Source organism: Xyrauchen texanus, chromosome 9 (assembly GCF_025860055.1).
Source record: "Xyrauchen texanus isolate HMW12.3.18 chromosome 9, RBS_HiC_50CHRs, whole genome shotgun sequence".
In the NCBI taxonomy this organism is placed as follows: Eukaryota; Metazoa; Chordata; class Actinopteri; order Cypriniformes; family Catostomidae; genus Xyrauchen; species Xyrauchen texanus.
The window spans coordinates 12,736,341-12,855,372 of NC_068284.1; the positions used below are offsets into that span (position 1 = coordinate 12,736,341).

At 38.4% G+C, this 119,032-nt stretch overlaps 5 protein-coding genes across 7 annotated transcripts; 4 read left to right on the top strand and 1 right to left on the bottom strand.

The window, feature by feature from the left end:
- Window positions 1–1,735: 1,735 nt before the first annotated feature.
- nos1apb (nitric oxide synthase 1 (neuronal) adaptor protein b) lies at window positions 1,736–25,176 on the top strand. Its single transcript, XM_052134565.1, has 10 exons — window positions 1,736–1,862; window positions 2,260–2,331; window positions 6,276–6,368; window positions 6,475–6,533; window positions 7,130–7,238; window positions 11,793–11,871; window positions 15,483–15,586; window positions 18,993–19,130; window positions 19,292–19,463; window positions 20,609–25,176. Exons 1-10 carry the CDS (start codon window positions 1,758–1,760, stop codon window positions 20,965–20,967), a joined length of 1,290 nt encoding a protein of 429 aa, XP_051990525.1. The 5' UTR covers window positions 1,736–1,757; the 3' UTR covers window positions 20,968–25,176.
- A 322-nt stretch (window positions 25,177–25,498) lies between these two features.
- On the top strand, window positions 25,499–41,063 carry ddr2b (discoidin domain receptor tyrosine kinase 2b). 2 transcript variants are annotated; one of them, XM_052134306.1, is made up of 17 exons: window positions 25,499–25,594; window positions 26,510–26,600; window positions 33,614–33,716; window positions 33,800–34,037; window positions 34,262–34,409; window positions 34,497–34,599; window positions 34,675–34,858; window positions 34,999–35,239; window positions 35,346–35,399; window positions 35,737–35,873; window positions 36,074–36,275; window positions 37,832–38,058; window positions 38,505–38,626; window positions 38,761–38,958; window positions 39,744–39,978; window positions 40,072–40,221; window positions 40,556–41,063. In XM_052134306.1, exons 2-17 carry the CDS (start codon window positions 26,531–26,533, stop codon window positions 40,685–40,687), a joined length of 2,544 nt encoding a protein of 847 aa, XP_051990266.1. In that variant the 5' UTR covers window positions 25,499–25,594; window positions 26,510–26,530; the 3' UTR covers window positions 40,688–41,063. The 2 variants fall into 2 exon arrangements, with proteins under 2 accessions (XP_051990266.1, XP_051990267.1); XM_052134307.1 differs by lacking the exons at window positions 25,499–25,594; window positions 26,510–26,600 and adding an exon at window positions 28,992–29,043.
- Window positions 41,064–42,922: 1,859 nt separating this feature from the next.
- On the top strand, window positions 42,923–76,385 carry xpr1b (xenotropic and polytropic retrovirus receptor 1b). The gene is made up of 15 exons (XM_052134662.1): window positions 42,923–43,257; window positions 51,980–52,031; window positions 65,071–65,172; window positions 66,356–66,576; window positions 66,898–67,047; window positions 67,263–67,346; window positions 67,433–67,514; window positions 67,723–67,919; window positions 68,114–68,293; window positions 68,455–68,623; window positions 69,489–69,683; window positions 70,641–70,801; window positions 70,933–71,072; window positions 74,033–74,254; window positions 74,702–76,385. The coding sequence occupies exons 1-15, from the start codon at window positions 43,189–43,191 to the stop codon at window positions 74,754–74,756; spliced, it is 2,079 nt and encodes a 692-aa protein (XP_051990622.1). The 5' UTR covers window positions 42,923–43,188; the 3' UTR covers window positions 74,757–76,385.
- A 331-nt stretch (window positions 76,386–76,716) lies between these two features.
- LOC127649466 (lipoamide acyltransferase component of branched-chain alpha-keto acid dehydrogenase complex, mitochondrial-like) lies at window positions 76,717–86,653 on the bottom strand. Its single transcript, XM_052134562.1, has 11 exons — window positions 86,390–86,653; window positions 85,894–86,017; window positions 85,700–85,775; window positions 84,638–84,819; window positions 84,418–84,542; window positions 83,936–84,173; window positions 83,419–83,585; window positions 81,215–81,292; window positions 78,918–79,109; window positions 78,352–78,423; window positions 76,717–78,109 (listed from the first exon to the last, which is right to left on the bottom strand). The coding sequence occupies exons 1-11, from the start codon at window positions 86,438–86,440 to the stop codon at window positions 77,942–77,944; spliced, it is 1,473 nt and encodes a 490-aa protein (XP_051990522.1). The 5' UTR covers window positions 86,441–86,653; the 3' UTR covers window positions 76,717–77,941.
- Window positions 86,654–90,705: 4,052 nt separating this feature from the next.
- cdc14aa (cell division cycle 14Aa) lies at window positions 90,706–106,987 on the top strand. Of its 2 annotated transcripts, none has more exons than XM_052134563.1 (14): window positions 90,706–91,025; window positions 91,409–91,499; window positions 91,753–91,828; window positions 93,867–93,959; window positions 94,187–94,266; window positions 96,030–96,096; window positions 97,425–97,487; window positions 98,114–98,201; window positions 98,384–98,614; window positions 101,217–101,355; window positions 101,466–101,637; window positions 101,741–101,838; window positions 104,150–104,278; window positions 106,376–106,987. In XM_052134563.1, exons 1-14 carry the CDS (start codon window positions 90,971–90,973, stop codon window positions 106,422–106,424), a joined length of 1,431 nt encoding a protein of 476 aa, XP_051990523.1. In that variant the 5' UTR covers window positions 90,706–90,970; the 3' UTR covers window positions 106,425–106,987. The 2 variants fall into 2 exon arrangements, with proteins under 2 accessions (XP_051990523.1, XP_051990524.1); XM_052134564.1 differs by lacking the exon at window positions 106,376–106,987 and adding an exon at window positions 104,702–106,366.
- The last annotated feature ends 12,045 nt before the right edge of the window (window positions 106,988–119,032 follow it).

The window sequence follows — 119,032 nt, forward strand, 5'->3', positions numbered from 1 at the left end:
AGCACTTGCCATAGATGTGGCTGTCTTGTCGTGCACTTCTCACGCACCTTACAGTCTAGCTGATCCCACAAAAGCTCAATGGGGTTAAGATCCATCACACTCTTTTCCAATTATCTGTTGTCCAATGTTTGTGTTTCTTTGCCCACTCTAACATTTTCTTTTTGTTTTTCTGTTTCAAAAGTGGCTTTTTCTTGGCATTTCTTCCCATCAGGCCTGCACCCCTGAGTCTTCTCTTTACTGTTGTACATGAAACTGGTGTTGAGCGGGTAGAATTCAATGAAGCTGTCAGCTGAGGACATGTGAGATTATTTCTCAAACTAGAGACTCTGATGTACTTATCCTCTTGTTTAGTTGTACATCTGACCTTCCACATCTCTTTCTGTCCTTGTTAAAGCCAGTTGTCCATTATCTTTTAAGACTGTAGTGTACACCTTTATATGAAATCTGCAGTTTTCTGGCAATTTCAAGCATTGTATAGCCTTCATTCCTCAAAACAATGATTGGCTGGTGAATTTCTAGAGAAAGCGGTTTATTTTTTGCCATTTTTGTCCTAATATTGACCTTAAGACATGCCAGTCTATTGCATACTGTGGCAACTCAAATACAAACACAAAGACAATGTTAAGCTTCATTTAACAAACCAAATACAACTTCCTTCCGAAACAGCAATATCTGTACATTATTCCAATATATATATATATATATATATATAAAATAAAAAACTAAATCCTGTGTAATACTTGTGTTGATGATTATCCAGTTCTCTTTATATTTAAAAAAGAAAATATATACTGCATTACCAAAAAAAAAAAAAAAAAAAACAATATTTGCATCTTTTTCAATCTTTTGAATTAAACTAACAAAAATAAATCTTAATTCAAAAAACACTTTGTGATACCATACTTAATTTTCATGTAAAATAAGATTAAATAAAAATTTTGAATTTACTAATTAACACTAGAAGTACGTTTTTCAGATAATATCAAAAACCCTTTTTTCAAAATAAATATACAGCTCCATTTCAAAATTTTCAATAAAGTTGAATATAGTTTGGTGGATGAAGTGTGTGGCCAAAACGGCAGTGTTAATGCATACATTTATTTAAACAGGCAATGCCTTGAGGCACTGCACTCTTGTCCAAATAAATGCTTTTACCTTTTGACCACAAGATGTCAGTACTTCATAAGTATTTTACAGTTTTCAACCGACAGTGAGGCTCACACAAACCTTTAGAAATGACAAAGTCATCAAATTACGACGCCTACCTCGAGGAATGCTTGGCTAATGAATATTAATTAGAGCACAGACGTTGCATAAAGCCTGCTTTAAGGCGAACGCTTGGCTCATGAATATTACTTAAATGTTCCTTGTGAACCATCCTATGGCGAAGGCTTGTCTCGTTAATATTAATAGACAAGCCTTCTCCATAGTAGGTCCGATGAGGAGGAACGTCTGCATCAATAGGGACAGGTGGAGTATTTGGACTGATGCCTGCTGGTGATGCTGGAATTCCATACGAGCTTATAAGTAGCTGACGCGTCGGTGTGGTGCTTGTGCTTGGCTATGTAACAAACATTCAGTTAGTTATTTATTTATTTTTTAATGTAAATAATGCTGAGGTCCTTCGCGGAGGACAGCCTTTAGACAGTGCCAGGACTGCCGTCATATTTTTAAGGAGAAAACCATAAGATATCAGTGCATTCTGGAGGATAACGCGTGTTTTGGGGTATCGATTGATATTTCCATAATATAACATAATGCTGGATAAAAGTAAATATAATTTGGTAGATGACTCAATAGACCAAAGGATCCCTGCTGATACTGAAGGGCAGTTCCAGCATGGGCTCACGTTCGAGGTGAAGGTGCGTATTAAAAAGACAACCATTTGTTTATTTTGTGGCTCACAATTTACATTAGTGTACACGTTACCATGTAATTACGTTATAAGTATAGTGCAATAGCCTACTAATGAACAACATGTACTGTGTAATTATTTTGTGGAACAGCTTCTAATTGAACTTTATCATTGCAATCGTTTTTATTGTTTTTTTAATTTTTTTTATTCTTGTGTAATATGTTTAACATGGACAATAACAGTGTGATTAAAGGGCAAACTACCTTTTCATTTGAATCTCACCTGTTGCACCTGCTTAAATGCGATTATCATTGGCATTTCATAGAATGTAATAATTTGATCATATTTTAGTGTATTTGATCTTCTTGTGTGTTTGTTATTTATTCTAACATCCTCTGCTACAGTTCATCGGGAGTCTGGATATTGTGAGACCTAAAAGCAGGATTGAAATATTGGCTGCTATGAGACGAATACGGGTAAGGGTTCCAGAATTTAACAGATGAAATAATCCTTCGCCAGATATCACACATACATCTCTGAGATTGTTGTAGATCTTTTCTTCTGGAAAGCATCACAATCTAATAAGCATCTGCTAACAATCTAAATCATAAATGTCTCAAAGACATCTGCTGAATGTCTTATTGACATCCGAGAAGAAATGTCTTATAGATGTATTGCAGATGAGCAAATAACCTAAAAACTACATCTTCCAGATGTAAACACACATATCAAATAGACATCTGAGTGATGCAATATGTGTGCTATTAGGGTCATAATGCAAACATTTGATGACCATTTGAAAAAGTAATGTATAAATAGCATATCTTATGCAAGATCTGACTTATACTCTGTTTAAAGTTCCAGTGTGATCGAATGAGGATAAAACTGACATGTTCAGTGAGACACATCACCGTTTACTCCTAGTGACATGTGTCTCCTGTGACCACTTGTATTCAGATTTCGAGGGGATGATATCTAAGTGTTATAACAATGGCAAATCAGCTCTAATGAAGACTTCCATTTGAACCAAAACCTTACACCGAAACTTAACTCAAATTTTAACACTATTCTTTTGCTGCTTTGCAAGCACTATTATTTATTTTAGGAAATGTAGTCTTTAAAATGTTAATACTTAAAAATCAAATACCCGCAGTGTGTGGTTTTAAAACTAACACTACTGGGCCAAACAAATGGGCCAAGCCCAAAATGGCAAAACATTAAGCTTTTAATGGTCTCCATAACAAGTCCTGGTACACTTGTGTGCCAACATTTGCTCGTTAACGTAAGATGCAGTGAACTGTTTGGGAAAAAGCTGGAAACAGGGAAATTCACTCTTGTATGCAAAGGTAAAATCATGATAATGATTACAATGTTAGATATGAAATATCAAACTAACACATGTATGGGTGTACAAAAGTTTCCAAAAATATCTTCAGGGATGATTTTTTATTTATTTTTTCTTAAAAGATTAGTCACTAGTTGCTGATCTGCCATTCCTGATGCATCCCATTAAAGTCTGATAACAAGCTCATAAACGGAACCAGGAGCGATAGAGCAGAGAGAGATATACAATATGCAGTCTTGTGAGTCCCAAGGAAAATAAGTTAGTAAATCTGCTCCAAATAAAAGCAAAATATCACGCAAGGATTGCTGTGAGAATCTAAATAGCTGGTCTGTGTCAGACCGTCTGTAGCTATTCTGAAGTTTGCAAGACCCAAAAGGCAGAGAAGATCCCTATTTCTCTATCAGCTGTTAAGAGAATAGGTCAAATCTTTAAAACAACAGGTGATGTTGCTAGAAAGAAAGGATCTGGAAGGCCAAAAGCATATTCATGCAGGGATGACCATCTGTTGAAATTTACAGTTCTCAAAGACAGGAAAAAAGTTTACAAAAACTGTCAGCAGAATTCAAGACCTCAGAAAACAAGACTTTTCGAGAAGAACAATAACCAGAAGTTTAGCTAATGTCTAGAATATGTGTTAAAAAGCCATTGTTGTCTCAGAAAACTTCAAAGACAGATTTACATTTTTGGCAGAATATGGAAAAGTTGATTCAGAGTTGTGTGGTGTGATGAATCACGATTTGAGTTGCTTGCTGATGCTCCAGAAAGGTGTTTTCGAAGATCTGGTGAGAAATACAATAGTGAATGCATCTCTACCACAGTGAAGCATGGAGGAAGAAGTGTCATGGTGTGGGGAGCCTTTTCAGCTGCTGGTACTGGTGAGCTGCTTCACTGTGAAAGTCAATTAATACTTTGGAGTACAGGAGAATATTGCCGAAAGACTTGCTTCCCACAATTGAAAAGTTGTTTTCTGATGAGGAACATTCTCAGAGGCTGCACAAAATGCTTAGCACAGCCTATGTAACACTGATCCATCTTCAAAGCAGACCAATAGATTAGATGATAATATGTAAGAAATAATTGATGACATGGCATTGAATTATTGAAAATGAATGCACACCTGTGGTGCACAAAGCTCATTGCTTTTTTGTTATCCTACAAACGGTTGAATGATCTGGTCCTGTAAGCTAATGGTATATTTTACCTTATTATTTTACACATAGCAAAATTCTGAGAGATTCTCAATGCATGCATATGGGGATTTAGGTACTGAATGCCATCTTTAGTCTAGACTTAAACTGAGAGAGTGAAATAAAACACATTATTCCATGGGGTATGAGGACATTTATTTGTCAAAGGTCTTTATGAAGTAAATTTCCTCTGTAGGCTTGGACATGGTAGGGCAACATAAGCTTAATGGATTGACTATTTGCACTAGGTGTAAACAGCACATTCCACACAGACACTATTTGCACTCCAGTAGTCCGGTGGAAACACAGAAATTGAAGACAAACTGTGGCCCTAGTGTCGCTGCAGTGTGTAATGTAATGATGGTGTGGATGTGCTTTTGTTGTGCGGATGACCAGGGTCCATTTCTGCCTTTTGTCCCTCTTTTTCCCCTCCCATTTTCGGTCTCCACTATTAATATTTAATTTAATATTACTTATAATTATAAATACATTATAAGGTTCATTGCAGTGATTTGGTTACAGTGAAGGTTGGGGAGTTGAGAGAAAGTTTTGATCTGGGTAAAAATTGCCATTATTTTACAATAGTAATATAATATATAATATATGTGTTTTGGTAGAAGCCATAGTTTTAATGCAATTAACCTAGTGTTACTACTGTAATATGGTTATTATAGTAACCATGTTTGATTATGTTGTAACTGATTTTTCTACAGAATCCAATGGTGATACTATGGTTACTGTTGTTAAACCTTGGTTGATTTATGTAAAGGAAGGTTAGGATTAGGTTTAGGGGTAGGGGTTGTCTGTGGGACTCTAAAAACATGCTGCAGTGATACCCCTGTACTGTGTTTTAGTTTTTAATTAGGGGTGTAAATAGTATCTATATCTAACACTATTTGAACTTAGTGCAAAGAAGATGCGTTTTGGATGCCTAAACTTAAACTTTATGGGCTTTAACATTTTTGCTAACATTAGTATGAGTGAATGGTTACAGAATTTTCATTTTTAGGTTAACTTTTAGAATTAATAGACCCCAAGATATTGTACTATTGCACAGGAAGGCATGGGGTTAATCAGGTAGAAATTAAGAAGTTTGTCGTTTTCCAAGCAAACCCATTATTTTTTCATCTCTTTTATGCAGGTTAGTATGTCTGTACTTATGACTTTGAGATTGCACCAGTGTGCTGGCAGCAGCTGCAGCACAGTTTTGATTAAATGACCCTGCTCCATTAAAGAGAAAATGTCTCTGCAGTGTTTGGACAGATTTACCCAAATTTCTCTTTTGGGACGTTTTTCTGTTGAATTTCAACCAATAAAGCCAATAGCTGTGTTTCATAGTCCTAAGCAAATAGAATCGCTCTTTTCGGATGTCATCCTCTACTTTCGTCATGTTTTGGTTAGAACTGAGAGCTGTAGGGGAAACATGCCTCTTAGAAACAAGCTCGCTCTGTGTAAGCTGGGCATGCTAGCATTAATCAAAGCTTCAGATGAAAGTTTAGAGTCCTTTCAGCTACACTTCAGTATGTATGGTGCATTGCCTTTAATCCCATTCCTGTGGATTTCTGTTTATATCCTTGTCTTTGATTACTCCTCTGGGGAATCTAATAGAGTTATTTTTGTTTGTGGTTGATAGCTTGATATATCTGAGCTTATCTTTGCAGTAGAGATTTCAGTAAGTTCTCAAGAGCTCTTCTTCTTCTTCTTCATTCCTTAAGTTGATGTAACCGAACATATACAGGTTGAAGTGTTCATAGTAAAGAATATTTCAGACATGACAGGAAAAAAAAATTAGATGTAGCACATTTTAAGTTGCCTTACAAAACATCTTTACAGTTTGTGTGATGATTCACATTTTTTCTGTTTACATTTGTCATTGTGTCATTTTCAGTATGAGTTCAAAATAAAGAACATCAAGAAGAAGAAAGTGAACCTTATCGTGTCAGTGGATGGTGTCAATGTGGTTTTGCGGAAAAAGAAAAAGGTGAGCCTTTCGGTTGAATTCAAGAACATCCAATTACAGTTGCATTTTAATAATTAATTAATAGTACCATTTTTAATTAAAAATCTGTGCTAAATACTTGACTTAGAAATATGGATACAACTGGGATGAAAGCCAAATGACACTGGCCCAGGACCCAATTTTCAGGTAATTAAACATTTTAATAATACCTTTATTAGACTAGTTGTTGTTGTTTATTATTATCACTGGAGGCATGGTCTGTGGGGGTTTAATGACCTTTTTTTATTGTGCAGGCGCATGTCAGATGAAGATAATCTGACTGTGGGTGCAAAACCACAATATCTTCAAAAGCCCCATAGTAACAGTAACTTGTGTTCAGTTCACATAAGCAGAGAATGGTTAGCAGTGACATCGTTAGTTTAATCATTTGGCTTAATTATATAAAAAAAACTAGACTGTGGTTGTATTATCATTCTGAAATAAATGCATTTATTTTAGCCGATGCATTGTTTTTAAAGCAGAAACATATACTGTACTGTTGAAATTTTATACTATTAGATAGCATTGTAAATATATAAGATTTCAAATTTTTATTCATTCATAACATGTAATGAGCACAAAGGCATCGGTTGTCCTGTGATGAATGCCTAGTGACATACCAAAGGGACTGAGTGAATGAAGGTCTGTGAAGAGCATGCTGCCCATGTTGTCATGGTGATAAGACAGTTTTTAAGGTCAATCATGGCAGCTCATTCATATTTTTTTTTCTGAATTTTTTCCAGAATATTTTATGTCTCACATGACTCACAGGACCTGAAGATATTCAGTTATATAGCAAGAGACAAGAAAAGCAGCATGTTCCGCTGCAATGTCTTCAAATCAAAGAGGAAGGTAAACATACAGTAACATCAGTTATTGCCTTCTGGATATTTGATCATATTCTAAACCTTTATTTAATTCAAGTCAAATATGTTAATGTTATCGATTGATTGCCCAGACATTGACCTTGCGTACTTTCACGTGATTCATTACCCACCCCGTCTCCTCCCCAAAATAACCATATATGGAGTGTACAACGCCTGTTTTTACTATGCATATCCTCATCTGCATACAATTACCATATGCATTTCACCGTCCAAACACGTGATTACTGCGTTAAATGAGAGATAAGACTGTAAATGTCACATGTGCCCAAAGGTTAGGTGCTGCACCATGAAGAAACATTATTTATTAAGATATTAACTTGTTTTCAAAGAATATATCTTGAATATCCCTTGGCAAAATGTTTTTATCTTTGCAGACATAAATCTAACCAAGGCAATTTTGCTTCTCAGAAAACCTTTTAAATCATTTTAAAGGTGTTTTTGTTGAGAAATAAATATTTAGTACTGGAAACAAAATGAAAATTATAAAAATATGTGCAGCATTGTCTGATATCATTGGTTTACTAAGATTTTATATTTTACTGGTATTTTATATAAAAAAAAAAAAAAACAGCTGAATGGAAAATTCAACATTTCATCATGTTTTTATTAGACTAGAACTTCATTGCGATGAGGGCGGGATGAAGTGGAGCAGGCAGCACATTTGGTGCGTATTTTATGTGCATTGCTGTACCTGTTTGCAGCTGTACAATACGGTTTCTGATGGGACATGTCTCTTCAATGGACCATTCGACTACTAAATGTGGCCAGCAGTGCCTGTCTTATGTCTGATTTACCAAGCCATTTCACGTCAGTCAGAGTCAAGTGCGCATCGCATTACAGATAATCTTTATTCAAATGCTATAGCCTACTAATCTCAGTACATGATTTTAATAGAACAGAAAATATCTCAAACTAAGAAATCTTTGCTGTCATCTTTAGTTACTGTATGCTCCTTCTCTATGACGACACAGGAAAGTTCTCCAAACGCAGCACATTACAAACCAACATTTCCCTTTTACAGCTTATATTTAAATGCCTTCAATGATGACTATTGGCTTGATAATGATTACATCTGTTTCAAGTGCTTAACTACATCCTTTTGTTTTATTCTAAATGTGAACTAAATGTAAATCAGAGTTTATAACCAGTCTGTTTAGCTCATTATTTGTGCAGCAGAAGTCGCCAAATCACACACATCACTAAGATTGAGTACGCACAGTCAAGAGTGTCCAGACAGTGTGCACATATTTATGCAAAGTTTATTTTTTATAAATCCTGATATGTGCGTGGAAAGTTGCATATGCACAAAATTGGCATTGAAATGTGCGTATGCAATTTTCCACGCACATATCGGGATTTATAAAAAATGAACTTAGCGTAAATATGTAACGTTTATATATCAGGTCCCTGAAACGTATTATAAGGTTGAGAGTCATCAGTTTAAAATCACTCTTTAACCCTGTAAATCCTGACATATGAAAGAATTGTCAGAAAATGTTACATTTTTATACATTAAACTGCTTTTAGTACCATTAGACAATACTTCGATACACACTATCATTTACTGAAATGTTTATTAAATCAATTGATTCACTTGATACAGAGCTCCGAAAAGCTTTCTGTTTACCATAATTATGTGGAATAGTATGACATCGAACACTAATCTCACCCACAGTAACAAAAAAAAAACATGTTTAACATAAAACAACATAATTAGCATTAAACAGAACGTAAAACATAACTATAACCCCCAATATCTTTTAAATGTTAATTAATAACACCCCCATACATTCCCCAAAACCTGCACAGATCTACCTCATTAATTATGCTAGTAAGGACTATAATTCAATGTAGCTTTAGCATTTGATATTCATTTAAATAGGTAAACATGCCATTTTGCCCTTTTGCACCAAAAAAGTGTCTGATGTCTGATCAATCCATATAACCAATGATCACAAAATCCCCGGAATCTAAATAAAGATGCAAGCAGAATGGCTGTCACTGCCATTCTGTGTTGTTTGTAGACTAGTGTTGAACCATAAGGAGATGTTCCGTTATACACAAGTCCAGATGTTTATGTAAGTAGTTATAACTTGACTTGATAAGCATGATATGACTTATTTGATACCATTTGCACAGTGTTATCAAGCTTATCAAGTAAAATAATGGTTGTGTTTCATGTTATTCTTTCAAGAGGGAAATTTGACTTAATTCACAAAATTAGACAAGATTGTCCGAACTCGCGTCCATGGGGCTGGCAACCCAGGAACCTAGACTCAAAGCCAAATGAGGTTGGGTTACAGGGTTTCTTAGATGCGGCAGCAGCAAAGGACATTTTACCCCAGGGTTTGGGGGGGTGGGGTTGGGCTGCTGACTAGGCTAATTGTTGCAGGGTTTAGGTCAGGCAGCATTGTGGTAAAAACAACCAGTAGTCAGGCCCGTGCAGGCCGTAGAGTGGGTGCCTGGTGGGGCGCGGATTTTCTGGGAAGGCACTATTTAAAAGCCTCATCCTCCCTCTATTTGTTGTCGCAGCGCTGCTGCATGAGGGTGACAGCCGGACCAAAATGAGCTTGTACAGTTTCCACTGGGGTTCCTGCAATCACCTCTTCTCGCTGTTTGGCAGACCGGAGTGATTCACCATGACGATTTCCTTCCACAACGTGAGAGCCCTTCTCAAAATGTTTACCCATATCTTCCATCAGTTCAGCCTTGTATGCTGAAAAAAGGGAGGAAACATTCATAGTTCGAACGGCGAGAGCTGACGCTCTGTACGAGCCCTGAAAAATGAAGGTAAAGAAGCGGTCCATCTTGTAAGGGAGGGTAGGCTTTGGGGGGGCAAGCAACCCCCCCCACGAGGGGTTAAGGTGTCTGGCTATTGACAGTTGATGGTGGGGGGACACCTATACCGAGTGCTGCCATATCCTTCACCTCCATGCCAGAGAGACCATGCTTAAGATCAAGCGGGTATCTCCAATAGTGATTCATGTGCTTAGCGCACGTTGGAAGAGCTGTTTTCTCGGTTCAGGCAGCGGCCCCAACAGTTTTCCATCATAATCATCCCTCTCCTGATCTGCAGCATTTTGGAGGGCCAGCCATTCGATGTTGAGCCAAGCGGCCGCTCGCTCACACACCTCGAGGAGGATGGCATGCGCAAACACCACCAAACCGCTGACTGGCTGAGCCAGGGCCGACAGGATGGCCTCCTCATCCTCCGAACACTCCAACACAGCGTTGTCATCTTCTGCAGAGTTGGGAGGCTTGTACTCATACAAAGAAACTCTGGGTGGGAAGTTTCTTAGAGTAAAGAAGCCTCAGTTTGATTGGCCCAACTGAAAGAAAGTCTCGGGGGCCCCCAGAGTTGCAGCGTCATCTGCATTTCCCCCATCCGAGTCATCATGCTCGAGTTTGCTGCCTTGAGTAGCAGCTACTTTGAGCCTCCTGCGCAGGAGTTTCCTTGGCAAGTATATACAATGGCTACAATTTTCAGGGAAGGATAGAGATTCCTCCGCCTGTTTGAATCCCATGCACACAAGATGACAACACTGTGTTGGAGTGTTCGGAGGATGAGGATGGGAATCTCTTGCTGCGATAAGCGCCGCCATAAGGCCAGCGAACGTGTGTGGCTTGCAGGCTGAATAAAACAGCAAACTGACCAGAACTCCTTTGGTGGTCACGCCTGGTGAAGGCTGATCCATAGATGTGTCCTTCTACAGACTGTTGAGTGAGAGCTAAATGTGAAAGCCAGTCGAGCTGTGAGTATTCTGCATAGATGACGTGAGAAGCGAATGTCAACTGAGGAAAGTAGCATGTCCAGGTCCTTTTAAACCCTCAGGTAATGGCGCAGCATTACAGCAAAATTGAACACGTGCTCCTGTCTGTCATGGCAGACTTGGTCCATTTGGATACTTCTGCAAAGGTCACACGTGTATGCCCTACCCAGAGGTGGATCTCGAACATGAGATGATGAAAGAGAATGTAAAGTTTTCAATAGAGCTTCAGTGAACCTGCCTGTATGCATTTTTTCCCGCACACAGTATACTAAACATACATTTTCAAAATAATGGACAACTTTTTTCAAGACAATTCTCAATTATTCTTAAATATACATATTATTTCTAGTAGGAGATTTTTAATTATAAACAGTGATCTCTGGTTTCTTTCAGCCTTTTTCTATATGGAAGAAAACTAGTGATGTATAAGTTGGTCGATTTTAGTCTTTTTGGCTTGGATTTTGTTCACCGCATCAGGGACCATCTAAAATGAAATAATCCATCACTTTAATGTGGAATAGACTTATGAATGTAATGCTCCCTCTCTCTTGCTCTCTTTTATATCTTTCGCTCTCTTTGATAAATTTCTCTTACTCTGTGATGTGAATTAATTCTTCTGTCTCTCCCTAACATAGCTTTTCTGTCACATACCTTATGAACACCTACGGATGTTTACTTGCATGTTGAAAAGCAGTGTTGACATTTTCAATACACCTCAGTCGCTTAAAGATCTAATGTCTTTCTCTCAGAGCCAGGCTATGAGGATTGTGCGAACAGTGGGCCAGGCATTTGAGGTGTGCCATAAACAAAGTCTAGACAATGCTGACGGTGAGAAGATATTGAGTGACCTTAACTCACAATTGATTGCATCAGATATAAACCACATATCATCATAAGCTCATCAATTATTATTTTTTTTATTTTTTTTGTAGGGGACAAATTTGACTAGCAACAGTAGGTCATCAACATCATAATCATTCTCTTTGTCATCATCATCATCATTATCATCATAAATATAGTTGCACGGCATCTTTATTTCTTTGAAGTTATGTACTGTAACTAATGTGTTCAAGGAAATATTGTCTTTGGAGGTATGATTTTTACATTTGAAGTCAGAAGTCATTAAAACTCATTTTTTAACCACTCCACAGATTTAATATTAGCAAACTATAGTTTTGCCAATTTGTTTAGGACATCTTCTTTGTGCATGACACAAGTAATTTTTCCAACAGGTTGTTTCACTTTTAATTGACTATACCACAATTGCAGTGGGTCAGAAGTTTACACTAGAGTTAACTGTGCCTTTAAGCAGCTAAGAAAATTCCAGAAAATTATGTCAAGCCTTTAGACAATTAGCCAATTAGCTTCTTATAGGTGGTCTACTGAATTGGAGGTGTACCTGTGGATATATTTTAAGGCCTACCTTAAAAAAAATGCCTCTTTACTTGACATCATGGGAAAATCAAAAGAAATCAGCTTGTGGAGGCCCACCAATCAGAAAAAAAATGGTGGGCCTCCACAAGTCTGGTTCATCCTTGTGAACAATTTCCAAATGCCTGAAGGTACCACGTTCATCTGTACAAACAATAGTACCCAAGTATAAACACCATGGGACCATGCAGCCGTCATACCACTCAGGAAGGATACGCATTCTTTCTCATAGAGATGAACGTAGTTTGGTGCGAAAAGTGCAAATCAATATCAGAACAACAGCAAAAGACCTTGTGAAGATGCTGGAGGAAACCAGTAGACAAGTATCTATATCCACAGTAAAACAAGTCCTAGATCGACATAACCTGAAAGGCTGCTCAGCAAGTAAGAAGCCACTGCTCCAAGACCACCATAAAAAGCCAGACTACAGTTTGCAAGTACACATGGGGATAAAGATCTTACTTTTTGGAGAAATATCCTCTGGTCTTATTAAACAATAATTGAACTGTTTGACCATAATGACCATCATTATGTTTGGAGGAAAAAGGGTGAGGCTTGCAAGCCGAAGAATACCATCCCAACCTTGAAGCATGTGGGGGTACTTTGCTGCTGGAGGGACTGGTGCACTTCACATAGATGGCATCATGAAGAAGGAAAATGATGTGGATATACTGAAGCAACATCTCAAGACATCAGCTAGGAAGTTAAAGCTTGGTCGCAAATGGGTCTTCAAAATGGACAATAACCCCAAGCATACCTCCAAGGTCAACAAAGTCAAGGTATTTGAGTGGCCATCACAAAGCCCTGACATCATTCTGATAATTTGTGGGCAGAACTGAAAAAGTTCTGACTCCGTTACACCAGTTCTGTCTGTAGGAATGGGCCAAAATTCCAGTAACTTATTGTGAGAGGCTTGTGGAAGGCTAACCAAAACGTTTGACCCAAGTAAAACCATTTAAAGGCAATGCTACCAAATACTAACTAAGTGTATGTAAACTTCTGACCCACTAGGAATGTTATAAAAGAAAAAAAAAGCTGAAAATATAATTCTCTCTACTTTTATTCTGACATTTCACATTCTTAAAATAAAGTAGTGATCATAATTGACCTTAGACAGGGAAGGTTTTCTACGATTAAATGTGGAATTGTGAAAAACTGAGTTTAAATGTATTTGGCTGAGGTGTATGTACAACACCAATTCCCAAAAAGTTGGGACAGTATGAAAAATGTTAATAAAAACAAAAATGAGGGATTTGTAAATTGTATTCACCCTTTGCTATATTTGAAGCACTACAGCTACACATTATATGATTACATTGTAGCTTGTGAATTATTATTTTTTTTTTTTAAATGTACAGTAATTTTAAATCAGATGATTGCAACACACTCCAAAGTTGGGACAGCCGATTGTTTACCAATGTGAAACATCACTATTTCTTCTATTTGGGCACTAGAAAGTGGAATTTTACCCTATTCATCCATTATTCAGGTCTTCAGCAGTACAACTGTACAGGGTATTCGTTGCCGTATGGTGTGCTTCATAATGCGCTACACATTCTCAACTGGAGACAGGTCAGGACTGTAGGCAGGCCAATCTAGCACCCACACCCACAGCCATGCACTTGAAATCTGGGCAGTATGTGGTTTGAAGTTGTCCTGCTGGAAAATGCAGGGACATCCCTGAAAAAGACTGGATGGCAGTATATGTTGCTCCAAAAGTTGTACATATCTGTCTGCATTCATGATGTTCTCACAGATGTGTGAGTTACCCGTGATATGGCACTGACAACATGCCTGGTCCGTGCAGACACTGGATTTTGGACCTGACGCTAATAACAGCTTAGATGGCACTTTTAATCTTTCGACCCATCGAAAAATGTCCCACTGTTCTACTTTCCACTAGCGCTTCTGGACAGTGTAGATGTAGGGCTTCTGCTTTGAATAGTAAAATCTTAACTTGCATTTGTGGATGCAGCGGTGAGTGGTGTTGACTAACAAAGGTTTACTAAAGTTATCCCAAGCCCATGTTCATGATATCCATTACATATGAATGCCATTTTTTAAGACAGTGACATCTGAGGGATCAGAGATCACGCGCATAAAGAAGTGGTTTTCGTCTTGCCCTTTACGCACTAAGATTTGACCAGATTCCTTGAATCTTTTAAATATATTGTGCACTGTAATGGGTAAATGTCCAAAATCCTTCCAATTTGTCTTTGGGGAACATTGTTCTCAAAGTGCTGGATTATTTGCTGAAGTATCTGTTGGCAAATTGACATGTCTTGAATGATCCATGCTCTTGAAGGACTAGGCTGTTTTTGGAGGTTTCTTATATACTATGACACAATTGCCTCACCTGTTTAACATCTCCTGTTTCACATCGCCTTGTTACTTCAACTCGTCAAATTGTTATTAGTCTTAAATTAGTCTCAACTTTTTGGAGTGTGTTGCAATCATCTGATTTGAAAGTACTGTACATAAAAAAAAAAATAAAATGAAATTCACAAAGTTAAACATCATATAATGTTTAGTTGTAGTGCTTTCAATATAGCAAAGGGTGAATATAATTTACAGATCACTCATTTTTGTTTTATTGTAATTTTGCATTCTGCATTCATCCAACGTTTTTGGAATTAGGGTTATAGATTTCTGACTTCAACTGTATGTATCTATCTATATTACATGTGGTGAAATTACCTCATGCATCGTCTGAAAATCACCTTGACACTATGTAGTTAAAAGTTGTGGCAAAAATGGACCAAAAAAGTAGAAAAGTGTCTTTTTCACATTTCACAAGTTTCACATTTAGCTGGAATTCAATTACCCTTAAACATCCTACCAAATAACTTATAAATGAAGTTACTTCCAAGATGCGCTGTATGTTTGGTATGTTTGATGACATAAAAATAGCTACAATCAATAGATCTATCTACATATACTTTATTTGTAAAGTTGTTTTTATCCTCATCCTTGTGCATTATTCATTTAAATTTGATCTAAATTTGCAGCATGGCTGGTAAAAGGAGAGGAAGAGAAAAGCAAAGAGGAGATTGCAACTTCTGGCAATACCACTGAGAGATCAGACAATGCGTTCCCGGAAAAAGACGAAAAGGTAAAATGCTCTTCCTGACATTAAAGTTAATATGTGAACATGCTGCATCCTCCCACTGAAAATCAGAAAGTAAATGATGTCAAGTTGTCAAATTTGTTTTCCTGATAATTTAGATTCTGTTCGTGTTCACTCTATTTTATGGTACTATTTACCATAAAAATTTAAACTTTCGCTTTTTAGAAGGAATCTATTAATGAGGATACTGAAGTTCTGAAGGAATGTCTTTGCAAATGTAGCCCATGTTTGTGCACAAGAATGACAAAAATGGATTTTACCTCTTGTCTGTTATTTATAGATGCTTCAGTTCGCTGATCCCACATGGTTTTATAGGGCAAAAATTAGGCCATGATCACAATTATAGGGCTTAAAAGATGGATGGATAATTATCAGCCAGTTGTCTGAGGTTCAGTTAAAATATTCTTTAGAATCATACAATAAGGATTTTTCAAATTCCTTTTTTTTTCCATTAAAGCTATGTTTCTATGTTTTATATAAATGTATGTTAATTTCAAATAAGTCTGCTTTTAGTTACAGCCAGCTACAGTAAGACGGGATTACTAATCAAGTATACATTTTATAAAACACATTTTAGTTTCTTCCAGAGTTTCATCTTAACTTTAATGAATAAGTTATGAAAGATGTCACTGCTTACACATATTAGATCTCTGGGGATTTGTTGGCAAATGGTTGTGCTATCACTGTGTTTAAAGCTTTCATGTATTTGTAATGGTTTAAAAATGAAGTGCTTTGATATGACTGAAGTTGTTTACTGATCATTTCTCACTTTTAGCAAACATTTTAGGCCAGTTTTTTCACTTTCTTAAAAAGTTCCAATGGGCTTAAGGGTTTCATAAGTCTGCATGAGTTTTTTTCAGTTTTTAGTGGAGTTTCTTATAAACAAACCTTTAGGCTAAGTCAACATGAATATAAAATTACCTATTTACTTTTTAATACACATAACTGGTCTTATTTTGCACAATTCGTCAGTGCACGTAAAAAAAAAAAAAAATGTATCTTCAAAATCAAAATTTGTTTAAAATGCAATAACTTGCACCAAAATGACATTTCTTTTCTGCTGACATCACCTAGGCCAGTGATGGGACCCAGGGGGGACATAAGTGGTAGTGAAAAGAATTGGATTTAGCTTTTGTTTAACCTATAAAAAAGAATCGGTATTAGGGGTGAGTAAAAATATAGATGTTCCTAATATCGATCCTTAAAATCCCAAGATCAATCTTTAATATGAAAAGTTAAGCACCTTTCACTGCATGTTGCGAGTAAAGGTTTGGTTTAACTTGTTCTGTGTAATGTGTCCAAATACAAGATACATTTGTCATTGATAATGTCTCTTTTAATACCTTTTGGTTCTTTATTGTCAGTTGTTGATCAAAAACAGCAAAAAGAAACATTTAATTCTAATAAAGAAGCTGTGCAAACAAGGGCAGAGCTACGGGTGGGCCTGATTGACAGCCAGTCAGATACATGAAAATAAATTTTTGTGTTATAATAACAGATTTTTAACATTTAAATGATTCAATAATTATTTAAAATATGATTTTTTCCCCTTGTGTCACTACAATCGACACAACGTCGAGTGAGTGACGGAAGGGCTTCTTTCGAGAGCCTCGGATACCTCTGAATATGAGAAAAGGCGAACAGAATTTGCATGTCCCGACCCCGGACATACGGGAATAAAATGTGGGGATGTGCAGCTGTTCATTCAGATTCTTTCTTCGGAGCCGAGCGGATGTGTGATCAGCGAGCTGAGAAACTCACCTCTAGAGCGTTGCTGTTGGATCTACGGCGCATTACCTGCGGCTTTCTCCCTTCTCTGCACGCCAGTGCAGTCCATGCCCCTGGGTACATCAACAGCATTCTAAAAGTGCAATCATTTCTCTAAAAGAGTGAACACAATGGCGTTGAACGCATCTTTTTCAAGATGCCTTTCCGCCTTTTTGTTGTTCCTGGATTCGGCAGATATCTCTCTGCTTCTGACGGCCATAGGCGCTGCCTCATGTGTCTGGGTCGTGATCACACCGAGGCAGAGTATGTGGATGGTTCATGTACTCATTGCGAGAACTTGACCATGGCATCGTTGGCTTTCCTTCCTTAAAGGGAACGTCACTCCAGCCACCCCATGCGTTGCTCCTTCTTCCCACAGGAGTGAAGAGGACCTGGCTGGCGATGGAGGCGATTTGGGGAGTTCAGCTGGCGCGGTTTCACCGGTTAAATCCCCACAAACTTTTGCCCAGCAGTTTTCATTGGTGATAAAGCAGGCGGAGGCCATTCAACACATCATGCCTCTGCGCCATACTACCAGGCGAGCCCCGTCTGCTCGCAGAGGGTGTCCCCCAGCGGCAACAAGGAACCAACAGGTAGCTCCGCCTCAACCCAGCTCTCAGCCCCAGCATAGAGTTACCCACAGGAAGCGGACGCCCCCCGTCTCATGAACCTCTTCGAGGACCTGAAAAGCTCCCAAGCATTCCTGAGACGGACCACCCAAGGGACGAGATGTTCGCACAGGAGCTGGTAGCCAGACCACTCCTTCCCCCGGTGGAGGGCCAGGAGGAAAATCCTTGTTTTCCTTATTTTAATTTGTTGCACCCTCTTCGTGCTGCGGTACCCACAATAAGAGAGCGATTTCCTCATTCCTTGGGTCACCTAGCCAGTGCCTGCAAATGCCGTTCTCACGGCGTCCCGGCATCAAACTCATACAGGCAAAGTGGCACTATGGATGTTGAAACTTCACCTCCACACCCAAGACTGTACAATGTACTCAACCCTGACGAGTCCAGAGGACGCCTAACTAGGATCTCCACGGGAGCAAGGTAAGTGCTTTGAGTCTTTTCTCAGCACACATGCCTCAGGATGCAACTTTGCCTCCCGACACAACACTACCTGCTCCCCACTGCTGCGAAGCCCCACCAGGTACATCAAACGCGATCGTCCCCTTAGTGCCCCTCGCGCAGAGCTTGGATGCGTGGCTTACGCTTTCCAACCCATCGCGCTGGCTGACCAGGACCATCCGATTCGGCTACGCAATTCAGTTCGCCAAAAAATAAATAAATCCACAGCAACAGTGGTCTATTTGATTTGGGCACTGGAAATGGAAGTTGATCAGTGATTTGATTTGTGAATTATGCCTTAAATATTGCTTTTATGGTATTTAATTTTTTTCCATCCTTTTGTAGCTTGACAGCCCAAAGTAACAACTCACTTACATTATATGGCAAAAAGACATGATCAAGCGAATGTGAGGCTTTTTCAAATTTCTTCTCTTATGTTCCACTGAAGAAATAAAGTCATACAACATTAAAGGGAGTGAATAATCACCAAATGTTCTTTTTTTTGTAAAATATTCCTTTAAAGCTAATAAACAGAATATGACCCCGCTTTTTACACACAGGTGTGTGAAGACCCTGTGTTGGTGTCCTCCAGACTGGCGTCTCCTCTCTCCAGTCCTCTATCTGTGAGCCATCATGTGCAGCTGCTGCAGAGACAGTTACAGCAGCAGGAGCAGAGGAGTCAAGCTGCCTCTGCACAGGTCAGATCACATGTCATATTAAGTCATTATGTTTCCTGTGCCTAATCGGATTGCTGTCTATTGATTGTGGTCTACAATTATTGGTGTACAAAGTATATCAGTGACTGAGCTCTTATTTAATAAAACCATTCAGTGATGGAGTAATTTTTGTTTTTGCTTAGGTGGCTCTGCTGCAGCAGCAGCTGTCGGTGGAGTCCAGCGCCAGGATGGAGGCGCAAGCCAGAGTCCAGCAGCTCCTGCAGCAGAACACTGAACTTCTGCAGCATCTCTCTCTGTTGGTGAAACACATCCAAGATCTGGAGCTACGCACTCAACCACACAAAAATTCACCCTGTGAGTCTTGCTGCCTCAGTTTGCATTTAATTCCATTTGCATTTACACCTTTTTTGAATGTGGTCGGAATCCGTCCCTGTATGTGGTTTCAGTGATCTGATCACTATGCATCTTAGGTGCATTTACACTTGGCATTAATTGTGGTCAAGTGCTGTTCAATTGCATCAACACAAGTTAATACCAGGTTTAAATGGGGCCAATTGCTCATCAACAATGGGGAAGAAAATCTTGAAATCTTTTGATTTGTGTTGTGCTTTCTTGAAGGATGTGGAAGCTTTAATACTTGCTTAAGGTTTTTGTTTCAAAGTGACAGCTCCGTTTTGGAATATACAATATGATTTTGAACGTTATAGCCTTAAGGCGAGGCAACTACATTAAGATAAATTGCATGAATTGAGCTGGCATAGACTCCAAAAGTTGTTTGAAGTTGTTCAAAACCTGATAATCCATTTTATGCCAGCATGATTTGAGAATGTTCCAAAGAGCATCTTGTGTGCCTCAATGAAAGCAAAGAAATCTGACCATTGTGCACCCCAATGTATGTGCATGAAAATCAGCAAAAAGCATTTGAGTATGTGATATTGTTTCCCATGATTGTGTCTCCTGTGTAAACATATATGCTGCTTCAAATGCACCCTTCATGCCATTATTGCAGTCTTAAGATTTTATATAGGTTTTATTCATGTTTCCAATATGTTTCAATTTAGTGTGGAAGACATTTATTTGTATTTGTTATATAATGCATATGTGCTTTTTTTAATAAATACAGTTATATATAATAATTTATATAAAATTCATATTAAGGTTTATCGTTCAGATTATTATTTGTATACATCAATGCAGAATGGTTTTAGAGAGCATTGTGATGCATCTAGAATAAAACTTTCCCCCAGCTCTACTATCTATGTGTATCTGTAAATATCTCAACAAAGAGCTTCTAAACAAATGCATTCAAGAGCTTTTCCTTTCTTGTTCCCCCATGTCTGCAAGGTTAAGTTAGTTCTTGGTGTCACAGTCTGTGTTTTTTGTGAAAATATGTCTAAAGCTAATACCTCCAGCTTGATAAAGTAATGGCACCGTATAATTTAATGAAATCTGAATGACTATATCATTAACTATGCAATTATGTCACTTCCTCCCTTAAGTGGGATCTCAAGACAGCCTTTTGGAAATCACCCTGAGGGCGAACATGCCAGCTGTACCATGTGACCCCAGTCTCAACCCTCCCCCACCCGCTCGAGGGGGCTTTCCTCTCTCGAACAGCCTGGTTCGGCTGGACAGCTTCCGTTTCTTCACAGAACCTTCAGACCAGGAGAAGAAGAAGCCGGAGCAGGACCGTGACTCTGGTCAGGGTCAGGATGAAGATCATTCGGGTGATTGCTCTCCTCCAAGTAACCAATTCCTCAGAGCACTGGAGACTCCTGGGTTCAGAGAGTCTGGCATCGCTTCTGGATACGAGTCCAACACTGATGAAAGCGATGACAGGGACAGCTGGGGACAGTAACTGCATGCTTGTGTGTGTGAGGTCTGTGCCGGCTGAAAAGACAAGCTTAAACCAGCATGTATTTCCATACTGGTCCAGAATGGTTTGTGCAGGTCTGGTGCTGGTCTAGCTGGCAGGCCTGCATAGCCATGCTGCAAAACTTAAGAAGCTGTTTGACCACCATGGTCTTCCTGGTGAAGCTTATTGACCAAGAAAATCTTGCTGGTTAAGTTAGTTGGTAAACCTGGTGGGTCCACCAGCACATCAGCTTTCCAATCTGGTAACATCATCCAAAATACTAAATGGTTACCATAATGCTTGTCTTTTCAACTGGGGTAGCAGCTCTCAAAGTCATTTTTACATTTTAGCTTTTTTTTCTTTGCATTGAATGTTCACCTGTCAGAAAAAATTAAGTCTATTGTGTGTTTATACAAAAAATGAATTACTAATTGCAATCAGAAATATGCTTAACATCCTTTTGTGTTCATTGATACTAATACCTGCTAGTCCAGACAGTGTCCAGACAGGCTTCATCATACTTAATGTAAAAATCTATTACATAATGTCAATTCAAAATGCCAGAGTTCTTAGAAAATATTTTCTGCAAAGGTGAACTTAATCGTTTCACTGTTAAAAAGAAAATAAAGCACCTACATTTAATGTACTTTGGGCAATTAGTGGGAAATGAAGTAAATTGGGCCACTTTTTGCCAGTCATTTTGATTACAAAAGTGTCCCAATTTACCTGAATTCCCACTATTTGTCAAATGTACTAAATTTACTTTATTTAATATTTAAAATGATGTTCACTCACATGAGTTACAGACTCTGATTGAAAATGTTGTTTTATTCTACATGAGGCCCCCACATGGGGCTGCCATGTTGTGATCACATAGCCAGCAGAATACTACTCACTTTAACTCCGTAACCCTCTATTATCGTACACTTTTGGTTATGGAATAAATTATTAATATATTAAATTGATCATGAGCGACAAGTACATCTGAGAATAGAATATTTATAATAGGACATCAGTAACTGAAAACTTATAGCTGATAAGTGTCAGCATAAATTCTAAGAATATTGTCTAAGTAAGCAAATAAATATATATATATATACACACACACACACACACACTGGTGGCCAAAAGTTTGTAATAATGTGCAGATATTTCTGTTTCGGAAGGAAATTGGTACTTTAATTCACCAAAGTGGCATTCAACTGATCACAAAATATAGTCAGGACATTACTGATGTAAAAAACAGCTCCATCATTATTTGAAAAAAGCAAATTTTTTATTGAATCTATTGAGTTGTCACAGTATGCAATAGACTGGCATATCTTAAGGTCAATATTAGGTCATAAATGGCAAAAAAGAAACCAGTCAATCATTGTTTTGAGGAATGAAGGCTATACAATGCTTGAAATGGCCAAAAAACGGAAGATTTCATACAAAAATGTATGAACAAAGCTACTGGCTCTAACAAGGACAGAAAGAGATGTGGAAGGCCAGATGTACAACTAAACAAGAGGATAAGTACATCAGAGTCTCTAGTTTGAGAAACAGATGCCTTACATGTCCTCAGCTGAATTCTATTGAATTCTACCCGCTCAACACCAGTTTCATGTACAACAGTAAAGAGAAGACTCAGGGGTGCAGGCCTGATAAGAAGAACTGCAAAGAAAAAGCCACTTTTGAAACAAAAAAAAGAAAAAGAAAATGTTAGAGTGGGCAAAGAAACACAGACATTGGACAACAGATAATTGGAGAAGAGTGTGATGGATCTTAACCCCATTGAGCTTTTGTGGGATCAGCTAGACTGTAAGGTGCGTGAGAAGTGCACGACAAGACACATCTATGGCAAGTGCAACAGGAAGTGTGAGGTGAAATGTCACCTGAGTGTCTGGACAAACTGACAGCTAGAATACCAAGGATGTGCAAAGCTGCAATTGCTGCACATGGAGGATTTTTGATGAGAACTCTTTGAAGTAGTTTAAGACGTTCTGAAAAAAAATTCTAATTGTAATAGTCATTTTTCACGTTATTAATGTCATAACTATACATTCTGATCAGTTGAATGCCGCTTTGGTGAATAAAAGTACCAATAGTGCAAAATCTGTACATTATTCCAAACTATTGACTGCTAGTGTGTATGTATATATATATATATATATATATATATATATATATATATATATATATATATATATATATATATACATATATATTGAAAGCCTCAGTCACCATTCACTTTTACTGTATGTAAAAAGAAAAAAATATGTAATGAAAGTAGATAGGAACTGACACTATTAACTGCCTAACATCTCATTTTGTGTTCCACCAAAGAAACTAATACAGGAACATCATGAGTGTGATTCAATTATGACAACATTTGTATTTTTGGTTGAACAAACCAGTTAATGTATAACCAGTACATTAAAGGGATAGTTCACCCAAAACTGTAAATGTTCTCATCATTTACTCACCCTCATGCCATCACTGATGTAAATAACTTTCTTTATTTTGATGAACACAAGACAAAGATTTTTAGAAGAATATTTCAGCTCTATAGGTCCATACAGTGCCATTGAATGGTGGCCAGAACTTTGAAGGTCCAAAACACATATAAAGGCAGCATAAAAGTAATCCATAAGACTCCAGTGGTTAAATCTATATCTTCAGAAGTTATATTATAGGTGTGGGTGAGAAACAGATAAATATTTAAGTCATTTTTCACTATAAAATCTCCTCCCTGCCCAGTAGGTGACGATATCTACAAATAATGGGAATCACCAAAAACAAAAGAAGAATAATGTGAAAGTGAAAGTGGAGATTTATAGTAAAAAAAGGACTTAAGTAGTGATCTGTTTCTCACCCACACATATCATATCACTTCTGAAGATATAGATTTAACCACTGAAGTCTTATAGATTGCCTTTATGTGCTTTTGGAGCTTCCAAATTTTGGTACCCATTCACATGGATTGTGAGGACATAGAGAGATGAGATATTCTAAAAATCTTCATTAGTGTTAAGCAGAAGACAGAAAGTCATACACATCTGGGATTGTGTAAGTGTTAGTAAATGATGAGAGAATTACAATTTTTGGGTGAACTCTCCCTTTAATGCCTCCCCTAAATACATTAGTCTCAAGTCTTTATTTGCATTTGGAACTTTACAGCATGTGGATTGCTGTGCTACCAGCAGCGTATATGAAACTCATATAGTTTCTTCTTTTATGTAGTTGTCCTCCCTGAAAAAGACTAGGGCTTTGATTCACTTACAGTGCATCCAGAAAGTATTCACAGCACTTCACTTTTTCCACATTTTGTTATGTTACAGCCTTATTCCAAAATGGATTAAATTCATTATTTTCCTTAAAATTCTACAAACAATACCCCATAATGACAACGTGAAATAATTATTATTATTTTTTAAAATCTTTGCAAATTTATTAAAAATAAAAAATGAAAAAAATCACATGTACGCAAGTATTCACAGCCTTTGTTCAATACTTTGTTGAAGCACCTTTGGCACCAATTACAGCCTCATTTTGGAATAAGGCTGTAACATAACAAAATGTGGGAAAAGTAAAGCGCTGTGAATACTTTCCGGATGCACTTAAAGGAATGAATGGACAGCAATACCTTCATTTTTTTGTTATTTGTGTTAGTTTTTTAATTGTATGTGTTTCATGATATTGAAGCTCAATGTACAGTATGTGTTAAGTTGGTATTGATCAATTTGAAGGCCATTTTTATAGTTTGCTTTATTTGTTCGCCAGTGTTTTGATATGTAAGGCTTGACTACAATATGATATGTAGCAATGTTAAAAAGAGAGTGAATTGTCAAGACGTCAAACTCTTTTTGTGAAAGCATGATTGGCTGAGCAGCTTTAACTGTTACACATCTAAATATCCCTCTCCAGTGTAACTGTCTATATAAACATAAGTGAATTTATGTATCAATATCAAGAGTCACATCATTTGAATTGTAATATTCTTTTTCATTCTTTCTTTAATCTCTTTTTTCTGATTGAATTTTTTCTCTCTTTATTTCTTGGTATAAAAAAAAGTGTAGCAAGTAATATAAACACTGTGCTTTTTGTGCTAATAAAGCTACTGTACTGTAAACATTACTTTAGTTTTAAATAAAGTTGTAATTTATACAATATCTTGGTGATGGTAAATTACATTTTTGAACAACTAAGGGTTGTAATACTTTATTTTCCTATGTATTTCCCATGGTTTAATCTCTCATACGTTTTTCTCAGTTTAACTGTAAAAAATGTAATTAAAATAAAATAAAAACAGTGACATACTGTGTGAATAGGCACAGCACTCTATAATTAAAACCTTCTGTTTCTTGGGAAGAAATCTGGTCTATTTGGACTTTCCCCAGAATGGTGCTGACTGTATCCTTTTGTGTGTGTGTGTGTGTGTGTGTGTGTGTGTGTGTGTGTGTGTGTGTGTGTGTGTGTGTGTGTGTGTGTGTGTGCATTTCTGCTCCTGTAAGAGGGTCACTTGCCCCAGCCTTTCATTTTCCCTCAGGATGGAGCATGCAGACGAGGTGGATTGTGTTCTGCTTTCAGGCTAATGTTTAGAGTCAGTTATTTATTTGTATTTTTTTTATTATTATTGGCGAGAATGGTAAGTGTCACTTCTGTTTTGTAGCGTGTTTGATTGGACCCCTTCATTTGGCACAGATTGAAAGTGTATTTCATATCAGTCATTTCTAGTCTTTGCTAATGACTGTGTTGATAAGACGTTGTGAAATAAGTTTAAAAAAAAATCAGTCATCGCAAAAAGTACTATCATTGTGCATTTTAAATCAACAGTTTCACCCCAAGTATAATAAATATATTATGTTTTGTTATAAATATTTGTATTTAAATGTAGGAACATTTAAATCAACTGAACATTTTTATATCATACTGTACTTTCAAATTCAAAAACTAAATAATCACATTTATGTTGCTGCTTATATCAGAGATGAATTTATCAAGCACACTGTGCTGTTAATGATTTTAGGAGACTGTTGTGATAGATAAAAAGTAGATTCAAATTTTTACTGTACATAAACAGTACTGCTATCCCACCACATGCGTCTGACTAGAGCCCTACTTGCAACATAAATAAACAGCAGTTACATAGTGGACTGTGTGTACAGAGAGAACTTTCTGACCTGAGGGCAAATGCACCTACAAGAGTCCGTTTGTTTCTCACCTTGTGGTTTCGTGGAATAAACTTGACAACCTTTCGGAAAGATTATTTGACGGCCTGGTCTTTCTTCAGAATTGAAATAATGTGATCATTTAAAGCAATTTTCATGTAATGTAATCTCATATTAATTCCTATTCTTTCAATTCTGCAATATATTTATCTCTTACTGCTCATATAAAGTGGAATTAGGACAGATGAAAATATATTTATTTTTATTTATTTTTTGCTTGATTTTGTGTATATGGAAAATGCATTTTATGTCTACATCGAAATTATTGAATTTTTTTTGTATTTTTTTTTTTAAGAAAATATGTGACCAAATTGCTGACTAATGTTTTTCAGGAATAAAAGTCATTCAGTAAGATGTTCCAGCTTAGACAATATCTTATTTTCCTTCTTCTTGTTGGAGCAGTGAATTCACAAGTCATCCCTGGTGAGTGACAAATATAGCATTAGAAATGCAGCATTAATAATTAAACTTTTAAATAAAAGCAGGAACAATTTCATGGGTCATACATTGTGCACAGTTTATTGGTGGCATATGGGCTGTAAATTCATTATTAATATTGAAAAAATCAGATTTTCCCACAATTGTTTTTTTTTTTTTTTTTTTAGTATTTGCATCAGGCTAGTCAGCTTAATGTTGATGTGAAATACTTTTAAAATGTGTACTTGTAAAATATAAATAAATAATCGAATAGAAAAGACTGAAATAAGAAGATATTATAAAATTTGTATCTAGTCATTAGATACTGTTGAATTTCATACACTGGTAAAAAATCTTCTTCTGTGAGTAGACAGCCAAGAACAGGCAGGTCATTGACGTTAGGTAGGGACAGGGAGGAAGCTATGCTGGGGGTCTGGTGTGTGTTACATCTGCCAAGGCTAACAAATCAAATTAAAAGGGAAGTGAAGTGTTTATTCACAAGGTGACTGAGTTTTGCAGTTCTATTCACTGTACAGTAGAGCCTATTTATCTATACACTGCTCAAATAAATTGCTGCATGGCGTATGACCAGGGATGCTGTCATCTTTTACAGTGGATATACTCTATAGAGAAATAAACAGGCAAAATTTGAGAGAGACTTTAAAAAGCGTGACAAAATATGAGATCTCTTGTCCTCACAGTAATTTTGTTCTGTGATGAAGTTTCACTTCCATTGCAGTAACTGTCGCACTCGATAAAAGCATCCAAATTTCTATTGCGATTTACAATTTTCTATTGCTACTTATTTTAAAGACTTTTTTAAAAGAAAGGTCATACAAAGCTGAGAAAGCCCTTAATTTCATACAGAGCTTGTCCTGGCATGAACATAAAAGTCTCTCTGTTTTCTGCTGAGGCCTCATGAATGGGGTTGAGTGGTATTTTGGGTATTTGCTTATGGGGTGTGGATTCACGCTACAGAGGTTGTGTGTTCACCTATATGCACAACCTCCCTAGAGAAGAGCTAACGCTCCTTATTCCTGCAACATGAGGTGTATCTGGTGTGGTGGTAACCTAATGGTTAAAGCTTTAGGATACAAACAAAGGTTGTAGGTTCAATCCCAATTCAGGTTGACCCAGGAAAATTAGAGCAGAGATCATTGTCCAGCTCTATTTTCCTTTAACCTTCAAGAAGGCCAAAGTTTCTTCATGGGGAGAATGCCTCTGCAATTGGATTACTGTGGTTGAAGTAGTCTTGGCTGTCTGCATAAAGTCTGGTTCACATTGCAGCAACAATTTAACCACATATTCAGAACTGGGGGGTATCAAATGTAATAATTTAATAATTAACCATGGAAAAACACCATATCAGTAGACTATTATGAATATTGGATATGGTGGTTACGGCTCTGCATTGCAGCTTACCAAGAACCACTCATTTAAGAAATGTTTGCGGCCAACGCGCACTGACTAGTTCTCCCGATGAACAGTCCACCCCTGATCGGCGATTGTGACGATTCTGCCTCCCACGCCCTCCTAACCGCTTACTCAGAGTTAAGTCTCGAGGGACCACATAAGGAAGCACAATGGGCCATGAGGTAGAGATGGAAGAACCAGAGCAGGATCTCTTGTCGGCGCAAGCTCAAAAAGATCAAAAGCCCCCCCTGCAACTTTTATTCATTTTTCATATATCACTTATTAATTTTCATATATATCAGTCATATATCACTGAAAAAAACAGCTTTGTATTGAAATTACATGTTACAACAGAGACAAGAAGGACATTGGTTCGAGTCCCACCTCCGACATAAATGAAACTTTGATATTACTACTTATATTCTACATAGAAAATGGGGATAAGTTCATTGTTTGACTTCTGTTTAGTTTGATAATGATTCTGTTTAATGAAAGGCAAGCTAAAGCATTTCTTTATATATGATTACAGTTAAAAATGCTGGTAGTGAAATAAGTAAATCACTCATCTCCCAGGTTCATTTATGGGTGGTTTGATCATTATATTTAACTGGAAATTGCATAAAATGTATGAATACTTTTGTTAATGTATGAATACTTTTTAATTTGTGTATGTTTTTATGCCTTGTTTTTGTATTTGTCTTATTACAAAGTCCACTTTTCATAGTGTGAGATGCAGGTTTTATATTTATTGATTACCCATATTAATATTAATTTGCTTGAAATGTGCCATGTGTTTATTTATATATATATATATATATATATATATATATATATATATATATATATATATATATATATATATATATATATATATATTTATGTTTTATAAACACATAACGACATCTGGCCCTCTATGGAGAGCACAGTGGTGTTGTATTTGCCGGGTCTGATGGTGATAATGATGCTGTGTAACTTGCAGCTTCGGATATGGTAGAATGGTCCATGGAGGATGTTGCAGCACCTCCCCCCAGTTGGGGTGAGTATTGTGCACATGCCAATGATAAGAACTGATTAATGTCCCCTCACGGGTGGTTGAGGAGCTCAGTTTACAGTGGTCCCCTGCAGTCGAGCCAAAATATCTCGCCTGGATGAGTGGTCCTTCAGTCCGGCCGCCGTCAAAAGACTGCATTTCAAAGGGCAGAACCATTCTTCCAGGAGATCCGGCTTGCATGTTAACTTGCTTCATTAAGTGTTGGCTTAGAGTATGAGGACCGCGGTTCAAAATCAGCCGTCGACTCAAGTTGCTACGTGCCATGACAGAGTCATGGATTTGACACGGAATTTTGTGTTTGCCTCAAGATGCCGCTGCGGTTCACAAAAAGTAATCAGTGACAGTATGATGACTCACCGCTCTATTTCAGATCAGTGCCCAGTGGAGAACCCTGCCCCTGCTGCTCCGGCTACGCCAAAGATAGCAGAGCAATCTAATAGTTTGTGTTGTGTTCAAATAGAGAATTTTCTCACAACAAACAGAAATGAGCTCGCTTTGAGACGCCACATTCATACACTGCTCATCCTCGCCGGGTATGCCGGGATGGTAGACAAGTGTGTTCCTTTGTGTTGTGTTCACATAAACAATGTTATCACACAATAGAGAAAGTGCTGTTTGCGTCCACGCACACTGCACGGGCTCGACACACACACAATTACACGCTGTTCACTTCCCCTCCTCGCCGGAATTTGATGGGAGATTACATGTGTTGTTTCTGTGTGATGATTTTCTCACACAATAGACAAAGCACTGGTTGTGTCTGCTCATGCTGCACATGCTCGACACGCATGCATTTACATGCTGTTCACTTCCTCTCCTCAACAGAGTTTGCTGGGAGATTGCATCTGTGTTGTTTCTGTGTGATGACTTTCTCACACAATAAACAAAGCACTGGTTGCATCTGCTCACACTGCACATGCTCAACACATGCATTTACATGCTCTTCACTTCCCCTTCTCACCGGAGTTCACTGGGAGATTGCATGTATGTTGTTTCTGTGTGATGATTTTCTCACACAATAGACAAAGCATTAGTTGGGTGCATTAGTTGGATACACAAAGATTCTTACAAAAAAGAGAAAAGAACTTGTGACCCCTTCATGAGACATACTCTCCGATCATTTCTCTACCCCTACCCACCGGAGTTCGTCATGACTGAGATATTACACAGAATGTTACTTATGTGTGTTGTGTTTAAATAGAGGATGGTCTCATAAAAGAAAAGCATTCGTGTCACTGCCTGAGGCGCATATACTAAAAGCCCTACATGCTTCTTTCCTGGCGGCGAGCGTATCGATCTATGTCCTCTAGCGAGCGAGCCGACGCATCTGTTATCTTGCTTACACCGTTTGGTCATCTATGGTTCCGGCTCGGGATGTGCCTATGTTGCACGCAGAAACTCACAATCTCCTCACAGAGTACGTGATAGAGATTGTTCCAAACTGCAGCACACACAAAGGTTCTAAGGCCAATGTCTTTCGTTCTGGAGTGAGACGGTGAGCTTCGTCCAATTTTAGATCCGAAAGCGGCCATTCAAAACAATATCTCAGAAACATATCTAATAGATCTAAAGGACGCACACATACTTTTATGTAAGACCTTGTCTCAGACTCTTTTTGAGAATCGCATTTGAGGAAACAATCAGCAATCGTTCATTAAAGTTGAGCGCTGTGCACATTTTGAATTATTTCTATGATTGTCTAGTATTAGCCCAGGCTGTACAAATGGCTTTGTCAAACTGGGCAAAAACATCCCCCATCGTACTGTTGGGCCTTTTACATGAGACCTCGTAAATGCTGGCAGCACACCTGGTACCAGGGGCGCATGCACATTGACATAACTCACCGCTGACTGGCTGCTCTAGCACCTTGGACAGCTCCAAACTTTTAACAGCATCATGCTGTGTCAGGTGTTCGAACCATTAGAATTGGTTGAGTTAAGTGTGCTTTCTCTAAGACCATTTTCCTATTGGCTCTGGCCTCAGTTAAACAAGTGGATGATATGCAGTAGCTGTCGGTCAACAGCACATGCCTGGTATTTGGGCTGGGTCTTTCAAAAGCCACCGTCATCCCAGAAAAGCCATGTGCCTAAGGTTCTATCCACGCCCTTCTGGGCTCAGGTGGTCCATCTACAAGCCTTCTGTCCCCCACCATTTCATTCGGATGAGGAGCAGTTGATGCATTTGATTGTTACACCCAATGCAAACATTATACATGTACGTGGAGCGGACCTGCCTGTTAGGCCGTCGGACAAGCTCTTTGTTTGTTATGAAGGACGTGCAAAAGGCATGTTCGTCTCCAAGCAAATGTTCTCTCACTGTATCGCAGTGTGTGAGATGCCCTATTGGTGCAACTAAAGGCATGGCCTCTTCATGGGCATGGACAAATGGTGTGTCCTTGCAGGACCTATGCTTTGCAGCAGGTTGGTCATCACAAACACTATGTGGCGTCCATCTCTTACAAAGTCCTCACTGTCTAGAGTGTTAATTATTCCAACACTCAGCAGGCTCTTTTATTATGGGCAGGCTACCATATATATGTATATTTTGGTACAGCCACCCGTATTTAGTCTATTGTTGAAATTACCCTCCTTAGAAGTCACAAGCACTTCCAATATGGAATATATTTCCTTTCCGTACCTTTGGTTGTGAAGGGGTTAAATTAAGATTGTGTATATTTATATGGTTCATATACATTTCCAGACTGAGTTTATCATGTGGGGTTATTCATACACTTGAAGATATGTCTTTAATAATCACCGTCCTGTAGGCCTGTGACTTCCTATTCTTTTTCAGGTGTTTATACCAGGGCATATGATGTATCAATACTATGTATACTGTGTATATTATATGACTCATATATATATCCCCAGCATAAGATTAACATCCCATCTGGTTGTCACCATATGGGGTCATTCATTATTCTATACACTTGAAATATGATTGAAATAAGTCACCTCCTGGCGGGCCCATGACCTCATATACATATTATTTTACAAGTGTTTATATTCCCTGGTGTATCTCTCGGGTATGATGTCATGTAGTGCGGCATGATGGGATTCCATTCCACAAAGCGTTTCACTGCAATGTCGAGTGAACTGAATTGAAAGGGTACATCTCCAATTACACATGTAACCTCAGTTACCTGAGATGAAGGGAACGAGAAATTGCTAAACTTGGCCACACTACTACTTCAGAGTTTCAAGGTACGAGCTATGCTTTCTTGAATTTCAGCCAGACAATTCTGAAGAAATGGTGATTGAGCACCCAGTTATATAGGGCAATTGCACACCTAAACTCATATGATACATATGATGTCCCGTTCCCTTCATCTAAGGGAACCGAGGCTACATGTGTACTAAAACCATGGTTACATTTCATAAGGGAATGGCACCCTAATTAAATATGAAACTACAAAGTCCTTTTTAAGGGAAATCAGTCTGGGGCCTGGGTAGCTCAGTGGTAAAGACACTGGCTACTACCCCTGGAGTCGTGAGTTCGAATCCTGTGTATGCTGAGAGACTCCAGCCAGGTCTTCTAAGCAACCAAATTGGCCTGGTTGCTAGGGAGGTTAGAGTCACATGGGGTAAAATCCTCCTGGTTGAATGTGGTTTGTCCTTGATGGGGTGAGTTGTGCGTGGAGCCTCCACACGTGCTATATCTCAGTGGCATTGACGGTCTCAGATGTGGAGGCAGATGAGATTTGTCCTCCGCCACCCTGATTGAGGCAAGCCACTATGCCACCATGAGGAATTAAAAGAAAACTGCATATTGGACATTGGGCATTCCAAATTGAAAGAAAAAGGAAAGTCAGTCCACTTGGTGGCCATCTTGGGAATCCTGTCTACTTGAGTGGGGAATGATTGTTTAAGTTTACAGTAAAAAAAAGCAGACAAAAATTGTATTGTGAATTGTGCTTCTTTGCCTAAGATCACATTAAAAACACTATTTTGCTGGCTGGTCTAGCTTATTTGCATGTGTTCTAGAGTTGATTGACAGGTGATGTCTGTGCCTAAAAGGTGAATTTGTCTTTTACCTATAAGGCAGGACTTCCGTTTCTACATCAGGCATATAGGGTGTTCCAATTTCTCCCATTCATATACAAGTGCTCTGTCTCAGGCTAAATATAGTCTAATAACTATCAGGTGATATTGAATTCTGCAACTAAATAATATAATTTTATTGTTATATATCTAAAAATATTTTCTTCTTTAAATAGCCTCAGTCAAGCATAGAATCAGTTCAGGTGCACTCCATGCTCTGTCCGTGGATGCATGGATGGGTGGAGAGTTTGCCCAGAACAGAATCATACTGCCAACACCAACAGATTTCTTTAATTGTCTAAGTGAATAAAAGTACTCATTCAAGTATTCATTAACAGAAGTGATCCTGGCTGAAAAGTAGTAAGTTACATTTTGCTAGTAGCTTGAAATCTAGCTAAGTACTTTTTTTTTTAATAGTGGCTTGACTGTAGTTTAACTACTTGAAGTTATGTGTAGCTTGTAGCTTGGAAGAATTATAAAACCATGTGATATCACATGATATCATCATATGATAGGTGTGTGTAGATACCCACTGGGGATGACTGGAGGCCAAATTCTGGATGAAGACATCTCTGCTTCCAGTCAATGGTCAGAATCTACTGCAGCTAGATATGGCAGGTATATCCAACACATTTATCACAGTAATGCAGAAACACTAATAATAGAATTTATCTTCTCTAGAATGTTCCTTTCTTTTCCAGATTGGATTTTGACGATGGAGATGGAGATGGGGCGTGGTGTCCAGACCACATGGCTGAACCGGACAGTCTAAAGCAATTCCTCCAGATTGACCTTCGCACTCTCCATTTTCTCACTCTTGTTGGCACACAGGGACGGCATGCAGATGGAGTGGGCAATGAGTTTGCCCAGCGCTACAAGATTAAGTACAGCCGCGATGGCAGCCGCTGGGTCTCCTGGCGTGACCGACAGGGTCGACAGGTGAGTGGCAGTGTTAATTGTTATAAATTATGCTATGGTTCAGTTTTTTCTTGTGACTGGTTGAAGTTAAGCCTTAATGGATGATTTTCATGATGGTCTGGGTGGTTCATGCTGGTTTGATTATGGTCTAGCTGGTAGACCAGCATAACCATATGTTGGTGACCAACAATCAGTATGGAGTAAACTGTTGAGAAGTGTGATATCATTGTACTGATTATGCTTAGATCATTGATGGGAACAAGAATGCATATGACGTCGTGCTGAAGGACCTGGAGCCTCCCATTATTGCTCGTTTTGTGCGGTTCATGCCTGTGACGGACCCCTCTATGATTGTGTGCATGAGGGTGGAGCTCTACGGCTGTGAATGGCTAGGTAGGCTAAGTTCTTTCTAAGGGTCTCCTTTCTGGTCATGACTCAGCTTCGATTATTACAGTACCACTCTTACCATCTTTTTTGCAGATGGTCTTGTGTCCTACAGTGCCCCTGCTGGCCAACAGATGACATTGAGAGCCCAAAAATTCTACTTAAATGACACTGTGTATGATGGAGCCGTTAGTTACAGGTACAGGATTGGTCTGTTTTAGTGCTAATGAAATTAGCATCAGGTAATTTACACAACTGAAAACACTCTACCCAGCATGACAGAAGGCCTCGGGCAGCTCACTGATGGAAGTTGGGGTCTGGATGACTTCACTAAAAGTCAAGTGTATAATGTCTGGCCTGGCTATGACTATGTGGGCTGGACCAATGCTAGCTTTCCTGGTGGCTCAGTGGAGATGACATTTGAGTTTGACCGTGTCAGAAACTTCACTTCAATGAAGGTACATCTGATCTACCAACATAGAGCTGCCACAATGTTTTTCATGCATTTAATTTCACTTCTATTCTTATTATTGTCATTACCCTTATATTTTGATATGCTTGTGTTTTGTATAGAATGGATGACCTTGTTTGTCTTTAGGTCCACTGCAACAACATGTACACATTGGGCGTAAGAATATTCCGCCAGGCCATTTGCTACTTTCGTTCAGAGTCAGACTGGGAGCCCAATTCTGTGTCATTCAAACCAAAAGCAGACAACATCAGTCCAAGTGCTCGGTTTGTCACTGTTTCCCTTGGCAACCACATGGCCAGCGCAATTAGGTGCCGTTTTGCATTCAATGATGTCTGGATGATGTTCAGTGAAATTTCTTTCCAGTCAGGTAAAAGAGGGTTTGATCACACTGCATGATGCATTTTTCAATTCTACTCTGCCTAACTAAATACTGCAGTAGAATATACCCAAATTCACCTCTTTGTTTCTTTCAGACAAAGCAGAGTACAACAACTCTCTTGTTCCTCGTAAACGAAACCAAACTCCAGGTATTTTCCAGTTAAAAGTCGCACTTAATTACTTGTTTAGATACTATAATGTTTTTCTATGTTAAGAACTCTCTGATCTTAGAAGGTGCCATTTGTTGTTGCATCTGTTCAGTTTGTGAATCCAGGCAACGCTGCCCTCTGATGTTGATTATGATTAGCTGAATTTCAATGTGCACATAACTGTCAGTCAAATAGATAATAATACATTTGACCCCCAATCATATTTGGATAATTTTGCTAATGTTTAAAAGACCAAAATATTGAACGAATGTACGAAATGCAATTTTGGCCATAAGTATGAACATTTTATATCTATTCCCCTCTGAACACTCTGCAGGGGATGACCCCACCCATAAAATCGATGACAGCAACACAAGGATCCTGGTAGGCTGTTTGGTGGCTATTATTGTTATTCTGTTGGCCATCATAATAATCATACTATGGCGACAAGTCTGGCAAAAGATGCTTGAGAAGGTAAGCTCATCGTCATCAGGTACAACTTCTCCCCCATTTTGAGTTTGAAGCCTGGTGTCCTTAAAAGAGCATAATAATTAGAATTTTATAAAACACGAGTTATAGGAAGCTGTACAATGTGACATTATAGTGAACATTCACTTCTGTAATCCAGAGGTTATTAGTGTAACATGCATGAAAACACCTCTACTTTGTTGTAGGCCTCCAGGCGGATATTGGACGATGAACTGACCACGAGTTTGTCAGTTCAGAGAGAGGCTTTCAGCCAAAGTCACTCTTCTCTGTCCAGCGACATTGAATCAAACTCCACGTACGAGCGGATTTTCCCCATGGGGTCTGACTATCTGGAGCCATCCCAGCTTTTACGGAAACTACCAGAATTTCAGGCTACAGAAAACCTTGGTGAGGACTGGCTAATGTTACTTGAAATTTTTCAAAAGATTGCTATTTCTTGTCATTCTTGGGGGGTGCTCATTATGTTTATGTTAAATAAATAGTTAATCCAAAAAGATTACAATTCTGTAATTATTGCTCCAAAGTCATATGCTGTTATTTTGTTCATGGAACACAAAAGGAAAGCAAAAAGAGAATTTTTGAAGAAACTTCAAGGAAATATTCAATCTAATCATTAAACAATGCTATCATATGCCATCAGATGACTTGGAATATACTTTGCAACTCACATGGACTGCTATTAAGGCGATTGTCGTCATAATCATGGTTTGAAATTAACACTCCAAACCGCCAAATGCCGGTAAAAATTGACAGTGGCGGAGAAACTCCATCCTCTTTGGCAGGTGACGTTTTCAGGGATTTTTTTGCACTGAAAATTCTGTGAAAGTCGGGCACCTTGGAGCCGCTGACGTAGCAAATGTATTTGTGTTTTTCTCACATTTAGCTTTTTATAAGCACTAATTATGCCTCTGATAATATTCACATCTGAAGCGTGCTTTTGTGCATACTGCCGCAGCACACATCAGCGTGATCAAGAAATAAGATTGGCAGCTGAGATAGCGCAGAGCGAAACTTGCATGATTCAGTTGGGCTTCACTCGATATTGCAGTGGCCGGTAGAGACCACAATACTTGTGTGATACATTTGAATTCTACAGAGAATTATATAATATAAAGGTCTATATGAATGAAGTCAAACCTATCAAACAGCTAGTTAGCCACTACCTTATAAACAGTACTGATGAGGTAAAGATGAGACAAAAATACATCATCTGTTTTTAAAATACACATAATCATCCTAACTAAAATGTGTTTTTAGTTTTTTTTTTTACTGCAGTAACACTAACTGTTAACTTGTATAGATTAATATTAAATATATTAGGGTCAATCTATTAGACTTGTGAACTTTGAAAGTTGTAAAGGTTTCTAAATGTGTTTATGCTATTTGTTTTTTCATATCAAATAAATTTAGATTCTTTTTTTAGAAATGATTAACAACATTAACTTAAGTTATGTGTACAGTAATGTGGAGCCTCCCATGGTCTTACCTGTACTTATCACCTTATTATTATAAATGCCACTGTTAAACAATGGTAGACCAATGGTAAACTTTCATAAAGGCAAGAACAATTTAGAATGAATGAGTTAAAACTTCTATAATTATGGACAAATTATTGACATATTTTCCTCCTGTTCTATCATACTCCTTTTCTAAATTGTCATGTTTGCCTTCAGATATTCTAAAGGTGACTTAAATCATTAGGCTTGTGTCCTGCTAAACTAATGTAATTATTGTTCAAATTAAATGTCCAAGCAAATGCATGCAGTTACAGTCTCCAGTTACATTTATCACTTATTGTGAGGTGGGGGATTTTGGCTAGAGAAAATGTTGAGTGGCTAGTGACCAAGCAAAACTACTAGCAACAGTGGCCGGTGAGTCAAATTTCAAATCCTGGTCACAATCAACCAGGGTTAACATCTATCTATACAATGGTTTTGTTACAGCAATGATTGATGACCCTTCAGAACCCTCTACAGCCCATTCTACAGATGAAGTCCCACACTACGCAGAGGCAGACATAGTGAGCCAGGATGTAGCCGGTGGTGCCCACAGTTACTGTGTCACAGTGGTCAACATGCCATTGTCTCCTGGAAGGGATGGCGCTCTGGAAGAGTTTCCAAGAGAAAGACTGACTTTCAAAGAGAAACTTGGAGAAGGGCAGTTTGGAGAGGTCAGGGATCAGTTTGTTTTGATTACAGATATTTGAATAATGGAATAAAATATGGATCACAACTTTTTTTGGCCAAGAACTGCCCACTTAAACAGGAAGAAACCATCTAATCAAAATGTAAAGCCACGAACCACAGTTCGTTATTTTATGTACTGTTTTCAGGTGGGTTTATCTAAAATAGGTTTTACAGCAATAATGTACTACACAAAAAAAAAATTTCTAATGATTCAGAAGTCTCTGTGAATATTTCTGTACTTGTAGATAGACTCTGTAATCAGTAATAGAATTCTATGCAAAATTAATGATTATTTTACTGACATATATTTAGTTACTTGTGACTAAGTGCCACAAACAATACAATTTTAATTCCATTAACCTGGTAAACTTTCACAAATAGAATTTGAATTAGTTTTTTTAACTGCACTATTGGTTCATACCTGCCTTAGGTTCATCTGTGTGAGGCTGAGGCTATGCAGGAATTTATGAAGGACGATTGTAGTGACATCAACGATGAACCAATGCTCGTAGCAGTCAAGACCCTAAGAGAGGACGCAAACAAAAATGCAAGGTAACACACATTTGTGTCCCACAATCAAGTTTACATACCTGTTGTTGTGAAAAGCACTGCATTTTTGCTTTACAGGCACTGTCCATCCATTTTAGGACATTTTAACATTTCTTCAAGGAAATCTACATTTTCAGAAATGACTTCTTGAAAGAGATCAGGATCATGTCCCGACTGAGAGACCCAAACATCATCCGTCTGCTGGCGGTGTGCGTTGAGAGTGACCCACTGTGCATGATAACAGAGTACATGGAGAACGGAGATCTTAACCAGTTCCTGTCCCGCCATGAGCTGCAAGACGAGGGAGTTCTGGCTGCTGGCACAGCTACCATCAGGTATATCAACAGATGACTACCCTGCTAAACAGACCACCTTAGGCCAGCGTGAAATTACATGATGTTCCGTGTGGTGGTGGCGGCGTAGTGGCTAAAGCACAGGGCTCTTAATCAGAAGGTCACAGGTTCTAACCCCATGGCCACCACCATTGTGTCCTTGAGCAAGGCACTTAACTCTAGGTTGCTCCGGGGGGATTGTCCCTGTAATAATTGCACTGTAAGTCGCTTTGGATAAAAGTGTCTGCAAAATGTATAAATGTAAATGTAAGTTAGTTTATGATGGCCTAGTGCTGGTCTAGCTAGTGGATCAGCATAGCCATACTGTTAACCAGCAAAAGCTAGTCAACAAGCATGGTATTTCTGGTGAAGCTGGTGGACCAATTTGAATATGTACATATATGCTTAAATATACTGAATGAACTATATATTTATATATAAATAACTTACGATTTCCTGCTGGTGGAAAATAAAACAGGTGAAAATATCCCATATACTTGCATTGAACTATGTATCCGGAACCAAAATATCAAAGAGACTTGGGGGTAGGCTCTTTAAATTTAGGCCATTGAGTAACCACCTAGCAACCACCCAGAACATGCTAGCAACTGCATAGCAATATCCTAAAAAACCTCAGAACACCTACGCATTTTGGTGGTTTTGCATGGGCACATTCTTCAAACAATGTACATTAATCTTGTTCCAGCACAAGATCAGATTGGCTTGAACATTATACAATATTTTAAAGGCAGTATTAAATATGGTAAAAATCTTCTTTTTCTCTGTAGCTACTGTATCCTGATCAACATGGCCTCTCAGATTGCCTCTGGAATGAAGTATCTGTCATCCTTGAATTTTGTTCACCGTGATCTTGCCACTCGCAACTGTTTAGTAGGTGCAAATAATACCATCAAGATTGCGGACTTTGGCATGAGCAGAAATCTATATCGTGGAGATTACTACCGCATCCAAGGAAGAGCTGTTTTGCCCATCCGCTGGATGTCCTGGGAGAGTATCCTACTGGTAAGCCTAAAGCAAAGCTGCGGTGCTTCAAGCCAACAATATTTGGAAAACTCATATGTAACTCTTTCTGTTTGACCTCTGGGTTTTCTACAGGGTAAGTTCACCATGGCCAGTGATGTCTGGGCATTCGGTGTAACTTTATGGGAGATTGTAACTCTGTGCAAAGAGCAGCCATACACTCAGTTCACAGATGAACAGGTGATCGAAAACACGGGCGAGTTCTTTAGAGACCAAAGCAAGCAGGTGAGACTTGCATGCAAGCAACATCTCCCATTACTGTCCACCTAAATCTTCTGATCTCTATATCAATAATTTTCAAGGCATTTTTACGCAAAACTGCATTTAAAAAATGCTAAATAACTGTTTTTATTTCTGCGATGATAACTGGAGGTCATGAGACAATGATGAAGCATTTGTATCAGCTGTTTATTGTTGTATACTTTTAAAAATAGTACTAGGCAATATGCACTAAGCACTACACTAGTATTCCATTCTGCACACACCTACTAAATGTGATGCATGCACTGACCTGCAAAAACAGAGGGTGTCAGTGATGAGCTGTTTTGGATTTGTTCAGGTATATCTGCTGAAGCCTGCCTGCTGTCCTGATTCAGTCTACAGCCTCATGCTTAACTGCTGGAAGAGAAACGCCAAAGAAAGACCCACCTTCCAGGAGATCCACAGCACACTGATGGAATACCAAGTTTAAGTCAAATGCTGGTTTTCACAGAAAAGCGACATTGTTTCCTCCACACATTCAGCCCTTCCAGTAGTTCAACTCTTATGAATCAGCCCTGCTCAGAGATGCACTGGCACCTGTCTAAATATAATAACAACATCCCAATATTTCAGTATAGGCTACATTAATGTGAAATCACGAATTTGACTTTTCTGCAAATATATCTCGCTCATGTCATCTATATTCAATAGTGTTCTGGGAAATTATAAATGACCAGAATATTTTGTAATTATTTCAGTAAATATATACATATATTATGTTTTTGTTTGATCTACTGATCTCTGGAGACATGATGCTTTTTTATTTTTTCTTAAATTGTACAGTCATCACACACTCATTTTGTTAAGACAGCATTTATTTTCTTTTATTGTCATTGTTTAATAAATAAATTTATACATTTGATGAGGCATGCTTCTTTATTTGGAAATAGAAAAATTTAATTGTATTGGCATAACTGAGCTTTTATTAATTATTTATTGTCTTGGTAAAATTTTAGAATTTCTGTGAATATCAACAACAATTGTTGCATGCAACTTGATGCCAGATTGGTTCATTTTAGGCATTTTTCCCAAAATGTAACATTCTTTCACTTTCTTTAAAAATAGCAAAAATGTAGCCTAACAGCAAACAACAGACATACTGTCAAGGAATTATCTCTTCAAAACGCAGAATATCCCTTTAGCGACATAAAGGGGCAAGATAATACAGAGCCAATTAAACGTCACAATGCAGCCTTTTATTTATTTGTTTGTCTGTACAGCTTTGCATATTGAGCTTCGACTCCTACATGAGAAACATGTCAAGAAGCAAGGTCATTCCTACAATTTAGTGACATTTAAGTCTGCAGTACAATTTGTGGTATTGATATAAATACCACTGATCACAATTTTAATAGGCTTGGTACAAAGAATGAAGACAATTTATGTTACACACTACTGTGGGCCAGTGGATGTGGAGGTGAGTGTGAGTGTATGTCTGTCTATGTGTGGTCCTGCGATGGACTGGCGACCTGTCCAGGGTGTCCCCCGCCTTTCGCCCAATGTTAGCTGGGATAGGCTCCAGCCCCCCACGACCCTGTACACAGGATAAGCGGTTGACGATGGATGGATGGATGGATGGACTACTGTGGGCCAAAAAGTTACATTTTTAATCGTTAAAATCACTTAAATTATGCAATGTGCCATTTCCTCATGTCCCCAGAGCTGCACATAAAACATCTTTGATAAAAATCTGAATCATAAGCTTTATTGCCACACATACAACGAATTTGTCTCAGTGACAGAAGCTTCCAGTGCACAAACAATACAACAAGACAGATATACTAAAAAATAAATAAATGGAATAAAAATATAGAAATACACAATAAGACAAAAATGCTAAATCATTGGATTACAATATTTTCCCCCACACACAGTTAAGTGTTTAGTGTTACATTCTCTTACTAACATGTATTCATTTGTGGTAAATGTGTAATTTTAACACTGATAGTGGAGGTTTGTTTGTGTGTCCCTTGATTTATTGCGCACCCTGATCTGTCATGATACTATGACCTTTCATTGAAGATATATGTTAGGAAATGATATCACACACACGGTGGATATCAGCCCTTCTGCAAAATTATTACGTTTGTATTTAAGTTTTCCTTAATTTTGTGGCGTTTTCATATGTTGTCAAGCATACCATGGCATGTCCACCCTGTTTTGGGAAGATAATGTAATTTTTAAATGTTCATATATTTGTGTTAACAGAAATAAAATCCTTAAAATACGTTAATAAATATGTTTGCAGTTAGATATTATTCACAGACCTTGTCGAGTATAATATACTGAATATCCACCCCATTATTGACCCTGCGTATTTAACTTTGTTTTATTTTTCGTAATTTAGCTTGACCAGCATAACTAATACAATCTTTAGGATGACCCTTTATTGATGTAACATAAAAGCTACTTGTAAAAGTTTCAAAGCCGAAATGTCACCGCATTGTAGGAATGACACAGATGCACGTACTGTCAATGATAAACAACTGGTGCAAGTCACATGGACGCGCCTTTGGTATGATGACTGAAACAGGTTTTACATTAAGGCCTATTGTTAAAGATAACCTGACAGTCCTTTCGCGGTCTTTTAATTCACATTAACAATCAGACTGAGCGCGAGCTGGAAAACGTACTTCCCCCGTGACGTCATTCTCTGACAATGATGGCGGACGCGGGAGATATCAGACAGAAAAACCCTCCGTCTAGAACGGCTTCGCCACTTTAAACAGCTGCTGCCAACCTCCCGCAGTACTTAAAAACACCGGGAAAGTATCATGAGGAATAGTTTGTGAATATTGCAATATTTCCTTTAAATATATGTCTCGCGGAGCTGCGAAAACCAGCCGTTAATCTGAGGGCGATGATTCACTGGTAATTTTCCAGCAGCGCGAGTCTCACCTCAGACAAGAACATCCAGAAATATTCATAAAGATGAAATTCACCGAGCACCTGTCTGCCCACATCACTCCGGAGTGGAGGAAACAATATATTCAATATGAGGTAAGAGCGAAGAAACCCAACGTTGAGCTTTTTCTTTTCTTTTTTATATCAGAGTGCGAACTAGTCTAAAATCAGTCCCTTGTCATTATAATACAAACTAAGCACAAAGACACGTGTACCTCCCTATTTATGCGATTAATATCTGTCAGATCAGCTTTGAGTTAGTCTGTACCTTGAAGCGAACAGCTGGTAGCTTTAAAGCTAATGTGAGTCTGTGAACATCAGTGATGAGGGAGATTCAGTCTAACGCGGCACATGATCAACGATGATGTATTTAATATATTTATTATATAACTATACTCAATCAACAAGGAGACCAGGTTAATCTTATAGTTTCATATTTATGTGTACTGTATGTTTATTTCACACAAACAGTTTGCATCTCTGATTTTAAATCTAAAAGAAACCTTTGGTCAGTCAGTTTGGGGATTAAAGTCACGTTTATCAATTATGGCTTTGTTACAGTACTGATGAAAATCTAGAATTGTGTTAGATGAATAAAAACTAGATTTTTTTGGTTTCTGTTTAGAGGCCCACAGTGCAATAAACATTGCATTCAACCGTTAGTCAGCTTGATAAATTGTATTGCCCTTTTGTCTTGTTTATAGGTAGATCTGTAGTAACCTGCAGGATGTACTTCTTTCACAACAAACAGATATGATTCAGGCCTTTACGGAGCAATGCTTGTTGACTAGATAATTGAATAATTCCACATGAAGGCATATAGGAAGCAGTTTTCTTCGTCTCTGACAGTGGGCTTGGTTAAACTTGACAGGCCTTTAGTGTACTTCGGCTCCTTCAGGGTTTTATAGTCTATACATAATTAGATTATTGCTTTCCTCCTGGACATTTGCTAATTAATTAGTCATCATCCTTATTTGATAGTACACAGTTTATTGTGTTTGTAGATAGGTGTACAGGCTTGTAGTTGCTCGATTAGTATAACAATGAAACGGTTAGATTACACTGTTTATTCCATCTCACCTGCTGTTGTTTTTTGTGACATTTCAGACATTGTCACTGGTGTGTTAATGTGTTGTTATATTCAGAACTGTTGCTGTGATCTTTATTTTGTATCACACCACTGACCTGCACAGAGCGTAGGCAGTAGGGGTGCAAGGCAAGCCCCTTCCTCTTTCGTTCACAAATTTAAATCTGCCCTCTTTGTCGTCCAGAAAAAGGGGGGAAATTTGAATCATTAAATGAAAATAGTTAAATAAAACAAATTTTAAATCTCGTCATAATCTCACAACAACAGTAATAATGTGTTATTGTGAAATTTTGGGCATATTAAATAAAATTAAGTTAAGTGCGCACACTAAAGCAGATCAGGGGCGGGCGGATTCCATTCGGAAGTGATCCTCCCTATGCCCTACTCACTCCAAAGTGCAGATCCCTTGAAGGCAAGGAAGGAAACATGGCATTACTTTATGAATGTTACGCTAACAGTCATGTGGAAGGGCCCTCTGAGAAAAGATAAATTTTCTCACTTTGTTTTGATCAAGCTTTCGAGTGGCATCCCCTCCCACAGGAGTGCCTGACAAAGAAAGCAAAAAATGCAGTTTTGAATTTGCCCCACATCATCGAAGTGCCGTTAACTCAGACGTGTAAAAGGTCAGATAAAAAGTATCTATGTATTGTGTTGTAAGTTCATCAAAAGAATAATACTTTATTGCTACCGTTTGTCCAACATTGCACACCTGCAGTAGAAATATTTATTTATTAGAATGGGATTATAAACGTTTGGGTCGCTTTCAATTAAATTTAATTTGTGTTTTATAGAATATTAACATAAAATTAAGAAGTAGGTTCAGCCAAAGCCAGTTTGGTTTTGTTGAAACTAATAAGCCATTTGATGAATCACTTTCAGAAAAATACCATTAGGCTACCACAGTACTGCAGCTCCCTATACGCATATTACGCAGTCTGTGTCGGGCACCAACTCCCAAGGGAGGTGCCATCATCCCCTAGGGAGGCACCAGAAACTCCACCGGCTGCCCTTACTCGCATGTTATACACCTTGCGCTTGCACTTTCTAATCACGCCTTTCGCACCGTGCCCCACGTTTCCTGGGGTCACGTTCATATTTCATGATACTGTCATGGGACTCCAAGGTACTTAAAAAATTCCATGGTTTTACTTTGACACCGGTCATAAACATGGGGTTATCACAGACCAGGTCTAAAAATAAATAAACAAACAAGTGTAATCCCATGGTGCTTTTTGTGAGAAATATAACAAAATAGGCTATTATTTGTGATCAAGGAAAAATTGAAAAAATTATGTACAGTATACACAGTATATGCACGAAAATGGTTAAATACTAAGAGCAAAGAAATTTGTTAAGTATTAATAATTACTACTCGTAAAAAATAAAAAAAAATTAAGTGGGGGGGGGTCAGTGCCTTTTTCTATCCTTCCGCCCTGTCCCTGCTAAGATCTGTGCACGTCACTGGGACACACAGTGTGTTGACAAAGCTGACGTCAGCTAATTTAGAGATATGAGCGTTTCTGCTGATTTTTGTGTTCTGTGGGAGCTATCACATGATCCTTAATGCTTAAAAAGAGAAGAAGCGAGAGAAAGTGTTTCAGTATCTCAAACTTAGAGCTTTTTCACTGTCATGGGAACTCTGTGTATTTTGGCCTGTGTGTTGAACTGTGCAGGCCTGCGGGTAGAACAAGTAAACATCCCTCATGCTTGTCAGATTTCTCCCCACAGGCCCATGATCTCCTCTGAGCCTCAATTTCTTCACACCAAACAGTTTAGCATGAACCCAGTGTTTCCTACAGGACTCTGTTTTTGCAGTGTGGCGCCCAGGCGACCTCAGCACATCCAAACCATCCCCCTTCCCCTAATGCATTTGCACTTGAATTGAACATCTCTGCAGTTGAACAACATCACACTGTATGTCCGTTGTTATGTGCAACCAGCAACCGGCAATATAGAAAATTACATTTTGTTATTGCATGATGGCTTTCTCTCTTTGTTATTGCATGATGTCTTTCTCTCTCATCACATTCAGTTTAAACTGAACTTACAACTCTAAAATATAAAATAGTTTTGACCTGGTGCTGTACTACGGATGGGAATTGTAAGGAATTAACGATTATTTTAGAAATGCAATTCTCATTGGTTTTACCTGGAAGTCATCTGATTCAAGGGAGTTTTTCTCTTTCTCCCATCAGTATCATGTGATGTAACAATGAGAAGTGAGGATGACTACTAGAGGGCTGGCCAAGAAAATATTGATGTGTTGTTATTGATGTGTGTTCCACAGGCAAAGTTACTGCGTCTTCCACCAGATTAAACGTGACCTTTGACCTAGTGCATTGTAAAATGCACCTCGGCCCAAATCACTGCTTAAAGGAAAAATATGAAGGGCTGAGTAAAATAACTTTGTGTAAAATAAATATGTTTTGGAGGACCACAGAGATTACATTTTTTAGTTTTCCGTTTGAACTTACCAAATAGGTAATTGAAAAATAGTTTATCAAAGAAAGTTTTCTTGGAGGCAGTTGGTTGTCATGAGATATATGTGACCTGACCATGCATTTTAAAATGCATGCTTTCAGATGAATGTTCAATTTATGCTAAGCTGTGTCTTGACTCTTCATAATCACTATTGCTGATTAGAAAGGCTGCAAAGTCCTTCTCACTAGCCACTTTTTTAACCAGTGCTTTGTCATTTATTTATTTCTATTTTATTTATTTTATACTACGACACTAGAGCCGCTTTTCCACCATCGGGCCAAACGGTTCTCGTTGTGAAACAGTGCCATTCGTTGCTGATGCAGACCAGTTAGCACGGTTACGTTGTCTATTTCCACGGTGGTGCTTGAATGTACGTAACAAATGTGTCAGTTGTCGACTGCATGAGAGGTAAACATTGGAGCGAGTGCGCTATGAAGATGATCACATATTCCAATTTTTAGGACTGCCTTTCCCCCTGGTTTTTACTCTGCTAAAGCATCGGAAAGGCATGTCCCATGTCACAAAGAGAAAAGGGCGTGAGGGTTACCACAATTTGCTGATATGTTGTGCATGCCACTGAAACGCATAGAGAGCTAAAAGTTTCCAGACTAGCTAAAAAGGATATATATTGACAAAATATTAGAAGAGTAATATAATGATATGTTTTTTAGTTTTAATGAGCTAGCTTGCATAATCTACCTACCTGATGAAAAAAGCATGTCGAAAAATAATGTACTTGGCTTAGGCCTGTTGCGATTTATTAAATTATTGTCTGACCGCGGTTATGTGATCAAACAGTGGTTGTTTGTGATAACTAGAGGTTGACCGATATTGGTTTTTTTTTTTTCAGGCCGATGCCGATCTTTTGAAATCCGGGTTAATGCTGCTGATTTATTTTGGCCGATATGTCCTTGTTTTTATCCTCTTATTTGAACCTTTTATTTGAAAGATAAAATGTAACACAAATAATTACTTAAGATAGGCAAAATTTCTCAACAAATACATTTATTGAACACTTCACCAATCTGCACTTGTACACTTAAATTAAAAATGTATAATGTAAAAACATATTGTATAAATAATGTATAACAAATATATTAAATAAACAAAGCAGGTGTTACGAACTGCTCCGAGACACGAAGGTTGAGATCCAAATGCAGCTTTAATTAAGGGGCAATCCAGACACGTAATCCAATATTCAGAGCATCCAAGAGAAGCACAGGCATAACTAGGGATGGGTATCATTAAGTTTTAATGGTATTACTATCTTACCAATACTGCTTATCGATCCGGTACTTCAACTGTATTCTTAACGGTTATTTTTGTTTATATATATATATATATTACACAAAGATAAACGTTATATAGGCACAGTGATTTAATTTCAGGAAGGTCTACTAACATTACTGTTCAGGTGTGGTCTAAAAAGAAATCTAATAAAGTAATCAATTGTAAAATAACACTGCATAGTTTATCATAGATAGATTAATGCAGAAGTTATTCATTCAAGAGCAGTAAGTGATTTTCTCAGTAATGGCTCAATCGTCAGCATGTTGATTAGACAGCTTCCCCTTTAAGACAGAGTCTAATAGGCTCCTGATGCAGCACATTTTCTCCCAACTATTTCCATAACTACGTCCATTTAAGACATAAACTGTGTTTAAGTGAATCTCCAAGCCGGTCGTTTTGACATATTTTTGTGTATATTTGATCGTTTAGACTCGTATGAAACCCAAAGTAGCCTATACTTTGCTTGTCTCGGTGGTCTGTTTCGGAGCGCCGCCTTGGGAACGGTATCTCTTGCGCTCTTTTTATTATTAAATGCGTCCCGCAATTTAGCAACAGTAGCTAGACTGCATTTTACAACAATCACCGATCGTGCTGATTCTGACGTTAAGTTTGAGTTTTAGGGAGAAATGTCAGTGCACCGCTGTGAAGGGAAGGAAGTTGTGCTAGACAGAATGTGGCTTATGTATAAATATTATTTTTATAATCTTTGGAAGGTGAAATCTAAAATAAAATCAGACTAATATCACAGATCTAAACCAGGCTACGTTTGAATGTTTAGTTCTGTCACTCATTATGCAGGGCTCTTGTTGTGCTCGCTGTGCGCGAGATCTCTCTCTCTCTCCGACTGCGAATAGCTAAATTGCATCACAGACAAATTGTTTCATATTATTATACATAGAAATGGCTGGTGAGATAAAATAACTTTCTCTTTATAGCAATAATAAATGTATTTTCTTAATTTTCCAGTACCGACAGCAGAACCGATAACGTCCGAGCTTACCAAAGCCAGTCCTTCACTAGCCTATAGTGCGTTGGTATATTTTTATTACTTATTTCTCTGCATTGAGTGACAACCCTCTCAAATATAAGACACACAAACAGAACAAATAAAAGTCTCAGATTCACTGTCTGTAATTGCAAAATTCTTGCTTACTTATTGTGAAATGATAGCAACCCTTCTGCTGTGATAATGCAACTTCAACTACACTATCAATATCCAAAGTAGCCGAACGTCATGTCGCATTTTTTCTTGAAGTTGGCAGTAACATATCAAAAGTTTTTAATTAAATATAAATAAGTTATACAAATGTAATCCTTACCATTTTCTCCAAGGAGCTTAGCTCCTTCCTTAGGCACTGGATGAGGTCTGCTCACTCTGCTGGAAAATGACTCTAGGGGCAGCGTGCGTCGAACACGCGTTCCACAACAACACTAGGCTGCCCACAGATGCGCCTGCCTAATAATCGGCTTGATATACTTGGATATTGGCCGATGCCGATTAGGTTAAAAATGCTAAAAATCGGCAGATTAATCGGTCAACCTCTAGTGATAACTGCCATTATTGTGCACTTCAAATTCCAATCACATTTGATTGCCCAAATTAGGGAATTTTAAGCAAATATATGTACATATGTTTGTCATTCAGTTGAATGATGAAAATGTAAACAAACAAATATAAACTTTGAAGAGCTCCTGCTTCACTTTAAATGATTGTGTAATGGCACATGTTCCTGGTCAGAGCGGGTTCACTTATGCAGTGTCAATGACATGCAGTAACACAAAGGAGGAGATACACACTTACTCTATTTCTATGGAGTGATGAAAGGATGAAATTAAATCTCAAGGTTTTGCTTCATGAGAAATAAAGCCTTGTGGGTTTAATCAGAGCATTAAAATAACGTGAATTTAGGGCTGGGTGATATTGCAAATAATATTATCACAGTATTCTTTTTCATATCATTCGATATCGATATTTATCACGATATTGAATCACATTTGTACATTGCACATGTTTTTTTAATTTCCAAAAAAGAAGAGAAAACAAAATCCTAAATAGTCTTTACAAAAATGCGTTGGGGGCTCAGACACCGCCAATGCAGAGGTGTGTGAGGGATCTTCTATGAAAATATTTCAATATTTTATAGTTTATCAATTGAGTGCAGTTGGATATGAATGTTATAAGATGATCTGTTCATTTTGAGTCATAATGACAGTATGTATATGTATGTATGTATGTATGTATGTATTTTAATATTTCTTTACATACAGATATCATAGTATGGGGGCATAGAAGGGGGTTCAGGTGTATCTCCACAGAGAAACTTTTGAAAATGTAAAAGTCTGAATGGACCGTTTTTCTATTTTCATTCAAGTGAGAAAGACTAGGCTACAAACTAGTAATTGTTTTGTCATTTATCCTTGTCAGAGATGATGACATCTGAATAATTTCAAAAACTTAGAACTGAAATCTATTTGTTTATTATTAAAGGCTTGGAACATGCTGATTAATAAAACAAAATTTAGAAAGAAAACATTTTATGGTCTAAAGGCGCTCTGGAAACACGCACCTCATGTTTACGCACATGTGGGGGAAAGAGGAAGCAGTGCGGACAGCGCATCGGTGAAGCGTGTTTCAGTCCTAGAGAAAAATATTTAAGAATACAGCGCAGAAAGATCAGATATGATGTAACTGGCACTGTTGTTTTGTTTTGCTTCTCACTAGAGACGATGAGAAGGTGTAATCATCGTCATGATATCTTGCAGTCAAGATGGAATCAATCTGGGATCCGGAACGCGGTAACCTGCATAGCGGGGGCAATAGCAACTTCATACAGTCTGAGGCTGCGTTTCCACTGAAGCGGAAGAAATCCGCACAAAGCCACTCCCAACACTAGGGAACTGCTTTCCCCGCGCTGCTGTAAATTTTACAATCCACCTCGAAAGTTTGGCGCTCGGATTCCATAGGAAGGAATTGAAAGCGCGTGCTCACATTCGCTAACTACGCACCAGTGGAAACATACTAAAAGAAAGCCAAACTGCTAGTGTTTTTAGCAACATGTATGTCTAGATGTAGAACACGGGCTAAATATCGAAAATTACTCCAAAGCTTGTCATCGATATTGATATCAGAGTTTTTTATCGTGATAAATATTGATATCGTTTTATCGCCCAGCCCTACGTGAAATTGAAAAAATTAAGACAGAAGTGTTTTACTATTGCATAATATTATAAAATAAAATATTTAAAAAATTATATTTAATTTTTTATAGAAAATAAAACTTCTTTGTGTATAAAACACACATGCACCTTAAGAAATTTGACAATTTATTTGACAACAATCATAACAGCCCTAAAAGAGACAATTAATTATCATAATTGCAATTAATTATTTGACAATTAATCACCAAATTTCATGATCGTGACAGCCCAAACATCAAACCATGAAGATACACCAAACATACACTTTTGTTTAATTACATTTTGTTAACCTCATCATAACAAATTTTGCCAGCTACTTAGAAACAAATGAGTTACCTTGGCATTGGCAAATTGACAATTATGAGTCGCCACATACTAAAGCCATTTCACCAGGACGGTTGAGAGAAATCTGGGCTGAGAAGGGTTTCTAATCTTTTTGTGCCAGTTTACCAAACCGTGCTTAAGTGGAAATGCTACTGGAATTGTTTCTCACCGTGTTCCGAACTGATTCTAGATTCTTGAAATGGATTTGATGGAACAAAGTTAAAAACAGCCATTTCCTCTATCATGCCTTTTAGATTTAGTACTTCCTCTTCTGTACTCAAGGACTCATTCCTGTTCTGTCTCATTCTGTCTGCATCCTGGCAGAAGTTCCCTTGTCTGTCAGCATGGGCTCTGGGCCAGTCACATGCTACTGTGTAATATGAAAGCCAATTGTCTGACCTCTGAAAATGGCGTCACATATTGTTCTCTTCTCTGCAGGCTTTTAAAGAAATGTTGTACGCCGCACAGGACCAGGCCCCATCAATTGAAGGTAAATATGACATATATCAGGACTAGACGAAAACCAGGACTAGGTCAAATTCTCAAGTCTGTTATACATAAACAAGCACAAACAGTATATGCCTTAATGGTAATAGCGTAATCCCCTCTTACTACATCGCTCACTGAGCACTTTATTAGGAAGACCCCTACTAAGTCATGCAATTATCTAATCGGCCAATTGTGTGGCATCAGTGTAATGCATAAAATCATTCAGATATTGGTTAGGAGCTTTAGTTAATGTTACTGTTCACATCAACCATCAGGATGGGGACAAATGTGACCTCAGAGATTTTGACCATGGCATGATAGTTGGTGCCAGATGGGCTGGTTTGATTATTTCTGTAACTGCTGATCTCCTGGGATTTTCACACACAACAGTCTCAAGAATTTACTCAGAATGGTGTCAGAAACAAAAAAACATCCAGTGAGCGGCAGTTCTGTGGATGGAAATGCCTTGTTGATGAGAGGGGTCAACAGAGAATGGCCAGACTTGTTCTAGCTGACAGAAAAACTACGGTAACTCAGATAACCACTCTGAATAGCAGAATAGCATTTCAGAATGCACAACACATCGAACCTTGAGGCGGATGGGCTGCAGCAGCAGACCACATCAGACAATTATTAGAATGATAGTGGTTCTAATAAAGTGCTCCGTGATCCACAGTACACACCAGCAATTGCCGTGTGGCAAAGTGATATGATACTCTAGTACGGTCAACAAATCGGGAACTACTTAATAGACCTTATTCAGAGAGGTGCCATATTACATTTTTGATGGAAATGAAAACCAGGCTGTGAGGAATAGACTTCCATTCTCTGCATGGGTTGTACTGTTGTTTAGATTGGTGTGATCGTTTAGCTTTCCAAAAAACATTTCAGTAGACAAAAAACTTAATACAATTAGATATAATGTTGGACCTTTACAGCTTTATATGTGTACACTGTAAGTCTATCTCTCATAGCCTTGTTTTCATGCCTGTCAAAAATGAAATAATTTGCTGCCCTTTTTAGATGTATAGCCTTGCAGTTACAGAAAATGAGTTACCGTAATTTCCGGACTATTGAGCGCACCTGAATATAAGCCGCACCCACTGATTTTTAAAAAAATATGATTTTGAACATAAATAAGCCGCACCTGTCTATAAGCCGCAGGTGCCTACCGGTACATTGAAACAAATGAACTTTACACAGGCTTTAACGAAACACGGCTTGTAACAACAATAAATAGGCTTTAACGAAACACGCTGCCACACACGGCTTGTAATAAAACATTTGCAGTAAACAGTAGCCTACCAAGAAAGTCATTGGTCACTATCTTCCTCGTCCTGTGCACTGAAACCACTGAAGTCATCTCCTTCGGTGTCGGAGTTGAATAGCCTCAGATTTAGTTGTCTTTTTGCACTGAGTCAATTCCTCACGCTGCTGTTTCCAACGTCTTATCATCGACTCATTAAGACCAAGCTCCCGTGCAGCAGCTCTATTTCCTTCTCCAACAGCCAGATCAATCGCCTTCAACTTGAAAGCTGCATCATATGCATTTCTCCGTGTCTTGAGGGTGACAAAATTACTACCGTAATCAGAATGATGGGAAGTTTGAGCGCGCTCGATCTAATCTAAACAGTAAACAAAAAAAGTTGTTTGACCTTAACCCGTTCGGCAATTTCATTGGTCTAATGAAAGCTTCACGCCGCCAAAAAACTGAGCACGTCACAGAATGTTTTTTTTTTTTTTTATATATATAAAATTTGAAAGCGGGAAAAATCCATATATTAGCCGCGTCATTGTATAAGCCGCGAGGTTCAAAGCGTCGGAAAAAAGTTGCGGCTTATAGTCCGGAAATTACGGTATGTATCTTTTACTACAGCTTTTTTTTTTTGTCTCCCTTCAGTCTAGTTGCTTTTACCAAAAGACCCATTTCAACAGGGGAATAGTTTATCAACATCTGAAATCATTCAAAATTGATGGTGATCATTAATAGAAAAATGGCAAAGGTTAACCTCAGGATCTGCAAATTAAGGTTATTATCACTTTTTCAGATAACAGCGTATTACAGAGTCTACATCAGTATGTCTGATTAGCATACAAACATGTTTTACCTTTTTTCCACATTCGGGTATAAAACCTGTCAAACCAAGTGGTAATACTATATCCTGAAATAGCTTTGCTTGCAACTTGCTGTTTGTATAAAAACAAACACCTGTTAATGTCTCTGCCACCCTGTTCCTCTTGGTAAGACTGCATCCATACGTTTTCAGACAATAAAAAGCTTTATTTTGAGTTCAGTTTGTGCTGTTTCAGCAGTTACAGAATGTTATTTGATGTCATGGTACTTAACTGTCTTTTGCTTGCATATCAGTATTTTAAGGCCTGAATAATGGGCCTGAACACACATGCATCTCGGCAATGATTTGAAATGAGATTAAACCTAAGAATTGTTCTGGCAAACAATCCAGTTGTGTGATATGTTTTTTAAACCAAGAGGATTATTTTAGCTGCCAACAGTATAATTACATTACTTTTGTGCAGTATGCAATTGAGGGTATGAAACCTTTGCATATTTGAATATTGCTTCTGAAACAAAAATGTTTAAGGCCTCCATCAAGAGTCACTGTATTCCCATACAAGTTTCCCAAGGTTAAGTTAGCCAAAGATGTATATTAACACTTGGTATTATTCTTATAAATTATAGTTGTTGAACATTATGTAAATCAGCTCAATAGCTGCATCTTAGTGTCATCTTTTGTTTTGAATCACCCTGTACTGACAGCAGATGACATATCCTGACCTAAAATCAGTGCAAGTTTACTTCACCACTGCACACATGTGAAGCATAGTTATATCTGGCCCCAGTGTGTAACTGAATAGCTTTGTCAGGATATCATGTTTAAACATATGTGATAAAGGAAACCTTTGTATCGACTGTAATGCTCATGCTATCTTTTCGAGTTCCTTTGACTTAGCCCTAGACCCACAGCTGATGGGAAACTTATGGAGGATTGTTCTAGCTCTCAGATAAGCAATGATTTGCATCCAAAGGTTACAGCACTAAAACACATGCACGTGTCCAAATGCTCATTTTTCCTACAATAGTGCTAAAGCTCCCAGAGAGCCATAATCCTGCATAATGCATTGGGTTTTTCTAAGCGGTGGGATGAAGGTAGTTATGATTATATAGAAATGACTATAATCTTCTGCCATGGATTGTGGTTTTTCTGGGTGGTGGTAAGTGAAGTTAATGGGATTGTTAAAGTGAAGCTATGATTTTGGAGGGGAAATTGCAGGAGCAGGGTTTTGGTTAATAAGATGCTGATATCTTTTTTTGATGACGTATGTTAGAAAGGGCTGATAGTGCAGGTGTGTGAAGACATAAACCTCTAATTTTCAGTTTTTGCATACAAAGTTATGCACATGAATATGACAGTCTTGAGTGAGATCATGGCCTTCAGATTCCTTAATGGAGATGAGTGGTTTCATCCCAGTATGTGATCCTTTCAGTAGATATCTCCAAAGCTTTGTTATAGGCAGTTTTGGGTGAATTTAATTAGTGATGCACCGATCAGGAAATTTGAGGCCGATATGGTCACTGACATTTTAACACTAAATATTAATTTTTAAAGTGCCCCTTGGCCTTGCCACACTTTTACAAGTTAGGCTTTATGCTGCAGTTATGGTAATGTCCCACACTGTAATAAGGCTGAAACGATTAGTCAACAATATAAAATTGTTGACAAATATATTTTATTGTCGAATAGTCTGATTTCATTTAACACAACATGAGATCTTTTGAAACGCCAACGATGACGCGGGGAGCAGCACTTCAGCTCGCACTTGATTGAGGAGAGGATGAAAGAACAGCTCACAGTCCAGATGCACTCCAAACTTTCCAAATAGATTAAGGTGATATAGATCACAGTGTATTCTAATACAAAAATGCAAAATAAGTAAATACAGAAGCAGTGTCATCATGAAATAAAGCGGAGCCGTACCTGATGTTCCGCTTGAGCAAAACTTGCCTGTCAGAGCGTCCAAAAAGGAAGCCGTCATATACTGTATTTAATGCATCCTTATTGCAGAGAGTTTCAAAGTTTTCCCGGCTGATATACTGTCTCGCACGGAGACCCTAAGATGGAGACAGCTCTATAAAGATGAAAGATTGATTTTTGTGAGTTAAAGATGGATCGAAATCAAGTGAACAAAATGGTGTGAGGGTGTAGTCTTAGCCCATTATACAATGCAAAATAAAAAATGTATTGTCTTTTTTGGTTTGTTTTCCAGTATAAATATCTAAAACTCCTTATGTACATTCACTTTAGCAGCTATACTGCAGAAGAAAAAATTGTTATCGGAGAATTTTTTTATATAATATTTAATTCATTTAAATATTTCAAAATATCGAACAATCCTTAAAACAAGATACATTTACCTGAGAAGCAACATATAAGATATTTAGAATTTTAGAGCTTTTATGTTGAGTATGAGTAATATATGAGTATATATGAACAAGTGAAAAAATACACTTATCAAAATACATTTCTATTTAAGATACATTCTCTTAAAGCAAGTCTAAATATCTTATATGTTGCTTCTCAAGTAAATGTATCTTGTTTTAAGGATTTTTAGATCATGTTAAATGGAAAACAAGACAAAAACATTTGATAACAATAGGATTTTTTGCAGTGAAAGTTTTAATTAATGAAACAATTAAAATCCAAGTAGTTTTTCCCCTTTAATTCAATGAATGTCATTGAGGTATTTGTAAAAGATGATTTTGTCCTCTTTATTGTTAAGCACATTTAAAACAACCTTTTAAGTCGGGGCACAAGCTGATGAGTTGGTTGAGCTAATGATTAATCTTTGCAATAATCACCCGAATAGTCTAATTATCTTTCTAATAATCGTTAGATTAGTTGATTTATAAAAATAATCGTTAGTTGCAGCCCTACACTGTAAAATGACATTCAGTTTACATTATTGTGAACTTCTAACATTTATTTGAATTGAAAATAGTTAATAGTTCTGTTTTCACTACATCAAAGATAATTGTGACATACTGGCAACCTGTAAACACCATGAGAGCATCACACACAGTAGACATATATTCAAAAATAAAAGTGATATAGCTACTACAAGCTCCAAAACTGCTCCAGTGAGAAATCATTAGTACCTATGATTTGTTTATTGTCTTTGACATTTTGTTTAAATCAGGAAATATTAAGCAACTGCGTGAAGAAGCGGTGCTGTTTTGAAGGTTAAACTGTTATCGCTGTTACCAGTGGTATTGTGACAAACATATGTCTGATTTAAATTTGGGTTCTCACAAAATAACATTTGGGTGAGTGATTGTGTGCACCTGAGAGCACGCATGTTGGAGTGAGTTTAACTGAGAGCACCTATATTTGCTCAATATCTTTCACTCCAAACACCATCTGAAGAATTTCTTCATTGTTCAGAGGTAAAATTCGAGCAATGGAATACTATATACTATACTATACATCAGCAAATATTCAGTCACCCGCCACAATGCCGTCGGAGGCATTTATAAGTACACGAAAAAAATATGATGCTACATAGAAAAACTTAACTAATGTGACATTTAAAATGTGTTATCAATTACTTTATGCTTACATTCTAATAGTAGAATTCACATAAGGTCAGTAAAAGATGTTTTTTTTTTTAAGCACTCGATGATGATTTAAAGTAATGTTTATAAATGTAGAACATTTTTCATTTGTTTTGTTTACATTCTGTTTACATGACACTAATGTGCTAATACACTGCGAGGCCATAATATGTGACCCGTCACGGAAACCAGTGACACAAGTCGGCAGCACAACTTGTGAGCAAAATGAGAAACAAGTGTTTTTTTCCAAAATTGGTGATTTCCGCTTTTTTGCAGAATCTGTTAGTTGAGATCATGAAGAAGCCTCTCCATGTTTGAGATAACAGTATTGGTATATTTAAAAGCGTACATTTTGAGGTTGAAATCGGCTTGTTTTTGGAGATTCTAGCATGCAGTAAGGGCGTGTCATTGTCTGTGTGTATTTCCGTACTGAATAGCCGCCGGCTTTTGCCCCGCCCCTAACAGCGTGGCTACTTATTATGCAGCGCTCTAGCCGGCTCTATCTGATATCAAAATTCAATGAAGATGGGCGCCGCAAAGAATGTCGCAGAGCGAGCTGAACCGTGGCGTTACAACGAAAATGTTTTGAAGTACTTCTTCGACAAGCCGGATGCTTATGAACAAGCGTTCACTGATTCTGAAGACGATCTGGCGGCGATGAAAGTGGCATGATAAGACTGAATAATATCCCTAATCTACAACTGAGCGAAGATGAAGGCGAGGAAGAATGTATCGGACTGGCGTCATGCGAATTATTGGACATTTAGAGGCAAACAGGCGCACAGTGCAAACTTCGGAGATGGTTACATCCACAAAGAAGACCCGACAAAGAGAAAGTGTGCCCGAGCGACTTATTTCATTGGAGGCAACGAGATCTGCAAGAATACTTTTCTGTTTCTTATGGGGTGAGTTTCCATAAACATCAAAGTTTGTGGTTTTTGTTCATTCTAAGAACAGCATTACGCGTTATCTCATGTTTAGTCCATGTTTACAGGGGAGCTTTACAGGGGTATGGCTTATCTAAATGAGATGTAAATGAGCCCTATTGTCACTCCCAGCAGCAGAGAGAGGTGAGAACTGCACAATCTTTTGAGGCCGTTTTCTCCCCTTTTAGCTTTTTTGAGTGCCTACCTTCAAATGGCCACAACTTCTCCAAATATTGTCAGATTTCCATGTGTTACAAATCGTTGGAAAGCTTGGAGACTACACTTTCAGAATCTGTGAATAACTCAAAATGCCCCAAAACCGACTTGTGTCCCTACTTTCCGTGATCGGTCACATATGCGTCAGTTACACTCGGTTATTGTAATTTATGATGACACTGATACTAGAAAGATGGTTGTATAAAAGAGTGTTAATGTTCAGAATACAGACAAGAATGATGACAGAAATATATCTTACTTTAGACAGATGTGTGTATGGCTTTTGCTGAAGATGGCACATGAGTGAATGGGCACTTAAGTAAATTTGATTACTTTTGTAGACTAATTAAACAAAAAAGGAAATTGCATGACATGGTCTTGGAAAATGGCTCTAAGCGAACGATCATACAGATGTAGGTAAATTTGCACCAGCTCACTAATAACTAGACACTGGTGTGTTCCTGTTGACTGAACGTAAACAAAATTAGCTGTTGGCCTCAAGAGGTGTCAACAGCTTTAAGACGAATAACATCTGATAGCGATCGGTGTCCGATCTATTGATGCATCTCTAAATGTAATCAATAATCTGAAATCTCAGTACAAACCCATTCCAGGTTCTAGATTTACATGCTCACTGAAGGTCCTGTGATATTGCCAAGCATTTGCTGGAAGATTTTGTGAAGTTTCTAAGTGCTGAGGCAGGCTGTAGTTTATTTTCTCTCCCAGGAGCTCCAGCTGAGGCGAGTGAGATGTGTGTGTTCATCCCTGCTGGGCAGATATGAAACCTACCTGGGTGTGTTTCCTTAGCAGGCCAGACACAATGGCCCAGCTGAAGGTCTCACTGGGGAGGGTAGAGCTGGAATAGACTGGATTGGGTAAAAAAAAATAAAATATTGATATTAATTTGAAATCTTCAGTATTGAACTCTTTGAACCTTACTTGTTAACCTTCCATATTCTCTTAACCTTACATGTTTATTTGCAGGTTTTATAGTAACCGATAAATGTATTTTGATGAGTCATCAGCTTGCTCAGATAGATTTTGGACCTGTAAGGGATTTTGAACTCTGTGAGTGGCTTTGACCAAGGATGCAGTTCTTTATAAATATTATCTACCAAATTCCTACACTACCAACTTGCACATGTAATTCTGGGCAGATTCAAAAAACATGCTCCTAATTCATGAACAGAGGCCCATAATTTGTTTTCTTGCACACCTAAGACTGGTAAAAGATCTGGTCAGTCAATATGTGTTTGTGGTGAAGGTGTAGGTTTATGGGGAGTGTTGTGAGTGCACTACTTCAAGGATCACAGCTGGGAGTGAGGTAATTTTAGTTTCTCCAAAGGAGAGATGTTTTTCAACTGTGTACAGACCACAATACTTGCTGTATGTCTGCATTTTAGTTTTGACATGTGTAATAATATAGTGCAACAGTGCTCGCACACCTTTTCAGTATTTTAAGTATTTTCCCATTCATTCCTTCCATAGACTATTCATAAAATCCTCCATTAAGGTGAATCACAACATTACATACTTTGTTTTAAGGCAAAAAAGTAAAAGGTACAAGTCTGTGTACTTACCGTCTTTCATGAGGGCACAACTATAATCCTATGAAGCATTACGAATATTGTAATCAAATATAAAACTATGGAAATATATAAAAATACTGATTGTAGGTTATTGATTATAAGTAGAGAAACAATATAGTTTACGTTTATTGCGAAATATTGCGATATACACCCAATATATGTAATTATTTTAAGTGTGCAGGGAGAACGACTCCTTTGCATCATTCAGAGTGTATCATGTGAGTGGGCGGTCGCTTTCGGGCTTATTTAGCTAGCTTTGTTGGGTGCGGTTCTCTGATTGGTGGATCTTTCACTGCTGAACCATGGGTAATGTAGTTGTTCAACAGGAATTTCATAAAAATACATTTTTAAACAATGGAGTTGAAATAACGCAGACGGATGGCTTCAACGGAAGCATAAACCATCAATGAACGACCCCGGAGCTCATGGCAAGTCTGTCTTTAAAGGTTTATAAGTTAGCGTTGAAAATCTATTTATCTATAGAAGAAATGTATGTAATTTTTACTTCCAGAACTAGACTGTTGCGCTCTTAGTTATAACGTTACTAAAGTAAACCTCCATATCCCTCCCCCCTTTTCATAGAGCAGTCAGGCTGCACAGATTGTGATCTTACTTGTGTAACTGCTTACTCCTAGTTGAATTCACGGTTAAACTCCTAATGCGTCTCCATATTTTACAGGTGTGAAAGTCCATAGTCTCTGAAAATTAGACTCAGAAAAGGTTCTGCTAAAAACATTCTTGGAGGGAAATGATGCAAGTATGAGTCCTAAGTCATTTCCTCAAGTCAGAGAGCCTTCGTCAGAGTATTTTTTTGAGCATGGGAACATTTACGCTTGTGAGCAGGATTAGTCCTTAACATTGTTAGTCATCATCTGTCTGTCTGTCTGGACTGTATCAGCCAGACTCAACGTCGGAGTGCTCTGTGTTTTGTTCCCTTCATAGGGAAATGTCACGTAGTAACGTCTCTATGGTGTCAAAGTATTTACTGTCAACAGAAAAAGGGTAACTTCACATGCCCTCCAACTGTAAATGTTTGAAGTCATGACACATGAACTGTTATGATTGTTGTGATTTAAGACCATGTTAGCATACTTAATTTGCCTTTACCAGCATTTCATTAGCTGGAGATCTGGCAAAGACTATGCTTTAAATTAAACGGATTAATTGAACACAATAGCATTTAAATTTTACAACAATTTAAAATATAATTTCAGGTTTAATACAAGATAACCTCAATCAACAGCATTTGTTGAATAATGTTGATTAACACACAAATATTTTTTTTCTTTATTAAAGCAAAAATCTTGGTTACAGTGGGGCACTTACAATGGAAGTGAATGGGGCTGATCAGTAAGCATTGAAATACTGTAAATAATGTGTGTGTTAACGTGATTTTAATGTAATAAAATTACTTGTTAAACTTTTCTTTGTGAAGTTATCCAATTGTTCACCTTTGTTGCTATGACGCAACATCATAAACATTTAAACAACTGTAAAAATAAAATTAAACAACTTTACAGCTCAAAAAATGCACAAGTTTAAACAGAAGAGTTTAAGTACATTTATAGAATTATTATCTTAACATTTCTGCATTTAAACCTTAATTGGCAAAAATTGGCCCTATCCACTTCTGTTGTAAGTGCCTCACTGTAACCTTGATTTTATTTTTATTTTTTTGAGGAAAAGGAGGGATGAGTCAAAGTTATTTTTTTGGGTAATCAACATTATGCCACAAATGCTGTCGATTGAGCTTAACTTGTATTGAGCCCAGAATATTCCTTTAAGGGTGTGTTCACACTTGTAGTTCGGTTCTCTTGGTCCAGACCAAAAAAGAAAATAACACATTTACTCCTGGTTCGCTTAGCATTCACACTGGCATTTTTAACATCGAACCTAACGATACAAAACCAAAGGCATCAGGAAAAAGTCACAACCCACTTGGACAGCTTTTATGATGTATATGTTCTGACAGAACTTTCCGATCATTCAAAACAATGCCAGCTGCTGGGCGAAATGCACGTTATATATATTTATGTATATATGGTGGTATTTTTACCAGCTGAGAACAAACGAAGAGCTAATCAAATGTGTAAAGGAGTCAAAACAGCGCCAGGAATTCCTCCGTTGTACACACAAACAAAGATATGCTGCAAGGACGGCTGACGGCAGTACCGAACTATAATGAGCAACATAGCTCCTATGATGAGAAGAACCAGGTATGCTTGAGGTCAGTATTAGGCAAATTACTTCCTGTTTTGGTCCGTTTAGACGTCTTTTGTCCAAGTTGCCTTCATATATCAATTGAAGAGTTATTTTGGAAGCAGGCCGAGACCCACTTTTCAGGCGGTCTCTATCCACTTGTTTTGTGTGCACCAAGGTTTGGATGGCAGCGTTCACACTTGTTCAAATGAACCACACTAACAGAGCAATCGCACCAGAGTTCGTTTTAATCCAACCAAACCCGCCAAGTGTGAACACACCCTAAGTGAAGGTTTAGGAGTAGTAGGCCCAGACGAAAAAAATACTCTTCGTATATGCAACACTCTTCGTAAATGCAACATTGGAGGAAATCCAATTTTATTTAATCCGTCTTTGTCCCTTATTTTACTCCGATTTAACTTGCAAAATAGGTTAATTTGAATCTCATCTGAATGCATGTAATGACTTGAGAGCAGAGCTGCTTATAATCTCTAGCACAGAAACTGTAATGTGAACTAAGAATAACATTTTCTGTGGCTATTGTGTCTCCACTGATGCCTCGGACCCAGAGGTCATAGTCACACAAGCACAATTCAACACATGTATCTGATTTACTGCTCTACAAAAAGAGTTTCACTGTTTGTTTTCTCCATCCCTCACATACATGCACATCCTCAGGCATTGGAGTGGTGTGGAAGAATTTAGTTCCCTATCGAGAGGTCTCTCCTATTGCGTAAGTAGCTTACACTATGGGAAAACTCTGTTTCTCAAGAAATATTGAAGTCTTTATGTAAAACGCATTGCAGCTGCACAGCAGACAGTAATGAGCGAGGCAGCTCGGTCATTGGCTGTGCTGCGGCAACTGCTCGAACCAATGACGGGGCGACTGCGCCTCGCGTTCGCGCGCTCAGAGCTCGCCGAAATTATAATAGCCAGGCTATATAATGGGCACCCCGTCATGCGAGTTCCTTTAGATTTAATCTCCTTCAGCGAAGACCTTCTCTTCGCTGGATCCTCCGGATTGTTGGAGTCTTTCGCCTGCCGTCGAAAAGCCTACAGCAGGACTGCTAAGAGGACGCCGGCGCCTTCATCCGCCTTTCGAAGCCTTCTGCTACGCCATCCGGCGCGCATCGCATATCCTTTACTGCAAGCGCTCGCCCCCGCGACGCTTTTTAAAGTAAAAGAGTAATTTTTCAAGGCGTTGTTTCAAATGCAGCATTGTCTCCTCCCTTATAAGGTCCGTCTCTGACCGACTTAGAGGATTTTTTATGCGTACCAGTACATAGAAAACTCGGTACATAAGATATGTGCTTGTGTTTGTACAATGAGCGCGCCCCACCTTGGGGCAAAGGCGCTCTGTGTTATCCCATTATATAGCTCGCCGTTGGCCGGCTGGTGGAATAATCACTTTGCTTTAAGGCTCAGGCATCTGCCTCTGAGCGAAGTCAGCATGCACGGCGTTTTGCAGGGTGTTCCCATAGCGTAAGCTACTTACGCAATAGGAGAGACCTCTCGATAGGGAACGACTCGGTTACTAACGTAACCTCGGTTCCCTGAGAGGAGGGAACGAGTATTGCGTAAGCTGCCATGCTTGTGCTTGGTCAGTTCGCTTCAGTCGATTGAACCTAAAGGAACTTCGCATGACGGGTGCCCATTATGTAGCCTGGCTATGCTAATTTCGGCGGGCTCTGAGCGCTGAACGCGAGGCGGCGCCCATTGGTCGCTGCGTTCAGAGTCGCCCGTCATTGGTTCGAGCAGTTGCCGCAGCACAGCCAATGACCGAGCTGCCTCGCTCATTACTGTCTGCTGTGCAGCTGCAATGCGTTTTACATAAAGACTTCAATATTTCTCGAGAAACGGAGTTTTCCCATAGCGTAAGCTACTTACGCAATACTCGTTCCCTCCTCTCAGGGAACCGAGGTTACGTTAGTAACCGAGTCGTTTTTCCTCCTTTCTTGCTATGTAGGACTATGGTCTGACTCACCTTCACTTAGTATGTTTACATGACGTTATAATCAAGCTACATTAGGTTTTTGTATAGTTAAACTACAGTTTTTCTGTCCAAGTATACATAACACAATGTGTAATTGGAGTATTTGAAGGAAGGACATCAGCTGGGGAAGTGACAGATGTTTTCTGTTCGATCTTTAGCATCATATTAGCATGCAAAACCAAACAAGAAAAGTCTTCTCATCAGCAAGACTTGCATAACCGACACAACATGGATTCATCTCATCTCATTCTTTTAGATCATGCCTGTAATGTGTATACATGCTGGATGAAGCCGAGGTGCAATCGCATTATCTATGTCTGTTAATCTGATTTAGCAAAATGCTGAATTCTGAAGCATTTACTTGACAAATAAAAAATGTGAATTATTGTTTTGTTCGGATAAAACAAACTTTTAAAGTTCATGTAAATGTACTGACTCTGCCCTTGTTTTTTCTCTGACTTTTCACTCTTGGTTTTTGATTTTAGTCACAGATGAAGACACGGTCAAGAGATATTATGCCAAGTTTGAGGAGAAGTTCTTCCAAACCTGTGAGAAGGAGCTGGCAAAAATCAACACATTCTATTCAGGTAAATAAATGTAAACATTAGACTTGTTTGATGTTAATCTCACAGAATCTGTCTGCTCCCTTTTTTGTGTTTTTTTTTTTTATTTATTAATATTTACAGTGACATTACCCTTCATTGGGAAATTTAACAGTAAGCCTGTAAGCAATTTTTTTCATGGAAAGGTTTGCAAAAATGGTCGTACTCCCTGAAAGATATTAATAAAAAAAAGTCCTGAAATATCTAACTGGTCTTTGTAACCGCTTTAGACTCTGTAAACCACAAACAAAAATGTGTCCACGAGCCACAGTCTCTGACTCTTTCTACCTGAGTTTTCATTGTATTATAGTTTCAGCAAATTATTGAGGCTTACTGCCATTTTTATGCCATGCTGTTCATAACCGTTGTTAGTTGAGGGCGCTATTTTGCTTCTGTTGTTGTTAACAACTATTTCTGCATGTTGTCGGCCTAAAAAAAGCTAATTTGGTATCTTTGGAGTGCAGAGTTTTGGAAAGAGGGGGAGTGGTTAATTCAATGGCTCAGAAGTAGAATGGCTAAAATCGCTTACAGCACCTTTAACTTAAATAGATATTGAAGGTGCTGATATCATTCTGGAGTTTTCACGTGACTGAGCCTTTGAATTAGCCATGAACCTTCATTCTAATCCCTGCCCTCTAAAGATAATTTTGAGACCAAAACCAAGCAAAAAAGCAGCATTGTTTGTTTCTGTTGCTGTCAAATTCAACAGTGGCATAATAGCGCCCTCGACTGACAAACATAATGAATCATAGCATCAATGATCTGCTTCAAATACAACACTTTGACAAGCAAAATGATTGACAGGTGAAAAGCGTCAATGTCCGCGGTCCATGGACACATTTTTATTTGCTATTTATAAAGTCTACAGCTGTCACCGAGATGGATGAGATATCTCATAACACTTATTTCATTAATATCTTTAAGGGATAATGTTTTGCATACTTTTAAATGAAAAAATAGTTTACAGCACCTTTAAAGCACTCCGCAACATGGCAAAAACCAGGACTGGCATTAAACTAATACTGCTTTGGTTTTATTATACCCCAATAAATAAACACCTTCTTTCTCTGGCTATCACTTACTCTATTCTTGCTCCTAGTCATGTTCCCCATCCATCCATCCATCCGACTTTATGTATTTACAATGTTTCCCTCCTTTAACAACACAGAGAAGCTTGCAGAAGCACAGCGGCGTTTCGCCACGCTGCAGAATGAGCTGCAGTCATCTTTGGATGCGCAGCGGGAGAGCAGTCGAGCCCCGGGTCTGCGTCGCCGGCGCACAGTCTTCCACCTGTCTCAGCAGGAGCGCTACAAACATCGCAATATCAAAGACCTGCAGCTGGCCTTCAGCGAGTTCTACCTCAGCCTCATCCTTCTGCAGAACTACCAGGTCTGAACGTACTTAGTGCTCAACTGTTTTATTATGAAATTGCTAGATCAGACATAGAATGATGAATGTTTATGTGTTGTGCATGTCTAGAACTTTTAAGCTGTTTTTTTTTTTTTTTAATTAACTTCTGGAAAATTTCTGGTGTAATCTTTTGCATATTTACACATAAGATAACACTTTTGTTCAATCGGTAGAATTTGTTTAAATAATTGCCATTATACTATCCCCCAAAAAACTAAGATAGTCGCTTGGCTGTGCTTTGACTAAATTCGGAATAAATGAATCTCACCCTAAAGATTGAATGGTTTCTCTCTCTCTCAGAATCTAAACTTCACAGGTTTCCGTAAGATTTTAAAGAAACATGACAAGATCTTTGAGACAGCGAGGGGGGCAGACTGGCGTGTGGCCCATGTGGAAGTGGCTCCGTTTTACACCTGTAAAAAGATTACTCAGCTCATCTCTGAAACCGAGGTACCACACACATTATTAATAACAATAACTAGTTCCTGTTCTGACCTTTCAAAGGCATCAGTATCTCAAAAAAACTTTCCCAAACCTCTAAGAATTGCAAGCATACATTGATGCAACATCCTCTGCCTTTTTGGCACGATTGATTTGTGACCAACTGGTCAGATTAACCCAGCGATTATTTTACTTAATTTAACAGCTTGTTTTTAAACCCCCAGGCCCTCGTTACCACAGAGCTGGAAGGGGGAGACCGACAGAAGGCCATGAAGAGACTGCGAGTGCCCCCACTGGGTGCAGCACAGGTAGGACATCCTGTGACCTTCACAAGGACTTTTTATTTAAACTGAGAAACCCCTTTAAAATCTCAACTCTCTGTAATCTGTCTTAGCCTGCACCATCATGGACCACTTTCAGAGTCGGCTTATACTGTGGTGTCTTTGTCGCTTTAACAGTCACTGTCATCATCACAGGTATATAGCCTCTGAACTCTCCGAAAAATGCTGTTTTACTCAGAAGTATTTTACCACATTTGACATTTCCTCTATCTCTAAAGTTATGAGGTGTCTTCTCTACTTTCTGTTTTGTACTACCTGAAAGTAACCCTGAGCCTTGTACCTTGCTCAAGGGTTCAACAGTTTTGTCATTTTAACAAATACATGATGTTTTTCACATATGCAGGTGTGGTAAAGCTAGTAGCAGGTGATGAGAAGAATGTGTGGCCCCTTGTCAGAATTTATCGGGGTGGTTTCCTTCTCATCGAGTTCCTTTTCTTGTTGGGCATCAACACATATGGCTGGAGGCAGGCCGGTGTGAACCACGTCTTAATATTCGAGCTCAACCCCCGCAATAACCTGTCCCACCAACATCTCTTTGAGGTTACTAGATATCTGTGTTTGAAGTTCTGCACAATACAGTGTATTGTTTTAATTATCTCTTTTTGATTACATAAAAAGGGTCATTTTAAACCATCTGGTTTGTTGTAGCCATTTTATTTAATTAAGATTTGATGTTAAAAGCATTATAGAATTATTTTGTGATACTTTTCATTTTTATTTCTCTCTCTGTGCAGATTGCTGGTTTTCTTGGAGTTCTTTGGTGCGTCAGTATTCTGTCCTGCCTCTTTGCTAAGGACATAAAGATCCCTATACAAGCAAACCCTCTAGCGCTCTATGGATTCTTCTTCTTTTTCCTCATCAACCCTTTCAAAACCTGCTATTACAAATCTCGCTTCTGGCTCCTCAAATTACTGGTAACGGCCAGCAGAGACCTTGATAACAATATATTAAACACAGCATTTGTGTCATACATTGATTTTTAATTACTTGCCATATTCGTATTCAGTTAAATGGTGGATTCAATTGGTCAATCACCTCTCTTCCCCTAATTCATCATCCATTTTTTTATTCATAGTTTCGAGTGGTCACAGCTCCATTTCATAGAGTGGGATTTGCTGATTTCTGGCTGGCTGACCAGCTCAATTCTCTAGTAGTAGTTCTGATGGACCTGGAGTACTTGATCTGCTTCTACAGTATGGAACTGAACTGGGCAGAGTCATATGGGACGCTTGAGATTAAAGACAGTGAGACGTCATTTTTCATTGATGTATCCAAAAACACATTAAAAGAATGTTGTAGGAAAGTCTATAGGCAGAGGGGTGTTTAAAAGCAAATGTGCTGCTTGAGGGTATAATTTGAAATGGTGTATTTTATTGTTTATTCCGGTGCAGTGCCTTGCCTCATAGACTTCCATTGTAAGTACATTACTGCAAACAGTTTTTGTTTGTGTTTACAAACTGAGGGATGCGTTAAAATTATTCTCCGATGTAGGTAGAGCTTAAAACCGTAACATTCTTCATGACAGTGCTAGGCGCATGCACTATGTGCAACAACTGTGTGCTGCTTCTTATCCAATTTTCATGAGAGCTAATTGCATTTTAAATGCAATTTTGGTGGCAGCTCAAAGCACAGTGGCCATGGCTGAGTGCTTTCTCTATCTGTATGCAAAAGAATGTTTCAAGCATCCTATAACACAGTCAAGACTGCTGGTGAGACATGGGCGAGCAGGAAAAGAACAAGCAGTCCAAGTAAAGCTGATAGAAATAGTTTATAACACATACATCGCGTTCCAGAGCAATCCAGTCACAGCACAGGGGATTCCTTGAAGCAGGAGGAAACACAAACGTCCACAGTAGTATTTCAATACCAATTTGTCTGTCATTGTCCATAAACACCATTTATGGACAATGACAGACAAAAGGGTAGAGAGTTCACGAAAATATAAAAATTTCATGGCCATGCCCACTGACTTTGTGCCTATGACGTATCACCTAGTGCTGCGCTTAAGACATAGCGCTATTAAAATAGGGGCCAATAGGCTCAAAAACACTTGTATTCAACAGTAAATGATCACGGATTCATGTATTTTATAAATTTTTTTCTTATCAGGTGAAGGGATTTGTCACACATATTCATATGGAGTGCGAGCTGTAATCCAGTGCTTGCCTGCCTGGTTCCGGTTTGTGCAGTGTCTGAGACGTTACCGAGACTCAAAGCGTGCCTTCCCTCACCTCGTCAATGCTGGCAAATACTCCACTACTTTTTTCGTGGTCATCTTTTCTGCACTCTATAACACACATAAAAGTAAGTGAATGAGATGTTACGTTCTTTTCCTGAACATCAGATGTTTTGACTATTGGTTTAAATTCCCTATTTACCCAACATGCATTACATTCTTGTAGCAGAAGAGTTAATAATTGATGATACAAAAAGTGGCTTTAGAATACAATGTTTACTACCATATTATTGATCATAATCCAATCATTGGCATACAGTTCACAGCAATCTATTTCACAAGTGAATTTGTCAATCAGTTGGAGATTTATTACGAGGGCTTGTTTAAGGACCCGTCAATGTACACCTGCGTCAGACATGCTTGTCGTGTCTCAGTTGTGTTGCGTCATAAACATAAAATGTTTAGGTCACTGTGTCAAGTTAAATATAGTTTAATACTCAATCTTTAAACACATTTTGAGATCCCTTCATTTGCATTTGCACTCCTTCAAGTGTTTTGAACGCAAGAACCTAACGCATGTTTGTGGTGTTCTGCCTACTGAAGTGTTTTTTTCATTGTATAAACTGTGCATTGCTCCTAGAGCTGAAATTTCACTTACTGTCCTCTGGAGTAAACAGGTGGTACTACAAGCTTGCATTTATCAGGAATCTTCCTTTTTAAAGTCCGGGAGCATTGCGTTGAAATGCGTTCATTTTTTTTAACGCATTATTTTTTGTATAATTAATTGCACTGAATTAACGTGTTAAATCGACAGCCTTAGTTTATACTCAAAACAAGTGTAAAATACACTCTTCCTCAGTTGGACTGTATTTGGATACTGAATTTGCCTTTCTTGAAGGAAATACCAGTAGTTGCAAGGCAGCACATAAGAATCAACACAAAGTCACTATGCAGTGTAAAAGCCCTATAAATATAAAATATATGCAAGGAAGACAAGATCAGACACAATTTAGTATTTGGAAAAGAAAGTGGACTGCATATAGAACCTTAAGAAACACCATCTATTGCTTCTCTCTTATCATTAGGTATACAAGAACGTCAGGTCTTCCTGTACGTGCTCATTGCCTGCAGGATTATTAACTCCTGCTACACCTTATTGTGGGACCTGAAGATGGACTGGGGTCTGTTTGACCGTAACGCAATGGAGAACACCCTCCTTAGAGAGGAGATCGTATATCCTCAGAAAGTAAGAAAACACACACAGATAGTTGCTGTCATAGGAATGTTGGCACTGGTTTTAGTATAGTAAACATCACATCCCTGTCAATAACAATGTTGATTGTAATGTTGGTTTGCTTATGTGCTCTCTTTAAACAGGCTTACTATTACTGTGCCATAGTTGAGAATGTAATCTTGCGCTTTGCCTGGACCATTCCTCTTTCTCTTGGGGTTGTGTCTACATACCCGAACATCTCTGATATTTTGGCCACTATCCTCGCACCGCTGGAGGTATTCAGGTGAGGATACCAGCAAATATGCACACAGCCATTCTCCTTATCATCCCACTTCCATACAAAAACCTGTGTTTTTGTTCAAACTTTGCTGATTATACTATTGGAAATTATATTTAATCATTAAAAAGTTTTCAGTTAATTTCTACAGTTGTCTACTTAACTGAAAACATGTTCACCTTTTCATCTAATCTAACATTCACGATTTTTATATTTCAGGTGTTTTAGAAATGACATTTTGGAAAATCGCGTGTCTGCGGTTTATAATACAGGAAAAGACATTTTCTCAAAAGTGAAACATTTATATCAAAACAGGGTAAAAATCCTAGAAAGTGTTTGTTTTTTTTCTTTATTAGGGCTGTCAGAATTAGTGTTAACGCATACAATTTAATTAAAATTTAATGCATTATTTTTATCTCAATCACGATTAACGCATTTACCATTAATTCAGCAGAAACTGCCTTAACACTTGTTGGAAGGGCGGAACCTTTACAGGGTTTCCGCGGGTCTTAAAAAGGGATTAAGTCTTCGCCCTTCCGCAAAATAAGGCCTTAAAAAGGTCTTAAATCGGAGCACCAAGTCTTCAATTCATAAGGTCATGGCATTAAATGTTGTATGAGGGATTGTTTTCTCCTTGTGGGATTGTTTTCTCCTTGCGTTTAAGTAGGGTGACCAGACATCCTGTTTTGAAGAGGTGTGTCTTGACAATTCTTTAAACATTGTAATTATGTCCTGGTTTCAGCTGGTAGGCTCACTGATTTTTTTTTTTCTACTTACATTTGATGTACTAATTTTCCACGCAGTTGCCTTTGGTATCGTTTTCAGAGAAAAGCAATTTCGAAGCGTTGCATTTGACGATACTTTCATTTTAGTCTTTCTGTAAATCTGCTGAAATGTATCTGGATACCATGGCAATGACGTCATACGCGTGGCGCGCACTCTTTGTCATCCTGTCAGTCAGCACAAGCGCACCAATAAAAAAATTGTTTTCAGCAACGAGCTGAAAGAAGACGATTAATTTTTTCATGCAGCACATGAATATGTAAGCGAGTATTTTTCTGCAATGTTCATTTCCCCGCAATGTTCATTTCCCCAGGAGTACGGAGGTAAATCAGACAATGTCACATTTAGACAGCTACACTGCACTTTTTACAATCACTTATAGGTTCAGATGTGGGGTTTGTATTTTGAATTTTTGGTTACAATGTTGTGAATTTTTGTGAAGTCATTTCAAAATTACACATGCAATATGACATCATATGGATAAGATGGGCTACATGGAATTTGTACATTTAAAAATAAAAAAACTAAAATGTGGTTAAATCATACTAAATCTAAAATAAAATATACATTTTCACAAACTATATAGCCTATACAGTTAAGTGCAGAAGTTTGCATAACCCTTTTGTTTTGACAAGTTTTCATTCCTTTCAGATGTATACAAATAGCCTATAAGAGATTATATTTTTTATGTAGTACTGCCCTTCAAAAACTAAATAACACAAATCATACTGTTCAAAAGTTTGCACCCCTTGGGTGTTGCCTTCTTGAGCATCAATAATTGTTTACACCTTTTGTAATAGTTGTGTAGTAGTCCCTCGATTGTCAAAATCTGGACCTCATATATAGCCACTTTTGGGAAGAACTCAAATGTGCAGAAAATGCAGAGAGACCAAATAATTTTACTGTAGTTGGACATCTTCACTGCCCAGGACAAAGCAGGGATTCATGAAAAATTATTACACAATCAGGCATTGATCGAGAAAGCAACACACCATATTAGAAACCAACTTCTTAACATGATCATGAGTGTAAATTCAGTTACTCTTTTGTCGTGTGGAATATATGTGAAGATATGTTGTCAAATAGCTCCTTCAGGGCAGTACTAAATAAAACAATGCAATTTTATGATACCTCATTTAACTTTTTTTTTTTTTAAATGTACACACACTGATATTTATACAAAATATAGGAAATACCTATGTGACCGTAAATGTTCAAACAGGCTCATTTAATCATACATGTATTCAACATTTACTTGATGCATTTTTGTCCTGAAGATTTGTGTTACATGTCATAACTCAAGTTAATTGAGTTCACACTATCTGTCTTGTTTGTTTAGGTTATGTATGTTGAATTTGTTAATTTGTTCGTTAATATGATTCCTTACATATTCTTAAGTTGGTCTTAAAAAGCTCTTAAAATTCTTACATTTAGTTTCATAAAACCTGCAGAAACCCTGCTTTATGATGTGTCCACCCTGAGTAATTACACTTCACAACAGCGCTTCCATGTCAGTGATAAAATGGAGAAAGGACCTCTTAATGCTGTTTGATCTACTAAATAAGCCCAGATGGAACTTGTGATAGAAATAAAGTATTTTTCATCCCATGTAATGTATATTTTAATTACCACAGACACATATTAAGTCTTACTTATCACCAAAATGCAGAATGAGACGTTTTTGTCTGCAAGTGCTTTTCATGTGGAGCTTAAAGTGGCGCTTGATGCTGGCATTGATGCCCTAGTACGAATCATGAATGTGGCTTCATGATTACTGTAGGAAAGCGAATAGCAACAGCACGTTCAAAATCTGTGATTAATCGTGACTAAAAAATGTATCAACCGACATCACTAGGTTTTTTTTGTTGAACAATTGCCACTGGAGTCCATGCTTTACAGTGATTTCACTATGAGTAAGGCGGTTTTAGGTATTCTGCTTTGCATTGTGCTTAAGTGTGCTCCTTACCTTTAAGGCACTGTATTGCTTTATCATTATTACAATGTCAGGCCTCCATACCCATGAATGTTTGCTAAAATGAATGCATGTTTTTACATGTGACATTAGTATTGTATTGAACAATAAATGTCATGTTCATAAAGGATAGATTTGTAGAAGTGGCATATACATTTTCAGCAGGACACAGCAAAGTAACCCATCCTCATAATCTCTGGTCCGTTTTCAGACGCTTTGTGTGGAACTTTTTCCGTTTGGAGAATGAACACCTGAATAACTGCGGTGAGTTCAGAGCGGTGCGGGACATCTCAGTAGCACCTCTGAATGCAGATGACCAGACACTGCTGGAGCAGATGATGGACCAGGAGGATGGAGTGAGGAATAGATTTGGAAAGAAGAATGGGAAGAGGAGCTACAGCATGTCCTTGAGAAGACCACGCCTCTCCTCCCAGTACGCTAGGCAAATTAATAAAATTATACACCTACAGTATATACCAGAATGGCAACATGGTTGCATCATTCAGTAGAGGCCGAATTGGGCCAAATTTTTGGTTGTTGTAATTAATAAAATTATTTCCCATAAATTGAAGAAATATATTTGATTGAATGGATGAGCTTGACTAATGTCATTTTGTGAAAACACTGAGAAAATTTAATTTGATGTTTAATTGTCTGCTTATCACGCCATGTTAATTTTATGTTAGATATAGATAGAACCACAGTTTATGTAATGTTTTGTAGTTCTGTTTCTAAAGAACATGGCATTTGTTCCTTGCTTTAAGAAGGATTTGGACACTAATTTGTACCCTCTGAGCACCATCATACAGATACTCTCACGATGATGTGTTCGGAGAATCAGGTGATGAGTCAACCTTAAACTTATCTGCTCTTTTCTCAGGTCGAAGATCAAGGACATCAAGGTCCTGATAGAGGACACAGATGAAGACACCTGACCCGGCGTCCTCAAGGGCTAGATAAAGTCTTTTTAATAGACCATAGACCTCAGTGGATCTCAACTCTTCAAAATCTATCCAGTCAATCCATCAAAAAGCTGCCTCACGACACCACACACATTTCACTGACTTATACACACACAAGCTCCCATCAGATGCAGCCACCACCTAGTATAATATTTTTGATTCCTCTGTCACGGCCTTGATAATTTTTTGAAGATCTGACGTGGAAGACACACACACACACACACACTCAAAGAAATCAAAGGACAGTGTATATAAATGTCACTTCACAGACTACTTGATTGAAGTGTGACCATTAAAATCACACACTTGACTGTGGAGTCTCCAGACGTGAACAATTCATTGCATCAATCGTGCTCAATCGGTTTGAATACCTTGTGTTTAAAGACTTTTATGAGGAGGGTATGAAAACCGCTTTAAAGCATTCTTGTAGCAGACACTTGGACTGGTTTGCCCTCGTTCATGAAAATTTCTATTTTATGTAATTTTTATTTTATTTTATTTTTATGTACATTTCATTGTTATTTATGTGAAGGAGAGATGCCTTGAATGTTGCTTTAAAGGAAATCTTTTAAAAATGGCAAGGTTTACCATAGACTTTTGACCGCTTCAGACAGGACCTCTGAATGCTATCAAACAAACCTCAGGTGGCTTTGAAGAAAGCAAACGGATTTCAAATGTCTAATAAAACTGCAGTGTAGCATGAAAACTGAATCTAGCACCAAAACACAATTGCAATCTGTTTGAATGACGAGACAACTTTTGCCTCAACCAATGGTATGGGTTTTGGGGTCCAGTCAAAAGCAGACAGGGGAGGTGTTTGAAAATTGTCTAAAAACAATCACTATTTTTGAAATTCTTTTTTGTATTGCTGAAATTACACTGGGGTTTGTTCTGAAAACATGATCTTTTTTTATTATGTGTTAAAGTGCATAGCGAATGTTATGTTCCAGTCACATTCCTGAAGTAGCATTCCATGTCAGTGTTCTCTGTTTTTCATTTTTTTAGCCAGTGTCTTCCAGGGTCTGACCTATTTTGCAAAAGCCACCTGAGGGTTCTAGGGAGGAACAATCTCTTAATTTTCTTTTCAGTTGAATATTTGAGTCACTGGGCCTCATTCAAGAAACTTAAGCACCAAAAAATGTTTTGTGTAAATTGTTTGTGGAACCTTTTTACGTAAATTGTCAAAAATTGCAATTTTACAATGGATTGGTTTTTACAGCTGTTTACATCGATTGAGAATTCATTTCTCAATCTAAAAGTCTATTTGCACCTCTGTAAGAACAGCTGTCTCTCAAGGTTCAATAAGACTTTTGTGCAACAGGGACATACAGTGTCTTCAGTCATGAGTAAATGTACTGTGATTGCAAACTCTGTTACATTCCCTATATGATCACTCCCAGAAGATCCAAGTAAGATAGGAGGTACTGAAGGCACATATTCATTAACCCTGGGTGGATTACAGATAACTGGCTTCATGGAACATAGATTCATACAGATGCAATATTTAAAAGACAACTCGCAATCTCCACCTCACATACCATGTCATGTACTACTGTCCGAAGTAAACACTTGGACCAAAAAAACAATAAAGATTTATCTGGATGTTTGCATCTCTCCTCATGGCTTGTCAGCTCCCCTGTCCTGAAGTTTTACGTGTTGTTCAATATTATATGCTTAATGGTTGACATTTTGTAATGGGGAAATACAGACTCATTACCTGTTTTTTATTTGAAAGAGATCAAATTGTCTTGTTAAAAACTTTAAAATCCTTCAAGTTTATATTTCCAAAAGCAAAGTGGATTGATTGTTTGAAGTTCTGTAATTTGAGAAATAGTAAGGTGTATTATCCAAAGGTTGTATATCACATGCGTATGTATGACATTAACAAACCCTTTCCCTTAATAGTTGTGTGGTCATCACAACATTTTTAATTAAACATGTATGGTAGATCAGCTGTAGCATATGCAGTAACCACATTACAGTTAAGCCTAGAGAAAAAAAGGCTTACAATGGAGGTCTACTGGACAACACTCCCCATATTGTCCCATAGACCTCCATAGGAAGTGGATTTGCACTTTTATTAGAAACACCTGTACACCTACTTATTCATGTGATTATCTAATCAGCCAATCATGTGGCAGAAGTGCAATGTTTAAAATCATACTGATACAGGTCAGGAACTTCAGTTAATGTTCACTTCAACCATCAGAATGGGGAAAAATGTGATCTCAGTGATTTTGACCATGGCATGATTGCTGGTTATCTTCTGGGATTTTCACACACAACAGTGTCTGGAGTTTATTCAGAATGGTGCTAAAAACATCCAGTGAGCATCAGTTCTGCAGATGTAAATGCCTTGTTGATTAGAGAGTTCAACGGAGAATGGCCAGACTGGTTTGAGCTGACAGAAAGGCTAAGGTAACTCCGATAAACACTACAAATGTAGTGAGCAGAATAGCATTTCATTAGGCACAACACATAGATCCTTGAGACAAATGGGCAAGTTTAATATTTATCTGATGTAAACTACAACAAGCCACACATTCTGTTAATACAACCCGTTAATATGTTTTAACCATTTCCATAACTCGGTTACAAGCTTTCCATATGTGGTCCAATTGTTTGTCCAACATTTATGTGGTGGTGCTTCACCACTGAACAATGTCCGCAGAGGCTTCAAGTGGTTTTAGATGAAGTGGCTGTCTGTGAGCTATACACAGGCTTGTTGTGTGAATGAGGTCTCAGTTAAAGTTAATGGACAATGAGATGCTACAGTTCGTATACTTCTCCATTCCAACCCAAGAGCCAGTTGGTGTCCGTCTCCATCCCACACACAAGCCCTTTCCATTATAAAAACCTAAAAGGACTTTTCAGAATTTTACATGTGCAAAAGTGTAGGCTCATTCAAGTTCCTTTCCAACCATGTATATGAATTTGTCAAAAACTTTCAGAAAATTAAATCTACAACTCAAAAGCACTTTCAGTAACACAAGGCTTTTGCAATTCTACGTTACAGTAGCAGTCTTTAATCTGTAATAAGGCGACAAAAGAATGTGAAAGCAGAAACTTGAGTTTCACACGATTGCCACAAACCATTGATTTGCAGCCATGGGAAACCAGAAAGAGACACTCCAGGGAGGTGATTTCTATAGTAGCATTCATTTGAGCTCGAGGACCATGGCAGCTGGGTTTTCCAGGTAAGAGCGCCATAGGTTGGAGAAGCGGCTCATGGTAGCGCCATCTATTACTCTATGATCAGCGGACCAGCTAACATTCATGATGTGTGCCTTCACCACCTCATCACAGGAGTTAAACCTGGGCAGCACCTGTGGCAGTTTTAAAAGAGTTTTTTGTATCTTATTGTAACTGTTGTAAATTTGGATATTGACTTACACATTTTACATTGATGCATTTGGCAGAAGCTCTTATCCAAAGTGACTTACAATGCATTCAAACTATACATTTTACATACAAAAGAAATACCATCACTCCAATCATTTACTGTAGATCAACTGAAGGCAGTTAGATATACAATTGGATTTCTGATTAAAGGCTAAAGAAAACATACTTGGATCTTTCCCAAAGCTCCGATGGCCACCTCCGGGGGCAGAATCACTGGCTTGGCAAACGTCCCTCCAATCTAAGGAAAAAAATTAATTCAAATAATACACACATACTAGATTAATTCTTATATGATGACAGAACAGACCATCTCTAGACTGCAGATAGAAGCCTATTGAAAGCCTGCTGTTGTTCGCATGCTTAGTCCATAAAATGTGCTTCAACTTTTCAGCCTCTTATACTGTATATAAACTGCAAACACGAAAGGCAAATGACCATGAGGGACAACCTTCAAGGGCAGGCAGCAGTGGAGGCCCAACAAGTGGTGATATTTTTTTCCAGACCAGATACACAATCGCTTATAAGAGAAGCGTGAAATTTCTGCACAATTAGCAGCATTGAAAAGAAATCTGTTTCAGTGGCTTTACATTGCAACATTGGTGTTAGTTTGCCATTGTAGTCCACCTGTTTGCCTGAATAATTGCAGATGGTGGAGTTTTTGGTCATTATCTTCTCAATTCCATTTGGTCCCACAGAAATGACTCACTATTACACATACAGCAGGAACCTCACCGAGCCGATGTTGGACAGAGTAAAGGTTCCACTAGTGAGGTCATCAGTGCCCAGCTGTCCTGCTGAACCCAAAGCCTGCAGACGGTTAATCTCCACCGCGATATCAAACACACTAAGGCTCTGAACACTCTTCACGTTGGGCACCAGGAGTCCCTGAGGAGTGTCCATGGTCAAGCCAATATTATGAGATGCCTGAGAGAAATCAGAGGAAAACCAGTGAAGAAATAATGACAATGACAACGTTGTTCAACAAAATATAGCAAAAGGTTGTGTGTGGAAGTACATTACACCTCATATACAATTGTGTTCAAATAAATAGCAGTGCGTTAATAAAAGTGAATCAAATCAAAGCATTAACAAATTTGATCAAGTCTGTGGTATTATTTCAAAGGAAGCAAAGAAAGGGAATATTAATCTGTTAAATTACTGAACTAATATTTAGTTGCATAACCATTGTTTTTGATAACTGCTGCACATCTGCATTGCATTGAGTCAAACAACTCAAGCAAAACTAGAACTTCAAAAGCAAACTTGAAGCAAAACTTTTAGGGTTTGCTTCAGAAACTGCATTTTTAATGTGACCCCACAAGTTTTCAATGGGGTTGAGGTCAGGGCATTGAGCTGGCCACTCCATTATCTCAATCCTTTTTGTCTGGAACCAAGATGTTGCTCGCTTACTCGTATGTTTAGGGTTGTTGTCTTGTTGAAACACGCATTTCAGGGGCATTTCCTCTTTAGCATAGGGCTACATAATCTCTTCAAGTATTTTGATGTATTCAAACTGATCAATGATCCCTGGTATACGATATATAGGCCCAACACCGAAGTATGAGAAACATCCCATACCATGATTTTTGCGCCACCATGCTTCACTGTCTTCAGTGTACTTTGGCTTGAATTCAGTACCAGGTAGGGATAGGTGGATCGATACTAAAGTATCGATACTTCTGATACTGATGTGGTATCAAGAATATCGATCCTCACATAAAAATACTGATTCTTAAGTTTTTCGTTTTTTTAACTATTGATCTTATTATTTAGAGGACATGAATATTAATGCATCTCATAAGCTTCAAAGTAGAAAAAAGAATGGTATGAGTGAACTGTTGCATGGCACAGGAACTATTTTTCCTTCCGCTCATCTTGAAGCTCAGAAATGCTAGAATACACCAGCAGACAGACAGCGCTCACCCTTTCAGTCAGCGCTCGTTCAAAGAGGGATCAGTGCTTTCCTGAGGTAATGACAGAAAAACATCATCTGGAGTTATTCACACCAAGTAATGACAAACATAGACATAACATGTATTATAATAATGTATTAGAGGTATCTGTATTGGTATCCATATCGGCGATATCGGCATAAAAGTACTTGATATCGGATCGAAAAGAAAATATGTGATATCGCCCATGCCTAGTTCCCAGGGTCGCCTGATGTACTGTCGATGACCACTAGACACGAAAAGAACAATTTTACTCTCATCAGTCCGCAGAATGTTATGCCATTCTCTTTGGGCCAATCGATGTGTTCCTTGGCAAATTTTAACCAATTATTCACATGCCGTTTTATCAACAATGGTGCTTCACAGGGGCTTCATGCTAATAGCTTAGCTTAGCTTAGCATGACACGTCTTCTGACTGTAACAGTACTTACAGGTCATTTTGGATCATCTTTAATCTTTCTGGAGGTGATGATTGGCTTAATCTTTGCCATTCTGACTATTCTTTGATTCATTTTAACAGTAGTTGTTCTGCATGTTTCGGGTTTTTGTTGTCATTTTAATGCATTTGAGATCATTTTAGCTGAGCATCCTATAATTGGCTGCACTTATTTATACATTTCCCCCACTCCAATCAACTTTTGAATCAAATTACGTTGTTCCTCCGAACCATGTTTGGAAAAGCCCATTTTTCTTAGCAATTGAGAATGAAATATATTTCATAACAATGTGTGAATAAATGTGCTCCCCTTATTCCTTAATAAAGGAAAATGAATGACACCTGTTTTTTCACAGAATGAATGAATACTCCAATTAAACTCCACACTGCTATTATTTTGAGTCAATTACTGAGAACAAGCAGCGTGCATGTCATGACAGTTGGTCTGTTGTTTTTCTATTACACTACTACATCTACCAGTAAATTATTTGCAATGCAGAAATATCACTACTAATAATAACAGTGGTTCATTAGGTTACTGATGTTGTACTGTTATTTATTTTTAACACAACTGTATTGCAAACTATGACCCCCCCAAATGAAAGTCAGTGATATAATTAAAGTGTGGACGTGTGTCTTGCCTTATATGTAATGGTCTGGCAGTCTTCATCCACAGAGGCATTGAGAACAGGGAACTGCAGGAGGCCAAGAGATGCAGCCTGATGAAACAGTGTATAACCACAACAAAGTTTTATAAATACAATCAGACCTCACACACCTGGAATATTGACAGCAATCAAAGCTTATTTAAAAACATCGTTGCATCAACAAGATTCCCATAACTATTAACAAATGAATTTCCATGACTTCTAGTCATTTGTGATTACTGGAAAAACACTAATGCAGAAGATTGCAACTTTTGCAATCAATTAACAGATTGTAGACGTTGTGTGTTTGGAGTCTGAACTGAATGCGATGAGATATAAAGACTGGGTGCCACAAAATCTGCTAATTTTCACACAGATTTGTATTTATTCATAATAAAAAATTATCAAAATGTTGTCAATTTTATTATTTACAATTTTACTCTGACTATAATGAAATTTAATTTTTGACGACTAAAATAACAAGTGATGATAAGCAAAATGACAAAAACTTCAACAGATCAAACTTTAACCAAATATTTTGAAAAATTTAAAAACAAATTACAATTATTTAAACAAGTATCAAGCATATTAAAGATTCACCCAAAAATGAAAATTCTCTCACCATTTACACACCCTCATGACATCCCAGATGTGTGTGACTTTCTTTCTTCTACAGAACACAAACAAAGATTTTTAGAAGAATATTTCAGCTCTGTAGGTCCATACAATGCAAGTGAATGGTGACCAGAACTTTGAAGCTCCAAAAAGCAAATAAATGCAGCATATTAGTAATCCATATGACTCCAGTGGTTTAATCTGTGTCTTCAGAAGTGATATGATAGGTGTGGGTGAAAAACAGATTCATATTTAAGTCCTTTTTTCTAACAATTCTCCTCCCTGCCAAGTAGGTGGCGATATGCACGAAGAATGCAAATGTGGAAAATATTTTAAAGTAAAAATGGAGATTGATAGTAAAAAAATACTTTTTATTGATCTGTTTCTCACACACACCTATTATATCACTTCTGAAGACATTGATTTAACCACTGGAGTCTTATGGATTACTTTTATGGTGCTTTTATGTGCTTTTTCGGACTTCAAAGTTCTGGTCACCAGTCACTTGCATTGTGAGGACCTACAGTGCTGAAATATTCCTCTAAAAATTTTTGTTTGTGTTTTGCAGAAGAAAGAAAGTCATATACATCTGGGATGGCATGAGGCAAGTATAATTTTCATTTTTGAGTGAACAATCCCTTTAATATGTAAGATAAAACAACATGAGAAAAATATAATGAATGTTCTGAATTTGTTTCTACTTTTTAGAAGTTACTCCGTTGTGAAATCCTCACATTTAGACAGTTTAGGATATTGTAATATGTGTAAACCGCGTATTCACAATTACGCGTTCTGAAAAGTGCATAACTTAGTTCAAGTTTACCTGTTCATTCGTTCATTGTCGGTGCCATCTGCAGTTGTAATATCTCTCACATATATTATATATAATGCATAATATTCTCACATATATAAGATGTTTTATTGAGGTAATGAACTCATTGTAGAGGTGTTCAGCTCTTGCAGCTCACGTAGTGGGAAAATCCCCAATATACTAGAACTGGATTATTTGAATCAATTCTTTCTAGATTTTTCTTTCATAAATAAAAATAAATAAAAAAAAACTCTGTTTGTACACTGTTATTATGTTGCAGTAAATTTTTCGTCAACAGCATGTTAGAATTAAATGTTTTAGTTTTATCATCATGATACATGTTTTTGTCTAATCTTTGTTATTGTTGACAAAATGAAAATTTTCGTAAATTTTGTGGATGAAAAAAAACATTGTGCAAAATAATACAAAGACGATAAATGGACAACAAGTGTAGTCTGATTCCAAAACAAATGACTCTTACAAGCTAGTTCATTTAATGGATCAGTCCTCTGCTGCAAAAATTTAATTCTGCAAGAAACACTGTTTGCATGGGAAGCTTGAGACAATAAACGGCACTATAAAAACAACTGGTGAGATGTTGTGATCATGTCTGATAAAAAAATTAAGATGTACGCATAATTTTCTGTTACCCAAGACTTTGATCTGATGGCAAGATGGGCCTTCAATTTTAAATGCATAAATATGTTATTTGTCCATGGGTGTATGAACAGTAACAGATGGTAATGCTTAAAGTTAACAGGAGAGTTAGTACCTTTATGAAGAAAGGCATGAAGCCGAGTTTGACCCCCCGAGACTCCGTGAGCCCCTTCAGCTCTGAGCATAACCGCACTAGCTGTGTCAGGTCCACCTCATCACAGTAACCGAAGTGAGGGATCTTCAGAGCAGCAGTCATGGTCTTTACCATGGCCTTCTGGAAACCTGGGCTCAAGCATTAACATAAAAACCTGGCTAAGTTAGTAAGAAAGCGTGATCTTACAAAGCATCATAAATTGCCATTTCTATTTTATATTAGAGCATTGAAAGGCATATAGGCCTTATCATAAACTTAACATTCAATCCGCACATGGTGGAATACCACTAATAGTTCCCATATATTGTAAGTACAAAGCTTGGAAGTTACTCATATATACATAAATAGACAAAATGATATGGGATTGTTAGTCACAAACAATTATTCCTTGTTGTAATAATCATATAGTCTAAATTGCACCTCATTTGCATTTACCACATAAAATACATCTAACACATGTTCTGACTGTCGAGCTCACCATTTAGTGGCTCGGTTCTGTCTTTCCCAGTGAAGACCGGTTGAGGGATCGCTGGAGGAGCCATGACAGGCTTCTTCTCTTTGGGTGGGGAGTCTGCTGTGGGTTTTGCCATCACTGGTGTTGGGGTTTTCTTCTCATAAGGCAGGATGGCTCCTGTCTGCTTTGCTAAGAAATTAAGTATGTCCTCGTTTAGAATACGGCCATCCTTTCCTGTCCCGACCACCTCACTGAGCTTAATCTAACAGAGGACAGAATCAGAGATCAACAGATTACCTTGTACTGAACCCAGAACATTCCTTTAATTAGACAGATTCATACATTAATTTAGGATAAAGGGACTACACAAGGACATCAAAATGAAGGCCTACAATTTTAATTTTGCTTAGCAGTGATTTACAGGGCAATAGTTCCAGTTCACCATTGCATTGCTGCAGCTAAGCAACCATTCAGTAATGCAATTTATTTTATTACGATAAAATTACATTGTTTTCTATGGCCAGACGGCGCACTGCCGGTGTTGCCTGAGTTTTCTGGTCCTTAATTTCCTGGTGTAGTTGTTTATGGGATAATGCTGGAGTGTCGACCACATCTTCCTCTGGAACGCCCTCTGCAGGACAACATGAGTCATACAGTATTACTACAGAATAAAGTAGAACTGGAAGGACAATTCAAAGTTGTTTGGATACCAAGGCAGTGATTTACCTATTGCTCTTTCTGTTTCAATGTCCACGAGAGGGGAACCAACAAGAGCAGTAGCATCTACGTCATAATACAGCTTACGAATGACTCCGTCATAACGACTCGCGATAGTGACGGACGCTTTGTCACTCTGGACCTCACAAATGCGGTCAAACTGGGAGACTCGATCCCCTTCCTTGATATACCTGCATAGATAGAAAAAAATATATATATAGTGAGGACCATAGAAAAGCACAAATTAGTCGGTCAATCGGTCAATCACTAAAACAGATTTAGGATCCGATTTATTAAAGGGATAGTTCATTTTAAAAAATTTAAGTATCTCATTTACATGATTTACTTTCTTCTTCAGAACACAAATTAAGATTTTTAGAAGAATATTTATGCCAGAATTTTGAAGGTCCAAAAAGCACATAAAGGCAGCATAAAAGTAATCCATAAGGCTCCAGTTGTATAATCCGTGTCTTTTGATGTGATATGATAGGTGTTGGCGAGAAACAGATCAATATTTAAGTCCTTTTTACTATAAATCTTCATTTGTTTTTTGGCAATTTACATTATTCGTATTTATATCACCCCCTACTGGGTAAAGAGAATAATTTATAGTAAAAAAAGGACTTAAATATTGATCTTTTTCTCACCCACATTTATCATATCGCTTCTGAAGACTGGAGTCTTATGGATTACTTTTATGCTGACTTTGTGTGTTTTTTGGACCTTCAAAATTCTGGACACCATTCAATTGTATGGACCTACAGAAATATTGTTCAGAAAATTTTAATTTTGTGTTCTGCTGAAGAAATAAAATCATACACATCTGGGATGGCATGCGGTTGAATAAATGATGAGAGAATTTTCATTTTTGGGTAAACTATTCCTTTAAGCCTGCTATGCTTTAACACAATCATTTCCAGGAAGACAATAATGTGCAATAAAGAATACATTAATTTTAGGCCGTGAGTTGTGCTTTTCCGCACAAAACTAACTGCCACTCTTTTTCATTTTTCTATACTGTTTGCCATTTTCTATTCCAGCATTTTTATAAGAGAAAATGCATGGGCATACCACTCTTTTAAAGTGACCTCCATGATGCCCTCTCCAATATCTGAGAGTTTGAACTGAAGCATCTGTCCAGACACCACTGAACAGATAAGAGAAAACATGAACTTAAACAGTCTTATTAATTAAGACTATAAGTAATGACAAAAACATGGGGGGAGAATAACAGTCTTTTCAGCTGACAAGATTCTGGCACACACCATGGCTTGATCTGAAGCCTCTCCATTGAACTGAAGCGAGGGGTGTGGAGATATGACACACAGGGGCTGGTCCAGTGGCCTGGAGCCTGGGACATTGTTGGAGGCGATGGGACACAACCTGAGGCTTTGATTTAACACAATTAAACCATGGCAACTTTGGTCTTATAAGCAAAATGGTGAGGTTTATCAGTCTTGCACATACAGGTGTGTATCTACAGTAACTAAAATTACTGGAACTGAGTGAATTAAATATGAAAGTAGTCATTAGCTAATACATTAAACCAAGACTAGAATGCAGTCATTAAAAATAAACACATGAAACAGATTGAGTGTCTTCAGAGGACTGGACAAGAACATTTGTTTGTTTTTTTATTTAATTTGCAAATTGTGCACACTCGCAACAAAAGAAGTGAACTTGCACATCAAACAAGATATCTCTGACACTATGCATTTTATTTGTTTGAGAAGCTTAACGAAAGCATGTCTGTAAACTCACCAGACGTCTCAGCATTCTCAGAGAATTTCGCACTGGTATCACCGACGCCATATTTGCCCAAGATGCTCTTAATTTAGCGAGATCCCTCACTCCACATCAACACCCTGAAACTCAGACATATGGACAACCAGCTAAATTGTGGCATAACAGCCTTTTCTTTTACATTATTTAGTTTCGTAAACAATAATAACCACTACAGTTCATTGCTAGAAAACATGTTATACATTTTTCATTGAGAAAATATTAAAGCGCCACTTCCTATTAACGCTAACCGGAAGTGATGCAAGTGTTGACGATCTCGATCCTTTGCAGTATCTTGTTTGTTTACGTTCTGCATACGTCATGCTCACGCCTCTCTTGACCAGCCAATGCCTGTTTTTTGTGGACTATAGTTTCGCTGAATATCGTTGTAACCTGTCAAAGTTTTATTTACATTTTATGTTCCTAAGCAGATACGAGAACATTATCGAATGCAATCATTGGCAGATGCTACATTTAAAAGTCGAACTAAAGTTTAAAAGTGTACACGCAGTTTTGCAACTTTAATTAAAAAGTCATATTTTGATTGCATATGGGTCACATGACAAGAGTGTATATTCTGCATAATATATTCTATAATCATTGTAATTGTCTTCTTGTTCACTCTCCTATCTGTCATCATTTGCCAATATCCTGCACCAAGATTAAAGCCAGTAGCCGATAATCCTCATATTAAACAACAAGAAGGATTATAAACATGAGAAATGTCCTCATTGTGCTCCTAAAATAATTTATCCAGCAGTCATATTTGATCTTATTTTATGCTGTCTACTCTCATGCAGCCGGTCTTGTTCCATTGCAAGGCTGCTGATGGTCAGGTGACCCAGTTCTTGAGACATCTTTTCACCCAGTTCCCATTGTTAAGCAGCCATTCTCATGGTGAGATTAGCACGAGTGGCCTTGAACTTCTTTTCACCTGCATGGTAATCTGCTGCTTATTGTCTGATTATAATTAATGGGTTAAGACCATTAAAAAAGAAGTCTGTGCAGGTGAGGTGCAGCATGGGACAGGCACTGTGTTTTTGCACTGAAGTAGGATATTCACCCATGGCATATCACAATGTGGATGCTTCTGTGAATCGAATTACCAGAAACATGTCCAAATAATTGTAATTATGAATAACAAATTATGGGATAGTTCACCCAAAAATGAAAGTTATCTCATTATTTACTCACCCTCATGCTATCCCAGATTTGTGTGACTTTCTTCCCTCTGCAGAACACAAAGATGTTTAGAAAAATAGCTCGGCTCTTTAGGTCCATACAATGCAAGTGAATGATGGCCAGAATTTTGAAGATCCAAACAGCATTTAAAGGTTGCATAAAAGTAATCCATAAGACTCCAGTTGTTTAATCCATGTCTTCAGAAGAGATATGATAGGTGTGGGTGAGAAACAGATCAACATTTAAGTCCTTTTTCTCTCTAAATCTCCACTTCCACCCACATTTCTGGGTGAACTATTTCTTTGAATGTTTGTTTGACTTTTTTTTTGTTTTATCACACCATATGTTACTCATTTCTATAACAAACAGCACAGCTAACCCCTTTATAAGTCACTTTCTTCAGATTTTACAGTGTTTCCAAAAATGTGTATGACTGTATAATATATGTTTTTATATTTTAATTAAAAAAATTGGGCTTTTCCATAATTTTTCTTGATTACTTCTTGAGTAAAACATGTACACAAAATATTGATTTGAATATTTTATTATAAGAGAAGAAAGAGGGCATAGCTATTTAGAAAATTGCTTACCTTTGTACAAATATCAGTTACATCATGGTTTTTCAGGCATAATTCAAGAAACATATTTGATCATAGAATGCTGCAACTGACCAATCAGAACCAAGTATTCCTGAGAGCTGTGTGATAATTAAAGGGAGCATTCTTCTTTTATCTCTGACACCCTGTACACGTTTAAAAGCATGTCATGTCAACCAACCACTTACGGTATCTCAGTGCTTTTTTCATTCCATCCTAGTCCTGTGAGGAAAAGCTCCTCCCCCAGTGTTTCTCAGATATCTTCATACAGTGAAGTGGCTTTGCCTGTTATTAGAAACCCTGTTCCATTTGGAGTCTGGCCTCAACACCATGTCCTCATCTCAGGTGTTGGCTTAGCCCAGTCTCCCAGCAACTGACCCTTGAATAAGAAAAAGCGACTCCACAGACATCTGGTACAGGGAAAATTACAAGCCACTTTATTGACAGAGATTAATAGAGAAAATATGAATGTGACACTGAGGTCATGTGACAAATCCAGACAGAGTATGCTGTAAGGAGTGACATTCCCACCTTTATGTGAATTAAGAGTAACGAAAAACCCCTGACAGTACCACAGCCAGGTTTTTTTGGGGTTGCGTTGTAACCTGAGTCTGTCACTTGAGCTGCTCTTACCTTTGTGTCGTGACACTTTGGCAGGTGAAGCTGTGAGGCGGCTCCATTGCCTGGGACTTCTGTTCGAAATTAAGCTTATTTCCTCCATTGTCTGACTCAAGGAAACTTCTGGCTGCCTTCAGGCGCATTCTCATTTTCATGGGGGATAACTTCAGGGCGTGCAACAGAAACTATTCATCGACAATATTCTTTTCCTCTTTTTAAGGACCTCAATGAAGGCATGTCCCATGTGTCTGCCTGGGGGGGACACTGGCGAGTCAAACGTAGGCGTCCAGCCATGGTGCCACAGACGGCCTGGATAAGTCACATCACAAGTAAGCAAATCAATCAATCAATCTATCTATCTATCTATCTATCTATCTATCTATCTATCTATCTATCTATCTATCTATCTATCTATCTATCTATCTATCTATCTATCTATCTATCTATCTATCTATCTATCTATCTATCTATCTATCTATCTATCTATTTATCTCTCTGTCTGTCTGCCTGTCTATCTGTCTGTCTGTCTGTCTGTCTGTCTGTCTGTCTGTCTGTCTATCTATCTATCTATCTATCTATCTCACATTCATACTATTTTACATACTTTAGAATAATTTTAAAGTCATCAAAACTATAATAACACAAATTGAAGTTTGGGAATTATGTGTAGTGTCCAAAAAATAAGGTTTTTTAAACAGAGTCACCCTTTGCCTTGATAACATCTTTGCACACTCTGAGTATTCTCTTAAAGGGATAGTTCACCCAAAAATGAAATTTCTCTTGTTATTCACTTACCCTTATGTCATCCCAGATGTGTACAACTGTCTTGCTTCAGCAGAACACAAATGTAGATTTTTATAAGAAGATAGAGGTCCTTATAATAGAAATACAAGTGTGCCAGCACTTTGACGGCACTATTTAGGCAGCATAAAAGTAATCCACACGACTCCAGTCGATCAATGAAGTCTTCTGAAGTGAATCTATACATTTGTGTAAGAAACAAGTTGATAATCAAAACGTTTTTAACTTTAAATCTGATGCAGTTTGAAATGGATGAACACTCACATGACGTTCGTTCATCTGTTGTAAATAAGTGCCGCTTCCGAATTCTCACGTGAACTCGCCGACAAGCTTATGTCATGCTTCACATCAGCTGCTGGCAGGAAGTGCTATTTAAAAGTTAATAAAGTTTTAATTATCTATTTATTTTTTACCAAATGTATCGATTCACTTCAGAAGACGTTCATTGATCGACTGGAGTCGTGTGGATTACTTTTATGCTGCCTAAATGTGACTTTTGGACCATCAAAGTGCTGGCACACTTGTATTTCTATTATAAGGACTTCTTGTAAAAATCTACATTTGTGTTCTGCTGAAGAAAGACAGTTGTACACATCTGGGATGACATCAGAGTAAGTGAATAATGAGAGAATATTTATTTTTGGGTGAACTATCCTTTTAACCAGTTTTTCAAACAATATTGAAGAAATTTCCATGCAAGCTTGTTGGCTGCATTTCCTTCATAATTTATTACTAATTTATTGTCTCATTTAAATAACTAATTATAAAAATAGCTTTGGAAAGAAATTTTGATAATTTATATTTGTCCTCAAACCTAATTTCAAGCATATGAGCATAAGCCTTTAGATACTTTTTTTTTCTTCTTGTAATTTATGTGGTATGTGCCAAATAATTTTTTTTAGTTGAACATTTGCATTAGGCACATGACACTGGTGGCTCTGAGTGTCTACTAATCCAAAATCTCCTCCAGTGTTTATATCAGACGTTACGTCTCGATCGCTGATTGGTCTATATGGTCCCCTCCTTAGCAACGCGCTTTTGTGGGGTGGTATGGCACGTGGTTACTAAGCATTGTCCCTTGAACAGTGTACCATAAAGTTTGCAGCTATGCAAGAACTCACACTCTACACGATCATATGTGACATTCAATTGATGGATTATATCATGTTTTTTAGTCTCTCTCCGTTCGAAGAGATTTAGAGGATTTGCTGTCTATAGCCTAGTCGGCATGGAAGAGATTACAGGACACACAAGTGGTTTATAACAGGACTGTGATTACTTCTCCGCCAGATATAACGGATTTACATTTGAAGTACATTTATTTTACAATTACATAAACTTATCTGGAACGAATTAAACTCCCATGAATAAAATGGGAGATGACAATGAGCTGCTTGGTGCTTCTGAGTTAATCAAAGGTAATTATTAATCATTAAAGTAATAGGATACGTTAGCTATAGGATATCTACATAGTTAATGTGTAAAAGGTCAAAAAGCAAAGCGCTATTACAAACCATTTTCTAGTCTGGTTCATACATAGGCCTAACCGGAATGTCTTAGCATATTTAAACACACTTAATGCACTTAACTTTATTTACATCATATAATTCATCAACAAACAATATACTGTAATGCTAATGAGATCAATTTATGCACATTCAATTTTAAGTCAAAATTTGATGACATTTTACATGTGTGTTAACTAATGTTGTGTAAATGCATTAAATATGTGTTTAATATAGTGCAGTTCACTCTTATTTCTTTTATTTCCTCTTATTGTGATCTTTTTGCCTTTTTCCAGATCGTCTGTATTTTGCTACTCTTAGAAGCAAACCCAAGAGCACAGCAAACACACATTTCTTCAGTACGGATGATGAATTTATTTATGAAAAGTGAGTCATCAGTTCTGAATTTAGACCATTGAATGATTTTATCAAGGTGGATAATTTTATGAGTTTATTTACTCTTAAAAATCCCATACTGAGGTTTGAGGAAACTGTTAAAAAATAAGATATAGATATTAGATAAGAGTGTTAATATAACTAGAATCGCCTAACATACAAATGTGGTATTTTTTGTCAATTTTTTGATTGTTAGAGCTGATTATGTAATGATGATTATTTTATGGCACATTTCTGTTCTCAGTTTTTATGCAGATTTTGGACCACTTAATCTAGCAATGCTGTACAGATACTGCTGTAAACTGAACAAAAAACTAAAGGTAAGGTAAAACTATTTAAATAGTTCAGTGTTTGTATCACAAAGCTGTTTTTATCATCAAGGTATTCATACACAATAATTTTTCATACTGATCAAATATAGTTTTGTTTTTTTCACAATTTGATAGACATTGATACATTTATTTTGTTATTATTATTATTATTATTATTACATACAGTAGTTTAATGCCTACAAGGATTTTTTTTATTATTATTTATTTATTTATTTATTTTATGTTGCAGTTTAACAATAGAAAATCATTCAAAATCTGTCCCTGTTGTCTGAAGGGGGAAAAACTGTCTGGAAATATTCTGGATAGTGCAACAGTTGAGATGTTGATGTCTTTTAGTACACACTGCAATGCACTGAGAATAAATGTGGATTGACATTTTCTTAGATGAATCTAAGATTACAGATTCTTGTAAATAACCTCTTGGAAACAGAGATAGTTGGGCCACTGCAAATAGTATATTAATATTAAGCCTGGATTTGCACTGAAATAAATTAAATTGATCATTTGTCAGTTTTTAAGAGCTTTATGGGGTGTCTTTAGGTCACCGCCCTCAACAGTCATGGTTTTAATAAGGGTCAACCTTTTCACTTGTTGCAAGACTTCAGTTCATTTTGATGAATAACAAGCAGTTCCTGCAGTGAGCATTAGAGTGTGCTCTGTTGCTGCTTCATGTGAGTTACACTTCTGAAGATAGAGACAGAAGTTTCTGGCATGAATGAAAGACAAACCTGAGCTTTAGAGGCCTTATTCTGAAAATGACTTGCTTTGAATCTGGAGTTGAATTTATTTGTGTACTCTGTGAATGTCTCGTGTCCCTAGAAAATGTTTAGACACTTAAAGGAATATTCCGTGTTCAATACAAGTTAAACTCAATCAACAACATGTGTGGCATAATTTTATTACCACAAAAAAATTATTTCGACTCTTTAATAAAAAAAGCAAAAATCTGTGTTGCAGTGACACTCTTACAATGGAAGTGACTGAGGGCATTTTTTATCATTAAAATCCTCTCTGTTTTAAAAGTATAGCCACAAGACATAAACAATATGTGTGAAAACATGATTTTAGTGTGATAAAATCACTTACTAACCACATCTGTGTAAAGCTATAGCCAATTTTACAACTTCGTTACCATGACGATGTAATAATGTCAACAAACATTACAACCCAAAAATGACCGTAAAAATGAAACTTTACAGCTCAAATAATACATGAGTTTTAACAGAAGAATTAATGTAAGTGCTGTTATAAAATTATAAACTTCACATTTCTGTTTAAAGCCTCCAAAAATGGTGAGTGTCTCACTGTAACCCAGATTTTTGCTTTTTATTTTAAAGAAAAGGAGGGACGAGTCTAAACACATTTTTGTGGTAATCAACATTATGCCACAAATGCTGTCAACTGAACTTAACTTGCATTAAATCTGGAACATTCCTTTAATCCACAATTAAATGTGTATCGATTTAATTACAATCCAAGCTGCATCTGAAAACAAAAGATGCTAGAGCTTTTCTCCGAACTAACTTGACTTTCCTTAGGCAATCTAATGTGATTACATATATTTTTAAGCATGGATTAACTGCTCAAATACTTTTTAGAGCCACTGTACTAGCCCCACCTCATCCTGATACCTGTCATCATTGTATGAATGCTTAACATTTTTATTAATGAAATGAAAACAAAACTGCAAATGACCTTAAGTGGCTCATATATATATATATATATATATATATATATATATATATATATATATATATATATATATATATATATATATATATACAATACATTTCATATAAACTGGGTAATCCTCTTTTACAAATGTACACATTCTAAGTAGTGTTGTAAAGACTGTCTTCTTCTGTACAAGAGATTATAAATGCAATTCCCTTGTTCAGAAAAAGGGAAACCAAAAGCAAATTTTAGGAAAGCAAAAAAGCATATAAAAGAAAACTAGAGCCTTTGCTATTACTGTAACATCCATAAATCTGAATGTTCTTAATGTGTGTTTTGTGCACGTCTGCAGTCTTTTACTCTGTCCAGAAAGCGTATCATCCACTACACCAGTTATGACCAACGAAAGAGGGCCAATGCAGCCGTCCTCATCGGTGCTTATGCAGTGAGTTGATATCTTTCATGGACTTTAGAAGTTGATATTTATTGTTGATTTTAACCATCAATTTCTGTTCTGAGAGACCCAAAGACTCTTTAAAATCTCAAGACATGTATGCCCTGACAAAACTGGTTCAACAGTGGGAAAAGAACAAAAGCTATTCACACTTCCCACATTTCAGAGTCTGTCCTCAGAGAAATTGCTATTAATCTCTTGCTCTTGCTTCTCTCCAGGTTATCTATTTAAAGAAAACCCCAGAGGAGGTTTACCGGGCCATGATCTCTGGAACTAATGTGTCATACCTGCCTTTCAGGTGAGAAGTTACACGCAGTGTCTGAAACAAGCTTGCAAAAGTGTTCACATCACATTCTGTCATGTGTCAGGATTTTAAATGGGGAAAATCTATCTATCTATCTATCTATCTATCTATCTATCTATCTATCTATCTATCTATCTATCTATCTATCTATCTATCTATCTATCTATCTATCTATCTATCTATCTATCTATCTATCTATCTATCTATCTATCTATCTATCTATCTATCTATCTATCTATCAGTTTTAGTTTGATCCAGCACACACACTCTGTGTCCATTTATCTAGTGTAATCATTCCAAAAACCATTTTAATTTCATTATGTTAACAATTAATGCTGGCCTATATGTGTATATAATACTTCCACAAAAGGTTTGTGCCATTATGTTTTTTTGCGGATGGGGTTCATGTCAAATGTTACCTAGGATACCTAGTTACCTAAATCACAACCAGAATTCAGGGTTCCCCTACCTCCAAATTCAGTCATACCTCTCTGTTACAATTTTTCACAATCATTTTCACACATTTCTCAATACTGAGAACGCATTTTCAAAACTCTTTGCATTCATCTGTATCAACATTTATACTAGCACAACAGTAAATCTTTCATCCAAAATGCCCTACAACATCACAACACTTCATACATCTCTCAAAATCAGTTCAGTTCACCAAAACACTGGCAAACTGTTTCCCCCAATAGAAATACTTTGGTTTACTGTAGGGCTTGACTTTTTACATATGTACACCAATATTGTACAACGCAAGAGAGGCACTTCACTGTAGAATGTACTCCATTGTACACTAACAGTATGGAATGAATCTCAAATGAATTAAAAATAACAAAAAAGCTAAAAATTCAAAAAGTTAACAGTAAACAGTACTTCCACCTGAATTACTGTATAAAAAAAAAGATACCCAAAATCCAGAAATGAAGCTGTAATTCCAGTACACAACAATACAAATAAAACAAAATTAACAAACATAGATTACTAAACTCGATCAGCCCTGTCTTCCACATTTGGCCACATCACACCTTCTGTCCTCTCTTTTCATACACCTAGGACAGAATCACTTGGCATGCCTGATCCATCCCTGGCCATCTCCCCTCATTGGTCTTCTACCACACATTTGCACTCATCTCCTTCTCCTGTCAACTCCTCTTTCTCTGTTACCTACTTGTTGATCCATACTTGCAAAAAGAACCATTCCAAAATGTGTTATTTTGTAGAGATGGTAATGGCATAGAAGACAAAACAACTGGGTAGGTCTTCAGCTTAAACAGGAATCAGCTGTATTTTATTATTTATTTATCTTGGTTGTGGATATATTTCAGTATATTATTATTATAGAAATATAGCTAATTCTGTCAAATGTATTTTTGTGTGAGGTTTTGAACTTAAGTTTAACAGTATTGAAAACAGTACGCAAACAAGTGCAAAAAAAGCTGCTTTTACTTAAAGTTTTGCTCGTTGTTGAGAGTGAGTGACAGAAGATTTCATGATGTTTGAAAGTAGTGGTCCCTGAATGTATTTTGTGTTGATGAAAACTGATCCACAGTTTTGTCCACATAGACTGATGTTGTGCAGATTGTATAAAGAGTTTTGAAAATGATTTCTCAGTATTGAGAAATGTGTAAAAATAACTGATTGTAAAAAACTGTAACATTGAGACACCAACTGTAATATGAATCATTACAGATGATTCTGTGATTAGTACTCAGCTTTTATCATTAATTTAATCTCTTTTTATGTTCAAATAGAGATGCTGCGTTTGGGAACTGCACATATAATCTAACCATTTTAGACTGTTTACAAGGAGTCCGCAAGGTAAGTGCATTAACAATTAAACCCATACCTCAGAACTTTAGTGACCCGGGACCTCATTCCACCCCCATACCTATGTAAACAAAACAAAAAGAAGCCAAAATTGCACCCAAAAAATTATATATATATATATATATATATATATATATATATATATATATATATATATATATATATATATATATATATTTTTTTTTTTTAACCCTAACCCATAGCTATATATACAATGATTTAAGTACCAAAAATGTATAGGCTCATTTGAGACTCTTGGAATGTATCTTTTTTCTTTTACTTTTCTTATTCTTTTGCACTTTTATAAATTATATTTTTATGGTTATTTTATATCTATATAAGTTTACTATCACATGATATCTATTTCTTTGTTTATTATGACATGATGTATACAAATAAATGTTATATCAAGTAAATTTTCTGTGCAACAATGAATTTTGAACAATGGTGAATTATCTGGATCCCATATGTGTGTGCACATATATTATACATGCTATTTCTTACTCAAGTTGAGTAATCTCTTTGACATATGAAAATAAAACATAAAAATATATCAAAATATATTTGATCCCATTATTTTCTGATTGTCTTGAAAATATGTAGAACATTTTTACACTATCTGGGCATTTTGTAGATCCATTTGTGAAAAATATAAGTGCTTATGAAATTGCATTTAAGGGTTTAAGGGGGTGGTTTGGCAAGGCTTTCCTCTGTTATAGCAGCACCACCAATTTTAATGTTTCAATTTTAAGCAGGGGAACGTGTAGAATTGTAGACCCATTGGTTAAGTGTCAGGTTATGCAGGTGGCTTCAGACAAAGTCTGAACAGTGTAGACGCTCAATGCACTCCATCCCCAGTGCATAATCTTTTAATCCAATTATCTGTCTTTTCAATGGTGACACGGGACAAAGATTTGGCACAGTGTATAACAGGCAGATTACATAAGGACTTTCCAAACAATCTGATAATGAACAGGAAGCACAAAAAATAGGACAATTAGTGGGTGGAGAGTTTCGAGAAAATGCTCTAAAAGTCACTTATGGAATTGAAAGGCAATGGCATATTACACCGTTTGGGTGACTTTGCTTGTAGTAGAAATATGATTTGTCAATAGAAGATAGAGCACGACCTTAGTTTGTGTATGTCCTTAAACGCATGATTTAAGAATGTTTTTTTAAAGCTCAACTAAAGATTAATGGATAATAGGCTCATTTTTAAGATACATTCCCTTTACAAGCAATGAGATTTCTAGAAAACACAAGTTAGTTCAAATAAGTTATTTTTCATTAATATTTGTATTATTTTTGCATCCCTTTAGGCCCTGCAGCATGGGTTCTTTAACTTTGAGAATTTTGATGTTGAAGAATATGAACATTATGAGGTATCAGTCACCTTTTTTGAATTGTGATATATTTAATTCTCATAGATGACATTATTACTCAGCTCTCTGGAATACTTGATTCTGACTGGTCAGTCGCAGCATTCTGTAGTCAAAACTTGTTGCATACTTACTTCTGTCCATGCAACTGATTTTCTACATACTGTAGCTGTGCTAGTTTCATGTCACTCGTATCACTCCAAGGTCTCTTTCTTTTCTCAAAATAGAATAACTATTACTCACTTAAATACTATAAGTACATTCATCTATTTATTTGGTAAGTAGCTGCGTAATAAACAGGATCCTTTTATGGTTATCCAATGTTTTTCCAAAGTAGATCTCATTAGGGTGATACAGGACCCCTCTGCTTCAACTTAAATTCCTGATTGCAGTGTCGGGTTTATTTTGCACTAAAGACTGTACAATATCCCTTAGATATATTCAAACATTAAAAGTAGATAAAACCCTTTGTTCCTCTTGATTGAGAGTATTGACCACTAATAAGCTAAATAACCACCCACAAAACACAACAAATCAAACTTATTTGAATCAATCAGTTTTTATTGTTTGTTTTGATACAGACATACTAGTTCATCAAACTAAGTCTCATTCTCTTTGTACATTTGAAGCGTGTGGAAAATGGTGACTTTAACTGGATTGTGCCAGGAAAACTGTTGGCCTTCAGTGGACCTCATCCCAAAAGCAAAATAGAGAACGGTGAGCTGGCACATTTGCACCTGTCAAAAGATTGTGTTAAACTGAATATCCTTTGCTGTAATTCCATTAAAACCAGTGCAGTGGTGATTAAACCCTTTTCGTCAACAAATTAAGAGAGTTACTCGTAGCAATTGAACAACCCATGTCAAAAAGGTCTGATAATGATGTTTTGGTTCTGTTAGGTTATCCTCTCCACGCCCCTGAAGCATATTTCCCCTACTTCCGCCAGCACAATGTCACAGACGTGGTGCGACTGAACAAGAAAATCTATGAAGGTCAGCGCTTCACAGATGCCGGGTTTGAACATCACGACTTGTTCTTCATAGACGGCACCACACCTAGTGATTTGATCACAAGACGCTTTCTGCACATCTGTGAGAGTGCAAAGGGTGCCGTAGCTGTCCACTGCAAGGGTGAGAGGCTCGATATATTTGTTCCTATTGGGATGGACTCATTCTATGATCTTGCAACTCTTATTCACAAATAACTGCATAGATTCAAGCTCATACAAAACAAGACATTCACTCAGTTAGCTAAAATACAGCGATTTGAACAAGGTTGCTCTTCAATTTTAATTCAAAAGATTTGATGGTTGTCATAAAAGAGGTACTGTACATGCACACAATCAGTGTAAATAACATGTTTACTAAAAGGTGCGACACAAATTGTTCTGTACATGCTACAGCTTTCAGGAGTGGAACAAAATGTCTGTATGGATAGGTCACCAAAGTCAATCGCCTTCTAGAGACTATAAAATATCCAGACTTTGTATTGCATCTTTAAGGATTTAACCTCCTGAGACCCGAGTGAGACTGCTGTGTGCATTTTCCTTTTTTGATTTGTAACTAGTAGCACCTATTAAACAAGCAAATAAATAAAAATAAATAAATAATTTATAGAGTAAATATTTTTCATAAAAATGTATGTCTACATATGTGGACAGCGGGAATAAGTTGTGAAATTTTAAATAATACCAAGCTGTAAAAAGTTCTGAAACTGCAATTTTGATGGAATTTTAGGAGTGAATGCACTTAGCTGCATAGAGAGTTATAGGATGTCCACTTGCTCCCTAGTGAATGACTTTTAGACATCCAATCTGCATTTGTCTTAGAACAGTTCGAAATGCACCCTAATTTCATCCTAACTCGATATAAAGCTTTTTTCATCTTTTGGATGAACCTATTGATTCTCATTGTAAAAATGCACAGTAAATATAGGAATGCATTTATTAATGTTAATGAATAGAACCTTATTGTAAAATGTAACCAAATTTACATAGAAATTAAGCAAAATAACCCACGAATGTGATAATGTTGAAAGTTATTCAAAATAACCAACATTTGAGGGAATAATGTCCGAAAATCCACGTGTGTAGACATCATGTTTATCAGCGTGCTGACGCATGAAAAATTAACAGATTTTTTAAATGAAACTAGCAATGCTACTCTTTACATCCAAACATGTTCCAATGAAAAACGTAGAGGTTTCTCACCAGAGGCACTTTTGTTGGCTCTGCACCTGTAGAAGCGCTTCACAGAAATCGAACCAAACGCATTCTTGATGTCCACCCATGCTGTTTTCCAGTTATTGTTCTATGTAAAAATTCTAAACGGATGTCTTTGACCGTTGCTGTGTTTTTGCCGTCTCGTGCAGGAGCACCTAAAAACATTTTTTTAAGTTCTTTTGTCAAGATAAAAAGAGCATCTACTGTTAAAAACTACTGTTGTCTCGGGACAACTGTGAAATACTCTTTTTTTCTTATAGCACATGTACAACATTCAGACGTCTACTTGATGTTTGTGTTTACATCTGGAAGACGTCTGGAAGACGTCTGTTTTACATTGTCTTTAAGACGTATGTCAATAATAAGTATGTCTCGGATGTCAATAAGACATTTCGCAAATGTATTTGAGACGTTTATCATTTAGAATGGTTGTATATCTGATCTTTCTAAGATGTTTAGCAGATGTTTGATGCTTTCCAGATGAAAAGATCTAAAACAGACATCACAGAGATGTACATGTGCTATCTGGGTTCGTTGCACAGCGTTGGTCTGAACGGCTTCCAGTCTTTTAGAAATGCTTTAGCCATTAGTTACATGAATGCTACACATACTGAAGAAAATGTATAAGTACTTCTTAATGCCATCAGAATTGAATGGTTTCTGTGCATACTCCAAGATGAAATCTTGCAGGCAAAAGTAAGCCGAAATGCTTATTTAACTTACAATGAATGAAATATAGTGCAATTGAGGAAATTGTTAACAAATTGAATGTAAGTGTTTATATTCAATTTCTTTGTAAACATTATCATATTTAATCAATTATTGTTTGTTTTTAGGCACATTTTAGTTATGGTACAGTAATACTGTATTTTGTAAAGCAGAAATGTTTACTTGACTTGGATGGAATATAATAGTATACAGAAGCTGGTAGTTTGTATTGCCATGCGAATCCACATAGGCACTTTGAACCTTTAATTTGATTTTTTCACTGACATTTTGTTAACACTGACATGTTGTAATTGTAATACCAGTTTGTTCACTTAAACTAGGTAGTGTCATTTAATTTGTATTCTCAACTGGTAATATTGTTAACCAACATAAGCTTAAGAAAATAATAAATGAGGGTTATTTTATGTGCCTAGAGTCAATGGTTATTTAAATTATACATTTAATACATCCATGTATTAAATTCTTGTCTTAGACTCAGCCTTTACTGGTCTCGGTCTTGACTCAGACTCGGACAGGGCCGTCTCCGGTCTTGGTCTTGACTCATATTCAACCCTCTTCTGGTCTTGGTCTTGACTCGAACTGGACCTACTCTGGTCTCAGACTGGACTTGGACTCAGATGAGCTGGTCTCGACTAAGACACTGATTTTTAATGAATTTATCTTTATTTAAAAATCATATTTAGCACTCCAAACAGGACTGACTCTGCATATTTTGCAGTGTGAATGCAGCCAAAAGGTTTATTTGAAATTTTTGTTATAAACATCTCACACTGTTTTCACAGCTGGCCTTGGTAGGACAGGTACACTGATAGGCTGCTACTTGATGAAGCACTATCGTTTCACATCGCCTGAGGCCATTGCTTGGACACGAATCTGCAGGCCTGGCTCCATCATTGGACCACAACAGCACTTTCTTGACCAGTAAGCAGAGAGAAAGACAGACAATGATAAAACAGTTTTTTAAAGGGAAAGTTCACCCCAAAATGATAGAAAGTTTGACTCAAGTCACTATTCACTTTCATTGTTTTTAGGAAGCAGCACAGTATGTGGGTGCAGGGTGACCTCCATCGTTCAAAGCTGAAACAACAGCAGCTGACGGAAAGCCGACAGCAGGAGAGAGACATTTCCCATCTCATCTCCAACATGGACGACATATCCATCGACAGCTCAATCCTACACAATCCCACACAGAGTGTGGATGAGGTGAGACGTGAAAACTGAATCAGACTGATCTCCAACAATCACATCCCACATCCGATTCCACAATACAATGACACTGATATTGACACAGTCTTGTTATACTTAGACTGACTACAAAAAAGAGGACATGATTCCAACTCAAGGCGACAAACTACTAGCCTTAAAGGGCCAACGCCACCCCAGATCTACCACCACAACACTCAGGTATACCCTACATTACACTAAATAACGAATATGACCGTTAATTGAGAATAGTGGAACTGTCAACAGTTTCATTCGAGACAAATGCCTAGTGTGCACTACATGACTCAAGCTCGACTATGATGTTTTGAGTCTGCGACAAGAAGTCTCGGATCTCACGATGAAGGTCTTGTTGTGTACGCACTCCTGCAACATGCCGAGATGTGTCCTAGACGCTGCGACAATTTTCAAAACTGCTTGATATCTAGATGTCTTTGATGTCACGTAAGCGCACTCAATGAGCGAAATACGGACAATGAGCCACAGCCAATGTAATATATAGAGAGAGCGCAACTGTTTTTATTATTATAATTTTCCTTTGCAAATGGTGCCAATAAAGTGCGAAAATGGGCGAGAGCAGTTCTTTCATGTTTTTTGACATGTTATTAAATGAATTATCTTAATTTTAATATTATAAAATGGCCATTATTTGCCGATTCCATGCGGATTTAAAGGGAAATAAGCGTACGTTCTGAAAATGTAAAAAAGTCAATGCATTAACATGTACAGTAGAGACACATTTATGAGCAGCACGCACACTAGAAGCTCATTTACAGGTGCTGCACAAAAATAACTCAGAACTCTGCTCTGAACGGCATGTTTGGGAAAATTAAGAGAAAATGTGCTACAATCTTTTACTTTTTTGTGCTTTATTTTCATTCAGTAATGCATAGATTTAACGATTGATGTCTGTCCTCAATAAATCAGAGACACTTTCCCTGAAATCTAAACACAAATGGTCATAAGAGATGACCAGGTGTAACACTGATGTCTCACTTGTACATTTGTGATTGGATCACCCATAACCCATCTTAATATCAGGTATACAAATGAAGTCATTCATGGACGAATGGTCGTGTAGTTCAAACACTACAGTCCTGAAGTGTTCATACTAGCATGACAAAAAAACAAACTATGATTCGCAGGGCATTGACTGCAATTAATGTAGTGTATGCTTAGCTTTATACAGAGATAACACATTATGGGTATTGTCAGGGCAATGGCGCAGTTAAACATAAAAAGAGTTGTGTCAATATACAAAAGTATTAGCAAGATGTCACTTCATGTCTGGCAACTCTGCAAGCAACTTCTGTATGGTGTACAGTAAGTGCAGAAATATTTTGTGTCTTTTGTGTGGCTTGATTTGAATATGATCTTAGCAAAACTTTGTACTGAGTTGCAAGAAAATAGTATGTAAATCAGTTCAAATTGGTGGAATAGTGTACAACAGACTTTGAACATTTGGTAATTATAATATCTACAAGCCTCCATGAATATATGGAGAGAAAATCATAGGTTAAAGCCAAATTATTCCACTTAAAATTTTTGTCCATTTCATACTTACCTACTATTTAATGCTTTATCATTTTTGACCAGTAGATAGCACAGTCACCAAATTGATTTGGTACGCTAAGGGTATGTTGGCACTGACATTCCAAGTTTCATTAAAGCTGAAGTGTGTGATTTTTGCACCAATAGTGTCACTAAACAGAATTGCCAAAGTAAACATTGTTTTCACCAGCTTTGTCTGTCATTGATCAAACTGATAGTCCCGCCCCAAATTAACACCATTGGTTAAGTCAATGTTGCTTTGTAGGGCTGTACAATCAGTCAATTTTTATAACGCCAAAGAGTCACAAGGGGAAACCACCTAAGAATAAATTGCGCCCGGCAAAAGAGCTGGTTATTTGCACGTGCTGTCTGTGCTAGTTTAGCGATTCATTTTACTGCCTGCTTTTCATCTTTCATTCATGTCAATTGCTCAAGGCAATTTTTGTGAATGAAGTGCAATCTATTATTAGCCTAATTTACATAGAAAGGAGGCATGGTTGTGCAGAAAGGAATGCCAATGACATTATTTAAAGGAATAGTTCACTCAAAAATGAAAATTCTCTCATCATTTACTCACCCTCATGCCATCCCAGATGTGTCTGACTTTCTTTCTTCTGCAGAATAGAAAAATACCAATACCATGCGCAAAAGTGCTGCAACTGTTTAGTGAGTTTGCCCCACAGTGTTCACAGTTTTCGACGACTATGAATGGCTTACTTATAGTTGTCTCTGCATAATGAGCTGGAATAGGAAACAGTATTTAAACATTATTCAGCTATAAGCTTCTTTTAATATCAGCTGAATAAAGATGCACACAATAAAATGAGGAGAATGCTTCCAGTCTTAGATGAGGACATTTCCTTCCTTATGGGTCTACATCAATGAATTATTCAATCTAAATCAAGTGCTCTGCTGAATCCTGATATTTGTCATTTTTTGTAAGTGGGATAAGCCCAGTTCCAGGCACCATTTCCCCTCTACGAGCTTCCAAAGCTCCTTTCTTCATCTCCTCCTCTCCTGCTCCACGGAGACTAACACGCAGCCCTTCCGCTTCTGCCGACAACCTTAAAAGGTAAGCACTTAAATGTGTTTGTACATCATGTGTGATTTAAACTGATTTTAGCCAAGATTTTACTTACCCAAACATCCTTAAAGGGATAGTTCTCCCCAAAATTACATTTCTGTCATTATTTACCCAACCTCTTTTTGAAAATAAAATCTGTATGACTTTCTCTCTTCCTTGGAACACAAAAGATGTTAGGCAATAATGTATTTTGGTCTTTCAGTCACCATTCACTTTCATTGCATTTTTGTTCTTCCATACAATGAAAGTTAATGGTTACCGAAGCGTAATGAGTACTGAACATCTTCTTTTATGTTCCAGGGAAGAAAGCAATTCAGATTGGTTTGGCACATGAGTGTGGGTAAATGATCACAGAATTTAGATTTTTGTGTGAACTACCTCTTTAACCCCCTGTTTATTCACCCTGCACAGCTTCAATCCCCATTTAGCCCACTCCCTCGGCAACCTCTACGATGACAACAACTTCCATGACGATGAAAGCAGCACACAACCTTCCTCCTTTACTCCCTCCTCACCTCCTGCCATAACCCAATGCCCCCCTGCACCTCCATCTGGCTTTGGCTTTGGCTACCCCACCACTGACCCTCGACTGCCTCCTTCCCACTTAAACTACAACCAAGAGGCCAACACCAACCTCAACAGCCCTACTGGAGCTAACACCATAAATACTATACGTACAGTCAGGCCTATGAACAGAACGGGCTACAGTCCGTTCTCCAGGGGCAGGCCAAGCCCTCGTAGAGGTCCAGTGTGTGCTGGACTCAGTGGGTTTCCAAGACGCTACCTCAGTAGATCCATTCCAGTGAGTGATCGTTTGGCCACATGCATTAACAGACTGTGGCAGCCTCTTTGGTTACTCTGTGGCTTTGGTGTTCACTCATGAGTTCCTCTTAAGGCCAAAGTATACTTCTGTTGTCTGCGTGGCTGATCGCAAATCATCAGCACAGTCCGCACAGACTGTCCTTGCGCGGCCCACATTTTGTCGACACACGGACATTCCTTGTCTGTGCGCACCACCTGCTGTTGACTGTACTAAAAGTGTATCACAAAGTTGTTGTAGTGGGCATGCGTCGAACGCGTTCATATATGCTCGCATTCTAAGGAGTATACTCGGGGACGGATTACCGACCGGACCAATGGGGCCAGTGCCCCGGTGCCCTTGACTACCAGGGGGCCCCTGACTGCCCGGGGTGCCCTGGGCTTTAAGGCTGCATGATCTAGTTTGGCGATTTTTTGGGCATGAACAACGAACCCCCCCTCTACAACTTTTGGCTATGAACAACGAACCCATCTCTCAACAACCCCGCTCAACAACTGGGGGGGGGCTTGGAGATAATTGGCCCCAGGGCCTTTGCAAGTCATAATCCGTCCCTGAGTATACTCTGAAAGGCAACGCGGTCGACTCATGCTCGATCCGATCTGAAACGCCAAAAAGAGAGTATACCCTGGCCTTTAGAGCTCATTTTTTCCTGCTACTAATTTTCCTTCAATTTGTGTTTTATCATAATTTTCCCTCTGCCTTGACTTTATGCTGTTTCTGTCTGTTACGGGTTTGTTATTATTTTGATCTTGATGTGACATTTTTGTAATGAGTATGATTTTAGCATTTAAGGAATAAAGAATAGTTCATCTATAAATGAACGGAAGTAAGTCCATATGACTTATGTGCTATATTCCAAGTCTTCTGAAGCAATACAATAGGTTTGTGTGACAAAAAGACTGACATTTAAAGTCTTTATCCAAGGCGTCATGTTTTAATATATAAGAACACAAATGAGATTTGAAAGCTACAGTGGAGGGAACGAGTAAGTACATTTTGTCAGCATTTTTCTATTTGGGGTGCACTATACCTTTAACTTTACTTTTAAATTTTACTCTTACCTTATATGTATCTTTATAGAAAAGTATTATAAGCCATCAAAGCCAAAACCAAGTGTGCTATTATGATAGTCTTAACTGCAGTTAGGTCACCTTAAATTTCAAGATTCATATTATCTCAATTATTCTGTTTAGAAGATCATTTTACCCTTTGTAACTTTGAAATGTAATTTAATATAAATTTTGTATCTATTTTTTTTCCCCCAGTCTCTTCAGTCTGAATACGCTCAGTACTAAGGCTGTGGTTATACACTGATGGTGATCACAACTGGACATTTGACCCTGGATGGATCCTTTCTCAATCTCTCTACAAAGCTGCTAAATAATAAGAAATCACATACTGGACTCAAAGTGTTTATTAATGATTTTATGAAGTGTTATAATTGCATATTGAGTTCTGTTTCAATTTAGAAAATAACATCTTTCCGTTATGATATTGACAAGAATATTTATTTATATATGTACAGTATATTTTGTCTAAAGTATATCCAAAATCAAACACATGTGGCGACAATTGTTTTACTATATAATGTGACTTATGTCACCAAACAACTTTGCTTTGTCTCACAATTTTGTAGAAAGTCACAATTTAATGAAAAGCGCAGTGTTTTGTGTGTCTGTATGTGAAAGTGACTATATGTGTAATATGATTTGTTTTGTCATATTATTGTACATAATTTATAAAACATTTTGTACAGATAGTTGTCTGTGGATCACTGGAATTTATACTGAATATACTTTAGATGCATTCAACTGGCATTATGCAAATCTCTCAATTAAACATTTTGTGCCCATAAAAAGACAATAAAAAATGAGTCTTCTCTCATACTGTGATATATTTTCACATTCTTCAGTGTCACAATTCCCAATTTGGTCATACATCAAAATCAATCATTAATTTATTCACAAAACTCTTGTGATATTATTGGATATTGTAATCTCTGATCCAATCAGACTTTCATTTGAAATCCCATGTGTTGGATGGATGGAAACTATGAATATATATATATAGATATACAGTGACTTGCAAAAGTGTTCAGACCCCTGACCAATTCTCTCATATTACCGAATTACAAATGGTACACTGAAATTTTATTCTGATTGATATTTTATTTTAAAACACTGAAACTCAAAATCAATTATTGTATGGTGACCTTGTTTTTTTGTTGGGAAATATTTTTATGAAAAATAAACTGAAATATCTTGCTTGCATAAGTATTCAACCCCCACACATTAATATTTGATCGAGCCACCTTTTGCTGCAATAACTGCTTTAAGTCTTTTGGGTTACATACTGTATGTACCGCTTTGCAGTGACAAAGTGATTTTGGCCCATTCTTCTCAGCAGATTTGCTCCAGGATGTTCAGGTTGGTTGGGTGATGCTTGTGGAGTGCAATTTTAAATACCGTAGTGCCACAAATTTTCAATAGGATTGAGATCAGGACTTTGACTGGGCCACTGTAGGACATTTAACATTTTGTTCTTGAGCCACTCCAATGTTGCTTTGGCCTTGTGTTTGGGATCATTGTCGTGCTGAAAGGTGAATTTCCTCCCAAGCTTCAGTTTTTTTAGCAGGTTCTCTTGCAATATTTCCCTATATTTTGCTCCATCCATTCTTCCTTTAATTCTAACATGATGCACAGTCCCTGCTGATGAAAAGCATTCCCACAGCATGATGCTGCGACCACCATACTTCACTGTAGGGATGGTGTGTCTTGAAGCATAGGAATTATTAGGTTTGCGCCACACATAGCACTTTGAGATTTGGCCAAAAAACTCTATCTTGGTCTTATCTGACCAAAAAACCTCCCACATCGCTTTCTGGCAAACTCCAGACATGTTTTAAGATGGTACTTTTTGAGTAATGAATTCTTGCTTGCCACCCTCCTGTACAGGCCAGCGTTATGCAGTGCTCTTGAATTGGTTAACTTGTGCACTATTTCTCCACTCTCAGCCACTGAACTTCAAAGTGATCTTTGGCTTCTCTCACAAGTCTCCTTTTTGTTAGAGTGCTGAGTTTTGAGGGATGGCCTTTTCTTGTCAGTGCCTGAAAATTTTTATCCAGAAAACTGATTGCAACTTTAATGATTCAAAGGTGGATACCAATGGTAAAGTAATTGTGCCCTCATTAGGGCAATTTCTTTCATCGGTGTTACCTGCCAGCTTCAACAGCACAGGGGTTGAATACTTATGTAAGCAAGCTATTTCTGTTTTATATATATATATATATATATACATTTTACAATGCTATTCTGAGATGCAGGTTGGCGCTGTTTTAGCGGCATGAGGAGGACCTACACAATAGTAGGCATGTGGTTTTAATGTTGTGGCTGATCTATGTATATTTTAGAGGTTTTGAATCATTCCATGATTCCTGATAATATCTCCCAGGGGAAGCATGTATAAGGAAAAAAGCAGAGGCCCCAAACTGATCCCTGTGGCACTCCATACTTAACTTCTGTTTGACTTCACAATTCCTCATTTGCACAGACAAAGTGATAGTGGTCTGCTAAATATGACCTAAACCATGCCATGCAAGTCCACAAATGCAAACATAATTGGGAGGACACTACCTTTTCTAGTATTTTCAACATAAAAGGGAGATTTGAAATCAGTCTATAATTAGCCAGTTCTCCAGGACCAAGCTGTGGCTTCAAGTTAGCAGTTTGATAATTGCCATTTAAAGTTTCTTGGGACATGTCCTAAAGATATTGAGGCGTTAATAACATTAAGAAGAGGTTCTGAGATAACAGGGAATACCTCATTAATGAGCTTAGTTGGTATTGGATCTAACATACATGTTGTGGCTTTTGATGTTTCGATAAGTTTTGTTAGCTCTTTGTGACCTATGACAGTGAAGGATTGAAGTTGCTCATGAGGAAAATTATGAGACACTGTTTTCTGAGGTACTGTGTTAGACAATTGCATTCTATTTTTTAATCATGATTAATCACATACATTTTTGTAGTTAATCGCAAGGCAATACAAGTTTATTTATATAGTACATTTCATACACAATGGCAATTCAAAGTGCTTTACATATACATTTTTAAGAAAATACAAGATACATAAAAAATATAAACAATTAAGAACATGAATTAAGAATAAAAAATAATACACACATTGAGAAAACGTTTTATAAAAAATTTAATAAAAAGAACAAAATAGCATAAAAACAGCGATTAATCACAGATTTTTTAAGTGCTGAAATTTGACACTATATACTTTTCCTGTCAAAATGCATTTATTTGAATTAAGATAAGAACAGACATGATCAACATTACAGTCAAAGGTGAACTTTTTTACATTTTAGATTTTATTTTGCATCCCTTTGGGATGTCACTATAAATAGTTATAATAAAATAATTTAGAAAATATCAACAGAAATTGGGGCAATCAGGTTATTATAGTTATTCCATAGTTTTTATCCCTCCCTAGGCAATAGCTGTTTGGGATAGTGGTTTGTTCAAATCTCTAACCTTACGTTTGAAAATAGAACTAGTGATTCGAAAAGCTCCTTCCAGGGACCCCAGAGTGGCGGTGTATCCATCCATACTGGTGATGGAAGGTCAAAATGTGACCACGCGTACCACAGTCAAAGGCTTTCCTCATCCCTCCTCTGTTCTGGGGAGAGAGAGAGGGACGGATTTGAGATGCAGTCCCAAGATGGAGTCTATCATCTGGTTAACCTCACATCTGAACATGTAGGATTTTACATATGTTCATATGTTCATGAATAAACTTGGTAATGAGAGCCACATCTTCCAGCTGAGCAGAAAAACTGGTTAGCAGTGTTTATGCCAATTTTATGTAATAATTGGAGTGCCATTACAAAAGATTTATGAAAACCACCCAATATGAATAGTAGATTTTTTTTTTAAATGTTATTTTATGTAAATATACGGAGAAAAGAAAAATGTACAGCCATGGTAACGACTCGGTTACTAGCGTAACCTTGGTTCCCTGAGAGGAGGGAACGAGTATTGCGTAAGTAGCAAAGTAGCAAATATTGAAGTCTTTATGTAAAACGCATTGCAGCTGCACAGCAGACAGCAATGAGCGAGGCAGCTCGGTCATTGGCTGTGCTGTGGCAACTTGCTCGAACCAATGACGGGGCGACTCTGAACGCACGACCAATGAGCGCGCTTCACGCCCGCGCTCAGAGCCTGCCAAGATTAGCGTGGCTAAGGCTATATATTAGGCGCCCCGTCATGAGAGTTCTTTAGGTTCAATCGACTGAAGCGACTGACCAAGCACAAGCACGGCAGCTTACGCAATACTCGTTCCCTCCTCTCAGGGAACCGAGGTTACGTTAGTAACCGAGTCGTTCCCTCTCGAGAGGTCTCTCCTATTGCGTAAGTAGCTTACGCTATGGGAACACCATGCAAAACGCCGTGCGTGCTGACTTCGCTCTATAAAGCCAGAGGCAGATGCCTGAGCCTTAAAGCAAAGTGATTATTCAACGAGCCGGCCAACAGCGAGCTATATAATGGAATAATACAGAGCACCTTTGCCCCAAGGTGGCCCATGGTGGGGCGCTCATTGTAAAAACACACGCACATATCTTATGTACTGATTTTTCTTTTTACTGATATGCATAAAAAACTCCCTAAGTCAGTTAGAGACGGACCTTATAAGGGAGGAGATAATGCTCAGCATATATGTACTCCAGTCCATACTACAGTCAGGCTGATAGAATGTTGGAATGCAATGAGGGGACCTGTAGGTTATAAAACCTGATAAATGTCAAAGGCGAGGCCAAGCCTGCCGCCGCACAAATATCCTCAATGGGTATCCCACTCGACCACGCCCACGAGGAGGCCATGCTCCTCGTAGAGTGAGCTCTGACACCTAAGGGGCATTGAAGGCCCTTGGCTTCATAAGCCAGCGCTATAGCATCTACTATCCAGCGCGATATTCTTTGCTTTGAAACTGCGGGACCTTTAGTGCGGCCGCCAAAGCATACGAATAATTGTTCCGTCTGTCTGAACGGGGCAGAACGTTCCAAGTATACTCTGAGCGCCCTGACCGGGCAGAGTAAATTAGCGTCGCTTTCGTCTGCTGAAGACGATAGCGCTGCCAGAGATATCACCTGTACTCTGAAGGGTGTGGAGAGCACTTTAGGAATATACCCGTGCTTTGGCCTAAGGACAACTCTGCAGTCGTTAGGTCCAAATTCCAGGCAAGCAGCGCTTGATGACAGCGCGTGCAGGTCGCCCACTCTCTTGACTGAGACTTGACAGTTTTGAGCGAGAGCTGTTTAAGGTGCACGGTTCGGAGAGGTTCGAACGGGGCACTCTTGAGTGCGTCCAGGACCGTGGCCAGGTCCCAGATCGGTACCGAGGGGGGGCGAGGAGGGTTCATCCTCCTAGCGCCTCTTAGGAAACGAATGATTAGATCGTTTTTCCCTAATGAGCGTCCTTTATCAGGATTGTGTGACGCCGCTATGGCAGCCACATAGACTTTGAGCGTGGAGGGTGTGCGGCCCGCCTCCAGCAGCTCTTGCAAAAGGTGAGTACACTTGGTATCTCGCACGATTTGGGGTTCAAGCTCTTGGTATCACACCAGTCACTGAACACTTTCCACTTTTGGGCATATAAGCGCCTCGTAGAGGGCGCTTGCGCCTCAGTGATGGCTCTCAACACTCCGCTGGGGAGGTTCTCTGGAACCCATTGAGGAGCCATGCATGAAGGGCCCGCAGATCGGGGCGGGGATGAAGAATCATCCCGTTGGCCTGCCTGAGGAGGTCCAGCCTCAATGGAATTGGCCATGGGGCAGATTGCATCATCTGCACCAGTTCTGGAAACCACGTCTGGTTCTTCCAGAGTGGGGCTACCAGGAGCACTGCACATTTCACCTCCCTGATCCGACTGATGACCTGAGGTAGCATCGCGATCGGGGGAAAAGCATACAAGGGGCGGCTCAGCCAGACTTGGGCGAGCGCGTCCGTGCTCTTTGAGAAGAAAAGAGGGCAGTGCGCATTTTCCCTGGAGGCGAAGAGGTCGACCTTTGCCATAACCACTGGACCGCCAGGGGGTGGAGAGACCATTCTCCTGGGAGAACCTTGTCTCTGGACAGCATGTCCGCTCCCTGGTTCAGGATGCCTGGCACATGCGCTGCTCTCAGCGAGCGCAGGTTGTGCTGTGACCATAAGATGAGCTCCCTGGCCATAGAGTGCAGGGAGCTCGACCTGAGTCCACCCTGGAGATGTATATACGACACTACCGTCATGTTGTCCGTTCGGACCAGGACGTGTTCGTTTTTCAGGTACGGAAGCAGGGCTCTGAGAGCCAAGGCGACCGCTTTCATTTCCAGACAGTTTATATGTAGCCGCTTTTCCGGGTTTGACCAAAAAGACAGGCCTGCCCTCGTAAAGGGCCCCCCATCCTATTTTGGAGGCATCTGTCATGATCATTTTTCTCCGCGTGTTCACGCCCAGACTCACGCCGGTTTGATACCAGTCGACGGCCTTCCAGAGCGTCAGGGCTTTTATACAGCCGTGATTCGCTCTGATTAAAAAGTGGCCCGAGCGCCACGCGTGAGTGGGGACACGGCTCTTGAGCCAGCGTTGGAGAGGACGCATGTGCAACAATCCTAGCTGGAGTACAGCTGATGCCGAGGCCATGAGACCGAGCATCCTTTGAAATCGTTTGACGGGGGCATGCGCGCCCGCTCTGAATGATGTTGCAAGGCGCCGAATAGTGTGCGCGCGCTCTGATGAGAGGCGGCCCGTCATCTGCACTGAGACTAGCACTATTCCCAGAAAAGAGATATTCTGGCTGGAGGATAGCACGCTCTTTGTAAAATTGATTCTCAGACCCAGACATTCTAGATGACTGATAATCCAAGATCTGTGCGTCGTTAACTGACTCTCTGATTGTGCTAGGATTAGCCAATCGTCGAGGTAATTCAGTATTCGCACTCCCCGCTGTCTCAGGGGGGAAAGTGCTGCGTCCATACAATTCGTGAATGTACGGGGGGCCAATGATAGGTCGAATGGTAGTACTGTGTACTGGTATGACTGTCCCTCGAGCGACTCTCAGAAATGGCCTGTGATGAGGCGCTATCAGAATGTGAAAGTAAGCGTCTTTCAAATCCACTGATAGAAACCAATCCCGGGCGAACTTGCGCGAGGATATGTTTGGTCGTTAACATTCTGAACGAGCGAATCATTAAAGCTTTGTTCAGATGTCTGAGATCTAGGATGGGGCGGAGGCCACCGTCCTTTTTCGGGACGAGAAAGTAGCGGCTGTAAAAACCCGCCTCGCTCATAGAGGGAGGAACAGTTTCTGTAGCGCTCTTCTCTATCAGTTTGAGCACCTCGTTGCGTAGAACATGTGAAACATCTTTCCTCACTTTCGTCTCGACCACCGCCTAAAAGCAGGGTGGTCTGCGAGCGAATTGAAGCGAGTAACCGTGTCTTATTATGTTCAAAACCCATTTCGGCATGTCTGGGATTTTTCCCCCGGCTTTTGCTCGCACAGATATGGGCTGAATGCTGGCTGGGGGCGTGTCGCAGTGACGTATGGACCCTGCCGGCGAATTGCCTTGTGCTAACACTGAGCTTACAGCTCTCAGAGGCGCGGGAGCGCGCTGAGCAGCTTTGTTGAGTGCCGAGTGCAGGGGTGCGTGTGAGATTACAGGCACGCACGCTATCTCCGTAATGCTCGCAGCAATAGAGAGCTGGAGAAAAAAAAAAGAGCTGGAGAAATGTTTGAAACTGTATAGACAGTGTTTACGGGTGGGGGTGCATACATTGTGATAGGCACGCGCGCCACTTTCATAAAGCTTCCCATTCTTAGCGGGGAGTTTCTTGGCTCGCGCGCCGCATCTGTGATGCTCGCGGCATGGGCCAGAGAACTGTTTGAAACTGTATGGGCAGCGCTTATGGGTGGGGGTGCATATACCGTAGTAGGCACGCGCGCCATTTTCATAAAGCCTCCGGCTCATGGCGGGGGTTTTGGGCATGCATACAGTGTTTGTGTGTAGGGGTGCATGCATGACAGCAGGCACGCGCGTTACCTTTATAGTATTTCCCGCTTTTACTGGGGAAGTGTTTATAACTGTGGGAACAGTGCTTGTGTGTAGTGGTGCATACATGACAATAGGCACACGATCTACATTTATGGGGCATCCAGCTTGAGCTGGGGAAGTATTCGGCACTGTTTGGACAGTATTGATATGTGGGAATGCGCAGTTTAGTGTGGACACGTGACCCCTTAGTGACACAGGCAGAAAATTACTCTTTTTGTGATTTCTGCGTGTTGCCGTTAAAACGGCGTTTGATTGCAGGTGAGCGAGTTCTGTGACTGGCCCATTGACTGCTGTACAGACATTTCCAGCCGCTTGTAAGGGGACTGGGTAATGTTTTACACGTTTTGGAGAGAGTGGTCCGGCTTTTGCGAGACACGCACTCTCTCTCTTTCTTCCTATGGCTAGGAAGGCTTACGAGGCTCCGGGTTCAGCACGATCTTGGGCCGAGGTCCCCGTCGCTCAGGCGGCTGCTTTCGGTTAGCGGAACGCGAGCGGCGTCGAGCGTCCGTTTCAGGTCTGGGCTGGGAGACGGGAGGCGCCGCCCTGGCTCGCTGCTGCAGCTGAGGCGGTCTCTGGCGGCTCTGTGACGAGCTGGAGCACTTAGGCAGGAAGTGACGCATAGCCTGCAAATTCTTCTGGGCTTCAGTGAAGCGTTCAGCGAACTCTTTTACCGCCGGTCCGAATAGGCCGCTTGGTGCGATAGGTGCGTCGAGGAATGGTGCCTTATCCGCGTCCTTCATTTCTGTTAGCGTCAGCCACAGATGGCGCTCAAGGACAGTCAGGTTAACCATGGCCCGGCCGATGGATTGGGCGGTGGCCTTTGTGGCTCGCAGGGCTACATCAGTGGCGCTGCGCAGGTCCTTGAAAGCCTCAGGTTCAGGTCCAGATTCGTCCATGGTGCGGAGAAGTTTGGCCTGATAGACCTGCAGAACAGCCATGGAATGAAGCGCTGACGCAGCTTGGCCGGCGGCGGCATATGCGCGACCGGCGAGAGCTGAGGTAGATCTGCAGGGCTTCGAGGGATGAGAAGCTTTGGCTTTCCATCCAGCGGTGGAGGGTGGGCACAGATGGTTGGCCATAGCCTCCTCGAAGGGCGGGGTTCCCTCGTAGCCTCTTTCTCTCGCGCCGTCCACCGAGGAGAGCGAGGAAGAGAAAGAAGGCTTCAGGCGAGCAGAGTGCGGGGCTTTCCACGACTTTGTGAGTTCGTCGCGAACTTCGGGGAAGAAAGGGGAGGGTCTCTGTCGAGGGGCCTGCCGGCACCCTTGCAGGAACCACTCGTCCAGCCGGCTGCTGGCGGGTTCTTCCGGAGATGACCAGTCGAGCCCGAGGTCTTCCACGGCTTTGGACAGTATGCGGACGATTTCTGAGTCCATGCTGGTGCCCCTGCTCGTGTCAGCTAGTGTTGACGGCGCGGGGTCGAAGGCCGAGCCCGGCCAGTCATCGGATGCAGCGTCAATGGAAAGGCTGTCATCCTTTTCACCGTCGTCCCCTGACGCGCCGAACGAGACGAGACCCAGCGCTCCGGAGGGGTGCTGGTCTGCCTGCGTGAATAGAACTGGCGGCAGGGAGTCCTCGGGTGGTGGTGAAGCACGCGGAGACTGGCCCGGCGTGACGTCACTGAAGTCCGCGTGCTCTGGCGGCCTCCGTGAGCGGCGCTTTTTCTTGCGCGGCTCGAACAGAGGGGATGGCAGCACGGTGGTAGCAGGCTCGTTCGCGGCGAAGGCGGCAAAGCGAGCGCGCAGCTCGGTGAGGCCCAGGGAGTCACATTCGGGGCATCCGCCTCGAGTGAGAGCAGCTTCTGCGTGGTCAGGTCCCAGGCAGCAAGCGCAGATAATGTGACGGTCCCAGTCATGGAAGAGGGCCTCTGCACGAGGCGCAGGTCGAAGGCATTTTAAACAACGTCGCAGAGGCGAACACTTGAAAAGTTATTGCTTAGTAAAGGATATAAGGTGATGCGCGCCGGATGGCGTAGCAGAAGGCTTTGAAGGCGGCTGAAGGCGCCGGCGTCCTCGTAGCAGTCCTGCTGTAGGCTTGTCGACGGCGGGCGAAAAGACTCCAATAATCCAGAGGATCCAGCGAAGAGAAGGTCTTTGCTGAAGGAGATTAAATCTAAAGAACTCTCATGATGGGGCGCCTAATATATAGCCTTAGCCACGCTAATCTTGGCGGGCTCTGAGCGCGCGGGCGTGAAGCGCGCTCATTGGTCGTGCGTTCAGAGTCGCCCCGTCATTGGTTCGAGCAAGTTGCCGCAGCACAGCCAATGACCGAGCTGCCTCGCTCATTGCTGTCTGCTGTGCAGCTGCAATGCGTTTTACATAAAGACTTCAATATTTCTCGAGAAACTGAGTTTTCCCATAGCGTAAGCTACTTACGCAATAGGAGAGACCTCTCGAGAGGGAACCAGAACTTTCACATTATAAAATACAGTAACAGGCATTGCGGGATAGCAATTTGGTGACTTTATTTTACAGTTCATAACTAATTATACAATGTTAATATGTGTAAGCTGAAATGAACCCAAGTACATTACATTAATTACACATATTTCTTAAATGATACTATACATGTGGAATACATTTAAAACTTGAAATGTTTATATATACATATCTTTGTGGTTCTGAGAGTGCTAAAGGACATATGCCCTCTAGCGAGTCATTTAAAGAGAGAAACATGTGGTTTAGAGTGTGTGATGTATGCGACAATGAACGAGGAAATATTTGTATTTTGTGTGTACTTTTTTGTATAAAGTGTTGTAGAAAGTAACTTATTGTTACAGTGGTTTTCTTCAACTCTCTACTAAATACTACTATTCTTTAACCTTTAGTCAAGGTGGTTTTTGGCAGACTTCAGGTGCACAGCAATGTTTTTGTTAGGAAGCAGCGGCTTCATTCGTGGTGTCCTGCCATGGACACCATGACTGTTTAATGCTTTCCTTAGACTCATGAACAGAGATGTTCCATTGATTCTTTCAAGTCTTGAGTCATCTAGGCTGGATGGCAAACCCAAATACGCCTGTTGGTTGACTTACAACAACTATGTGTCTTTCAGCATGAGAAGAATGGAGGAATATTTTGATAAATGGCATATTGTATTGTTTCTATGTTACATATAAAGAATGCATAAAATAAAATATTCTGGAGCGATTGCAAGAAATCCATAGTGACATTAGCCTCAAAATTATAACCAAGGGTTTAACTTAAGGCTTTTTGGAAACTGGGCCCAAGATCACAGAATAGGTTAGAAAAGCAGGTCCAGTGATCTTTGAAGACTTCACAACGTGTTCCAAAAATGTCCTTGTTACATGTCTGTGCTTCCACACCTCTCTGTAATGGTTGTGTAGATTTGAGCTGATGATTGTTGATGTTTGACTGACTCTAAACATCCTTAACTGTCTGGGTAAGTAAAATATTTAACATGCTGTGGCAGGGCGGAGGTCAGGCCGGGTCGTGATCCTACACACCCGGTCCCGTATTAGGCTAATCAAGCCTCCGAGGTAGGGATAAAGGTCCACTGCAGGGTGTCGTGCAGGAGAGAGAGATCGTTAGCGGACATGTCCGTCATGTTTGTGTTTATGTGGTCTTTTGAGTTTATCATTAAAACTATTATTTATATTGAAAAGCCGGTTCTCGCCTCCTTTCCATTGATCCCTTTACACATGCCTTCCTAATGAGGTTGTCTGCTTTGATAGATCATTGTATAAGATAAGCAGACATGTGTCTAGGAATTAAAATTTGTCAATAAGCTTTTGAAGTCATTTTTTATCGCTTTGTGATTAAGGGGTGGGGGTAGGCAACACATTCAGGAACATACTTTAAACAATGGCACTTTCCTCTCCAGAATGGTCTATCTTGGAGCAACTCCAACCACTGGGTTAGTCCACCACTGTGTAAGAAGCACTTACTTTACTAGTTCCTATAGCATTACCTTCACTCATATACTGTATATTTCATTTTGGACAGGTGCTGTGACTTTAAAGAACTTATGAAACGGCTTCCATTCCTTTGTTAATTTGACAGTTCTAGGTATATTTCATGGGCCACAGCAGTCTGGAAGGGCCAAAAATGTCGGGAAATCTTCATGCCAAAGAAGCTGTTTCCATATTTTGGGATTTAGTGGCATGCTAAAGAATGTAGAGGTATAGGTGTACTTGTGAAAGGATTGCATGAATTTACAGTTTAAGCCAGAAGTTTACATACACCTTAGCCAAATACATTTAAACTCAGTTTTTCACAATTCCTGACATTTAATCATAGAAAATATTCTCTATCTTGGGTCATTTAGGATCACTACTTTATTTTAAGAATATGAAATGTCAGAATAATAATAGAGAATGATTTATTTCAGCTTTTATTTATTTCATCACATTCCCAGTGGGTCAGACGTTTATATACACTTTGTTAGTATTTGGTATCATTGCCTTTCAATTTTGTAACTTTAAATGTTTTGGGTAGCCGTCCACAAGCTTTTCACTATAAATTGCTGGAATTTTGGCCCATTCCTCCAGACAGAACTGGTGTAAATAAGTCAGGTTTGTAGGGCTCCTCGCTCGCACACTCTTTTTCAGTTTTGCCCACATATTTTCTATCAGATTATGGTCAGGGCTTTGTGATGGCCACTCCAATACCTTGACTTTGTTGTCCTTTAGCCATTTTGCCAAAACTTTGGAGGTATGCTTGGGGTCATTGTCCATTTGGAAGACCCATTTGCGACCGAGCTTTAAATTCATGGAAAATCTTTGAAACTAGGTAACTAAAAAAAAGATCATTAGGAAAATTATTAGGAACATAAATTTTCTCCAAGTTACACAATGCTCCCGAAAATGTAATTGG

Bases quoted from the DNA above. Each gene is read 5' to 3' on its own strand.
- nos1apb (XM_052134565.1), top strand. From the start codon at position 1,758: ATGCTGGATAAAAGTAAATATAATTTGGTAGATGACTCAATAGACCAA. The intron at 6,534-7,129 runs GTAATTAAACAT...AATTTTTTCCAG, and splicing joins GCCCAGGACCCAATTTTCAG to AATATTTTATGTCTCACATG. The intron at 15,587-18,992 runs GTAAAATGCTCT...TTTTACACACAG, and splicing joins TCCCGGAAAAAGACGAAAAG to GTGTGTGAAGACCCTGTGTT.
- ddr2b (XM_052134306.1), top strand. From the start codon at position 26,531: ATGTTCCAGCTTAGACAATATCTTATTTTCCTTCTTCTTGTTGGAGCA. The intron at 26,601-33,613 runs GTGAGTGACAAA...ATCATATGATAG, and splicing joins GAATTCACAAGTCATCCCTG to GTGTGTGTAGATACCCACTG. The intron at 38,959-39,743 runs GTATATCAACAG...TTTTCTCTGTAG, and splicing joins GCTGGCACAGCTACCATCAG to CTACTGTATCCTGATCAACA.
- xpr1b (XM_052134662.1), top strand. From the start codon at position 43,189: ATGAAATTCACCGAGCACCTGTCTGCCCACATCACTCCGGAGTGGAGG. The intron at 66,577-66,897 runs GTCTGAACGTAC...TCTCTCTCTCAG, and splicing joins TCCTTCTGCAGAACTACCAG to AATCTAAACTTCACAGGTTT. The intron at 68,624-69,488 runs GTGAGACGTCAT...TTTTCTTATCAG, and splicing joins GACGCTTGAGATTAAAGACA to GTGAAGGGATTTGTCACACA.
- cdc14aa (XM_052134564.1), top strand. From the start codon at position 90,971: ATGAATAAAATGGGAGATGACAATGAGCTGCTTGGTGCTTCTGAGTTA. The intron at 91,500-91,752 runs GTGAGTCATCAG...TTCTGTTCTCAG, and splicing joins GATGAATTTATTTATGAAAA to TTTTTATGCAGATTTTGGAC. The intron at 101,638-101,740 runs GTGAGACGTGAA...TGTTATACTTAG, and splicing joins CCACACAGAGTGTGGATGAG to ACTGACTACAAAAAAGAGGA.
- LOC127649466 (XM_052134562.1), bottom strand. From the start codon at position 86,440: ATGGCGTCGGTGATACCAGTGCGAAATTCTCTGAGAATGCTGAGACGT. The intron at 85,776-85,893 runs GTGTGTGCCAGA...TTATCTGTTCAG, and splicing joins AGGCTTCAGATCAAGCCATG to TGGTGTCTGGACAGATGCTT. The intron at 78,424-78,917 runs GTGAGGTTCCTG...TTTTTTCCTTAG, and splicing joins CTCTGTCCAACATCGGCTCG to ATTGGAGGGACGTTTGCCAA.